Consider the following 144,179-nt stretch of genomic DNA (forward strand, 5'->3'; position numbering starts at 1 on the left):
TCGGTATGGTTGATTTATGGGGGGTAAAATCAGCGATCAGTTTATACATTTCGTTCATGATAACGAACGTGAACATATCGATGTGTCCACATTGAAGTTAGCATGTGATATAGTTTCATCGTGTATTTTGTAAGCACCATTTATCCAGCACAGGTGTATGTTTCTTCAAGTCCCATAACTATGCGTGGGCTGTGCTGGGGATATGACCGTCAGAAGGACTATCGTGTCTGTGTCGCGAGACGGCAAATCTTGTCAGGTGATAAACTACGAACATATCTATGTCATTATGATGCAATATCATGTCGATGATATGAAAAGAGATATTTCCAGAATGGACGGAATTCCATTATGTAATTTCCGGCGCTTTTATCACAATTTCTAGGGTTAACCTACATTGATTTGCAGATAGATATACCTGTTTGCCTAATATGTACATGTGGAGTTGAACCATTGGGATTCCGTACATGCACGTGTTCCATATGTAGATGAGTGAGTGATTGAGATTAGGTTTTACCCCTTTTTTAGCAATATTCCAGCAGAAACGGGCTTCACACATTGTACACATGTCGGGAATTGAACCCGGGTCTTCGGCGTGACGAGCGAACGCTTAAACCACGAGGCTACCCGATCGCTCCATATACGTAGATGACTCATACATAAAAACAACCTTTAAACTTTCCCCTTATATGTATGAGATATCTGACGTTCATCATCGTTAAACTTGAAACAAATAAGTGAATTTAAAGGACTAAACGAGACAAATTCTATTGGAAGTAAAAGGCAAAATAGCGGTGAAAATTACATGAATGAATCTTGGTAATCGTGTTTCGCTTAAAACGTTAATAGTAAATAATTTGAGCACAGAATCCAATGTGCTCGTTTGCTTGACAGAACCTTCAGGTTACCAAAATGTACCTTTACTAACAAGATCATTTTAATTTTAGGTAAACTGTTTCTCAAAAGCCCCACAATAAACACTTTGAAACCAGAGCAGTTTCAAAACGCATTTTTTAAACGTCCATGTTTTGAAGCGTTTGGGTACTCAAAAAAAAGCACAAAAAATACCAACGAACGTTAAAACCTATATATTCATGTACATCTGTTTCCATCAGCTACTATTCATTGAAGAAGAAAGCTTGGTTACAGCTTGTTTGTAGCCCACCGGTAGATTTACACTGCATCGTGTGGACGTTCGTGGAGGTTCATATTAATGTGACATTGGGTATATTATGGCGCTGTTGTTAATAGTTAACACATACGTGTTATTCTGATAATACTCAAATGGTCATTTTAGGTAAGGTTTTATATGCAACACGTACATTATGATAAACAGTGCAAAAGAAAACTGCTGTTACCCTTCACAGTATTGGATTCAGCCAGTACTTTCAACGACACCAGCCTGCGACTAAATATAGACTGAAGCCAGAAAATACCAAAGCAATGGTACAAAGGGCATTTATAGACAGCAAAGCAATGAAACATCTCTATACTGAAGGTCGAATGTTTACGTTTATGTATATATATTAAAACGCTGCACAACTGATCTTTAGGAACATACAAAATGTACATTTACTGACAGGATCAATAAATCGTACACAAAGACCCTGAATCTTTCTATAGACAGCGAAGTAGACCTTTATATGCAAAATCAAACTGCTGTTACATTTATTAACATCATACGAGGACTATGTATACTGCATGTTCCCACGTGAAATGTCATTGTTTGCCAAAGTGTACAGTCAGAGTTTAATGGCGCCGACATAGCCGTTTCTTCAGATCATGGAATGTTTAACCTGAATACATACAGAGCTACTTTGTTATGTACAGGTAATGTTTTATCTTGTCCTTGACTGTATGAGAGAACAAACACGGATTTTTCACCTTATGAAGGAGTAAGTATATACTCCGACACGATGTGTTCCTCATAATAAAGAAGTTGACATCCATAAATTCTCTTCCTCATGTGTGTCAGTTCTAAATGCTATGCAAGGACTTGATACGCACTGTGTATTCATATACAAAATAAATCCATATTTACACATTAAATCATTTTATTCAAGAAAAAAATGATCGCAGCAGCTGTTAAACAGCCACACGTAAGTCATGGTATTATTACTGGGTAGGGTACATGCTTCGTACAGGCAATGTTAAAAATATAGAAAAGACAGGGGAGACAATTACACCGAGTTTCTTTGCTACACAGGGGGTCGAGTGAGACTATACTAGTCGATAAAACATCAGACCTAGAGCATACATCGGCCTAAGATCGATACCTGACATCTTTGATTTTTGTCGACATCTTATAATAAATTTGTGTTGTTCCGTGTGATTCTAAATCACAGTGCCCCATAAATATGACAGAACAAAGATACACACTGTATAACTTTCGTGATTTTTCGCAATTATATCGACGTCAATATAGTCTACAGAGGAAGAAATAGGGCAAACTGTTTTATATAAGTATATGACAACAAGTTATATATTTGTTTCTTCTCCATTACCAGTTTCTAAACTTTGGCCGATGTATGTATAGTTTCTTTCCATTTAAATTTAAAATAACTTAGTGCTGAAGTGAGAAATATTCATGAAATTAAAGGATGTGTTGATTATATGAAATATCCTATCCGGCCTGGTAAACTATCGTGACTAACGATAATACTACGTGGTATATCAAACAAATATTTGTTACATAACAATAATTAAAAGTCTACTTCATTGCACGTATAAAATGTCCGCTGAACATACATATCATACATTAAAATTAGCTATATTTATCCATTAGTTTATCATTTTGATTGTAACTGTGTATTTATCGTACACAATCCATCTATATGCTTGAGAAATAAATAAATCTACCTTAGTGTTCTTGTCAATGCAGCGAAAATATGTTTTGAAGTGACCGTCGATAGGATGAATGAGTATTTTTAAACGATTCCTCGAAAAGGTCACATAGGTTAATGACTAATTTGAAGAACATCCTCAGTATTGCACATATTGGGTGCTATTAAAGAATGTCAATCGCAGTTTTGGATCTCAAATACTGTAGCACTTGATACTGTTAATTGTCTCTGCAAATAAGGACTTATGAATTGTCTGAGTCGTAATGTGAACTTGAATAGAAGTTAACCTTCTCTAACCTGGGACTACTGACAGCATGAGAGACACATAGGTGAATACATTCCTTCATTGTTAGTTCTGAGTACATATCCATTGTCGATAATATTTTACATGGATTCGTTTCGTTTCGTTACTAAATCAGTTTTTATATTTCTTTAGATACAAAACAATTATTATTTGAAGGTGCAAGATATTGGCAAACTTTAGTTAGACCGATAGTTTACATAATTTGACTTCTCTCTTTACCATATAACAGATGAAAGCTTGAAACAATAAAAATTTACATTATGACATAACGGCGTGATATAAATATGGATACATTTGAACTAATTTGGAATTGACATCGTGAGAGATTGGGTAATACATAACCATGCGCTGAGCGCCACTGAGATTTCTGCCCATTGTAGGCCATGCTGGGTGAGGTATAAACAGGGGGGTTGGATCATTCTCTATGCTACGGGGCCACTGTTTTGAGAACACGCTCGTAAGTCCACACAAATCTCACACAAACTCTTCGTGTGCGTACACACTCAGTCTGTAACACAATACAACACTAGTTGGAAGTATGACGTCACCAATGACGTAATGACGATGTCACATGACTTCTGTTCTGAGCAATGTCCTGCCCATCCCGATGAGTCTATACATTTCCACTGTCTCTATGGATAGGTAATGCAGTGGACACGCGGATACACTACGGTAATCTCATTCGTAAACGTGAGATTCTACAGTCATTTTGATCAATGTCAAAAGCCCTGAGACCTTTTTTTCTTACACATAAGAAATATTTTGCTTTAGCGACCACTGACGATATAAGCGTTAGCACTTTCACAACGAAACTGGCCGTGCCAATGTGGAAATGTCTGTGTGTCGTAAAACATCATCACACACTCACAGTCAATACGGAGTCATAAATAAAACTACCGACACCTCAATGGTTCGTTCCTTGGTCTTCCTTCGAACCGGACTGGTCGCCGGCATTGTAACATACATTATGCAGATAAATGTTATATATTGTCATAAGCATGGCTTTCATATGACAGTCTTTGAGCATCGTGCGCATGTGCAGTACTGGCAGTAGCCGAGGCTGTATTATTATGCTATGAATCCATTTCTTGCAGAATGGTAATGCTATGGCGGAAGGTGATGGGGAAATGCCTCACGAGTTGGGTGCCTTCCGATCCAGTTTGGTTTAGCTGCTCCACGTTGATCATCCGTTAGAATACGACCTCGACCTTGGGTCAAAGCATTTTAATCCGATATTATGCTGTATTCAGTCTGCTAGCCACGTAACAGACGAACTCATATGATTCTTGCAATAGTGGAAGAGCACGTGACTGCTTCACGTGACATCACATCAAGTTATTTTGAAACATTTTGAGGTCAAGCTGGTCATTGGATCCTTGGCCAGTATTGTGACGTCATTGACGACATGTGATGCGCGCCCATGTCTTGATGATTTCCTCCCGGAACCTGGATAGGAACTGAAACTCCAGGCGAGATGAGACCTGCAAATCAATAGCACAGCCATTAGTGGTTTGATGGGAAATCCTTCAAAATAACCTGCCATATTCTTATAAACTCACAAATGAAATTTCTATTTTGTAGGTTGTATTTGAATTTCTAAATATATTTAGCTCAATTTGGCAAAACAATGTAACCTTGTAATGTGAGTTTGTAATTTGAGAACAATAAAACCTAAAGGATATTCAATAGAAAAAAGATGCCAGCGAACGTATATGGATAAAGAAAGCTCACAAAGTAATACAATCATATATGTATTGCCATATCAGAAACAGAAAAATGAGATGTATCAATGATGGTTGATCGGCTATCAACTCGTATTGTCATAACAGAAAACGAAAATGACATGGTTGAACGTCCAAGTGTCTGAATTGGTTGAATAAGAAGAAGCTTCTTTATTAATAAGGAGACGCTCGTACCTGTGGACGCTCCATTGTGGGCGCTGTGGTTCATGTGAGACTGCATGGATGATCCTGGGTTACATGCCTGGCGGGAATAGTTGGTTAACGCAAGGGGATCGTAACTTCGGGGGGTGTAATCTGAACATGAAAAAACGGAAAACGTTAAAACCATGCTCCTTCAGACAAAAAAAGACTGCAATTATTGTCAAATCGTTATTGTTAAAGTTTAGACACTTTGTTAGCGGTTGATGTGATATTCTGTATCGGTGCTACCTTGATGTTTCATCCCATTGGGTATATAATATTAAATTTTTATATTCAAAAATATATCATTTATTTAACAAAAGATCACGAAACAATAATTATCAATATTTATATATATTTATATATGATCTTTCAGAATAATTTTCTAATTATGGAATGAGAATTTTAAGAGGCAACATTCGATTATATATTTATAGACAGATACTAGTTAAAAACTGTCTGTACTGCCTTGTATAAGTTTTCGTTTCAAAAAAGTGAATATATACAGGGTTAAACACTTCAAGAGAGCACAAAATAATAAAAATCCCTTCTAAATATATAATATCTATATATAACACTGTGAAGGTACAATCGATGCTTTTTTATGCTTGTCGTGGAGTTCAAATCAATTGTCACAGGTATATGAAAACTAATGTATTGATCGACAAACGTATGTCTCTGTATGGGTCGTGGAGTGCGTTCACAAACAGCTAACACACATTATATCAGATTTATAGTACAATATCGGTATTGTGTTGGATACAATAAAATCATAACATACCTTAATGATAAATACAAAGCGCTTAGAAACAGTTTAAATACGCTAAGTTTAATGTAGGAATATACACGTAATGTGAGAACATGAAATTCATACAGATATTGTAATGAAAAGGTTGTTGTTTTGGGCATTTGGTTCTCTGTGACAAGAAGAGAAATATAGTCCAAACAACATGACACGACAAATCTATATATGGTATATGATATGTACTAGTCTGTATAACAATACAACAGTATAGCACGGCAGCTGGCAAGATTTAGCTCACCTGGTATCATGCATGAATAGGAGGAAGAGCTGGATGACTGGAGACAGGCTGGGTTCGTCGGAAGGTTGTTCGACAGAGAATAACTCGGCACAGAGGGGATAGAACTGCAATAATAATAATAATAATAATAGTAATAATAATAACGACGACGATAATGATGATAATAATAACAACAATAACAATGACAAACAAATACCCCAACAAAACATCGACAATGGTGATATTCATTATGACTCACAGATAATCATTATCGGCTACTTATAACCGAAACTGGATGTTGTTGATTTGATTGGTGATGTTCATTTATAATGTCAATAGCATGATAATGATTTAAATCGTTTTTCACTTCATGATGACAAACAAGCATTAGAGTATTTTGGATTACTCAGTGATCAAAAACAGTATCACGAAAGACAATAATGATTAGGAGTGTGTACTTTTCAACCTGTTTCTATTGTTTTGACATAAAATAACCAACCCGAGCGATAAACGGGAATTGCAATGTGTTTTTGCAGGGATCTTTCAAGTGTTGATTTAAGTCACAATATCTGTGCAGTATCATGTGTTGCTTTAACACATGTATGAGCTGAAGCAAAACGCAAAGAAATGTAACCAATCATTTCGAAATTAGAGGCTGTCTCACGAGTTTATTTTCAAGTTATGTTGCTTTTACGTGCATATTAATGGCGCACTATATGCATATGAAAGAGATCCACGGAATTTATTTTTCAATTATCCCTTGTATAAACAGATTTTCCAATGGAGACCAGACATTTCCCATTTGCATTAATGAATTTCCCCCTTAAGAGCCAAAGACTAAAGTCTGCATGAAACAACCGTGACATCCTCCTCTATGGTCAATCAACACAGCGTGTGTCCATCACACAAACGTCCAAGCGATATCAATCACTAAGGACATTAACAAAAACACTCCACTCATACAATCTCTCCGGTGATGATGCCATTAACATGTGATCGGCCCTTTCGCTAAAAAGCTCAGCTTTTTTTCTGTTTATGTCCCTATTGATTCGGAGGTGGCGCGGCCAGGGAGCAAACGAGTCGAAGCCTGCAGAGTTATGGAAGTCCAGCTGAGACAAAATGCGACATTGTCTGTGAAGGATACCATTACTTAAAGACAATGCACGACCTAGTGGACAGCCTTGCAGTACTCCAGTGTTGGCCTAGGTCTCAAGGGGCCACTTCAGAGGCTCTTGTTGGTGCTACAAACAACGGGAAGTCTTCACCAACCATACTACAACTCATGATCTTGGGCTAAACAAGCTACTCCAAGGCCCCTACATAATGTGGATATCATTTCAGGATGAAACATTTATTTCACTGATGAATAAATCACCAGTGCCTGTTGCGACACCGAGTTCCATTATCAACATGTGTATCTGGTTTGGCAATTACAATGAACATACGTCATTTGTATAATTTACGCTTAGATACGATGAATTGCTTTCTAAACGAAAAACGTCCCATAGTAGCTTCTACATGAATAATGTACCTCTTGACAGCGTAGTGTATTCATGGTCATGGTTAGAATTTATCAATGGAATAGTTCCAAAGTGTGCTCCCTTAGTAAATATGTCAAACATGTACAATTTATCACGCGCATGCGTGCAGAAATGCTCTGGCTATCTGACCTGTGACTGACTCTCTGAAACAATAATCCACTATAGAAATAGATTCCCGTTTTGTTTTCATGTATATGTTTCTATACCAATAGAGTGTCAATTACAAACTACTATTGATAACCGTGATATATACACCAGTGTCGGGGACAATATGTACCAGGTAATACACACGTTTGTGAATTATGTCACGTGATATGACAACGGGATGACACTTCCCACACCTAGTATAATCCCCTTAGCTCACTCCTAACCCCAATTGTATTTCTCCGACAACTTTGGCTCACATCTTGTTAGATTGGTTAATGACAGTACATATCATTTTGTCATCGATACTTGTCGATAACATCAGCGATATCTGTGATTGGCGGACACTGATACGGATACATGCGCAGTTATTATTTCGTGGCCAGTAACTTTATAGATGTGTGTATGTACGTAGGTTATATCCCATGATGTAACTGTAGGAGTTTCAAAATGGCCCAAAAACGGAGTTTCCGTCATCAGGTAATCTGAATAGCACTGATGTGTTATGTGAGCAATATCAATGGCTCATATAATTATCCATTCATATAAGACCACTTGGATGATTCCAAATGACACGAAACAGAAATAGTTTTAAACAGGCTTGGACGCGTCCCCATGACACATGTTTAACACGTAGACTTAGTAAATAACAATGAAACCCTATTGAAGATTAAAACCACTGTTTACAGTTTTCAGAAGTCACCTACAATATATGGAACTGAGTGAGTATGATTTTTACGCCGCTTTTATCGACATTCAAGCAATAACAAGACAGGGGACACCAGAGATGGGCTTCACACATTGAACCAATCTGGGGAATCGAACCCGGGTCATCGGCGTGACGAGCGAACGCTTTAACCACTAGGCTACCTAACCGCACTAAAGTATGTGTAAATATGCTTCTTATAAGTAACACTTTGACACTATCATTAATTTTAACTACGGTCTTTAGTTACGTATTATACCATCACAATCTAGTTCATCAATCAATCATCAATCGGTGCAAACATTTTCCCAAACACCTGCCGAGTGGCCTTCTGAAAACACGAAGAAATCAAACCCGCATATTTAAATACAACTCAGACCGTATCGAGATAAATTACAGTCAATTGGAATGCACTCCGTATGTTTACAGATTCAAAATATCGACCAAAACATGCGCATATCCATTGAGAATGCTATAAATCATTTGTAACATGCATTCATTGTGCCAACAAAGATCAATACAGTCACAATAGATTATTTAACGCTGCACCATTGACATTGCATTCGCAGCGATTATGGTCATGTGTCGCATATATCACCGATGTATTGAAATACACAAATGTACATCGCCGGAGGGGATCAGTTGATGTAATGTACAAGCTTGTCAATTGCACTTGGTGAACCTGCCGCTAATTATGAGCCAATGCCGTTCGATTTTAATTAAGGGGTGGGTAGAATTTTAAGGGAATGGCCACCAGTCAAAGGAAATGTATTACCGATGACAAAAAGTCAGGCGGGATGAAAGGCAACATTAGTCTGACGTTGAAATTGAACTGTGTTTGATGTTTATAAGGCGATTTAAATAGATGTGGTGTTTTATGACACTTTGGAGGTATTGCAATCATAAAAAGAAATGCACTGATTGCAAAGTAAGGGTTAAGCAGAATTAAAAGCGCTTCCAATTTTCTACACTGGGAACCACATACCAGACATTGTTATTTGATAAAAAAAATCAAGCGTCATAAAAAAGACGATTTTTTAAAGATTTTCAGACTATCTAACAGCTGTGAGACAGCGGTAGTTGCAGTGATAGCTGTCGGGGACGCCGGCGACAAGTCAGATCTGACGGAAACCATGTCGATGAAAGGATCAATCAATCGGACTGTGTCTTTAAACCATTAGCAGAGAAAGCCTTACCTATAATTATCTGTCATCGAGGCGATGGGTTGGTGTATAGATGGATACATGCTGTTGGTGAAACTACTGTTGATGGGGAGGCGTGTGGCGCCGTTGGCGACTTCGCGACGTTGGTTACGGAGTTTCTCCTCGCGACGCCATTTCGCCCGACGATTTGAGAACCACACCTGATTAAAAAACACATGTTCATGTTAGAGAATGTTTCAGTCTGCAAACTGATATTTGAAAATACCTATTGTACAATGAGAATCCCAATGTTAAATCTTCAGCGGTATAGATACTGATATATATATTAATATTTATCAATTACCATATGTGTTATATTTTCAGGAGAGATAGAAACATGAATGATATGCTAAAATATGTAGTACAGAGACCAACCTTTGGATCTTATTTAATTTACCCCATAAACGGAATTTGTGAACTTGCCTTTTGTCTTTTGATTTGTATCTTAAGTGTGCAAGCACATCATACAACCATAAGTATCTAAATATAACATTACACACGTACCTGTATGCGTGCTTCCGGGAGATCGATTTTCTGTGCTAAACGCTCCCGTGCAAACACATCAGGATAATGCGTTCTTTCAAATTCTGAAACATAAACAGATTTCATAAAATAAAGGTATAGTAATAAAGATTTATCAAATGGGTTTACTGCCTTTGACATTTTATATACTAGTTATAAGAAATCCCGACGAGAAAATAGTATGGTTTGCGCAATCAAAACCTACGGAAGCGGCATTGATAAACGTTTGCGGGCATGCTACGAAAAGAACAATTCATATCAAACACTACAATGCCAGAGAGAGAAATATGACAATTTGTGAAAATAAAATCAAAGACAGAAAAAATCGAAAACTGTCAAGTTGAATTTGAGCATTTACGTTGTTACTCCAGCAGCAATCGAATCTAAATAATTGTGCTCCGGCAAATTCGATTTGGCCGATATAAGATGAATTTTGAGCGAATATCAGAAATACGGGATGACCCTAAGATTTGACATACAGACGTGTTCAAGCGATTAGAGAGATCAAAGCGAATTACAAGTTGGAAATCGATGAGATTTGTACTCAGATTAATTACAGTCAGGCAAAATGAGCAATTACGTAAGCAGGAATGTACTGCAGTTGCAAGGATCATTGATTGTACATCGCCCGTATTGGTGAAATATTGGCTTCCATCGACTTTCAAACTGCTAAGATCTAACGAAGTAAAACGTGCCTAGTGATACTGAAATTATCGAACTAGGATAGAAATTGCACGTTAAAGGTTATGGTTGGCGGGAAGTTATGTACAATAATAGAAGATCTATGACGCGAGACTTTACACATCTATTGTATGACCCTTGAAATGAGAAATATGTGAGTGTCATTTTTGAGTTTTGAAAGAATCGAAATGACATAGTTAGAACCCCATACATATTTGTATGACATATGAATGCCAAAAGTACAATGTATATATTCCTGTTTTGCGTATTCGATGAAAATGAATTAAAAAAACCTACAGTTTTTGTTTTAGTAAAACACGTTTTGTTTGTAATATGATATTGTGCATTAGAACTTTGATTTTTGAATTTAAGAAATGCATGAGTATTTCACTTTTAAACAAGTATCCCGTATTTCATATTTAGCCTGGGTATTATCCTCATTATCACATGCTTCTTCCTTTAGCAATATTACCTTTCTCAAGCGATTCAATCTGGGCAGCAGTAAATGAAGTTCTATTTCGCTGTAGCTTTCTCTTCAATCTCATCCGCATCTGTTCATCATTTTCGCCGGTCTGACCATCACTGGGACTACCCGTGGAACCTGCGCTGCTGTCGTCTGAAAAAAAAGGTTTCACGTGACAACAGTATCTTCAATTGATCCTTGCTGAGAAAAATGATAGGGGGAGTCCATACCTCAACGCGCCACAATACACGGTAATTCTTACTTTTCCCTCTAACTCCACATGGCAAGTGCGATACAATACCCTAAGCTTTAGCACTGGTTTGCTCTCCTGGACTCAAATGGTAGAAGTTCTGGCGGAAACCGTTCAACATATCGCATTACAACGTTAGGGACGCGGTTCGATTTTTCCAAAGAAAAGGGGTGCATTTTGACCTTTTGTGTCGTAAATCTGCCTCACGATCATGGCCGCGGCTTTACGAAGCGCTATATTTCATAGCAGGGAAATCACGGGAGCTCAGATACTTCACAGAGGCGGGTATTAATCTTCAGTTTTGCAATGGCATGCACAAAATAATTGATGCCACTGGATGGCTTTCAAGGTCACTCTGCATCAAAGGTCAAGACGTGTAATCATTGACGTAACGTCTACAAACGGCGTAATTTCCACAGCTAATGATTAGTTACTTCTGCGCATGAGCGCTCCCTTCCTGTTTCACGTGGCTCGTGCTGACCCTTCTACAGGTCATGGAAGTGCATCTGTAAGTGAGATGACGACGAATGAGCGACACCGCTAAGACAATAACACACCGGACGCAAGCGACAGTCGTAGCGCGTTCTGCCAACATAATTTTCTCTAATGCATGCCAGCACGTGCAAGAACTACGTCATCAAAGACCTTTACCACGTGACCTCCTTGCAGGTCGCAGCTAAGAGTGCCGTCTTTATATTTGTATATGATCAGCGAAGTGTTCTGTTCTGACACACTATGGTCATGTCAAAGAATTATTAAAATAATAACGTCTTTCATTATGTAGCATTAGCCTTTCAAACTAACAGGCCTTAGCCCCGTCTCCTCAAGGCTTTGATCATGCGCAGTCGGCAGTAATCTTGTAGCTGTACACGGTGCACGAGCTACACGACCAAACACAATCACGCGCTAAAAGGGAATGTCGAATCAATTAGCTTTGTCAAAGTTTTCTGACACTGTTGCCGCAAAGGACAGGCTGAGAGGAGGGAAGTGCTATTACCATGATCTAAAGTCGACTTTTCTCAGTGATATTACTGCAGTCTTTGTCATAATCAAATCTACTTTCAGACTCTATAGACTTGTCATAATCTGTGAGCGCCTCGGATTCGTCACACTCCCAGTACCAAGTCACAAGTAATACATCTCTCTCTCTGTTTGTATAATACTCGCCGGCACAATCTGTAGGCTTCGTTGTGTTTACAATGAAATGATTGACTTGGATCAATGCGCATTTCAATGAGTTTTCTGAGGAAAGTTGACTCTAATTTGTATTAAGTGGACGGGACATTGCTAGTTCTCGTGGCCAATTTCAATCATGACAGAAAAGGACGAAAAATCTAAATAAAGAGGATTAAGCCACATGATTGGCAGCATTCGTGTCCATATCATTTGTGAAATCTACAAATCATTTTGCTCGGCATCGCGCAATTATCAATCATTGTTTTAGTAAATAACGGTTTTGCGGTTTCCTACCAGCGCCCCGCAGAGAAATACACAAGAATTATCACCAGATCTGTCTCTTTACTGAACATCAAGGGACCCAGAGGACGGAGTGACGGAAACATCATAAAATCAAATGAATGTATTGCATATGAATAGTTCATGTATTTTGGAAACTAAGTATCCTACTTTGCTCCTTAATGTAGTACTGGATGACTTACATTAGTACAAAATATACATGCAGTCGTTTCAAGAAAGAAATAAATGAAATAAAATCTTTTCAACTGTTGATGAATATATTTTTCACTATTCGTGTCCACATTACAAATGATTAGTGTAATAGTGTTTCTATAAATCCTTCAAAGCGGTGTTTTTCGATGGGGCAAGTATTGATTTTGAGACAGAAGTTATTTGGCTAGAAAATAAAACAAATTAACGTATTCCATCTCTCGCTTTTATATCTTTACCCTTCCGTATATAAACATACTTAATCTTACAATGAATTATCAATCAAGCAAACAGCGTCCTTGCTAAAGGAATTGTGGATATCGATAGCTAGTCTGATCGAAAATGGAACAAATCATGTATTTTTGATAATGATTGATGCACTCCAAGTATATTCCCCCACACCTGTGTGGCTGAAGGTGTTGCGAGCTGGACGCAGGGGACTTAAGGTGTAGAACCCGTACTGGCCTCAACCACCGCCACTACTAACACTATTTACAGCCAGCGTTTGACGTGATGGAACACTAAAACTACTTAAGGTCATTTTCCGAGACTCCTTAATTGAAAAGAAAGAAATTGAAACTGCTAGCTTTCTGTCAGGGTCCGAAAGGCTGTTTTCACGTTTTCATGGCTCATTTGGTCTGCGCTGCAGCTCTTGCTAGACCATTAGTCTAGGTGACACAACATATCTCATGTAGCGCGTTGGCCGAGTAGTGATATAAACGGCTCTCTTCCCGTCTCCCCGATTTAAGCAAGCCTGCGCCTGGTCTTTAGAAGGTATCTCATAGGATCGCATACTCTCAACCCCGACTCAAAGATTCCGGATACTAGCTAGCGTTGAGTCGCAACACTGTAGCGTATTAGACGTGCAACCAGCGCATGTATTTCTTGATAAATAGCTGGTATTGTGGCCTTCCGCGACTTGCTGCATTCACACAGAACGATTAAGTGCTCAAAAGTACTAAACATATTTATACGCGCCAACAAAAGAAGTCCCCCTATCGAGGGAAAGCAAAGAGATGAATTGAATGGCGGAGGCCTTCTCAGTCCAAGGGATTTAATCGTTTCTATTCTCCTCTTATTTACCTGCGCAGGGATTAAGAGGAACGTGTGAATAGCGCGCCAGACATGTCGACGACATTGAACAATGGCCAGAGGGTTTCATCCCTAGTAAAAGTCATTGGTTTCAATAACAAAAATACGCGATTGTTGCGTCGATGAATGCATCGATGTCGGACCCTTAGCAGTAATCGTTATGGACTCGCTATCGGAGACTGGTCATTTATCAATACGTGTTGTTACATGCTTTTGATTAATTTCTACAATTTTTAACAGCAAATTCCTCCAAGCTACGCCTTCTGCAAAAACACGTGGTGAGGGGTACTGTCTGACATGCGCAGATGGCGACTTCCGGCCCTATGGCTGGCCCCCGGCTAAGCGGATATAGGCCATGATTGGACTGAGTTGCGTTCCCAAAAGGTCGATTAACTCTTAATATAACTCAATTAAAGTTACATAAGTACATAAATGAGGGGAATAAAGTGATAGAAAGGGGAGACAATAACTCCGGACTGCGCCTGTGGCTATTATTGAAATGTTGTAATCTGTGATAGCGCGTAGTGGCTATTACGCAAAGAAGTACGGGGGTAGGTGTAACAGTTCTTTCAATTGTGCTGGGGACAAGGATTTGTGAGAAGACCCCACGGGAGGCTGTGAGGGGGATTACAACCAATTGGGGAGGTTTTTATGTTGCTAGGCGTAAATGTTGCGTGAAACTGACCAGACTGTCAAGAGCGGTCATCGCCTGCTACTGGACATTGATTCACGTATTGATGGGTTAATCTGAATGTAATACACCCTTTACCCCCCGCATCTGTTTCTTACCCATGTTATGTATCCCCTATCCTCCGTCCCTCGTGACATTGAACCCCGCCCCCACCCCCACAGATAATACCATACACGTTAAGACAAGTTTAGATAAGTCTAAAGACCCCATCAGTAGTAAAAGTGGCATGTTGATTGTCACTGATGTCTGAATAAAAAAAGCCATTGTTTGGCACCACATTGTTCTGACATATGTACGTTACTACATTAATGCAGTGCTATACCAGAAGCGAGACTGACGTAATAAAATTTACACTTGTGGAGAGTTGTATTTATCGCCCCCAATGGAGCGATACATGCCTTCCATTAATTTCAAACAATTTTTTCAGACAGACATAAAATAAATTACATGTTATACAAAGAGTTGTCCTCTATGATCAACACCAACGGTGTGGCAGTGATGATAGATGGGTGTTCGGTGCCGAATACATTGCATTATGTTTGATACATTTAGGATGAAGAATGCATTGTAAGCATTTAAGAAGCAATATCCATCAAAGCATACTGATTGACTAACTTATCCCGTTGAGCAGGCCAACATTATGCAAGTTAAAAGTACCATTTAGCGTTCTATGAGAAGAAAGTTTGAACCGTGGTTGAATAGAAGTTATGGCCACCTTTAAGCCTTTTAAAAGGTTATATAGAATTGATATACAGATTAAACGATGTCAAGTCATTTATATGTTCTTTTCCATTATTGATGCGCGTACTTAATCTGTTAATCTGAATAGTGAATGTGACGATAAATATCTAACTTTGTTCATTTTTGAAAATAATTATGTTCTCATGTCTTGATACACCAATGTAAATCTCTTCTTTTTCATTACATAAATGTTAAATTGTTTGAAATAGGATTACTGTCTGTGTATATTATAATGGAAATACATGATAGACGAGTGCGAGCTTAAATAACAGTTTCAATTTTGTTGTTTTACTTTTAAGTACCATTATACTGAAAAGTTTTGCATAAGAAGTGCAACATCTCTGCTCTGTAAATGCGATATGTGGAAAAATATCAAAGGGCAAAATGAACATTGCTATATGTCTGCTGTTCCTGTCTTGCCCATATGGAATAACATTTTCTGTTAATACACGGGATTGTAATAATTCTTTCAATAATTCAATCAACTTTGGGGTGTATCATGACACGTTCTATGCTGTTTACACAGAATACGGCACTACACAAGGTTTTATAGTTGACCGTCATGTTTATCTGGGAATTTCCAAATCCACTATATTCATACTTTGTCACAACATATTTCCACAGTTCGTTTGCTGTATCTTCTGAATCCATCATCCTTGCCTGTTATGCGCGCTGTTTAGTCTGTCTTTCAAACTTTCTACGATATGTAAGTCACATACCCTTCATTTGTCATGAACTGTAGAAAGTATATTGAAAGTGTAACCTTATACAGTTACACTCTAAAAATGCACCACTTCCTTCATATACCCACACTCAACCCATTGCGTTCATAACATGTACATATTCAAGGAACACTTATGACTTTGTCTTGAGAATGTAAAACATAATTCCTTCAAAAAGGTGTTTTATAAAGATTAAAGTTTATACTTACACTTACTTTTCTTCTCAGATGCCATTGGGGAGGTTGTTTGAGGAGGGGGGTAGGCGGAGGGAGCGCCGAGGCCCCCGTGCATGGAAACTGTAGGTGTATACCAAGGGTTTGGCCGAGGCCAGCCCTGACCGTTCAGAAGACCAAGTTTATCATACATGGAACTCTGGCCCATAACTTTCTGGTTCTCACTGGCCAGTGTCCGTAGGACACGATTGATTGAAGATACCTGAAATCAGAATATGCATCAAAATTAATTTATGCCAAAACATTGTTGTCTCCATTGTCGAAACTCTAGTTTCTTTCTTATTTGGTTTACGAATATTACGGACCTATATTAATTTCTAGGTTGTTAAGCGCAGCAGCCTCTGGCACCAACATATACATCTAGTGAAAGAATATGATATCGTGAAAGAATATACATCTCGTGAAAGAATATAATCTCGTGAAAGAATATACATCTCGTGAGAGAATAAAGGGAAGGTTAACATTTCTCCATCCCCACCTTCCCACGTGGCTAAACATTTCTGCTTCGGTTTATGAATAGTAATTTTCTAAATTAAGTCCGTTTCGAAGATTTTAAGTCCTACTTCTTATTGCATGTAGTCAACTGAATATGTTGCAGGGTATCATTATTATTACATTTTACAGGTACGAGAGATATAAGAATATATTCATGTGAGTGTTGAATTTATAATGTGTGTAACATCTGGTATTAAAGCAAAATATATGTAAACTAGTACTCAGGCTAGTTGTAACTATAACGTCCGTTGCTTGTCTCTATTTCGTTCGCCCCAGCTTGGTCATTACAATATTGACATTAATAAATGTCAACAGCGAAGAACGTATTCATCACTGGTTTAAGGCAAACACCTTAATGTTTCTAAAATCATGTAGTTACTCAATTAAAAATTCAGTTATCTATTTTTCCATGAAAAGCTTCAAAAAAGCACATGTTCAAAACAACAAAAATCATCATTCATGAGAGTGTTTTGGGGTTATATTGTTTTCGTATTAAAATCATGTAATAACCATTCTTGTAGAGACGAACTTATGTCTAATTCCAGTTTATACATTATCATCAGAGGCATTCCATTTTGTGCACTATTTAATAATTACAATATGAAAAATATATTGAAATTTACTGAAAACAGTTATATTATAAAATATAGTCATAAATCGAAACTGTCAGGTGGTTTTTACTTTAAATGTTATTAACATTTTTATTCAAGTGAAACCGTGTCATATGGAATTGTACATCATGTACCGAACTCATTTCTGTAAGTAAAAAACACAGTGATAACAACAGAATGCAATTTTCTACCGATGATCCAAGTAACATTATTTAGCATACATTTGACCAGTTTCGAGTGTTAGTCTCTTTAAAGGATCACATAAAGTAAATTGCATTTAATAGTTTATGTGATTCAAAAATTCGTCCATGGTTGGTATTCAGATATAATGCAACATACGCCCATGGTTACAAACAATGGTAGCGTATTATGTTTGTCATGTTAGTATCAGGAAAATACAATCCCAAACCATTTTTTACATATATCGAAATGTAAAATATAGCATACGCGTATAGCAAAATGTACGCGAAGACGAAATAGAAATTGGGTTAAGGTTAAAAATGCATCTTGATACAATCCACAAAGTCCATTATTAGCATGAGAAAATGGAATTCACATTCGTCACCAGCAATTATATTCATCTGAGTCACTCTGATATTAGTTGATTGCTGAGACACATTTATTAAGAAAATTGAAAATTTAAGAAGACAGAAATCTTATCGATGTGTTTCACATTTGCACAAAAATGAAGAAGTCACGTTAAATAGTGACTTAGTATTTGTTGGCGACATATTACGTAAGTATCGATACCGACAACATACAACATGATCGTCAATAATACAAAAGGTTACTCAGTACGAATGAGGAAATCATATATATAAGAATTCTGTTTTCTTCCTTTACAGCTATCAATAATAATGATGGTAAAAGCAATGATCATAATAATAATGACACGATTCGGGATTAGTATTACTGGTGATATACAGAAAGGATAATCATAGTGTATAACAATTGTCCATCAAGATGATTCACGAAATGACGAAATTTAGTACAGTGTTGGTTAACCATTTCAGACAAGCTGTGTGACAAGATACACAGTCACTCTGTCAGTTGTCACGTCCCGGAGATATCATTAGCCCCAGTTTCTGTCTACTATTATGACCATCATGATGGATTTATTAGTACGAAACGTATGTCCTAATGCAAACAATATCCTCTGACATCCCCTGCCAAGTAAATACTGAAATGGCATGGGGAAATTCCTGACCGCTGTTTCTCGCCCGACACTCATTCATTCAGGCTATTTTGGCAGGGGATGGTGTTAGTGTTCTCTCTTCGTGTGTCGCAACCCCAGGACATCTTGCCATATAATTTATTATGTATTAAGGAAAATATGTGTGGTTGAGGTAAGCACTTCTTGCAAGGAATAACATGAAACTTGGGACACTGACATATTTCTTACAAACATCATGGCATGGCAGAGGGTAAATATGTGTTTTTAAATATAATACATGTTCGTGTGCATTTTATTAATAGTGATAGCATACGGTTGAGGTGAAGTGTTTGTAATTTAGGAAATAGAAACACTTGATATTGTTTCCCCTAGTAGTAAGGAGGTATAAGACTCCACAACTTTAAAGTACGACACATCTAAACATGGTATACATCAAAGCTGGAAAAAATAACAAAATGAAATATTCACGGAAAAAATGTTAAAGTTTGAGAAAAAGACATACTGCATACTTATTGTAGATAAACGAGAGTACGTAGTGGACATACAGTTAGGTATTTTGTTTTGCTTATGTATAGGCATATTTAAGACATTTGAGGTAATTATATTATTGCACACGAGTACACTTTGATGAGCTAATATCCTGACGTTATTTGATATATTTATAGTTTCGTGATTATATAAACTACTTTCGTGATTCTTAACTGTCAGTTTAATACACTATCTTTCGCAAAAACTGAAATATACATGGAATAAAGGCTTTAGTAAAACTGATCAAAACTCCAATAAAAATGATGAAACACGCCCTTTATACGACTTGAAACTGGAGACAGGCACATTTGTTATCTAATGCAAACAATCAACCCTGAACCAATCGTCTTGAAAAGAAATATTTCAAATTCTGAGACTTTTGATGGAAAATACTATTGAAAATGAATTAACGTCAAAACAGGCGAATATTTTAAAGTGAGATTTATTGGTAAGATTGGAGGGCCATCTCTCAGTCTCAAATCACATAAGAGGGTCCGTCTTGTCGCAGTTTCCGTCCGTGACTAGACCACGTTAGTGCGAGTTCTACTGCTTCAAACTCCCCCCTTCTTTTTTAATGTTTTCTACAAATTTTGCGGTTGACTAGGTTTTCCCGGTGTGGCCATGACAACAAGGAACTCTCTTGAAAAGGAGACTCGATTTTTCAGAGGAGCCAATCACGGCCTTTGTAGCAGCCTCACAGGGCTACCCAAATTAAAAGTGTCATAAAATTTTACTAATTCAACCCCCTTGGTGATTACAGGACTTTGCAGAACTGGAATTTTTAATCAGAGATAATAACACCGATTTTGTTATGTGTTTTAGTAATCAGCGACTTTTGTTTAACGACTTTGTGTCAGATATTATTCGTAATAAAACGCTTCCAGAGGTATTTAATATCTGCAAGAAATCTTCGAAAGGGCATCTTTGATAGTTTCTTTGTGTGTGTGGAAATACTACATGATCTAACCCAAAGAGGATTAATATAGTCATTACTCAAATAATTATCATACTGATAATGTTAATTTTTTTGAATTAGATTAGTAGATACACTCATGAGTGTGCATTGCATTTTTGAATATGAAGAAGCGCTCGTGTACAGGAAAAACACAAATATCAATTACAAAATAAACATAACCAACAAATACAACATAGGCTGCAACAATATTCTACTTCTCATATGTGCTATGTATATGTGTCAACACGCTGAGGTACATGTATTCAGGAACATTAATCCTAACCTATTTCCTTTGTTCGGATTTAATTAATCTCCATATTACTTATTCATGCATGTTCAAAGACGTGCCAATACGTATTTAGCAGTGCGTATGCAATAAAGCAATCCCGACCACAACGCGAATCACCGTCCATGTTGTTAAACAGAGACAAGAGAAGGGAAATATGGTAAATAATGTCTTAAACCCTTTGCAAGAAAGAAATGGTTCAGTTAACACTGAAAGTAACATGTCTCAAATAGTTTACTTATAAACAAGTTAAAACCAGCTTGAAACTTAACACTTTGTAGACTCATATAGAACATATTTGACTCTTAATGTTCCATGTCCACTATTAGATATATAATGTAATTAATGAATATGAAATATTTTATATCATGCAAACATTTGATATGTAACATTAAGACTAAAATATGATGTATATGTGTCAACAACATGTTATGTTTCACAGTTCATATCTGTTCTTAAGAACGTACATAATTATTTTACTTTCATGACAATGCAAAAGTTATTTACATAAACTTCGTTGGAACCATTTATAGATGTATTTATAGAATGCCAATCATACCTATATTAAGCCATGTCACTAGCATTTCAATATGCAAATAGCAAAGGACACTCCATTGGAAGGAGCTAAGACGATTCAGTGTAAATGGTTAGATAACAATTTCAGGGATTTGTATTAATTAGACTAACACAAACTGGAAAGGTCCTTCACCAGAGTAAAATCAAGAATAAGAATGTTAGTGTCGAAAGACACGGCGACTCACACAAAGATGAGCACTGCCAGGGACTATGGCTTGAGTGAGAGAAACTGGAGCGACCCTGTACCGGAGTAAAACTCAGAAAGTAGGCGGCAAAGGACACGGTTACTCAAACAAAGATGAAGGACTGTAGCAGCGGTGAAATGGGAGCATTTTCCTTCATGAATGATAAAGTATCTCGGGCTGAGAGCACCTTGCGGGAAGACGATGATAATTAAGATTTCTATTCGTATCATTGAGATGCCGCCACAAATTGATACGCGGGCTAGAGTCTCCCAGCTATTTGGTCTGTTTCCTTCAAGACGGGCTCAATCTTCTGTCTCTTCTATTGCTCCCATAGGGAGCTCGCCAATGAATTTCACTTAAGATATCTTGTCGCCAATTATGCCCCTTCTGTCATCAATTGTGTAGATTTAGTAGGGGGCAGAGTACATAGGCAATCTTGCTGTAGAGTTTTATGGTGCAAGAGGGGCCCTCTTCGCGTCAACGTAATGGGGCAAATATAAAAACACTATAAAAATAAGATACGTATGGGACTGAGAAACAAACGTATTGATTTGTAAGAATATGATATTATGGCGTGTGTTTAACAAGTAGGTCTCTATTCTGGCCACCTTTGGGTTGAGAGCTCCATGAACTGCAAGCATTAATTACATGAAAAGTTTGGTAAAAAATGAAATAGGTTGTCACAATGAGCGCTGTGAGATTTTGCAGTCCATTAGCAGTTATCAAATTGGCCTGGTTACAAAGATAAACAGAAACCGTACTGTATATGAGTTCGATCAAACAATGCAGACACTGAGATGAACAAAGTACATATTCTTCTTTTATTGGGGAATATAAATGTGCTTCTATGACTTTGTATTTGGAATCCAAACAGTTATAAACATGATAATTAGAATTGCAACAGTCACGTAGATTTGCTCCACGTATTCATTGTTTGCCTCAAACTGCATTTAATTGGGCGTGGTACGTAAACAGTCGTGAGAATTTGCATGTGAATAAAGAGGAAATTGAATGGAAGATGGAAAGAAAATTAACAGTATCAATGACGTCGCCAATTGCAGCGTCGTATTTCATTGCAGAGTCACGGCAGGGGGTACACGAGGCGAGCATGCCAGCAAACTGTTTGTAAAGACGATGTACCTCTGGCTGCCATGCCATGGACTTGAGAAGAAAGCCCCAATGGAGAATAGAGGCACTTTCAGCCCAAACTTAGCATGATGGATCGTGCTTTGCGGCACTGTGACATTGCTATAGCGGCGCTAACACAGAGAGTTAGGGTTCGCCTCGTGATGCACGGGCAGCGCCCGCTTTGAATGTGCACGAGCGGGGGAGACACGTGAATCTCGTGCAGTAATTTGTTTTCATCTTGCATCGAGGGGAGAAATTCCCATCGCCTTGTCATCAGCCAAGATATAAATTACTTTCATTTCTGGTTCTCAGAAACACCGTTGCCTTGATGAATTGCCGTGTCGATCTAACAGAGCTTTAAGAAGCTAGCCATCTACTTCTAGGCCTTTTATTACACTAACGAGATATGTGTCACCTCCGCTAGTTCGCACTGTGACCCTTGCTTGCGACTGCAAGGGCGTCCATCCGCGAGGAAGGGACACCCTAAGTAGCTACATCGGGGACTGATAAATTTCTTCAGTTCTAAGAAAGGTAATTAAATCGAAAATCAACATTCGTGGGTGCAAATTAGAAGGACTGACTGAAACCTTGGCAAGTGCGTCGCTTGGCGATAGGGACCGTAGAGGGCTTTTAAGCAGTCTGCAAAAGTTCCAATTTGCGTTGAAGACTTGGCACCCGACTTTATACTTCTTAACGGTGTCTTAGATAGTTATGTGTTCAACCTAGCGGAAATTTTCTTCGCAGATAACTGCGCTACTCTCGCAAGAAAATGGCTGCTTTCACGATTTAATAAATTGGTGACGTTTATTATCATCGCGATGAGCCGAAGGGCCTAGAAATAAATGAGAATTAGGGCCTAGATTTCGGCGTGGCACAAAGACAGCCACATGCAAATGAGGGACTACCCAGCTCACCATGGCCGCTCAGGCGGGAAATTGTTCAGTCAAGCGAACGCGATTTGATTTTTTGAGAAAAATCATCCCAGATGTGTCAAGTTTTAATTAATATTTCAAAAGGTGTGTGAGGGAAGGCAAGTTTACGAACCGGTTTACTATCTGAATCATAGCACAGACGCCCTCTGAAAATGTCCCGCTTTCCATTGGTGTCAAAATGGCGGGATGGACAGTAATATCACATCTCTAACTTCAGACAAATCTTAACCTAGGTGAGAAAGCATTGGTCCAACATTAGGCCAGCATGTGCGCGCCCATCACATCCTAGAAGAAGCTGACGAAAAAGCCCCAGGCTACTCCGTCACCCGCTCAACTTGGAGTAATTGTCAACTACAGGATAATTAAAGAAGCGAGACCCCTTGTCGGAGTTTGAGTCTACGCTCAGGCCAGTGCTCGGGCGAGGAGAACATGGGTGATGACAACGGGACATCTGGACGTATGGACATTCGATGACCTTTGGTCTCGGATTGGAGTTGACCATGACTTTGACATTTAATGCCCAGACCATCAGTGGGAGATTCAGCTGATTACATCTTGCATGTTCAGTCGAAGACAATGGCTTATTTCTTCAACACCGCTCACGTTATTGAGACTATGGTCCAGCTTTCACTGACAAACCTCCATGTAAAGTATCCTTACGTTATCCCTATAGGTTATTTCTTTTATGAAATGAGAAATAACATAACACCTTCACTTGCTGTTATAAATGTTCAATGTATCATCGTAACCTAAATACTGGTATTAAATGACAAGACACGTTATACAGCACGTTGAATACGACGTAGTATAACCAGAATACGCTGTATTTAACGAATATATCCATACCTACACATTTTGTCAAACAGCACAAAACCAGTTTATTAATGTCAGTTTCTTTATATACACTGGCTATTGTATATAGGACATATGATCTCGTGTGATACCAATTTCATAAATCATATTTTTTCAATATTTTTTCTAAGATAATACAAAGTCAAGGATGGATAATTTGAACCATCGCATTTCGCAAAGATCATTTTGAAATTGATGAAACTGCCTTATTCGGTTATAGATATGGTGTCCCTTTTCACCTTTTTGAATGTTCAAAGATTTAAAGAGATATGAATAGCTTTAAACCGGCGAAAAATTATGAGAGGGAAAGTACTCCTAAATATTTTATCATTGTTACATCATATTTCTCAAAGGAACAAAATTGTGTCGAGGCTTTGACAGTTTGACGTGTAAAATATCATTTATTATTGAGAACGTTGGATTAGACATAAACCCAGGTGTGAGAATAGCACCAATCTAATCGATGCTGTAGCTCAAGTGATGAAAATCTTGAAAAACATATAATAAATTATACAATGTATATTTTGGTAAAATCAGTTTGCTTAATACCCAACGCTACTTACATGCTAACTAATTTGGACAAGAAAGGAATGTTGACACTTCCCTCGTTCACAAAGGTATAAATCACAACTTTACTAAATGACTTGTAAATAAACAATGAAGTAAGGTTCGATATATATTTTCTTGGAACATTATCAAGAATGATTCTGTTAGTTGTGAAAGAATTATGATTTGACACACAAAAGGCGGTTTTAAGATGTTCTCCATTCTGTGGAAGAATGATTATTCTTGCTTATGCTTATATGAATGCATGTGTGTCACTTACGCAACATCATAATGTCTTTATCAATGAAATCTTTGAAGAAGAAAAGGATTCATGTAATTCTAAAGTGTATTTTGCCATATAAAATGCATGTCCTCTGTATTTGATTCCATTACTCGTGTATTTGTTTAAATCGCTGATGAAAAAAGACCGAGGGTCCACAGAAATATTGGATTAGATCTGGCAAAGGGGATTACCTAGCCATTCTTACAAACAAATGGCAATACTTTGGGATTTTCTTGTTAATTTACTCCTACTGCAAGATGTAGAGGAATAGCCAGGAGCTTTCTTATGAATCATCAGAGAATTAATCAGCTCACTCTCAATTTGATCTTCATTGCAGAGTAATGATCGAACACTACTTCGCACCTGCACGATAAGGACGCCCAATTCAGAAAAGAAATTAAGTGCAAATTTTAAGATAATTAAATTTATCAGGTATTCCTGGGAAAATCTGAACAGATCTTCTTATGTCGTCCTCCCAGCCTTTGTTGTCCCTCGAGCACATCCTCATCAGTCTCTTAGAGAAAATCCGGTTTGGGGGGAATGCGGAGGGGATTTGTAATAATTTTGCAATTTCATTAACTTTCACGGCTAAGCGAACAAGTAAAGATGGTCATTTCAATTAGGTACTTATAAACCTACTGCTACTTCGCATGAACAAACATTCCTTTTTCGAGAACCATTACATGACAAGTAAGTATTGAATATATTTGACTGATTATGAAATCATTTTGAACGAATAGGCTACAAGTTATGACATTTTACTTCAGACTTGTTCTCGGCAGCCGCGTCCTAAAGAACCCATTTCCCCAAATAGCCAAGATGGCTTGAACTAATAGGAAGACATATCAAAGCATGACGCATTTTCCTGTCTAATACCAGTGTAAGGTGTAATACTTGTCATCTTTTAGTCTCGTTATACAATGTGACCCAAATGTGATACAATAGACATTTGCCCTTCAATGAAACATCAACTGTCACCTTTGATATTTGATCAGTTGCACCCATGCATGAACTCACCGCCGTCAACTCCCTATATCGTCACTTGCATATAAACGACTTAATTTTTTTATTTGGCGTCAAAAGAATGTCACAAAAGCTCATATAAAGCCTTGATTTCATGTCTTCAAACGACAAAGGTTTAGACTGTCCGACATCGTTTATGATTTGTGCTGAATATATATCTTTTGATCATCGACCTTGTAATAATAGGAGAAAACCCATTAGCCATCGCCTGCCACCTTAACTCTAGACCAAATACACAGCCTACATTCCATGTAATTTTTATAGGTGTCGATAGAAAAGGTCCAAACAGGGTCGAGAATCCCAATCACTCTTGTACTGACCCCATGTCTGTGGGGAAACCCTGCTAAGAGGACCCCTCGATGGATGGGATATAAGTATGCACTTGGCATCATAAACAGGGCTCTTTATTGAATCGTTAAATATCAGTAGAGGGTAGTGAGACTTTATTGACGCCATACAGAACCTTTATCTTCTTAGCATTTATCTGAACCCAACAGAGAGATTTACGGGGCGTGGAGGGCCGGAGTATGGGCATGTTTCCTGCTAGCCCAAATTTCGTCTCACGTATAGGCTTCGCTCACTGCAAGGGGTCTTTCAATCCAAGCAGCAATTTCCTCACAAAACATGTTAAATATAATATCCTTTACCCAGCAAACACCACACATTTGAGGACAATTGTGGCGCATCTTTGAAGCTGAGCCACAATGGGCACTGATGAGAACAGATGGGACCGTCATCTCGCTTCTAGCAGAATGCCTGCTCTATAGGTGGCGCTCTGCTCTTGTACTCCCCGTAAGAAGTCGTGCTGTGTGTTTTCAATGGCCAAACAGAGACTCTAGCCTCAGTTTCTGTTTGCCAGTTCAGAAAACCTCTCCTTACGTTTTTGAGGGTCTCTATTAAATATAGGATTGCCGCCACCGACGATGATAAACTGTTTGTGTTTATTTTAGCATTATTATGTATCCTATTTTATGTTTTCTGCAGGTGTTGAGGGATGTATGCAGAAGTCATAGCAAACAAGGGACACTAGAGTGTACGATTATTGAAGGTATGTGAGAATTCGTCTACCATCACTATGAACAAAATATCCCTAAATCGAAAAGTACCTGTTGGAGAATCCAAAAGCAGTATTACTTGCACTTTGGTGTCTTTCAAACACTGAACGTTTCGTCAGTAGGACATGACAATAACCATTTTAGAGTAAGGAATAATAGCATATTTTTCAACATAATCAAAGTTCAATATGATAGTGAAGTAAGATCATAATGTATCTCTACATAAAGAATGTACTTAATGTATCAAACATTAATGCGGTTGGTTTTAAAGTAAAGTTGGTTAAATATTGTCCATACCTAGTTTTTACATACTATAAATGCACTCTCTCCTTCCTAACTGTTTCCGAGTCGCTACACGTGAACAATAGATTTGATCCATTGCCCATACTTAAACCCTACTTTACATGAAATACACATTATGCCTTCCCCATTGCCACAACACACTGCTTCCCTACGTGGCGCTGTACGAGTATTCGTTCGTGAGCTAAACGGTATCCAGTGGACAAAACGATAAAACAAGGTAATAAAAAAGTGTTTTGTAGTAGCACTGCAACGATACACTGCAATAAAACACAGATCAAAAGAATACACCAGCCAATATAAAAACCCTGTATTTGAAGTTCTGAATGATGTAGATGTGTTAGGTTGCTACTAATATAAAGCTAAGCGAGAATCCTTGAGTATCTGAAGGATACAACACAGGACCACAACACTTTTTTAACAGGTTCGATAAAATATATCTGAAACTGCGTGGTGTTATTTCTGAATTGTCACGTGACCTAACGTGTATTCTGATTGGTTGATTGTCATACTGACCTAACGTGCCCATCTTCCCTGTCTGAATCAGTGACGTTCTGGCTGGGAAGTGATTACAGTTTAACCTTAAAATTCCAAAATTGCTTGCGACATGACAGTCGTATTGCACCTTAAAATGAAAATATTGATTTCACGTGTAGGCCGTGGTGTTAATCAAGGGAAAGCAGTTGCATGCGCTATCTCAGAGCCATTTTCATTAAGTTAATATCTTGTGAAATAGTTTTTCATAATAGACATTTTAAGCCAGAGTATTGTTTGTGAACATTCTGGTAGGCTACGGTGAAATATGTCACATACGGTGACCATATCATACAGTCGTATTGGTGAAGCCTTTTCTATAAACTGTGGTGGAATATAATTTTCCTTAATGGTTAATACAATACCCTCCCAAAATAGTAGACTTGACACAGAATACAGTTACAGATACTGGGAACACTACCATCTGGTCCAAGAATGTTGGATCAATGCATTGTTACAAGAGGTTCCTATTGATTTCATGATTAACTGTTACGTTTAGGTTGATATAACACCTTCAAATCAGTCTACAAAGCCCATCAGAACTGTAGAAAAGGAGGTAATTTTGTATCAGCATGTTCCTCTGCATAATGCTCCCAAGAATATTATATCATTTCCTCACTAACATAAGTATGTTTGTTCATCGCTGAAGTGTCAGATGTTATGCATGATGAGGGTATATACAAATGAATACTCACACTTGGAATATTATCTTGATTGCACACAGCTTCAGACAGCAGCCGATCTCTGATTTCCCAAGCAAATATAGACGGGCACTCGCGTTTAAACTGCGCAATTTTTGAAACAACGTCATTTGTAGCCACTCTTGGTTTGCTGCCACCAATGGCCCGTGGCCGGATGGAGCCGGTCTCGTAGTAACGGCCCAAAATTTTGCTCACACAACCGTTCGATACTTGCAAAATTCTAGATATGTCACAGGGTCTGGCGCCACTATGGGCAAGTTCGACGATTCTCTGCCTTGTTGAGTCTGGCAATGGTCTACCATTAACAAACACTCCGCCCAATTGGTTCACTCCACTGTGGCCTACAAGAATAACATATTTGTATGAATAAACAATGTGAGTAGGTGGGAATGTAAATAAGCTGAGTAACAATATAAAACATCTATCAACCTTTGATATAACAGACGAAATCATATTCTAGAAAAATCAGCACTTTACATTTACTCATAATTTGCGTTTATGTTATATAAGTATGTGATATGCATATCCTCTATTTCAACGACATATTTAAGATGAGCACGAAACTCAAACACCGTCAATAAGAATAACGAAGCAATAACGTATGAAATTATGACGGAATCATGTTGTTGCGTACAGTAATAAACAAACATGCTGGAACAAGCCACTAATATATATCAAACACAAAGCCTTAACATTGGGGTGAAAAAAGAGAGATAACAATACATCTTTCACTTTTATCACTTGATCTGACACGAGGTTTCCACGATTTGAAACACCATATGTTGGTGAGTATAATATCAACTATTCCATTCATTAACATAATGAGGTATGACCAAATGAAAACCAACCGACTATCACAACCAACAGTCTAGGAATTAATATTATTTCCTACCACAATTTTCTGCACAGAAACGTGTCATGCTTGAAAGGTTTCATTTCTACGGAAGAATAACTCCCAGTCTCCCGTATCTAGTTGTACACGGTTAGCTAAAACCAATTGTGAAGCATCAATAAATTAATTTATCAATTGTATTGCAAATTGTTAATATACGTCTATTGTACTGAGAAGGAATAGAACAGGTATGGTTCCAGAGAACGTTGAAAAACTCATGCCGTCATGTAGAGCAGCTTTTCAAACGTGAAATATAATATTCTGGGAGAAAAATACAATTATTGTACGCAAAAAAACCGGTAGGATAATTGTCCCTGTTTGATCAAAGATGTGATTATCTATTTTTATGTAAAATGGTGTCCTTTCCTTTACAATGACATTTAATTTTTATGCAAATATTAATTACCCCTATAGCATAGCATTGTGTATAATCACCAAACTGTTTCTTTAAAATATTCCACTGATATGGTATCGCTTAAAATCTATATCTGAGCGTGTGGTATTCCTGGGAACTCTTCTTATTTTTGGTACGTTCTGGCGGCAATATGAAATAATACAAAGGCTTTTATGAAAACCAAAATATGGTTGAGCATTGCCCGTATTGAGTTACACGATTTGGTTTTAGACAGACATAATGTCTGTGATTTTTTTCTTTTTAAACCATTTAAAGGAAACAAAACGTACAATGATACATCAGATATGAAACTACTTTCTTAATTCATTGTGGTATTATTGTATGAGAGCACTAAACGCTTCTTCGTGAAGTAAGACAAGAAAAACATACTCGTTTGATAGTTGTGACGTCCTACTGTCAGCATTAATGATAATTAGCTTTAAGGGAAATTTATTGCCTTCTATAATATCTCAGGTGACAGGCGAATGTATTGTTCTGATGTCTTAACCCGCCATATGATATCTTCATGATCCGCACAGCTTCGTCGTATCATCAATAGCGTATCGTATATCATCATATGATTATATTGCAAGCCTGATATTCTGCTTTGAAATGCGAGGACGTAAGCTTTGGCTAAGAAAATAATACCGTATTTTGACAGTGAAATAAAACTCAGTATTATGGATATAAAATTAAACAAAATGCCATATTGATAGGACAAAGGAGAATCCAATATATGAAGAAAGATATGTCCTTATCTTGGAAGAATACACTTGACGTACATATTTCCCGTTATTATTTATTGACACTGTCATCTTAAATAAAAAAATGATATCGTCTGAAAATGTATCAAAAGTTCATATTTGATCTGAGTAATTCTATCCTGGAAACAATGACCAAAAGGATAGTCTTGGTTTCTTGAACAGATGACCGGAGGCGGATTGATAACGTATTCTGTTTAAACACTTAAGACAATAGCTGATGCCCATTCAAGCGTTAATGCTACATTAAAGCGCCCTGTCGGTTAGATGTCATTGGCTGTCAATGCCGACAACACACTTGTCTGTTTGCTTTAGCTACTCACACCTTACAGCTCATGTTTGCTTTAATTGTCTACGTTTCTTGCTAAGTCAAATAATATTAGTAAATTGCTGACAACTTCATTTTGGAAACTAAACAATCAGTTATCACATCAGAGAAGGTAGACATTTGACTTTTCGTCGTACCCCGTGATATCTAAAACTAAATTTAAAAAGCAACAGCTCCTCCTGAGTTCACGATCTATCAGATAACGATTTTACTAACTAAGCGCACGTTATCTATGGAAAAGAAGTTTTGACCAGAAATACGAAGTAACCGGTGCTGTATCTGTGAGGCGTTAACTGACAAGGAGTGGATGTGGGATAGTGCCATACCTCAGGTAATAATTTGCACTTTCGTGGTAACGAAACTAGTGTCGTCTCTAAGACAGCATATAATCTCACTTACAAGTAATCGCACTCACAATACAATAAAGAGTTTCTCGTCAAGGATTAATTGCAACCTTTTGTGGACAGCGAACAAATGTCAGTTATCAAGACAATAGAGAGATCACTTCGAGAACACAAAAGGCTGACCGTACAATGCGGTATTTTCTTTAATTTCATTTGGACAAAATAACTAAATTAAGAGCATCCGTTCGTAGAACATCTTCACAATCCAGGAGCTCGCGGAGAAATCTGGCTTCGGCTACAGCAGATAGCAGAAACAGTCGACTTCCGCCTCGGGCTCGTAGGACTAGCAGACGGCTTCCGGTTTATGTCAGTGCAAGACGTCAGTTTTGAGAAACTAGCCCCGTTAACGGCCTTCCTTGGGCTCCCTACCCTATTCCTGACGATTTCACATTAGACATAATTTCCTTTTATTCACTCGTATTGAGGACCGTGTTTTTAACAGAGGAAACAACGCCACAGGAGTGATACGCGTGCGCCGCACGTGGATTGCTGACCACAGCTACCCGAGGAATACTGTCAGCCTCTCTTAATGGCACTAAATATAACTTAAATTAACAGTTCCCATAACTCAAAATATAATCTAAGATGATCTGCATAAGGAAAGATAAGAAATACAGTTTCAGCTCATGTGGGCATCATTCATATTCAGGCAGGCTACGAAGACGAAACAATAATACTTCAAACACGAAACAATGATACTTCAAACGAATTCACCGACTGTTTTTTTAGGCACTGATACAAAAACGATAAACAGGATCTGCATTTGAAACTATGCGGTCGGTTAAGAACTTCGCAAGAAACCAAAAGATATTTCATCCGTTTCGCACGAAGTCTCCTGCTTCCAGAAATAGTAAGTACTGATGCAAGTTCAAAGCCGATATCAAAAGTAGATTTAAAACAACAAGTTTGTCTTCAACACTTCGAGTTGCTGTTAATACAGAGTCTAGATCTCTTATTTAGGCACTGACACAAATGAAAGAAAAATGGAGTTTATGATTAACATTTACGTGTATTGGGGAATGTGCGTACCAGATGGCGATAGTCAAGGCTGAAATTGTTTCAATCCCTGATCTTCTAAACTTTGATATTAAAGGACTCTACTGACATCATGAGGTTCATCTAGTAGCGCCCTACAACAAAGAATGCAACAGTTTATGTCCATATAATAGTTACTCTCATTCCATATCACTTGTAATCTAATACACCACCACTGCCCTGTGCTACCATGAGAGGAACGTTTACGAGGGGAATATGAGGCAAGTTTGCCAAACTATCGATGGCTAAGTGATATTTTACTTAATCACCTTGGGCTACATGTTGCATTTGCCCCTACAAATCTGTCAGCTAATTTTATGTCTATCCTAAATAATACTTGTACTCTCGTCGATAAGAATACTTCTTTCACTACTTGTGTTTTATTCTGAAAGCGCTGGATAAAAGCTTGCACATTAATAAATGTAACGTACATGTAATCAGAGCTTGTATTTTGAGAGTGTCTATTTGTTTCCATTATTGTAATGAATAGTAATATCTGAATTTTTTTGTTGTGTTAGTATATAATATATATATAAATACACATTTTGTACGTGTGATGTACGATTTCTACACCTCGTAGCTAACAGCGAGATCCTCACATTCCCGTGTCGTTGTTTCTGGGTCCGACACATAGACTCGCATGCTTTGCAGTGCACTGTCAAGCGAGGAGCCCCAAATCCTCGACATTACAAGAGGTCCAACATAAATTAGCGCCTAACCACCACGTTCTGTCACATACGTGGACACACAATGTCTAAAATCGTAAATATAATCCTAAGAGGACAGTCGCGCTAAGACATCGCCTCAGGTAGTGCTGACGTTCACTGTATGACCATCATATTTGTAGATATTGCAAACATGAATTTTCATGAAGGCGTTTAGACACCTTATGAATGCATCTCTCATCCATGACTATACATGTATGTTTTGTATGTTTGTTTGTTGTTTAACGCCGCACTCCGCAATATTGAAGCTATATGACGGCTGTCTGTAAATAATTGAATCTGGACCAGACAATCCAGTGAATGACATCATGAGCATCGATCCACGCAATTGGGATCGATGACATGCATCAACCAAGTCAGCGAGCCTGACCACCCGATCCCGTTGATCGCCTGTTAAGACAAGCATAGTCCCCTTTCACGGCAAGCATGGGTTGCTGAAGACCTATTCTACCCCTGGTCTTCACAGGGAGACAAGCATGGGTTGCTGGAGACCTATTCTACCCCGGATCTTCACGGCAAGCATGGGTTGCTGAAGACCTGTTCTACCCCGGATCTTCACGGGGAGGCAAGCATGGGTTGCTGAAGACCTATTCTATCCCGGATCTTCACGGGTCCTATACATGTATACAACCAGCGATAGGTATAACGACTTCTTAACTTTGTGATTGTATTGACTATTTCCTAGTTTATGAATGTACTGAAGCATTATGGTACACAACATCATTTGAATCTGTGTTCTTCATCTCTCTCAAAACAAAGCTAGTATTTTAAATAATTTGAACAAACATTAATATATATTTACAAATTGATCATTGTTCAAAACCTGTTGCACTTGACAAATTCACAAATCACCCCCAATGCGTTATTACACGAAAGGTGATATCTATACTTGATTCAGTACCATGGACGATTACTCAACATTAGCCACGTGATCCTGCCCATAACAGTCACGTGCAACGTGCATATCACAGCGACATCATCATGAGCTGTAATAAACCAATTTACTTCCTTTATTCTCATGGTCACACGTGTGTCCAACCGTGGTTTATACTCACGGTTATTATCAAAGATTTTTCTTTAAGTGGAACACCTGGTATCATCACTGTTTGATAGTAAATCATAAACACATCCTTGTGATGTAGTCGGAATGGTACAATGGACTCTGCTTTTAGCAGAGATTCCTTATGATTACACAAAGGGCTTGTCCGCTTTTCAGTATACAGTCTACCTTATTTTGCAAACCATGTCCATTACTAATGCTTACGATGCGAGACACGAACCAAACAACTGCATTCATTAATGTCAGAATGGCATGTTTCAAATATGAAATATCCTTTTTTATCCTGTATACATTTTACCTTAAAAATAAAGCTGAAATATTATACCAGTTGTGAACCATATGCTTTTCAGATGTTGTATTGTCAAACTATAATATAGCATAACGGTACTGTGAAATAATCAATTTAACGTTACGATGTTGTGAAGTACGTAAAATGGAATATATAGCATTAAATTCATTACATGTTTCATTAATCATGTTTGATGCACAAAGACCACTCGCATTGCATCCCGTGTTGGCGAATGATTTATGATATTAATATTATTTGAACTGTTGTCGGTTCAAGCCTCAACCATTTTGCTAGATGACACAGGAGGACTACTGCAAGTCTTTTAAGTGTAAATAACTAAATGTTATTCGTTCCAATAAAGTTTATGGGGGGATTTAAAGCCCTGTACGATCGGACAACACAGCAATTAAGATATTAGGCAATTTTATGATGCATTTTGAATGACAACTGCCAAATGTTGGCAGAGCGGGTTTCACTTGACAAGGGCAAATGAATCAATGGCACAGCTCAAAACACGGTTATGTCTCGCGGGAATCTCGTAGTCTTCCGAGAATTGAGGGAAGCGTGGAAGAGAACCGGGATTATGAATCTAATGGCATTGCTATCCTACAGACTACTGCTTAAGCATCGCTTGGACTAAATGTGGGCTGCACAATTAGATCTGATTCAACCAAAGGATATTCTAATAGTTAAACGCAAGAACAAGATATTCGACCATGTACACAGAAATGATTTGTTCTTAAGGAACCGTTTAAGGTATCTACGTTCGTGAGTTTTGACATACCTTTCAAAACGTTCTGAAATATATGATCGTCATTAAACTAATAAAATAAGATATATTTTTTATTAAGGAACTAACAATTGTGAGAAATGGAACATATCATACGAAATAAAGCACATCAGAAACTGGCTTCAGCTTGACTCTGTATAATGTTTGTTTCATGAATAAATTGAAACGCAAATGCTTCTGTAACTGTGTCGTCAAACGCAAAACCCGTGCGAGGAAGATATTTCGCAACTTGCAAAACGTAGTAACTAAATCGGAGGACCATATCAGGGAGAAAATTTCAGAGAAAATTCAATTTCGCTTCCATTTCAGAGTGATTTAAACAACTTCGAAGAGGCTTGGTAAGCCTCGAACGGGAAAAGCGTCTCTGCGGTGACGCTGCTTAGCTGTCTATTTCCGAGCCGATTCCACCTCTTCCAACTAGTGTAATTGACTTGGGCTTGGCTGTTCCGACTGATTAAGGAAGATTATCCCAGTGGTTCTTCTGTGCCAAGCGCCAGTTTCGATTGGCGAAATTGGCACTCATAATAACAACAACGAGCGGTCATGAAACAGATAGTTTACAATGTTCAACATGATTGTACGGTGGCCCACACCACTCGACAATGATACATCATCTTAAACTAGCGGTCGTGTTGACCAGTCACCACTATTCATCATTCTAAACTGATGGTCTGTAGGGGAAGTCCACCCATTTCAAGCACCAAGTCAACTGTGTGGCGAGTCGTGAGAAACAGCTCCTGAAATACCTTAAGCGTAGGACATAGACCACAAAATTTCAAATACGGCTATAACACGTTCAGCAAGACATAGAACGACAAAAACGTCATTTTTTACACATCATCAGGTCTTTTGATCAGTCATCGTCACCCTCCTGCTGGCTTCTGACACATTCTATAATATTAAACACTGAGACCGAACATACTCGTAATAAGATCCGCGAGAGTCTCAATGGGAGATCTTATATACTTAAAGTTGCTACTTACTTGTGTGTACGACCCTCACCTGTGTATAGTTAAATGTGGCATCTAAGAATAAGCAACAAGAATTCGTCTACACCTGGGTATACATTTGTTTCAGCTGCGTCGAAAAAATAGAGTATATATTTATACCATGTGTGTAATTATAATCTTTCCAGTGTTGTATATGAAAGAGATGACAAAAATATCTCAAGAACCAAAACACGTAGAAAGTGTGTACATTTACACCCACTGCATAACCTTCATAAGAAATGTAATATGTGTGATATAAATAAACCTCTAGCGTTTAGATGCTTCATCGGCGAACATATGCTAAGTGGACACCCAGCGTTAAATGCACTCACTACTCGACTACAAGTGTGAATTAGTGACCGCCGCACACGACTCAATCGCCACACTAATCGCCATTAATACTAATGGCTACAAATGCGGTTCACAATGGATGACCACTGTTGGATAGTACAACAGCTACACCATCCAGTGGGTCCATCGCAGCTGATAAACCCATCATTAATTACCACAGCTCCGCGGCGGTCACTAAATTGGCCTTGCTAGTGACCTCAACTGTCCAATGGTCTCCAGACAGGCAGCAACCTAATGGACAAGTCAACACATTCTTTTCCCAAAACGCCAATTTTCTGCTGATACCAGGCCTTGTTACATCTACCCTAAAAGCGAAGGCCCCTCCATGTTGTTAATTAACAGATCTCCAAGTCAGTCATTTTGTTTTCTACCATAATATGATTAACGAGTACTAGATATCATAATGAACACAGAATAGAGTCGTAAGAATAACCCCATGTACTTTATGAGTATTTTGTCAAAATGACATAATGTACATCCAGATAACTGCATCTAATGTTCAAATAGAACTGTGAAAGAAAAAGTGTAAACTTTGACTATTCATCTCTTTCAAACTTGAATATACAATAGAAACAATAATGTCAGTTATATGTCGCTGGTGTCATCGTGTCATGGTGAAGGTTTTGGTAATTCTGACCTGTGCTTCTACGGCCCATAAAGATATCGAAATTAAATGAAGCATTTACTAGAAGTGATCATGAACTCAAGCACGACAACGACGCATGTGAAGTAGGTCTGTGTCTCTGATCATGTATGATGGAAGAATATACATTTAAGAAGTACCACAAACGGCTTAAGGCAGACTAATATCATATGTCAACATTGTGTTAAGTGAAAACTGTTTGAAGAATAAACACATGAGCGCCGCTGTCTTATGGCTGATTAAATTGTTCTCATGAAAATGTGATAGCACGGCATTACAAGAACGCCAAAAGTGTGCCCGGGATAATATAAAGAAAGCATCCACCTTTTGATATATAAGTTGGATTTATTTCAGCATAAATATTTCCAAAGTGCGACTGTCACAACTTGTAGGATACTTTGTATTATTTCTAATAAAATGACGCCTATTTGCCAAAAAGAGTAATAACATAGCCTTGTCGTGGGATATAAAAAAAACCGGAATATGCTTTGGGACTTCACATGCTTAGTTTGGTTAAGTTACAAAAAATAACTTCTTCTGTCGCCCTCGTTGAATTATCTGCTTTTGCCAATGCCATGTCTCTACGAGTGTCCATATGTCTAGAAAATCATCTAAACAAAGTTTGAATTTTTCAAAGGGGAGCTAGTTCATTCTACTGGAATCCCATAACCCAGAAGCTGAAACCGAACGAACACCGTGTTCATAGAATGCAATTTGTTGTAGATAAACAAACTACAGTTTATCTGCGGTGCCCAAATTGTTAAATAAAAACAAACGAACCGTCAGCAAGTTGTTACAAGGACTCTGTTCCTTGTGTTTTTGATACACTGAAGGACATCTTAGATGAATCTGTTCATTAATTTTCTCAAATATTGTGATTTTAGATGTTATTTTTTCGGAATGTTATGCCAATGTTGCTGATGCCTATGGTTGTGCCAACACATGCTCTGATACGCGCTGCCTTTGAAGTGGGAAATACATGCATCTGGCAACGGTTTGGGTCCTTAGCATCTTTTAAGCATGTTTTGCTACACAGCTAAGTGTCGTCTCGGGTTTTGTTTGAATAGTGTTTAACAACTCGGCAGTCAGGACACACAAAACCCAAACACTGGAAATCAAGCTGAAACAGACGGGAATGATAACGAAGGGAAGAAAAACTTCGATCCAGAGACCTCATTTTCCAAAATTGTCAAACATGAATAACTAGTTCTGTAACATGTTCCAGATTCGTTGCAGTTTAAGTATTTTCATATTCCAACAATTTGGAGATCAATTACAAAGAAATCTGACGAAACGGAATAATAATAATAATAATAATAATAATAATAACAATAATAATAATAATAATGCCGCAGTGCATTTGAATATGGATGTAAAATTGGAAAGTAAAAATATATATTTAAATGATACAGTTTAACCTTTTAGTTTCAAAACTTTTTACAAATACATTTATTCATATACGCTTTTGGAAATCAGATTTATGATCACGAGAAAGGGTTTATACAAAGCTGATCACTGAGCTTATTTAACACTCAGTTTAACAAACAGTGGAAACAGTATCGTGCCACCAATGACAAGACAGTAAAGTTTCTTGAATTTAGTTTATGTGTAATTATTACATGTTTCCGCTCCACGTGGAGAAACAACATATACTGAGTGCGTCAAGGAGGGCTATTCGATAAGATATGAATCATTTTGTAACCAGCTTTGAGAAAGTTTCTGGTCCTATCATTTCCATTACGTATACAAAATACTACTGATTTCATAATACAAGACGCTTTGTTCAAAATGACAGAAGAAGTTATGGTTTTGTGTTGTGTAAAACATCTTACTGTGATTACAATTCCAGCGTCATATCTTATCATCTGTGCACACCAAATGTATATATTACACAGTTGTTACGTCATAACGTGAAAATTGGGATGTGCATAAATAAGACACGGTAACGTCATACATCTATTCATGCCATGTCTATTTTCATGGCATAAAGTACACAACCGAAGCTAGAACAGTTGTAGTATTATGATATTGGCACAACGTTCAAACAGAGTTGAAGCATTATCAAAGAAATAAGTGCCGGTCCTTCTGCAGTAGTAATTACACTTTTCTTTCGGAAATACATCTAGTGACAGATAAATATATTGCAAACGTTCACGGCGATATTACCGATTAAAAGTCCTGTTGTCCTTACAACCAAAACAACTCGAAATCAAACAGGAACATTGAATATTTATTTGTCTCGTTGTCAGGGTTAAATTACGGCTCCTAACGCCGATAATTAAAGACCTGATTGAGGCTGAGAGATACGGCGTAAGATCAATGTGGAGAGAAGCTATTTCCCACACTTTAGATTTTGGTGGCAGTGTAAATAGATCACATGGTGGTTGTCAAAGGCTGACGAAGGAGGAGAACCTCAAAGCTTAGACACGTTCACATTTTGAACTGTGAAAAGAAGAATATGATTTCAATACTTATCATGTTGATAATTAATCGTATTGTCTGGGAAAGACAACACGTATATTGGAATAGGTTATACTACAAGACAAAACAGTGGTCTTTATAATAACCAGTTGTGTTGATATTGTGAGCGGTTTGGATGTAATGTTTAACACTAAATTGTATGATATAGGCATACACTTAGCTCCGAAAGGTTGTACAAATAAAACTATCTGTAGCATAAAGGTAACGAAGACTATTGTGAAAGAGCTTCAACACAAGTACGCTTATTTTGTAAGTGTGCAATTACTAAAACATAATGGCGATGTATTCACGAAACTACGGATATGACGTCAAACTGAACATGACCTTTTCCCTTATGTACCCAGTAGAGAACAACATCATCGACTGGTACACATTAAACCACGTCAAGCTATCCTTCGATTAAAAGTCTGACATGACCAATTAGTAAAAATACGGACTTCATCGGAAAAGTATTAAAGTGTGATTAAAGAACTTCTTCCCCCGGCCGGCACTGAAGATCAAAAGTGCTTATGGAATGTAATGAAAAGAGAAAACCGGCCTTAGAAGATTGTCAAGGAGTAGAGGGCTTGATTCCTAAATTACTGAAATAAGCAAGCCAGGTAAATGCGATGGGATCTAATTATTTATATGCTAATTTCCGCATAATTTCTGGCGGTTTTAGCTCAGATTGTAAGACATGAGCTTTTGATGTCGACAGTATCATGAGTTCTGCTGAGCAAGCGAGGCAATAGACGGTGGCGAAAAGCGAAAATATTCAATCTTTTTAAGGTGACATATCGATTTTTCTTCACGGAGCTTGGCAAAAAATTCTCTGGAATTCTATATGCCAGGTATGAGACTTAAAATGAAGGAAATATGACAACACCACACTGCTTTCATATAATACCACTCGCATTCTGAACTTTTCTAATTAAAACTGACATTAATTGCTATTCATAAATCAAAGCTTTTTATAGAAGGTATCTTATCTCATATCTTACGTTTCGTTTAGTAGACAGACAGCTATGAAATATGAAATGAATGTCGATATCTTTCACATTATCGTTGAGGTTAAAGATTAAATACTGTTGCTAATCATTGATTGTGGCGAATGCCCGACAAATAACGTCGAATATTTGTCGCAAAATATTGTTCACTGTAATGATGATATGACTCCTTCACATTGATAATCTGCATTTTCACAAATGGTAACGTAACACAACACAGTGAAAACTTAAAACTTAGTCTTACTCTGTACATATACAACTATTATCAAAATATGTAGGGACAGAAAACGGAGTTTTCACTCTATGATTGTTGAACGAGTGTTGTGAATGTGTATTCGGAAACGTACGTATATTTTCGTGAATACAAAATCAACGTTATATCATTTCACTCTTGTGCAGTCATCTGGATAAGTCCATGATTTGCACTGGGTCGATTCGCACATGTATGTTGGTAAAACAATAAAAGAACGTCCAGATGTTATAGCTTCGTTAACAAAATATAATTACATTTCATAGAGGCCTCGTGTAGAAAGAACCACCCCAACTCAGACCGCCTAATACAAACTACGCCATAGATGTATGATCATTAATTATCAAACACATTGATCGTCGAAGCACTAGAAGTAACAGATATTACTGTTGGTGTTAGTTCTCTGATGCATGACTTATGATTAATTATTGAATGTCTTAAACACGGCAGAGTAACCAAATATAAACGTAGAACCTAACAGTTCAGACGCACGTGCATGGATGCTTACACAATGCAAGTCCATAACACCAGTTTGCTTAAAACACAACTCTAAATTTTTTAACATCGTCTCGGTCAGCATGATTCTGACTGATTTCTCACCAAATTACATATGAGACAATATGTCTGTTGTTGTTCAAATAACACAATATTGATTAATATTCCCTTCTGTGTCTTCTGTATCTTAATCATAAATAAAACAGATCGAACGGATATACTCACATCTACAAATAGTTCTATATAGTTTGCTCAAATACCCGCCTACATTATATTCAATATAACATTAGCTTTCATAAAATGTCTTTTTCAATTTGTGTTGCACCTTATATGAGAACCCTTATTAACCTTATCAACAAAAATAAACAGAAGGGTTTCTCCTCTGTCAACATAACTTGATGATCCTTATTTGATGCAAGTAACAATACCATTGTTAAAAGTTGATAATACAAAAATCAAGAAAATGAGAATTCTTTATAATATTCCCATTTATGGTGTCTGTTAGAAAAAATACAGGTGGCATAATATACAGTGCATTGGCGTATAGTAAATTTAGAAAAGAAGAAACTTGTCAGATATTATCATGCATTATCCAAAGAAATATATGATTCTACTTGATAATGGATTATAATGAATGTCTTACCTCGTTTACGTGTATGTTTCTTAGCATTGCTTCCACTGCCGGTGCTCCCAGCATCACTGTGGTTGGTGCTATTAGGGCTCGTGTCTTCCTCTGGAGAACACAACAAGATATAAATGAGAATCAGAGAAGCTAGGCCACTTCATATCTGCCATATTAGCACGTTGTTCTTCGAATACATAGCAACAATGATAGATAGGACCGTCGCCAGTCTCTGCCAAACGCCAGGAAAGAGGACCAAGACAAGGAGATACACTATAGCCCCAGGCTTTTCATACTGTACACACAGAACGGACGGCTCTTTGCCACTACGGGAGTGAGATCGCTCTTTAGTCTTACCTGTAAGTAATTAATCGGGACAGGTAAACGTGAATGCATGTCTCATCTCCATCTCTGTATCTGAAGTTGGTCGAGACACGTGATAGATTGCTTAAATCCTTCAGACATGTCAACTCTTTCCCTCCCAGCTTAATATGCATATGTGTCTGTGCAACGCTTAGCCCCTACCATGGGAATCTTTTCATACTATAAATGTGTAAAAAATGAGTATCTCAATAGTTGGAGTGTTGATATCCAGTTCCATGACATAAACGCACTCACACATTCATAAAAATTATGTCAGGTAATGTGACAAAACACGTTCCGCATCAAAATAAATGCAACGTCCTGGTTTGATAACTGTTATGAAATTTGCTTTGAAGAAACCCAATTTCATTACTGTATTAGCTATTATTTCATTTTTTATGCTGGATGGAGGCCTAGGTTAAATTGTTTCCCATAAAATGGAATTGTTTGTGACGCTATGTTAATTGAGAAAATTATGGTCAAGATCGATTAGAATGATTGATTGTCGCCTGAATACTTTGTTTACATTTTCACTAGATGATCACGTGATCAAAGAGATGTTTCCAAACCTGATATGGCATTGGTGACAGTTCTGTGAATTTGATTCTAAAATAATCGATCAAAGCTACTAGTCAGTCTCAGTGACTTGAAAACATGGAATTAGTGTATGTGAGGGATACACAATATGACACTTACATTTTAAAACAGGATAGCAATTAAATTAGCGGGCCGTCTTAACACGCGTGTACATCTACATGGCCATTACAGAATTTAATTGCCTCATACATCGTACTTAGCTTGCTAGTGGCCTGAAGTTACAAGGAAAGTAACGACTGAAAAGGAAAAGATTACAGTGGGAATGAGAATGTTACTTTTGTGGACGTTACTACTTGAAAGCACGACATCGAAACCAGAGAGAGAGAGAGAGAGAGAGAGAGAGAGAGAGAGAGAGAGAGAGAGAGAGAGAGAGAGAGAGAGAGAGAGAGAGAGAGAGAGAGAGAGAGAGAGAGAGAGAGAGCGGTTGAATAGATACACTGGTAGAGTAATGCATTAGATTAAATAATGCCATTAAATACCTATATCTTTACCGTTGCTTTAAACCAGATCACATGCTGGCAGTGCTCATTCCTATACTGTATAGTGTAAACACGTCATTTTCATACAGTTGACAGCATATGAAATGATTTTTATTGAAATCACAAATTAATCTTGGAGGATAAGAAGGAAATGACGCTGAAAAATTAATAGTCACCTAATGAGAGCGTCTGCATTTTGTTAAGGCTACCATATAAAACGTTTATCCCCGATCCGAATCCCTTTCGAGATAGCAGCATCCTTTTGGACAGCGCCAGGCCTCTGGTCGTAGCAAACGATAAAATATTGCGGGCATCATTATTCAAAGGATTTAGTTATAATTACAGTCGACTTAGCAAGCGAAATGTTGAAAATGCATGAGCAGGGAGCTGGGATAAGGGAAAGCCCCTTTGTCAATTAGCACTGAAGTCTCACATGAGTCGAAGGAGAACCATGGCTAGGTTCTCCTAACCACCAGTATCGCTAGTCACTCCGGACTCTTGATTTCTATCGTCTTAATTTATTGATGTCGAGAGATCTTTAAGACGGTGTTCCTTCTATTGGCAAGTATTTGGTATTCATTACAATTTCGACACTTCTACAAGGGAGGACTTAACGGAATTCGGACACGGCACTTGCAAATCTTGACACAGATCGGTATCATAAGGACGGGGCTAACTACAGAAATCGTTCAAGTCATAGAAAACCCCTAACTTGTCTCTTTTAGCCATTTGCTACGACAATCCTGTGTTTCGCGTCAGGTCAACTTAATGTTTCCATGTCTGAAAACGTGATCGTACACAGTCCGATTTTATCGGAAATGGCCAATTTCTTCTAACGATTGAATACTCCGTAAGGCGGTGTTGTTTCGTCGCCATTTTCCTGACATCCCGTTGAGTTGGGCGTATGCTATTACCTCAGATTCTACCAGTTTCTCTTCACGCTGAGAAAAGCTTTTCATTACTCCTATATGAATTTTATCATCGTCTTCTTCATACCAGCTGCACTATATAGAAGAAACAGCTCCCTGAATAGCACGGCTACATAGCTATACAGACAATAAATATAATAGAAAATAACTCAAGTCTATACCTTAATCACAGATTTTTGTATTGTTGGAGCCTACATAAAAATGCCCATTAAGAAGGTTTTAACCCGTTTAGGAAAATACTTCGGCCGTGGATGTTCCCAAATTCAAAGCAGGAGTAACGTGTAAACTGTAACTGTATCGTGAAAAACACTAACAAATCGAACTGGATTCTCAACAAAAATACACACATGTTTACACTTTTAAATGTAATCTCTTTGATCAATGTATGTAACAAACATGTTTTTAGTGCTATCATTTTGTAGGAAAATACTATATAACAATTTAGACGTGAAGTAGAATGGTAAATGTACTAGTACACAAATGTTATAAAATATAGTGTTCTGTAAAACATTTTGGATCCAGTAATACTAAAAAATAAAACAATTTATTCAAGATGTAAAACGCAGTTCCTTTTCAATCCATATTTAATTCATCCATTGAAATAATATGCTCAATATCCTGTTTATAGGCTATTTTTGTATTTTCAGAAATATTGATATATATGAATATATGAATTAAACAAATGTGAAAAATGAAAATCCAATACTGGTATTCATGTAAATCAAAACATCTTGAAAACATTGCATGGATCAAATGTTGATTGTGTAAATGGGTAATGCTTTATACGACACTTGATTGTATGGTCAAGATAGATGATAGTGACGTGTAACCTAATTGAAAAAAATATTCTTACAGTATTGAATTACTTTTTATTTTACGTGAAACGTATCAATGACAGAAAACGTGAAAAAAGAGAAAGTGTTTTACACCTTTAAATCCCCCAGTTTGGTTTCATGACAAAATAACCACAGGACTAATATCTCATGAAATAACATGAAATATGAAATTGTGAGAAAAACATCACATTCGATTACAGATTCACGGTTGAAAATGGCCGATGTTTACATTTGTCTATAAAAGTTCCCTTTACATTTCGTAATGGTATGTCTGTATATACCACTCACAAGGGCTCGAATTCACGTGGTACTAAATCTATGATTTGTGTATATGTAATAAATGGTGACAAACCTTTAGCAGGCATGGCGTCCTCAAACTGTGAGCTATCCAGTTTGCTTGTCAGTTTTGTCGTCTGCTCCAACAAACACTTGTTCGCGAGAAGATAAATCCAAAGTCGTGTAGTAGTGGTTTACCGGGCGTCCATGCAGTCTCCGGAGGTTGGCCACACTAGAAGGGTCTGGAGGGGGTAAAAGAACCAGTGATTTACTCGCAAAATACCTAAATTATATTGTATGAGGTCACACCTGAATTGTCGTGCTCGGTGTCTGAAATACAACATCCCGTCGTTCTAATCGCTTGTAATAAACATGGCCGACGGGAGGAGATCGTCAACGCTCACGGACCAAATCAGATGCCGTTTTCAGCCTTGAGGGAGTTGAGAAAGATTGGGCTTCAAACTGCCTGTATCGTATGTCCTCTGTTCTACACTGTGCCTACGCAACGGCTCATGCCCAGGAGACGATAATTCCTCTCTCACGCTAAACCCACCCTCGGGTTGGTCGCTGAATGTTAATAATTACCGGATTATATCAACAATTTGTCCGCTGATAAGCCTGCAAAGGCATAAGCGCTTGTTGTGCAATTTAGGACGCAAGGTACGCTCAGCATTTGGATATTATTAAGTATATTGGGAACACATGTGTTTATGTCCATACCTGGACATATACATAACAGTCTAGTATCAATAATGTCATTCATTCATCAGCGAAGCCACCCGAAATGCTACAACAAGTCTCACATCATTATGAGAACGGGTCACAGAAAAAGTGCATCGTTGAATATTGTCCAGAGGTGTTGAGTCTGGCTGTCCAGTGGTCGTGTCACGCTGTGACGAAAACAGAGCTAAGTGTGACTTGTCACATACTTCAACAGCTAGATAGACCGAGGCTGACTTACATTCAGGCGAGACAGTGTATCAGTTTGACATCAACTTCCTAGGAAAGGTGGGCCACGCTAGCCTGGGTGTCCATCCTACACTATATCCCTAAGGGTAGGAGGAATCCCGTTCAATACAGGGCACCCGTGTATGTAGTAGTAGTATCACCTCCATGCTATAGTGCTATAGTGTCTCAGATCGTGGGTTGCCCCTCTACAGCTGAGGAGCTGATTGGCCGGGGAACAATATCACTAGACTTCTCATGAAAGCGGCAGTCCATGCAGGCCAATCGTTCACGCTCGGCGTTCTAAGCTCAATGGAACTAGTTCGAGCTCTCGCAAATGCGTTCAAACTTATCGTGAAATGCAGACGACAATATCTACATATCCTTGGTCACGAAAGAAGAAGAAAAACTAAGATAAAACGAGGAAGAATGCCTACTTCACCACATAATGAAATCGATGAAATGGATTCCCGACTCCTAATGCATTTCCATGTGAAATTGGATTGTTTTTTTTTCTCTCCCACAGTGTAAGCATAGGATTGTAAGCAACAATGAACATCACCAAATTATGCGTAATGTCTGTTTCACAATTGGCTCAATGTTTGTTCTGTATATAGTTTCTAACACGTTGTTGTTCTGACACAAACAGTGTTATTGATTGAAATGAACATCACCTTGATCCTATTCAGAAACATAGTTCTTTTATGCATTTGACACTGAAAGATATTTTCTTGTTTCATTCAAAGCATTTCTTGACATTTATGAAATTTGCATACAAGTGCATGCCATTTTATCATAACTATTCTGAAAAGGCATCTGCTCCCCGACAAAAAGATATGTTTCTCGTCAACTGAAGTCGACCATTTATCTGTGTCAGCTATTGAATATCATTTCAGACCCACAGAGTATCAACAAATATGAATTCAGCGGAACGTTTGTGTGAGGATGGTATCGTGTGATGTTCATAACAAATGCATACAACGTACTGGGTAATGGAGTCGACGCAATGTTCTGAGGCTTCCAAGGCCCAACTCCACCACCAAACCTTTACCCCGTCACGGTTGAGAAGGGTACAATCAATCCAGGATAGGTTACCCTATAATCTATACACGCAAATACTAATAAAATAAGAAGAAATAGACTGTGAATACAAAGTTGGGATGATGGAGAACGTCAAGGGGATTTGTAGTGCTTCACGATGTGTCTGTGTATAAATGATAAGGTACATTGATCTTGCTGTCAATCAATGACTAGCAAGGATCTGCATAGTAATGACCTCACCGTGCATTTCACTGTACCTACTGCAATATCCCGGCATGCACATTGTTGCCTCACAGCGATATACAGGAATGCTGGTTTGATGGTATAGTATCTTATATAAAGAATACGGATGCTTCATTTAGCTCTTTCAGTTGTACGAGTGGAGATTCGGTGGATCTTAAAGTGACATTTTGAGCTTCCTACAGATGATACTGTTTCTTATTTTTCTTTTTGTTAATGCAATATCAATATATCTCACAACAGTGGGGAGAATGAATGAAGCGAAATAAGCAAGTTTAGGGTTATTTGTATGTGTTTATGAAAGAAGATAATGGATGATGCTCAAGTCAACTTAACTCAATTTAACTCAACGATTGACAAGTGTTGTCCGTACTTGAAATAAATAGTTCAAGATGATACAGGCATTATTGTCTAGGGAGACACAGACAAATAAAAGATTAAACGACTTCGCTGAAAATTGCCATAAATTCTTTCGATGTTTCTGTATAGTAATCATTCATCGTACTAGAAAATAATTTTGCCACAATGTCGTCTGGAAAATCTTAAAAGCATGATAATATTAAGATAACGATTCATATTTGACACCATATAGTAAATGCTAAGTCATAAGATATGTTAACAGTTACGGTTCGATTTGGTCATATCCATTGGGATTAATAGTAAATATGAGGATGGATTAGGATTAAGGATCCAATCAAACAGGACCATTTACTGAGCTTAGAGCTGAAGTCGAGGTTTAATCCAATAAAGACTTTACAAAAGATACATATATACATATCTAATTCCTTCAAGTGAATATACACCATTAGCGATTGTGACAAATTGGTTTTGACGCTTGAGTTAATGCTCGATTGGTAGATGATATATTAAGAGACTATTATTATCTGACATTATTGTAGAGTTGGGCTATCTGTTAATACCATGCAGGTGTTATTTCAGATGAGTATTTGTGTTAGGAGAAAATAAATGTAACATATAAAAAACCAGGCTATGTTGTCAAACAGATACTTTTTATCATCTATTTGCATGAAGCATTCAACATATTTAAAACATAAAGTACCGGTATAATTTTCAACGGAATATAAACACTGGCTTTGAAATGGACTTGGACTGTTTTCTCCATTATTTTGCATTCTTGCAAAATTCTATTATGTGCTCTTGAAAATTTATTCATTCAAATCCTTAACCAAATTTGAATCTTCGTGTTTTGATTATGCGGATGGTTTAGAAAATAAAACACGAAAATTTACACTAATCATGGTTTTGGATTACATGTTGAAAACAGGCCTTGATTACTTGATAGCCATAAAATGGCACTCGTCCCTCTATGTTAAATTGCAAAATCCCTGAAATTATTGGTTTGAAAGTCGTCCGTATTATTTTTGTAACTAAGACGCCTAACGCGAGTTGTGACGTTGACAGGCACACCAGATGGGGCAGAACTGTCGTAAGGCAACAGAGGGGGAAAAGAGCCTTAGGCACATACTCCTTACTAATTTAGGGAAAAGTGTCAGAGATTTACTCACCTCCTTGGGGTCTGAATCATTGCGTCCCAACAAGTTTAACTAGTACTCTCTTTGTTTTCTTGTTTCAAGATTAATCATGATGATATGTATCTTATTCACTGTCTGTATCATCTTCGCTTTCTATCAGTAACACCCCTGATAAGTGTTGACATCGTTGTAAGCACTTATTTACTGGATTAGTCTAGTAGGATTAGGAATGGAATAGAGGCGTTTGCCTCACTTGTAATAGTGAGGACATCTTTACAACAGTGTATTGTGGGAACATGAATTGGGAACTTATAATCGGATATTTTTATACAAATATTTTCCAATATGCGTATTGATTTACTGGTTATGGATAATATTATGGGTGGTGTATTATATGATATATTTTAATTTCTATATCAAGGTAGGTTTAGAGTAACTTTGGAAGAAGATTTGACAACTTTCGTCACGTTGATACTGAAATATTGATATTTACTCCGGTTTTACTGAGACAAAATATTTCATCAAATGTTGCTTGGACAGTCTATAAGGAAATATGAATATATCTTTATTGTTGAGTAGTATTTCTCTATGTTGTAATAATATTCAGAGTTTAAGCAGATTTTTTTCGGATTTTCCTTATTCCTGGGCTGAGCTTTTCATAAACCAGATTTAAATACTGCCAACAAATCATAACACTTTCATATAATACGTAGGAATATGTGTTGCTTTGAGGTTTTCATAAACGGCACGTGTGTACGCCAACTAATCTTTTAAATGTAAATAACGGTATTAGATATGTGTTTTGTTTGGGTTTGGTATGAGATATTAAAACGGACTTTTCGGCGACAAAACCATTTCCCTAATCATAAGAACTTTCTGCAAAAAGCACAGTCCTTGTATGATTCCGACTTTATCATAAGTATGCTTTTATAAATCACTATCAAACAGTGGTGATACCAGGTGTTCGTGAAAAGATGAAGCATTATTAGAGCAAGTATATTCTCAATAGTAGAGCAAGTTCCTATTCCTGCGGCATGAAGGTAAGGAGGGCCAGATATGGAGATTACAGACATTTATCACCGCTTGTAGCAATATACTAACGATTAAGCGAGGTCTTGAAAGGCTATGCCTTATCGTTTCTGATAAATATTACGGTAAAATATGATATGCATCTTGATGAATGATTTGTGTCAATTTCACGGATAAAAAGATCATATTGCTAACGGGGAAACTTCTTGCAAGCCGTCTTCTGTATTTCCCGTCTCCGCTTTTGGAAGAAACCGCTCCAAGCGAGGGACTTGCTTTTGATATTGAGTGTTTGTCGGGTTAGTTGTGAGCGTCTTGATTAAGTCATCTTAATTGTTGCGGTTTAAACACTTAACGGACACTTAATAGGGTCTTTAGGGTCGAAAACCTTAATCGGTGGGAGCGATTAAGCAACATCGTTCTGGAGTTTATTTACATGACAAATGGAAATATAAACTTTGTAGTGTTTATACGTTTGCCCACAACACAAACCAAACAAACATCATATCATTCAATACTTGATATGTATTCAATCATAATGGTCCTCAAATGCAAGTATTGATTAATGTTTACCAAAGAATAATTCTATCTGATCTAATAGTTGAATATAAATAAAGGAATTTGGGCCAAGTTCTTTCAAATTAAAGGAATTGTTATGAAAATAAATTGTACATTCAGAAAAATGTTTGAAGTGTTGGCGGTGGGTTATATTTAGACATGATAATGTTGTGTTATAACTGTTCCTAATATACTGTTCTATTTCAGTGTCATCGTTTTCTCCGATTGAATAAACAACATGCCTCTAGGCGTGTATTCATGCAGATGCATTACAAAGAAACATCGAGTATAGCAATCCATTCGAATAATTTCAAACATTATTTACGATGAAGCAGTCATAATGACAACATAATATTTACATGCAACTTTTGACAAAAGTCGGTATTCCGCTCCGATTCCCGATCTTTCACAAGGGTGATATGTCTTTAAACCCTTCATTAACTAAAGTGACAAGGCAACGACTGAAAGAATAGTTAGGAGATAGTGGAATTAATATACACATATTTTATACAGTACGAATGATTAGGCGGGTGTTGAAGTGAATGAATCCTACCCAGTCTCAAGGAGTGCACGTCGTCGTGTGTCTATGTGGAATGAACGACATTCCCTATATGCGAGGAGAGTAGCGAACATTGCCATACTATTGCATTATCAAGGAGGAATTATGCAGCAAATATTGTACATACCTTGAGAAGGACACAGACGTCTTCCTTCAAGGGTCACTGCACACTTGTCCACGAATCTTAAGAAGGTCCTTGCAAGTGTGAAATCGCTGACTTATTTGCCAGAAAACACAATTTTGACAGAATGTTGCCAAACGTTCGTGAGTGTTACGTAGGAAGTAGATCCGCGCCGTGCAGTGTTGGATGGCTTAGTAACCAATAGGCTGTGTATATGCCTAGTCCGATGTGTGCACTAATACACTGTCAAACAGTTGTCCACTGATTTGACAACTGAGGAAAAAACTCGAATGAGGTGATGCAGAAACGTATTCAAGTGTTAAGCCTTAATGCCATCCGAATGCCATCTCCATCGGTTATAGAAGCTCCACTAAACCCGGGGATAGCCTTTCGTTTCATCGACTAAATTCTAAAACACATGTTTAATAAAATCATGCAGTGGGCGGAGCCTTGAGATCTTCGCGTGCAGTGACTGTCACAGTAACTGGGGGCGTGGCCTAACATCGACTACGGATCTAATGACTATGCTGAGGCGAAGGCTTCTGTGACACTAGACCTCCGTATACGAGTCAGCCGAAGCGAGCTGCGATCCCGGAGCTCATTACCATAAGAAGGCGGATCGCGATTAGCCAATTCGAAAGCGCTCCGCCCACTTGTGAGCGAGCTCGGCGAACAGATCTCGTTTCGAGCAATCAGATCACTCTGTCAATCACTTGTCAACGTGACAGCTGGAGATAATGGGAGGATCTAAACGCTGGCGATGATCTGATCATTCGATGCTATTGTCGTAAACATTACAATAAAACATTAATTGAGGAGTAACGCTAATAGCAAGGACCTGTTTTAAACCAAGGCTCAGTTTACCCTGAATCTGTGCCTTGTTCAATAGGTTCCAAAACAGGCGTAACTGAAGAGAAGCAAGCGGTAAGAATAGAGTGCGTTTATCTTTAAACACTGCGGCCAAAGAAACCCCCTCGCTTCTTGTCCATTTACAATGGCAGTCTTACACTGGGTTGGTGAGGCCCCGAAGGGAGAGATCGAGAATCGTGGATGAGAAAATAGATGCTTTGTAAGGAGACGGGAACTCAACTGATCCGGAACCCCCGTTTGGTGGATAGAGGCTTGACTGCTTCATGGCGGTGTCACGTAATCCCACGGCCACAATATTGCCATCGTATGGAAATATCCGGGCTTAGGACACTCTACCGTGCTATTAAAATGTCCGCACCATGGTTGAGATGTTTGGAAGCTTGCTGGGTAATGATAGCTGGATTTCGAACTGGACTTTGGTCAACGCAGTAATTACTAGTATGGGGCTCCAACCCAATGATTAAATGCTGTCATACCCACGGGAACAAACCGACTGATTTGAGGCTCTAATGTTCACGTGAAATTTTAACATACCTAGTAGAATTTAAATGATTTCGTTAATCGTTGGGGTCGTTTGCTTCAGTAGAGATAATCAAGAAGTGATTCAGAAAATTTACATGGATAATTCTAGAACGATATATGCATTAAAAAGTTTTACTTTCAAACGTCATGTTCTTAGTTTATTTTTGTCTTTTTAAAATAACATGTAAGTATTATTAAGAATAGTACCCACAAACGTTATTTGATTCATTTATTAGGTGTCTATTCCACATTTATCAACGTAGATCAACGTAGCATCAAGGACCATCTGTTATATGTAGATACGATATTCACATACAACTGATATAAGAATAAATGAATATATCACATACAAACATAATACCACACAAACAATAGGATCGTTGACGAAAATAAAACCTGTTTCATTATAAAACAACTTCAAAATTCATTCTGATCACAGGCTACATTGGCGATAAGTATTTGATAGTCACAACCACAACATCACTGGAGCACGCTATTAATGTTCGAAACATGGAATTTTAACCAACTCAAAGGACAATCTAACTATCACTGTACACATTCATGTAAGTTTGTCTATTGTCAAGAAAGGATTACTTCAAACTACATAAGCTATATCCATATTGCAAATAAAAATAATTCCACTGATAATTTCAAGCTTTAGTTACTGGGGTTTATTACCGAACTTATGAATAAACAAAAACAACACTTTCTCAATGTGAGATTATCACGGGCATAATCGATTAATACGTATAATTCTTCTTAAGTATAATCATGATATGCATCTGTACATGTTAAATTGGACGTGGTGGAGGTACGTCAATTGTAACGTACCACAATTTTAAGAAACGTACACACTACCTTAATAACATTAGTTACTTACACTGCCTCATGGGCAATATCAGAGAGCTACTACTGTCAGCGCAAGATAATATGTAGTAAGCAAATAGTTTGGTACACAACTCGCAAAAGAGACATTTACAAAATTCATAATTTGATTTTAAATCTTAATAACCAGATATGTATATAATTACATATGATTAAATTATAAATGTTAGGACGTTCATAGCATAGTTTGAAATAAAATAGATAACGTTCATGGTTCAATATTTAACATTGCTAAACGATTGTGTCCTGGACATTGCAAAATAAGGATGTAAAATTAACATAAAAAAGTGTTATCATCAGCTGATGAAGGAGTAAGCATATACTCCGAAACGTGTTCCTCATAGTAAAGAAGTTGACACCCGTAAATTCTCTACCTTACGTGTATCACTTCTAAATGGTTTAAATGCGGAAAATGAAAGCAAGGTGAACCCACACTTGTTTACATGAAACCCAAATACATAATTAAACTACTTCCAATAGACACAATTGAACTACCAGCGACAGCAAAACGTCAGGGTGTGAATAAACATAAAATGGTAAAATGTAAGATAACAGCACACTCTTTCTGTATGATTCACTATCACCTATGAAACGAGGAAACATATTGCTGATAGAATCGCCGTGCTTGAAACAGCTACATCATGTATTCATGTTTAGTTTGCATTTTATGACAGAATAACACAGAAAATGTGGCACATCTGTCTCTTAAGTTCATTCCCAACTTTATCTCCGTCAGTATACAATAGCCGCCATATGTCGGATCAGATACAGCCACAACCTGACGTGGATGTTCGGATGTCTGTGAACTGTGAATTCGATAATGTTGTGGCTCTATGTTTACAAAGTTACAAAGCCCACAAAACATGTATCATAATTGAAAATATTTTGCCATACAATAGATTTTACACACAACACATCCTATGGGCTATTCTGTTTTTCAATTATATATTAAAAACGATTAATTATATACTGAATGGCTGTTGTAAATAGTTATTAAGCGTAACAGTGTTTGGTATCAAATATCAAACCGGTTAATATAGCCTATTCATAATTTATTGCTGATTTAATTTTCCAACCTGACATGTGTGGGTAAAATATTTGGCTGTTAATCCAACTGAACTTTCCGTAAATGAGAAATACAATATTTACAATCCTATTGCCTATTTGTAGGTTACTTTTTAAGTTAAAACAAGAATTAATCATTCCGTAATGGATCTCCCTCTAAATATATGGCTCGGAAGAGATAAAACTAAGAACAGTGAAATAGAAATCTTCATAACAGATATGTACGATCTGATATTTGTACACAACAAAATCAGTGACCTACATGTTACCTCATACGAATTAATTCAGCACACCATTGTTTTACATGAAATTGGTGGTGTATTATTTACACAAAAGCACAACATATTAATCTAATATAAATACATGTTTTTCACACATAGACAAAATATACGTAATAAAAAGCAATTTGTAAAGTTTTTCATACTCTAACAACGATATTTCCTTTTCCGTGATGTATATACAATGACTGACATTATCTAAATGCATCCTCACGTACATATGGCATTAACACATTTTTAATTCAAGTCTACATCAACTGAAAATTGATTGGTATATGTTATCGTAGATGTTCATGTAACTTACGGCATTAAGATAGTATATCTCCACATTCACCCTGGTCAAGCAACGCACGAAGAGAGAAAAACGTATACCAAAGGCAATAAACGAAGCCACTTACATCTAACCTTATCTTTTACCACTGGCTATAAACTGTGTTTATGTTTTGCAAAAGCTTAAATAATACATTAAAATGCAATTTCATATTATCATATGTGTTACATTGCGCTCTCTCATAGCGCTTTCTTCGGCTGGCAATGCTCAACCACGAATCGATAAGTTACTTGCGGTCCTCAATCAATAGAAATGACATGTGTCAATCACGCACGTAATAATTAATGAAGATGATGTAATTATAATAACTCCACCTCCTGTTGAATCCTCCCTCCATCTACGCCCACTACGACGCCATATACGGTAATGTGTAATCAGTGCCTCAACCAAGCGGCCACCATCGCTATTGTGCACGAGCGCGGCTACAAAATGAGTTGGAAGTATCGCGTTTTACGCAGTATGGGCCCTGAACAATAACATCAGCCAGCCTCGCTGAATTTATATGCATATTTTCCTGATGGCCGTATGATGCTTGATGTCAGTCATCAAAGAAATCTGACTTAACCGTGTAGGTTAGCAAAAAAGTTGTTCTAAAGTTCACTACAAAGGTAGCTTAGTACATGACAGCTCAATCAGTACGAAATTCACACATAAAGCAATGGTAAGTTTGATAGAGGCTCATAGATGCATATTTCTAATTTTTCACGACATTTATTATTTATTTAGTAGATACATAACATAACTTTCATAAATAATTAATTTTACAAATGTAAAAGAATATATAAATTATAAATAATTTGTACTGATAACATGTGTGATTTATTACAAATAACGATTCCTCAGAAAAGTCGATTCAAAGTGGCGTGAGTGGAAAACTGTTTTCAATTTTACTTATTAAATTGCTATATATAAACGTTACTATTTACAAAAAAGGAAAACAATAAGATATTATTTTGTAGTTTAGGATAAAGGTAAAAGCGCATCACAAGTTCAAAAACAGTCACAACCTGACGGCATGCTTTTTATATTTTAAAATAGTTTCTTTATATATTGGTGAGGGTTGACATGAGCACTGATGCACCGTGTATCCTAGGTACATTACTCATGAAACTTACTTTTAGAAAATCAAAGCAAATACGTTTATATGTCAAATCGCTTTATTTTTTACGCTATTTTAAATATTTCGTTTTCACTGATAATGAAACACATTGAATATCCTAGACTTCTCACGCTGAACAATTGTCTAATATACACAAAGTTGATTAATTAATTGAAACCTACTGACAGGCGATGGTCCCTGAATTCTTAAAACAATATTTGTACTCTACATTCTACACGTTTACTATCGTGATGGATTCAACTGATGTAAGCACTGATCAAAACTTGTGTACATAACATGCATATTGTATATCGTGCATTAACATTCTGTCACACTGTGCACGCTGTAATGTTGAATGCGCCTATAAATATACACTACTTGATGAATGAAATATTATTAAAAAATATGACACTTTTCACACTGTTGACTTGTTCAAGTTTTTTTACGTGAAGATCAACAGAGTTAAGGACGAAATGTGAATAGGTGAAGAGAACAAAGTTTTATTTGCGGATGAACCTTTTCATAACAGTTTTGTCTTAGCCATGTTAATTAATGAGGAAATGTTGAAAGGCCATTTTTCATTACGAGTATTTGGATATAAAGGGATTTTCTACATAGTTTGATAGAAACTTCTTAAAAGCTGCCGTAGATACACAATTAATGGATAACAATTTCTTTTATAATGCTATAATAATATATCAGGGACGTTGTTATCCCTAAATTGTCTCTATTTTGTACTTTTTTTACGTGTCTCAACAGTATTAATTTCAAATTTCCCTAGTTTACTGCCTTCTCAGATTGTTTTATGCATTGTTCGGTATGTTAAAGCTTAATATCGTAAAGGTGAGGTCACACTGTATGCTTGAAAATCGCCAGCTTGAATACACAGTAAACTATGTGAACGTACTGTCGATACGTCATTACTTAGGGTGTATCTTTGTTCGAGTTTCGCAATACAGTTCAGCAACTGAAGGAAACAAATGATGAGGTATTGCTTGTAACGAACTACGGTTACAACGAATTTAAACCGTCTCACCGAGTCTCTTATATCTGTCCGAATGTACTGATATAAAAGACCATGCACGATTAATACACATTTTATTGTATAGAAACTATTAAATGTAATCTTTCGTAATGATGATAATATGAAAATATCGATAATTGCTTAACTGTGTCCACGAAGGCTTATATTTGTATTTAATTAATAAAACATTTTATCACAACATGCTTGTTTGTTAGCCAAACAAAACGACTTTGAGCAATATGTGCAATAATCTACATTATGAACAGGTATACAAAATATCTTTTGATCATTTTTGACTAATTTTTGGAGTGCTAAAGGACATATTATTTTTACCGGCAAATATGTTAATTTGTCTTTTTTGAAATTGCCTCCTACATTCATGTATAAGTATAGATAATAAAATAACACAATATATAATAATCGAAAACAGACGCTATACTTTGACAAAGAATAGACAAAATATTTACATGTGTAGCACTGATTGCGTTCTATTTGCTTGTCTGTCAAAATCAGCAGATGCTTCTCATGTTCCAATACTGTTAATCACAAAGGGTTTCATTTGTTTCATTGTTAAATAAACACTAAATGTATTCACTTGTTTTCATTTGAATGAGTACTTTCGTGTTGAAAATTAATCTTCTTTGAAGTAATTTTAAATATTTTGTACGGATCCATACATTCCTTTGAACAAATATTTCATTTTAAAGTTTTACATTTCGTATTCAAAAACGTTTTGTTGCTTTGCGCCGTCGCAATTGATTTCCCGTCATAATTAAATTATGAGGTCCTGTTTCTATCGACCAACCTGAGAACCGTTCTTTTCTATAAGAATCCATGTACAGATATTCTCTATATATTTTATGCCACACTGATTTACCAGAAAGTTTTCGCCATTGATTTCTACTTACATTCAGTCAGAGGCATAAATGATGTTACCGATGCTGTTCTAAAAGGGTGCCTTTTAAACAAACTGTTAACATATTATCAATTCACGGGTTTAATTTCATTAATCGGCCTTCATCATAAGCACAACTGTTTATTGATAAAAAACAATGCACTCGCTGACTTTAAAAAACTTTAAACGCCGTCAAAATAATTAAGAAAGGATCTAGAACGAAATTAGTGCTGCCAGCGTATCTCTGAAAGCCCAATCCTATACCGTATTCTGACGGAAGTACACGTTACATGGAACCAGAAATATCGCAAAAAATCTACATTTTCATCAAAGATAAGATGGCTGCCGTATTACCACTGGATTACGCATGGCTTAAGTACGCTTAGTACCGTCTTAAAATGGTTATGGAGTGGCTAGGGAGGCTCGACACCCGACTGCGAGTTCCTTTGGTCTTACAGGCTAAAAAATCTGCTTACTTTAAGATCAAGTGTCTCCGTTGTTGCCTGGTTTATTTTATTTCTATCTAACGTATCCGCTGATCTGTAATTAGTTTGCTAAACTTCTAAGCCAATCACCTAATAATGAAACCCACAGGTTGGCAAACACTCCCGCTATTGAAGACAGCTAAAGTTCTGCAGCTTCTCCGCCCATGCAGTTCCTTTACGCTTTAACACCACGTGTGCAAACATTGTATACTGTCTTGTGGAGCTCGCAGTCTCTTGGCAAACACAAACTGTCCTCTTTATACGCTTTTCGACAGTCACGCGGCCGGTTGCTCATTGTTAAGACCAGTAGCTGGTAATAGCAAAGCTACAAAGTCGAGTACAGCTCTTGTATAGCAATATACTTGGCTAGCTTGTACAAACTCTGCACTGCTCGATAGCCCTTTAAGTAGAATGTAAGTGTCAAGCTATTGTCGCTGCGTGGAGGGTTAAGGGTTCTTCACATTCCAACGTGGCACTCAAAGTCGCTCGGATAACAAAACTGTATATGAAATAAGTGTAGGAGGAACGGCTTACAACCCCACTTCATGAGCCCTGGTGTATTTGTGAGCTGGTGTTAATACCACTATTACCAAACAAGATGTCATTCAAGTATGAGTGACATGCTGATCTGTCCATAGATTAACTCGTACACATCATATTAATATACTATTGCTCTGGACAAAACATCCCCACTTGAAATTTTCGGCGGGCATTATTTTCGAATTGATTCAGAATTATTTTTCCATTGTATTGCGTAAGTCGTCCTTTGAAAACACTGCCGCCTTTCTATCTGCTAGGAGGATAATGTATACAGACATCTGACGCCATATAAACACATTCACTATATGGAACTAGAGGCGACAGATTATATGTAGATATGCGCGTATATTGCATGTATGGTATTCATTGTATACTTATTGAATGTATTTATCACAATAGTTCGATATTTAATTATCTATTTTTAATACCCCCCCTCCCCCCCCCCCCACACACACACCTAAAAAACAACAATAGACCAAAACAAAACAACATTCATGCTTACGATATATACTTACGTTAATACACATATTGACATAATTACGTGAACTGCTTACAAGTATTATTTTTATTTTGTTTTAAACTGTGTGAAAAATTACGTCATGTCCTACGGGCAATGTTATCATTGAAAGTAGTCGTGTGTCGATACGACATCATTCACAGAGTAAATTAACAGTAAAAATCATAGACAATAGTCTCTTTATCGACATTTAAAATACCCCACCCCCCCACCCCCCGAAATTCTTGGTTAATACTTATTATTTGTCGTATATGTGAGGAATGTATTCGTACAGAAGGCGAGTGTTGAGAAAAGTTTGACAGAACAATGCACCGTTAATATCTACTGTCATTTGCTCTGAAGAGGATTATCCGGATGCCGCCATGTCGCAACATATCTGTTACACAAGCAGACAGATACGAGAAGGAACAAGAATTGTCTGCCCATGATGCGGCATGTTAACTACAGGCTACGGGGGCATAAATAAAAACATAAACCGATAACATTATACACCAAGCTTCTAACAAAAGCTGTTGAAATTGACAATATAAAGGCAGAAAGCAACGCTTATAATATCCAGCTACAATCAGTGATTTTGGTCAAAGCACTCTTGAAGATATCCGATTTGATAATGAGTTTGTCCTATTGCCAATTGCGACGAGGAAATTTGGAGTTTAACCCTTGACCTTTGTAGAGAACGATATCGTACATTTGCAGAACTCGATCATACTTCTAACAATGTATCGGATTTCCCCAACCGTTTTTTCACAAGCAAGTAATAGAAGTGTGACTACTATACTCTCCGGTAGTCGCCCGCCCAACGCTCCACTATTAGTGTATGTTGACACCCCTCCCTCCATGTCTAATCATTGCCTCATCCCCTGAAGAGAGGGGGAGAGGGAGGGACGATTGACAGGGGGCGCATTAATGGGCTACCAGACTGTCGAGGAATGCAAAGGACAAATAACTGGCGGTTCATGGGGAACAGGGAAGACTCTAAGCTAGAATCACAGGTTTGGAGGCAAAGCAACGTTACTGGCTCATGTTTCGTATCCTAATCTAAACTTCTAATTAGTGCTCTTAATACGCAAATAATGAATTCAGGATGGTTCCTTTAATGTCACCGCTCAACCCAGCAGGACCTCCGGAGTGTTCGCCCGAAGGTAGAAGAAACCATCTTCCCTAGTTCTCCGCTTGCGTCCCTTCCTACCCCTTACTGGGCCCTATCTCTCACTCTCGTTAGGAGCATCCTACCTCATAGAAAGAGCGACCTGGCGTCGCTATCTCTTCCCCTAGCTTTTGATAAGCAACAAATCCGCTTAATTGTTATTTTATGAGTCGGTTTGGGTTTTTTCACAGCTGAGCTTTGAAATGTGGCACTTTTCCTAACGTTTGTCCTGAGAGGGTTTGCATTAGTCAATCCCTCTTCACACAGGGGTCCGTTGTGGCTTTGTGCATGAGAAAGAAAGTTTTTCTTTCCGCGAGAAGGAGATGTGTTGAGGTCCCTTAGGGATGTGGACGATCTGATTGTGGTGCTCCCGAGCAACCTCTGGCTGGTTCACGACCGCAGAAGAAAGGCAGAGATTTGCCCTAACTTGACTCGTAGTGTGACGGGAGCACTCTCGGTTCTATACGCTAACATTGAGATTTCTATACTTCGTCTGCGCTATGAGTACCTTCCTTTTAAAACGGGACTTGAAAACATCTAGACTGGCGTCATGCGACCGTTTCATCTTCAATACCAATGGTGTTGGTAGTGGGACGGCTCTGTGGAAGCACAATGGAACGTCTGACTCGAGTCTGGACCCTGTCGTCTGCTCATTGAACGTCAGCGACAGACGACAGATGCTTTCAAACTATGAAAAAGAGTCGTGGGCAATTTGGTTGTTTGGAGCTGAAAAACAAGATCCGGAATTTGGCCTCTTCGGGGATCAAAGTATTGCAATACAGGATTCTAAGACCAAACCCAGATGATACAAATTCGAATCAGGCACGGGTTTAGGTGATAAATCTTTATGTCCCATTGTCGATATTTCTGAACAAGTTCTGATATTAACACTATGTCAAGTACACACATAGTAAAGGGGAGTTTTATTGATGGCATTTGACACGGGTAGAATTAGGGGCTGGAACACCGTCTCCGATGATGGCACAATGATGGCACCAAGAAACCATATGTCAAAACCATCCGTCTCATAAACAAAACAGTCATGGCCAAGGAATGTCAAGCATGTGGAACACCTATATATAAATGTTTAAGACCAATGTATGATTACTTTGGTATGCGTACAATACAATATCTGCACTCAAAGGACATTGACGATTAGTAGACTTGGCGCTGTTGCCACTGCAAGAGGACAATGCACGTACATATAATACAAATGAATACACCTACATGTATTATAAACGAATACATTCAGGTGATGGGTAGGGGGTAAATGAATATGGTGAATGTAAATATAAAACCCCAAGGCCAGAGAATAATCCGCCGAAACAGATTCCATTGGACATAAAGGGTAACAGGGGACACTATATGAATGGATAACTAAAAAACAGTGATAGGACCCGAAAAGGGAAAGCCCTACCAGTGCGTCCGCAACTCACACACTTTTCCAAATAAATAAGTGTTTGCAATCATGCTTACCGTTAGTAGTCCATCTAATGGTATCAGACCGATGGTTTCAGATCTGGAATCAAACAGTTTCAGTGTAAATGTAAATTCCAAAATGAAAAGTAACTATTCGAACCACGATTTCTATTCGCCCTTTCTGTGTCCTATTTGTGGCAGAGGTGTGGGATAAACACAAGTTTGCAAGTATAGGATTAATGTCCATGCCCCACGAACAGGATGAATGACAATCAAACATAAATCAACTTGTCAATATGTAAAACACACGCATATATATGTTTCTAAACACAGACTCGTCGTGTTCTGTGAATAGCTCCCGACATGGGTGCAATGTGTTAAGCCTATTTCTGGTGCCCCCGCCGCGATATTGCTGGAATATTGCTGAAAGCGTCGTAAAACCATACTCACTCACTCTATGAATAGCATCTTCCTGTTGATAAGATCATTCATATGATGACAATAGTCATAACGCTACCTCACTTGGCAAGAGTCAATTTATATATAGAAAGAAAAATCAAACACACACGAATATGTCAACGTAAATCAAACTTGACACAGTCATGATAATTATATAAATTTGGTCTGACCACTGACGTAATTGATTGTTTGTTTTGCGCATTCAGCATAAGAACATGTCAACGATGAATACTCCGACACATGATTCGCAAACACCTGGTGTCATCGCTATTTAATGGTGATTCGTAAATACATGCTTTTGATTCGTATGATGATGGCAGGGCTTGTCGCTTTTATTAACACATTGTACCAAACAGAAACATCAAGTTTATGCATGATCATTCATACCACAGATGACTGATCATATCATAGTCCCATGTCAGTTTACCACATCGGATGACAGAACGGTCTGATTGTGAACATTGTCATCGCATGGCGACAAAACATAATCATCTGTAATAACGTTGTCCCAGCCTAATTCAGCGGCCCTAAGTAGGATGTGTGTTTAAATCAAGTCTACTGTCCAGGTGTGTGAGCGGCGAGTTAATCTCTTCAAGATCAAAGTCAACTATCTCAAGTTAAGGTGACTGAACCTTTCCATTGGTAGGTATTGTCTGAATCAAGTGCACCCCGATAGTCTCAAACAATAACGGCCGAGTTATCTCCCCTTTCATTGTGAACGTCGAGTGGCGCTAGGGTGGGAAGCCATTGGTGATTGGAAAGGCACCTTAATTGTTTGTTACATTTGTGACAAGTACTACAGCATTACTGAAGGTCAATTTAGTGTTTAATCGTTAAGTATGTTGTAAATCTCCTCGAAGGGGAGATAAGCGGCTTATCTTCAAATGGAACCGACAGCAAGTACTTAACGGGAACCATAGCCGCTTATCCTTGGATAGACTCGTACACAGATTAATGAAGTAACGTGCCACACTCCAACAGTGTTACAAACACACTACTGTGACGTAGGTAAGTAGATTGGTGTAATGACAGTTGGTAAGTTTATATTTGTTACGGAAGTCGTAGTTGTGCAGGACGGAAGAACTGGCTGAACTAGATCCAACTAATTGTGGAAATGAAGAATTACACTCTTTGGTACCATCATACGCTGTATAGTCATTTCCTACGACGAATGACCCGTGAAGATCCGGGGTAGAATAGATCTTCAGCAACCCATGCTTGCCGTAAAAGGTGACTATGCTTGTCGTAAAAGGCGACTAACGGGATTGGGTGGTCAGGCTCGCTGACTTGGTTGATGCATGTCATCGATCTCAATTGCGTGGATCGATGCTCATGATATCAATCTCTGGACTGTCTGGTCAGGACTCGATTATTTACAGACCGTCGTCATATAGCGGGAATATTGCTGAGTGCGGCGTTAAACAACAAACCAACCAACCAACCTACGACAAACGTTAACTGCATGATTAAGCCAGTATAAGCATGCGGACTATCTAGTGGGTGAATGAGATGGGTTTGGGCCGCTTTCAGCAATATCCCACAATTATCAGTCCAAGGGACACCAGAAATGGGCTTCACACAATTTCCCATGTTGGGAATCGAACCCAGGCCTTCGGCGTGACGAGCTAATGAAATACTTAAAACAGACGTTTTACGGCGATGGCATACAGTTTACGCATACAGCGAGCCTGACCTAGTTGCTGAAGACCTATTCTACCCCGGAATCTTCACGGGTCTTCACTTAAATGTAAATCAAAATGGTATTCGTGAAATTGGAGGCGATACTTACAAATCATCATTGTTAACTTGGTGATGACACCAGGTGCTCTGACCCCTGAAGATCCGGGGTAGAATAGATCTTCAGCAACCCATGCTTGCCGTAAAAGGCGACTATGCTTGTCGTGAGAGGCGACTTACGGGATCGGGTGATCAGGCTCGCTGATTTGGTTGATGCATGTCATCGCATCCTAATTGCGTGGATCGATACTCATGATGTCAATCTCTGGATTTCCTGGTCTAGACTTAATTATTTACAGACCGCCACCATATAGCTGGAAAATTGCCGAATGCGGCGTCAAATAACAAACAAACAAACAAACCAAGTGCTCTGTTCTGACTCTCGGTAGCATCTGACAGCTTAGTATTTGAGATACAATTAAGTGAGTGAGTGAGTGAGTATGGTTTTACGCCGCTTTTAGCAATATTCCAGCAATATCACGGCGGGGGACACCAGAAATGGGCTTCACACATTGTACCCATGTCGGGAATCGAACCCGGGTCTTGGGCGTGACGAGCGAACCCTTTAACCACTAGGCTACCCGACCGCCCAAGATACAATTAAGGCAATCGTGAGTGAGTATTGTTTAATGCTACGTTTAGCAATATTCTAGCAATATAACTGCGGAGGACGCCACAAATGGGCTTCCAGATGTATGGGATCGACCCCTGGTCCTCGGCGTGAGAAATGAACGCCTTATCCGCTAGGTGAAGAACATATCTTTCGTAGGAGTGTGACATCATTTAGGTATAAACTTGTGAGTCAGCTTCACTTAGGAGCAAAAGTTAAATGAGAGAGACCGTACACGAAAACGACTTTGGTGAGTGATTGAGCAATATTCCAGCAATATCACGGCTGGGGACACCAGAAATGACGTCACACATTGTGCCCATATGGGGGATCGAACCAGGGTCTTCGGCGTGACGAGCGAACGCTTTAACCATTAGGCTACCCCACCGCCCCACGACTTTGGTAAAACCTTAAGTACGGTTATGGTGCTGACAAACCAAGAGAGCATACTCGGGTATAATTTAGGATTCAAACCAACGGCAATTAAGCGTACACGAAGTTATGAAACGTAACTCAATCAAACAACCTCGTTTATCATATACAAGTTAATAATTAAGGGCCCGTTTGCTCGTAAACTTACATCAACACTACATTACTGCGCATTGTCTAATTAACAATACCAACTACTGACAAAATGTCCTGTTTTTATAAAACAAAAATGAATATGTAAGTCTCATTAAGCCATCGTTTGCAAAATCAATGGCAAAAAAATCTCCCCAAGGCCATGCAACTCTGGAGTGTACAGCGACATAACTGATAGTCATCGTTACTGTAATATACACTATAAACCCCCCCCAAAAAAAAACACAGGTAGATTTTTAGTAATTCTATTGTACCGAATAAAGTCGATATATTTAATTTAATATCACTGATACAAATATGAAATTTTGGAGCTCGATAGTCACATGTTGTCGTTGTACAAAGACATTGAAAACTGTTTATTGCCATGTCACATGAGGCCACAAGGTTGCCCTTAACTCAGTAACTCGTGTGACCCCGGTCAGCAATCACGGCTCTGCATCTCCTCGGCGCAGACTGGATAAGTGTACGAATTCTGTCCTGCGGAATTCTGCGCCATTCTGCTTATAACGCGTTGGCCAGTTGTAGGGGTGTCTGCGGCGTGTTCTGACGTTGACGTACACGTCGATCGAGTTTATCCCAGAGGTGTTCGATTGGGTTCGACGGCCAGGGCAAAACGTTGATGTTGGCATTATGAATGTAGTCTACCGTCACACGAGCTGTGTGCGGTGGAGCGTTGTCCTGTTGAAACAGCTCCCTCTGGTGGTCAATGACTGGAAGAAGGTGACCCTGAAGAATTTGATTCATGTAGCGAGTTGCTGTCAAATTTCCCTGTACCACAACCACGTCAGATCTCGTGGTGTAGGATATGGCCCCCACACTACGCACACAATGTGGGGCAAAACGCTCATTTAGACGACGAAAAACACGTTGTCTTCCATCTCGCCGGTGAAGAAGAAATCGTGATTCATCGCTAAACCCAACGCAAGCGTCGATGGATCTGTTGCAAAACAGGGACGATAACTGGTCTTCTGGGTCGGATTCCAGCCTCGCGAGGATGGTTCCTGACAGTCTGGTCCGATATCCTCCTCAAACCAGGGATGCGTCCTGCAGTCTCCGTAGCTGTGGCACTGCGATGGCGTGGGTGGAACAGTCGAAGGTAGCGATCCTGTGCAGGGGTGGTAACTCTTGGTCGGCCGGTTCTCGGACGGTCTGCAGTGGAATTGAACTGTGTGTATCGGTCACAAAGGCGACAAATGGTGCTGTGGTGGACGTTAAAGTGGCGTGCAACAGAAGACTGCGAATTCCCTCTTTGGATACGTCCTGTAGTTTCTTTTTTTTGAAGAGTGTTTATTAGCATAATTGTAGACCAAGAGGTATTTACTAATGTGTTGGATGACGTGAAGGTTCCGGCTGCCGAAAATGACAGAGAAAGTACCCACTATCAGTTTACATGACATAACACATGTAAGTGAATGTTGTTTATCGCCGCAGCCAGCAACATTCCAGTTATACGAATTCGGACAGCATGAGCAACGATTCATTTGGACGGGTCACAATGACACAACCAGGTCATATGTAATAGCCACTCGATCCTTATTTGTTGGGTCTTTCGAGATGAGATTCTTCCGGGTGATACAACATATATCCAACATATACCACTAGGCTACCCAACCGCCCATTCATTGAACATCAAGCTCAATGAATAAATATTAAAACGACAAAACCCTTTCCATATTCATAGAAATCTCTGCCAAAAGCAGAGGTGAGGTCAGGTGGGGTGAAATTGGGTTTAACGTCGCGTCCAAGATTATTGCACTTATATAGCGACGTGCATGCACGTATGTGTGGCTGCTTGTACTAGTCCGGACTAATACCGATTTATAGTGCTAGCTCACTGAGATACCATGCCGCATTTCAACATGAATACCCCACTCAGACACAGTGTCCTGACTCCGTGCCGACCAGTCCTTGCTTTAGCCCCTTTATGCAGAGCGCCAGACAGGGTAACAACAAGTACCATTTTTTAACGTCATTTGGTATGACGCGGCCGGGGATCAAACCCCGGGACTTCCGCTCTCCGCGCGGACGCTCTACCACTAGACCACGGTGGCGGTTGCAAAAGCAACCTACGATTCCGATTAAATCATGTGCATGTGTTATGAATCATTATCAACAGTGATGATGCCAATTGTTCGCGAAAAGGTGGACGTATCCTTCCCCATCGGTAGCACCCGTCACACACACGCAAAGGCAAGTCAACTGTTCACATGAAAAAAACACACTAACCATATAAGCCAAAATAGGGAATTGCATCGGATATCATTTTTGTCATTAATGCGTCAAATCTGGAAATGTCCTCCACATGTCTACCATAACACTTTTTGAAAGCTTTTCTGAGGCACTGAATGTTGAAAGCACGTTTCAGAGGAATGACGTATGTTTTCACGGTTGGTCAATCAAGAGTGAGTGAGTGAGTGAGTTTGGTTTTACGCCGCTTTTAGCAATATTCCAGCAATATCACGGCGGGGGACACCAGAAATGGGCTTCACACATTGTACCCATGTCGGGATTCGAACCCGGGTCTTCGGCGTGACGAGCGAACGCTTTAACCACTAGGCTACCCGACCGCCCCTGGTCAATCAAGAGCTGGTGATTCTGTCGCACTACGTATTTGCTTAACGTTTTTGATAATTTGCCATTCACATGAAGCGTGGAACAATATTTGAAACGAATGATTGCAGTGGAATGTTTTGTGATGGGGTAGTGGGTTGTCTGTATTTTGTCATGTGACGAAGGCTAAGCAACGTCCGTCACATACATTCGTAAGCACAAGGAGATATTGTATATTCTATAGATTTATCATCGTACCCAGGCAACGTTATACACATTGTACCCATGTGGGGAATGGAACCCGGGATCTTGGCTAGTTCAGCGAACGCTTTAACCACGAGGCGACCCCACAGCCCAAACTTCCATGGAGATCTGATGGATATGATGTGTGAACTGACTACATCTTATCCTAGCTCATAACGTCTATCGCTGCTCTTGCTCTCAATAACGGCATAACCCCATTTTCACTCATTACCGCGAGTCACCATATATTTGTATTGTATTATGTTTCAATAACACAGAACTTTATTAAAGAAATTTGAAATAATATCAAGAACCTACTCGATTCTCCAGTGTATTATGTCTGTATTATATTTGTATGAATATCCTGGACACATTCGCTATCACAATCCGACTCCACTTCGAATGGCACAACGTAATCATATGCCCTCCAATCACAATTCTCTCAAGAACGAGAACAAATGCTAGAGAGGATTGGTGGAGGTGGTGACGGAACTACCTAAAGTGGCGAATGGCTCCAGAGAATTTACCATCATAGAACGGATAAAGATAGGGAGTCCTGGCTGGCACTCACTATAGATGTGACCTTGGAAATAATTTCGACGACGTAGAAGACGACTCATTTCTAAAGTGTGGCAGAGCTAAACTGGCATCATGTGTAAGAAAATATGTTTCAGTACAACAATAGTATGATGAAAACAACGATCCATAAAGCTAGCTACAATACAAAGTCCGGTATATCAATTATTTAATTTAGACATTTCTGTTGTAGTTCAAGGTATCATTGACTGTAGATCAATCTCGTGATTAAATATTTACATGCATTGTACCAATGATGTGTATCAATCAGTCTTGCCACCTTCCCATCAGATCAAAGGCACCATTGTGCTAGCCGCATTATTCCAATGCGGATCCTTTGGTAACGTCATTTTGAGAAATATAATCGTACGTTATATGTCATTATATACATATATGTTTTTCGTTTGTTGTTTAGCGCCGCACTGAGCAATATTCCAGCTATATTAGGCCGGCTAAGTCAATACCGTTCTGCACCCGAGATTCCGGTGATCGATATTGTGAACAACGATCCACGCCGTCAAGACACGATGACACGCAACCAACCTCGTCACCGAGCTAATCGATCATTTGGAAAACACTTCTGTCTGTCTCTCGGACATCATATCGAAAGTTAGAAAAACTGTCAAGTTAGGAGTTCACCACTGCCTCTACGTGTGCCGACCACGACCATATCAAAATCTACCGGCAGAGATGGATCGTCATATCTCAAACTAATTGTTTTTCGCGTCACGGGTATCGTCGTTTAATTCATTCTATTTTCATAATTCATGTTCACTAAAGACTATTATTTCTGTCTATTATCAGACAAACCAGGAGTAGAACGAGACATCAAGTGATCAATATATTCGCTCAACCACTGCACTTGGTATGCAGCCTTCTCGCTAGTGGTGTATATCTATCACAAATTCTGATGATTTGGGAATCAGATTATAACACCTGGTGTCATTATTATTGAATTACAATACTTCGTACTGTGGAATCGTACAATGGACTCCTATGATAATGGAAAGTGTGTGTTGCTTTCATACATATTTGTCACTTCACGTTAGCCCTCGTCACGCAACAGATCTGCCTCTGATGTTTGACGTTTAACTGTTTATATCCAGAATGCGATGACGCACACAAACTACTGTGTTCGGTGTCTGATACAAAAACACAATGATATGTAGATATATAAATATGCATGTAAGATAGCTCGGTTACTTAATGGGACTGTAAAAAGCTTCATCGCAATCTTACAACTACTTTCATCCTGTCTCACTGCCTCAGTACCTGAATTATCAAGTGAACAATGGAATCTGATACTCCTCCGTCGTTTGTATTTGATGAAATTTATAGCACTTAGTTCACGACTAAAGATGACATGAACACTTTCAGTACCCTGCTGTGCGAAAAATGCCGCCTTTAATGTTTCTTTTCATTTGCAAGCTTATAGGACGTACACTAAGCATGCTTTAACACCTTTCAAAGGTATTACAAAATAACACAAAACTTCCAAAAAGCACTTGAAACATCTAATTCCATCTGAGGTACTCCTGGGAAATATTTATGATCTTATATCTCCATAGTAACGTTAATGGGTTGATCTCATAAGAGGCGGTGTAGGAAGATACAGTGGAATAGATCATACAATAGCATTGTTATGAACACCCTCTTTCTTCCGGCCCATTAAATAAACTCCAAGAGAGGGATGAACTGAGGCCTTAATCGCGAACTCTACGATCCGACATGATTAAAAGGAAAAAGGATGTGACAAGTATTACCCAGTTTATGATGCGGTTTATAGGAAACTCGAGCCGTGTTAAGTATTCCATGACAATACCAACATGTTTGATGTCCTCCTTGGGTGATGGTACAGATGTGAGCTTTTGTGTACCTGAACTCTCACATTTGGGACATCTAGGAAGAACTATAGATTGTTCTCAAATACTTGCATGTTTATTTTCAAAACATGAATATCTTTGCTCATTATTTTTCAGTTGAATATTTTCTACGCTTTTAATTAAGGAACTTAAACACCCTGCATGAGAAAAGCGAAATGTCTCCTTATCGTTACATTCATTTCTTGCCTAATAATCTCCAAGATAAATGTGTTCGGCTTCATGAAGATGTCTTTCACGATTGTAAAATTTGTATTTGAGATGAAACGTATTTTAATGATATTCTCTATATTAACTGTCGTACCAGCAGCTATGATGCCAGTGAGTATAAATCCTAAATTGAAGTGAAAGATGCGACATTTTTCTAGCGTGAACGAGATCAGATAACCTCTATTTCAGTGTACCCATGTACCAAACGGTAGATTTATATTCGTTTGAAGCAGGTTTTTATCTTAGTCTATGTGAAAAACAGACTTTACAGCATACAGAAAAATACACTTCAACATTGGAGAATTGTAATCGCGAATGAAGCGTGACTAATACCTACATCGCTTAATATTGGCCTTAGAAAACAACTTGAATAACGAATGGGAGCACATTTAATGCACTTTGATGCAAGAATGGAAACAAAATGAAGTAAAGCATTGACTCCGCTTCCACTCATTATCTGAAAGCTATATTTTCTTCCGAAAAAAATTCCTCTTTAGTCGTTTCATATCAAAGATTGGGTGAGCTAATTTATATTAGATTTGAATTTGTAATCAAAACAGCGCAGGATCATTAGGCCTTCATTTAATGAGATTATAACAAAATATTTATTCAATACTTTTATCTATTTGATTTGATTTTTCTCTCATTAATCATATTTGGGCCGCTGAAAATCGAATTTTCCCTAGTGATTGCATATCCTCCGATTCTGCCCCGTTAACTTTCCTACTTTTTTCTCAAAGGCCCTAGGCCCTTCTTAGACTTCTTTCTATTAACTTTGCTCATTTCAAGCTTTTTTATGGGCTGAGAATTGATTTACGAAGCGGGTTATTAAAAATTGAGACAAAGTTAAGCACTGATTGAATCAGCGATATCACGTCGGAATTACCACTTTCAAAGTCATGTGATCGAAATACAATTTGTCGGAAGCTATACAAAGCAAATTGCGAAGCTATATACTGTGGAAGTATCATTAGTGGTATGAGGGCACCATTTACATGTTTTACAGTTGCTTCTTCACCATCTATGTATATACTCGTAACACCATTTGTATGCTATACATTTGAACCTCTCATTCAATTTCTCAAGTTCATACTGTCACGTATGTTATGTATATTTTTATGCTATGTACAAGTCCTTTGGTCAATGATATCCCATAAGTTATACGGCCATTTATTTTCTCCCATTTGTTAAATGAGTAAACTCTTTAATTAGTAAAGCTTTCAACAGGTTTAATGTAGACACGTGGAGGACATTTCCAAATTTGACGCATCATGGACAAAATGATGTCCGATGCAATTCCCTATTTAAACGTCTACCATATATTCCAGTGGGTTTTTTTTCAGGTGAACACTTGACTTGCTTTTGCATGTGTTTGTGACGGATGACACAGGTGGTACAGGGCACACCTGCTATCATCACTGTTTGATGTGATTCAGAAACACATGCTCCTGGTATAGTCGGAATCGTACGCATTCGTTCTAATATGGAAAAGGTTTGTGCTGTTATTTGTACAGCGAAGTGGAGATTAATTAAAAGAAAAAGCTGAGTATACCCCTAGAAGCTGCAATGATTAGTCCAGTTTCGAAAGACAGGTAAGGTAAGAGATAAAATACGAGTGTATCTTCTGGACGCAGCATAGATTAATTTTACATGTAAACTAAGAGTTTCTAATAACATGTTTCATCACTCTTTAGATGAAAGTATAGTGAATCGATGTTTTGTTATGCCTAAATGCTCAAATCAAAGAAGTGAGTGAGTATGGTTTTTGCGCCGCTTTTAGCAATATTCAAGCAATATCACGGCGGGGGACACCAGAAATGGGCTTCACACATTGCACCCATGTCGGGAATCGAACCCGGGTCTTCGTCATGACGAGCGAACGCTTTAACCACTAGGCTACACGACCGCCCCTCAAATCAAAGAAGAGAACCAGGTTGTGGCTTAACATTATACCTCTGGTTGAATTGAGGACAGATTGTTCCCCTTCTTGGGTGAAATACAATCACAGACAATGGTAATTTTACAAACGTTTTACAACGTCATAATCAATACCTTACCTCGCAGCGTACTTCATCCCGGTAAAATAACAGAATATTCCCCATGTTATGCTTTCATATAACATCCAGTATGGGTTCATTACGTCGTACAGCTGTGCGTGACATTAATTAGACAAGGTCCAAATGATACATTGTTTGACACTCATACACAGAAATACTACCAAATGTCAGGCTCTTGATGTTAGTCCAGTATATTTAATGCATGATATTGTTGCGGCTAGTTTTATTGCCCTGATTTATTGCCTTATTCAATATTTATTAGTGCCAAAGAACCGCCGTGGTTCCTCTTAAATAAGTTTAAACAACCATTTTTAGGATGACAAGTATAATTCTGACGGGGCTGGACTGGAGAAATATTCAATTACAGGTCTAAAGTTTGATAGCGTCATATGAATGGGTGTATGGTGAGACTGGAACTTAATTCTCAAAGCTATTTTTTCTGAATAAAGTAGGAATATCAGGCTTGAGAAGTTCATATGTCCATTAGTGTGCGTATTACACGTCGGTGGTAAAGTCAACATTATGTCTGAAGTTGGGTTACCATTTGAAACTTAATTAAATGTCAGTTTAATGTTACACAACTGAGATAGGCATCCTCCTGCATGAAACAGATTTGTCATCTATTCACTGATGAACACAACCTTTAAAGTTTTAAATTTATGTGACCTATTGGCAAGAAAAAAATAAACTTTGAACAGCAAGTTTATATTTCGGTTAATATTGTAAACGTTCTCGAATTAGAAACGCTAATGATTAAAAATTGTATCAGTCGTGATGGTAATAGTGAGTTTGATGAAAGCATCACATACCGCGTTAAGGCGTTTTGAACTTGAGTCAGTAATTTACAAAGGAAAAACGACAGACACACAAGAAAAGGGGCATGTTTATGGATAATCTGTATTACATAGTCCGTCGTAGCTTGGTGATACTTCTGATGCTTCTAGCAATGTTAGACAATGAATCGAGCTTCTTTATTCCCAATATTTTTGTTGGAAGATATGTTTTCACAGACCCAAACAATGAACACGGGTCATGGAGAGAAAAATGGCCCGATTGGTCAAAGGTTTGGCCTCTGCAGACTAAACAAAGGAAGAACTGAATACATCAGATCCACGAACAGATTGATTAATTGGAGGTATTTAATGAATATTTTTGAAAGAAAACAGTTTTCAATTATTGAATACATATTCTGGGCGTATATTCATCATTATGTCCCGATGCCCTTAGCGGGGTTCCATCAAGGGAAACCTAACGCGGGGAATCTCTTAAAGATGATCTGGAAGCTTCGCGTATTGGCCAATAATTTATTTCTTTCGGTGATCAGAAGGGGCAATCATTCACAGAAACGACGCAGGGGTTGGCGATGTTGGAGCTGGGGCTAGCAACTGCTCATCTCTGGTGAGGAATGAGCACATAAACCCGCTATCAATTACACTTCCTCCATGCTACTGGCCCGATGAAAAATTTCGCCGAAAAGAAATGAGAGCTATGCGCCCGAGGTGATTATTTTATTATCGCTTGTGTCACATTAAAAAAGCTCAAAACGAAGATAGATTGCCAGTGCCGAAAAAAGACGCAGAATAGGAATGGCTTACTCCGGGCATATAACGTGCAAGAGTGTTCCGAGAATAATTACTGAAGACGGCCAAAGCTTGGGCAACTTCGCCAAACTCACTCATGCGTACACTGTACGTGCAGACCATGGGGCAGCGGATATCAATCTCTTTCATTACGAGCAGAATTTTCCGTCTTATTAGAGACGGGCTTGGAATTAAATTGTCTCTACCGTGCGGAAAATTTTGGCCCTACGCTCCCCCCGACCGGACCAGTTTCCGCAATTTGACAAAATTCAATTTTCAGTTTAATCACTCTCTTCGACATGAAAACGCATTCTAAGTGTGTTTGATCTCCTATCTGAGGGGGGAGAAACGACGGCCGAAAATTTAATTTTGGACACAGGAGTACGGCAAGGAGACCAATTTAGACCCCGACCCTTAACGTATTTGGCCTTCGTAAAGCACTCAGTTAGGTATTTTATTACAGGAAAACTACCATCCTAGGAATGTTTTTACGATCATACTTCGTTCAATGCATGGGATTCACGCAATCAGAAACATATAACAGAAAAATCGTCAATGACATTTCACGACCCGAGAAGATATTAAGTCATGCTCGGTCACCTCTAAGAACAAATAATTTAGAGTCCGTTGTCTCAAGCCATCATCATCCGGCTTGCTTTTATTTGACGGCTAAGGTCATAATATCATTTGGCGCAATTTGTGGGTATGATTCGATGTTTTGACTGAACGGCCGATTTCCATGGGCAGTTTATGAACTCTATTCACGTGCAAAGACCCGTTATTCATCAGTTAATGACCCCAGAACATCACATCGTGCTTGGTAGCTCTCCAAAATAGATAGCCCTGTACCTATATGGGAAGACAATGCCTTCACAAGTGGTTGTTCACGCACCGTAAATATATGTTAATACACTCCCATTTCAACAGCAGTTGCCACTTTAGAGCTTATTTGCATAATCGTAGTAAAAGATAAAACATCGCCGGAATCAAATATTGAGAGAAAAACACCTGCACGTGGCCAAATATATCTGAGGAGATTTAATTCGAGGTTCCGAAATTAAATTTGGAAAGAAACCCTTGGGCTTAAGTTGGGATACGCAAGTTGAATTATGCTTAGTGTTCTAACAATAAAACTTTAAGAGCGATGAATCTTTTTATCAGGAATACAGAATAATTATCAACAAAATTACTATCAACAGGTAAATTTGATTTGGTCTGGAGAATATTTAGATGACAAATTGTATTGATTTTGTCACACTGGGTACACGTCATCTACTTTTGACGCAGACAGTGAATGAAAACTGACAAGGATTAAAACAGTTGTAGGACAATTGAGTTCGAAACACGTCCTTTTGCAAATTAAAACGACATGTGAACGCGGTATTGTTTGAATAATCACCCCTAGGTGAATGCATACATTTTTTTATTCAACTGATTTTTTTTCCATGATTGATATCATAACGGTGGAAACAAATTTAAAACAAGAATCGTAATATTAATTCTTGCTGTTATTACTTCAATGTTACATGTTACTGAATTGGACTACATTTACAATTATCAAATATCATGCAAAGAAGAAACAAAAGTAATCTCAACATTCAAATCTTAATGCGGTGCCGCATTATTACCCCAGAAAGCGTTTCCTTCCAACGAAGCAAAACGTAATAAAAAGGCTGACTGTCGTATTATGCAATTTTCAAATGAAAATTCCAATCTACGTGCAAGAGAATGAAAAACGGCAAAATTTGTTTTTTAAAGTCCGTAACGCTTGTTATTTTCTTTACAGTAATCGACCTTATATAGAGACCTTAGATGAAACGACCGTAAATAAAGTCACGATTGAAGGTCGGTCCTCACAGAAGGTTCGGGGCAGCAATTTGCTCTCTGTTCGCACACGTGGCTACATGAATGCGCCCAACAGGAATATCTTCATGTTTCCTAGGATTCCGTCAGAAGCTAGAGGCTGATCGCTGATGCCCGTGTGGGGAATCAAAAAGCTGCATGCATTAGCGACAAGGGATCCATACACATTTGTGTGACAATTGAGATTTCTGCCGATAAAGGAGGAACAACATAATAACTGTTCCTACCCATCGATTCCAACTTGATTTATCGTCCTGAGAAATCCATCTAGTGTTTTAAAGATATCCAAAAGGCACCATAGAGGCTATTTGGAGTTTTCATAAAGACCAAGTTTACTCGAATGATTACACGTGCTTTGAATCAGAAGAATCTTATACCTTGGATTCAGACACACTTTGTATTACAAATTGTGCAGATGAAACCGTGTGTGTTTGTATATCATTGAACATGTTAAGCGTTTGACGAACAATGACATGACAAAACTTTTAAGCATCATAAGAGTACAAAAAGTTTTGTATTTGCTACAAACTGAAGAAATAACTTCCATTTAACTATCGACTTACTAAAAGAACATTTTGCCATTGATTCGCTTATTTTGATGACGTTATGTACATTCTATCCGCTAAAAAAAGTTTACAATACAGAGAAATATCTATCTATCTATATATCTATCTATATATCTATATATATATCTATATATCTCTCTCTCTATATATATATGCAGAAATAGTCTGGTGCGAATATTATGTTGTCATTTGGGCATAGGTTATAATAACAAATAAAAGCTTCAGAACCCTTTCCATAACCATAAGGAATGTCCATTGTTAGCATATAAATAAACTTAGATGTTCATACCTGACAAAATAAAAGCATTTGTTCTTACGAATCTACGATGTATTTGCTGAAGGTAATATGGAAAGTTAAAATAGGAACCCACTCATAGTGAAAACGAATGACAATGATTATTTCTCTCGAAACATTTTTATTTACAATTTTATGGCTTAAATGCTTGAAAAGTGTCCGACTTTTGAAAATAACAGATTAATTGAAAATGGGGAAAACTAACCATGAGAAAGTTTGTGAACAAAAATGACATTTTCACCAAATGTTTTGGATCGTCGTTGCGTATTTTACACATATGAGGTAGACAGCGAGACCAAATAATGTTATTTATAAATGTCCAACTTGAAAGTGTTGAAAGATACATGATATCCGTCGGATCAACACATTCAGTGATTTCCAGAACAATAATGTAAAAGGTTTCCTGTACTGTGAAATTTGACAGTTAAAGTTCTGTATATATTTCACTCTCAATGATAAATGACATCAAGAATAGTTTGGATGTAGTGCCTATTTAGTTTCAAAGCACATATCTACAAACCATCAATGGTGAATATTTAGCATATGTACGTAAAAAGCTATTAACATGATTAATTAATTATTATTAAGGAGGAAATAAGAATATATATATATATATATATATATATATATATATATATATATATATATATATATAACATATATGACATAAAATAGGTTCTCTGCAGATTCTAGACATTAAGTTGAGATATATATTTCATAACAAAATGATATTTGATTCAGATCACTTGTGGCTTTGTTAAAATATTTATAGTGATTTTGATGCGAATGTCGAATGTTTATTTATCATATAAATGGTTTATATACACATAAAGATAGTTAAAAAATAGTCTACTTTGTATACCGGAAAATACGGAAATTTTAACATTTGTTAAGGTGATATTAAAATAGTGAAACTAAATTAGGTTTCAGTTGAGAAATGACTACATATGTACATTAAAGTCATAATGATATAATTTTCGGATGCTGTTATGTTAGTTAACATTGAATAACTCTTATGTAGTTTTAAGCTCGAAGTTGAAATTATATGATCTTGCAAACACGTGTAAACTGCAACATCTCACTATGTAAGGCTGTCATGCAGCTTAGACTCTTTAGAAATCCACACAGTAACCTTGTATAACTCAGTCAAGTACACCGGTTTTTCTTTCATCAAAATACTTTGATATCAGGATTAGTAGAGGCTGAGCCAAGGAGATAGTTCTTAGTACAAGTCAGTAGACAAGGAGTTGCCATACAGAGAGAGGAAATCTTCACCGGCAGTGTTGTAACGGCACGTGCCGGGAGAAAACCAACTGACCCTGGTTGTTGGGACACTTCAAACAAATTCTTAATGAGCAGTTAATTGGGGTTAATCACTCTAGTATCAGTCCATAAGTGAAACATGGATGGATTCATTAAGATTCGGTCATTCTGAGAGTCGGTGGAAATTCTAGCTTAATCCGAGCTTGGTGAAAGCCGAGTCTTGCTGAGTCCATCCACGAAGTGTCCTCCCCGCTGCTCTCTATGCAAGTTTTCTTAATCTGTCTTGAAAGGTTGGCAAGCCTTGAAGAAGCGGCAAGGAAGCACCTAAAATACTACCTTCTGGCTCTAATAAGAAACAACTGAAGGAGAAAATACGAAATCGCTCAAGTGACTACACATCGTAAATGTTGTGTAATACTGAATTTGTAACCTGAGCTAAGAAAATAGGATCTTGGTGGTGCTTGAGACAGGCATTACAGGATAGGAAAATAACATTTCTGTTTAGAAAAGAGAAAAACATCAAACCGGATCGGGATAATTGCTTGTGGATTTTCTTTATCAGCAAATGTAGCATGTTTATTCAGTAACTTGAAGTGTTTTTGAACTGTATGAAATGCTTTCTGTTTAATGTACGGATGGTATTTGGGGGTAGTTTTATGCTTAAGACAATATGGGAATGTAAATTATTTTAGTTTACCATTCAGCCGAAAATAATAGTTTTCACAAAACAGTATGTACGTTATGATAAATATTTTCCTTGTGATCTTTATAAAACATATGATTATATATTCATAGGTAGCGTTCAAAACATAGATGAAAAGTTGAGAAGAACCTTCGTGTGCTGTTTGTTTGAACAACACAAATGTGGAGCTTTGCTAACTTATTACATTATGTATGGTTAAGCTCACTGCAGCAAAATTACTATTAAACTGTTCCTAAACAATCTGACATTCAATTCACACTGGGCGATTAAGAGAAAGTCCTACAGCATTTAAATACCACACCAATTTCAATTTGAACTAAACATTAATGCAAAAGCTCATATTTCATTATTAATTGACCATTGTGTTACAAATGTGGAAATTCTATTTCCTAAAACAAGAAAATCCAAATGAATAAACAAATCAAATAACTAGATTTTAAGTGTGTTTGGGAAGATTAAATACTAATTCATTCAAGAGTTATTCCACTTACCGAGAAAACACAGAAGTCTTTCTAATTTTGCCGCTGGGTTGTTAAGCGACTGTCGACGAGTTGCTATGCAGCGATGTAAAGGACTCCTTCAATATTCACGGGGATCCGCGTATCTTGGGCCTTCGATCTAATCTAATCTATAAATTACACGTTAGGATATCCAAATTCGGAATTAATTTGCCTATCTCCATTTACACCTTATTAATAGCCCCAATTTCTCCTTCCCAGCTTTCTTTCTATTCCTGTGAAGTTTCTTAATGATAGTTTGTCCTCGTGGGTTATCTACAGAACATAGTGTTCGCGGCAACTTCTCACAACTCGCACTGCTCTGTTAGACAATTTCTATTGTCCAAAGCAGATTTCCATTGGCAATTTTTGCCGAAAATCTTCGGGCTCAGGGTTGGAAAATTGAAGTGTTTTTGATAAAACGTATTCATTAGAAAGGTTGGGATTGTACCGGGTCACCGTGTCGTAAAATTCGCTTTGAAGCATCCCAGTGAGGAGTACGGGTCCAGAGCGGCACCCCGCGGGGTGGGACAGAGACCCTCCCAGCCGTCATCTCTTGATCCCACCGTGGGCCTTTGTCACAGGCGAGAGATCGCTGACACTTCTTTCTCAAAATACCAAATCATTTGTTTGGGACCATTAATTTGTACCGAGCCTTTTACCCATATCGTAGTTTTATCGCACAATTCCCTCACATTCAACTATACCCAACTGGGAAGAGAGAACGGGGGGAATTATTCAAGCGGTCTTTTTTATCCCTCATATGACACCCTGTTCTAACAAACGTAGGTTATGCTCTACACACCTGGTAAGCAGAAATCTCATTAATTCACCTGTTTCATGTTCTCCTTGACAATATCGGTGTCAGCATTTGTCAGAACATCAGAGACTCGTCCTGTGGCAGTTTACATACATCCACACTCCTCTCACTGACGTGTGAATGCCTTTGTATGGCTGAGTGCTTTATGATGAGTTGGGATTAACATTCAATCTTTAGTAGAAGGCATCGATTTGAATATTTTAATGGCATAAAACGATTTGTGGTCGAATAAACAATTTTGTCACTGCCATGCTTTTCAATATTTTCTTAAAAACGCCAGATAACAAAGAACATGACAAGAAAAATGTAAATGATTGATGATCATCGTACACGTCGTGTCAGGGGGATGGAAAGGGACACATTTTCACTTTTGTGAGAAGTGAAGATAATTACATGACCTTTCCACAATGTCAGATAGGTAGGGTATTGATTTTGTCAATATGGGATCCCAAAATACATTAAATTGGCTTGAGTCACATGGATGACAGGAACTCATTAGTCAATAAGGCGCAATAGAGTCGACACTACTATTATCTGGTACATTCAGTCTTCAATTACATTTAATTCATATGTACATCATGAGGGTAATAACTGTTCATTTGGACAGAAACCAAAGAAATTTTAAAATAATCAGAACGTTAACTTTTTTTCTATTCTTTGAACTAAATAGAAATAATTTCATTCTGATGAAACTAATATCACGTCTCTTAAGATTCAAAATATACGCATAATAGCCGCAAACACTCAATATTCGATGCCATTTGAAAACAAAACCCAAAGTCCTGTTGTGCAAATATTAGTATATACAAATAAAGGGCTATAGATGTGAACAAAATAATTTGAATGATTTGCGAATAAAAGAGAACTGATATTGTAGCTCTTGGTGGTATTGATCATATTATACTTATTTTCCAAACAATTCATTTTATCAAGGGCTGAGTCAAAATTTGAATTGTTTTTTAAATGGCTGAAAGGTTTCCATTTTTATTTATTTTAAAATATACAAATGAATAATTCATTGAAGGAACTTATTTCATAAAAGAATCTTTTATATAAGAGTTCAAATAAATAGAAACCGCCATCGTCAGTGAATAACCAGTCACGATTATCCGAGACTATTAAACAATTAAACTTAGGTTTCTGGTTCATTTATCTACTCTAAAACGTATTTGGACTCATCATAAACTGAATATAAAAAATCACCAGGAATGTCTAGTCTTTTATCGTTAACGCAATGGCGGAATAATGTCACATTTTATATGACAAATAAAAATCTAAAGGTGTTTCAGTGCTCTGAAATTTGAGTGATTGGTGTACAACCGTTTGATCAGTATCCGTCACTAAAGAAATAAACACGTTAAAAGGTATGATCTATTCCCTATTCTATCTCATTACCCAGCTCTACATTTCCAATATTACAGCCTTTTATCGCGGTGACTCTGTTTACGTCCTGCAAATAAGGCGTAGTAAAAATGACAGACATTTGACAATGTCCGCACACGCACCATTGCGTTATATTATGATGCATAAAAAATTGCCAAGTAAGATCCTATCGAATCCACAGAAGGGAAAGTTGTCTCATTAAGAAGTACCACATCGCGATGTTTGAGATAGACTGATGTGATCTGACAATAGTGATGTACGGTCGTTTGCTAACACCGACTGGTTAGTTCATTAGCCCATCGCTAAATAAAGACTCAAGACAATTGCTCAATCAATTGATGATCATTACGAGTAATTACCCACAGCGATGGTGTGTAGGTTCTGGTCACTCGTACTGATCGCCTCACACGATTCGTGTGAAAGTTTTTACCAGGTCTGGATTGCGTGGCGAGCCAGAGGGGGTGAAGTAGCGTCTTAATCGAACGTAAATCCAAATCCATTCTACGTAGATCCCTCCATTGTCTTGGGCGCAAAACCGCTATAGGCTTAATGTTGAGTATAGTTTAGTTGTCCCAATGTTACTCTACGTAGTATCTTAGAAGGCCTATGCATAGAAAGGGCCTATTGTGTGATTAGTACTGCTATTCAGTGTTTTTGATCGAAATAAAAGTGATCTATTTATCCTCTTTACCCTGTATGGGCTCGACAGCTCAGGAAAAGCCCTCTACCCGCCAGACTGGCGCCAACGTCAATGTCCAGAAGGAACGCTGCCAAAAGTCGACCATACCTGATTGTTCAGAGCATTCCGTCACCATTGTGTTGGCTTCTTACAATGGAGAAAGACCTAAAACAACTGGACAAATACAACCCCCTTGAGGTACCCCAACTGCATAACCCGACTACGTAGTAATTGATGTTTTGGTTTTGAGTGCCCCCTGGCGGTGTACCTGTCCCTCCCTATAGTTAACAATCTATGACGACAATGGGACTGGCCATTGGCTAGTTGATGGTCTGGTGATTCTTCAACGGCACTGTAGAAAGGAGGGTCAAGTACCATTTAGAACACAAAAACTTTATTTAAACCATTTTGATTAAACACTTCCTCGCACTTAAAACTGTTATCGACTCTCAAGGATTTAGAGGAAGTAACAATAAAGAAGTACGCTGACAGATGTTAGAAGCCATGTTTGAGTCCTCATAAAATACTTGATGCTCATAACAAATATTTGATACAATTGGAGAACAATAATGTTTGAAAACAAATAAATGTTAACACAATGATTCTATTTACTGATCGACATTTAACGACATAACGAGCTCTTCAATGTGTTTTCGTCGTTAGGACTTCGGATGGAAATATGTCTTACATTGTGCTTTCACTTTAAATAAAAAATCAACTGAGACATGTTATAGACTCAACTTTTCTTTTACAAAAATAAAAGGACATACGCCAACCACTGTATTTTTATTCTACGTAAACCGATGGAGATGTGTCACACAGCGTACTTTTTAACTTAACATAATGTTAAAGGAAATATGTCATACCCATGCCAATTCTTCATATAAATGTGGATGTACATATGTAATATAAAGCATATCACCTTTACACATAAATGGATGGAAATATGAGAAACACATTATATTTCCTTTACATAAAGTGCGTGAGTGAGTTTGATTTAACTCCGCTTTTAGCAATATTCCAGCAATATCAGGTCGGGGGACACCAGAAATGGGCTTTACACACTGTACCCATGTCGGGAATCGAACCCGGGTCTTCGATGTGACGAGCGAACGCTTTAACCACTAGGCTACCCCACCGCCCCTCCTTTACATAAAATGGAAGGAAATATGACAAACATATTACATATCTTTACATGAAATGGAAATAAATATGACAAACATATTACATTTTTTTACATAAAATGGATGGAAATCTGACGACCACTGCACTTTGAATGTACATGTATGTATCACAGGCCCTGGTACCTAGATGTAGGAGATACGGTTCGCGTACGTAGAGGAATTTATGTAGTTTACGATGACAGTCATGGAAAGTTTCTTTTGTTAAATGTGGTCTCTGGTTACAGTTAGTGTCGTGACACTGCAATATAGACAATTCGTTTACGTTCATATAAACGTTAACGCCATAGCATAGTAATATAACGTAGCCTAGATCTTATTACAAAATTCAGGAGCTCATTTCGACTGTCGTATAGTGGTATACAGTAACGACTTAATCGTTGACACACTGTTCATAACGCCAACTTAAACATTCCCATATTGTTGCCGTGTTGGTGGTAGCTATACAAACGTACACGCTCTTTACAGCGGACCTCAAAGAGGCAAAGGGATATTCTGAAATTGTCAGGATTCATTTGTTATGAAGACAGATACAAAATACAGCTATGCGAATAACGAAATGACCAGACATTAGTGAGTTGGATTTAAAGCCGCTTTGGGCCGTATTTCAGCGATATGACCGCGTATCAGTTTAATGTGGAAAGAAATCCCGGAATGATGCAGGTCTTTGATTTGTTTGTTTGTTTGTTTGTTGTTTAACGCCGCACTCAGTAATATTCCAGCTATATGACGGCAGTCTGTAAATAATCAAGTCTGGACCAGACAATCAAGTGATTGACATCATGAGCATCGATCCACACGATGCATCAACCAAGTCAGCGAGTCTGACCACCCGATCCCACCGTTAGTCGCCTCTTACGACAAGCATGGGTTGCTGAAGACCGATTCTACCCCGGATCTTAACGGGTATGCAGGTTTTAGACCTTTATGACTTTGTTGAAACACAGCGCACCGGTGTAGTGCGGACAAAGCTTAAAACACATGCTAGTAATCACGGCAAATCTGTGAATCGAACCCAAGATCAATGGTCCCTAAGAAACGAAACTCTTCATAAAAATAACTCCTAAAAAGATGCAAAAAACCCAAGACCTTACAAACAATTTGAGACAAGAGTACTTCACGATCATGAGAAACAACGTTTTACATACGATATGGGAAACAAAAATATATACATCAAATTAAGCCACGACATAATTAAATAACCCTACCTTTACATTTGAAGCTAGTAGAATAAATAATCTTCTTGTACCAAACATGCTGAATTGAAAATGATTACCAGGAAGGATTTGTACAACAAGCGTTAACACAATGAAGGCGAGAAGAAACCATATGTGCATATCAAATTAACATTTCCAAATGCAAATTGCAAACCAGGTATGTAACCTTTCACACCCTCACATCACAAATTATGATATAATTTCAAACATAAATTTGTACGAACACGTGCATGTGTAATTCACTTCCGGCACGCATGTCATTGCTCTTCATTTGCAGGTGTTGAAACATGACGCACTTCCGGCCCTAGTAGTAATGCCTTGGGCCACAGATAGATGACAACACGTCTTAGCGAGACAGAGACAACGCACATATATACAGTTGTATTGTACATAATAAGTATGTGTAGAACAGCTCACGACAGATGTCATGGGCATCGATTATCACGCTGTGTTGGATCTTGATATGAAGCTGATGGCGGGTCAACAGCAGTCGTACATGACGAAGGAAAAGTGTTATAAGCTCCGATTAGAATGGCCGCCCAATGATGACGATGTTTGGATGAAGCAATATCCGTGTCAATTCCCTATATACAGACATTCTGTCACGCGACTGAGGTGTTATATCTGCCGGATGTCATCTTTGTGACGGACAGAATGAAACCGATATCGACTGTCATTGTTACGTGAAGGACAAATCAGTGGTTCTCAACATACCAGACGCTTTGACACTTTAAAGAGAGTTCGGTTATGGAATATTTGAAAGGATTATTGTGGTTATGAATAGCTCTAACGTAGACCAAGAGAAATGTGGTCTGATCAACTCTGTTTTGATGTCCGACTTGTAAAGGGCACGTAACCAAGACGGAAACTTGACACCGACAAATTCCGACCACATATTTTTTCACTTAGTACAACATATAGGGTGAATTTAAGGTACACTGTGAGCACAAATAAAGACATATTTGCGCTTGTGCTGTTCATTCAAACCATCTGAAACACAACGCTATTTTATTCTACCTCCCTCGTTCGTAAACAATGACTGACAAGAATCGAACTATTAACCTTTTAGTCTATCAGTCCGAAACACTTTAGGCTATCACAAATGCTAATAAAAGAATTGGGAACCACTTTGCATAAATATATGTAGATTAATTTGTGTTAAGATTGAGTTGCAATTGAATAGTTTTAAGATTTTCAATGCCTTGTAAATCCACAATAACATAATATTTGGGATAACGATTTATAGCAAGCCCGAAATGTCCATGTCTGTAATTTAAACTATTTTACACAGGAAATAACGTAACATTGTCTACAAGGGAAATCGGTTTAATGTTCATTGGAAACAGTTTTAGATAAACCAACAATAGAATAGGCTGCGACAAGAGAGACATGGAAAGATTTAGATGACACGTGGGGGGTTAAAGATTACCAGTTCTCCTTCGATGGAGGCTTGAAACAATCAGTGAGTCACTCGCTTTAAAAACTTCCTCGAATCCTAATAGGGGAAAGCGAATAAAACTTCGTATTATTACGCGCCGTTGCTTTTAGTCTTTTAATGGTTTTTACAATTGGAATTCATCAAGAATATCTAGTTATAAATCAGTCTCCATGATTTATTGAGAAGAAAAATGCGTAAGGGAATAGGAAATTGAGAAAATATGCTTGGATGTTGAGTGACAATGTCTGAAGACTTGCTCAAACGGGACTTCTAATTGATACATAATTAATGTATGTTTTCCCCTTGTTATAATGGCGATATGATATGTCCGCGCTAGTTTTAATTGATGACTGACGAAGTGGCTCTTTCATTGTCATTTCTGTGGTCAAGAATCCTCTGTGTCCATTCATTGACCGCATGATATGTTCCACTTGACATCTCAGAAACACTGTCACCTTATCAATAGGCATTGTAAAAAGAACAGTCTGAATATCAACCTCCTGTCGTGTTGATGTTGTTGAGCGAGATGACGAAGAGTATCGGCTTGAGTCGTTTGTAGCCGACTCATGATAGCCAAACACAAACCCCATATAGACAGGCCAAATCGCTCTATCTTCAAGACTAATGAAGATTTAATAGTAACTATTATAGAAGGGCAACGGAGAGCGGAAGTGAAAAGACTCGATTGGGATTCTATAGCTGAAAACCAAAGCCGGAGGAGCAATTGTACGAAGGGGACAATGCCACGGAGTGCTGGGTTGCCGCCCTCGCCCAAATGTTCAATACAAGTTGAGGCCATCAAATTTTGACAATTGCATTGCGAGTCGCTCTTGTATTGTGGCCACTGTGAACAGCGATTTATTAATAAGTCTATAATTTATCAAGGCGTCTTGCTGGCTGCCTCGTAAAAAGTGTCTTTGAAACCTACAAGAAGTTTTACTGCACGAATCAAGTGCACTGCACAGAAGGATGAAGGGCGTATTAAAACGACACGCGCGCCCCTGGCCGCATGGGGTTCGGCCTTTCAAAGAAACAAGAAAAATGGTTCTAAAATGACAATTTAGAAAAGGTATGACAACAATTTCAGTCTTTTATTGAGGTTTATCGAACTTTTATTCAATATTTGAAAACCCCGTACAGCAGTTATTGCAGGTCATTTAGTCCGCATTGAATTGCGTCATATGAGACTAACCAGATAAGCATGGCTGGTGTTGAGATTAGGCTGGTCGTCACGCCTTTGACACAGCCTGACATACATAGCAATGTATTTAGTGCGTCGTATATTAGAGGAATTCCAAGTACCTTGTTTTTATTCATCGGGTTGGAACGTAAAGCTTCGCTCATCAATATAATCAATACCAAAGCCATAAACATGGCGTTGTCAACACAACAGTGGCTTTAGTACCCGCCCGTCTAGACGCTGTACTTACAATGATGAATAAAAGCACTGAATACATATACTAGAAGCATAGGCGCCTTGGGAGAAACTGATATTGCAAAATCATTTGAACATTACAAAAGAAACGGAGGAATTATTGTAAACAATTTTTAATTCCTTTCAATCAACAGGAAACAACATTTCGATTCCTTTGAACTTAATCTACATTAACTAGTTGTGGTAAAGATCTTATACTAAAAACTTCAATCAATTACTTCGGCAGTACCTTGTTGAATATTTATTGTTTATTGTGTTGGCACAGAGTGAAGCATGAGAGAATATTGACAAATACATGTTTGTAAGTTAGTCTCAGTACTTCAGCCGTAATATATAATGCGAGATAAGAATTTGAATAATTTATAACCAAGTTCTTAATTGAAAGTTTTTAGTGAAATATTTTCTTTGTAACAATTCAGCAAAATGTAATAAATAATGCTATTCAAGTAGCACTTTAGTTCATTTGACAACAAAAGAGATACAGATTTCTAGATTTCACTCATAAAATATATTGGAGGTGTTTAGTTTGGGTTGTGTGTATGAATGTGTAACTCTTAATGCTGCAAAGTAAAAACATAACCAAACATAGTTTTAATGGCTTGTTTTGTGATTCAAATACTTAATTATGGATGTGCAGATGTCACACTAGATATTAGCGTACAAAAAACGAAGTCAGTCAACGTGAAAACATTATATCAGATATGATTTCTATGAAAGCCTGTCAGTGCTGCCACAATGCTATCACTAATGATATTCCAGGTGTTAACGGCTGTGTCCGTATATAAAAAGGAACAAATTAACGTAATTATCGGCGTACATGTCCCTTGTGTATCAGAGGCCTATACACAACTATAAATATGTATCCATTTATACTTAGAAGATGAAAACATGTCTAAAAAATAACAAAGTAATATAAAGTTTGTTCAGAGAAATTTAAATCATATTTTTATTTATATGTTGTGCTTATATGATTATTCAAACACGTTTTTTAAAACATGTCCTTAAGTAACTTCTGATGTATATGTATGTCAAGATAGCAATTTACAATCAAGGTTTCGACTGCTTCTATTTCTTGTATGAAAACATCAAAATGGGTATATATTTGAAAATGTATGGAATAAAAAACATTTAAATGTTTCATTAATTTTACAAGTAAATGTATACAATAGATTAACTCGAATGTAAATATACATTATTTTTTATGTCTTTTTGTGTAATCATGATGACGTTCTTTTAAGCGCAACTAAAGTTTCATTAAACAAGGATAATGGACAAACTTGATACAATACGAACTTAATTATGAATTCATGTATATAACTTTTCAATGACATGCACGCTAGCGGGCGCATTAGTCATATGACATGAAAGGTGATTATCTTAATACCTTGAAATGCATAAAGAAATCAAACTGGTTTAACCCTATTTGTTTCGTCTTCGCAGTGTATAAAATTAATAAATAATTATCAACCTTACAATGTAATTTAATCGTTCGACCTCGTATAGATATTAAACTGCAATGGAATATCGTTATAAATTGATTTTAATTATTTGGATAATTAAAACCACATTCATCCACCACGTAGAAGGCTTACGACAGCTTCGGGAGTAAATGGCAAGTAATTGGGCAACACCGACGGGGTCGTTTATCATAAATTCTGCCGGACAATTTGCTCTTATTATGTGACCTTGTGATGCCCTATTTGTCACCCGGCTGTCAAGACATTTTGCACGGAAAGTTGTTCTCTAAAGGACCTGTACAAGAATGCCAAAGCGAATCAATTATGTATGCCACGTAACGTTTAGAACAGCCAAATGTAAAATTGTGCCGACCGAAGAACTGTTACAATATTAATCAAAAGATATTGTGAAATTTCACGTAATAAAATTAACGTTCAGCTATAAAGGAAAACTGAGACAGATTTCCAGAGAACTAAAATGGAATGGATGGATAAATCATGGTCGTTCAAAAAACCTTGGGCAGTTCCCTTGTAAGAAGGACACCTATTTAGAACTAATAGTTTTGTTTTGAAAGAACAATACGGCACATATTAAATGCTATACACAAAATGTGATAATATTGTTCCAATTCTGAAAAAAATATGTGTGGATTTTAACTCTGAAAAAAGTTGGAGTTCTGCTATGAATAGCAGGTAGATTTAATTGATATGCTCAATACGGTTTTTTTCAGAGGAACAAGGATGTGCGCTTAATGAAATAAGCACATGTTGTTAATTTAGCTACATCTGGCTACGCTGTTACTGGGGGATGATAATAAAACTTAACGAATCGCGAGGCTGGTTATTTAAAATTCTTACAAACACAGGCATTAATTTTTTTTAATATATGCCCATGAAGAGTGACTAACATGTTTATCGAAATTATTATTATTTGCGACACTTCATCAGTATGAAAGTAAATTACTTTTTCGGTTTCGACACTGTTCAAATATACTACAACATGTTCTTTAATGCCATATATTCCTATTCTGACGGTGGACTTATTAATGCGAGTTATAGTTGTGTTATAATTTATTTTCAAACAAAAGATTTTACAAACCTAGCATTATTTACGGTTTGCTATTCATATCCCAATGCGCTTTTCGCAATAAGAAATGAAACAGTTTTTGTCTGATTGAGTGTTGCTTTCGAATTGATAATATCGGCAAATAACGGTCTGGAAAGAATGGGTAATTTACATCAAAATTATAATTATTTTGTTTAAAATGTATAGCTTATTCGTACATTTTGCAAAGGCTCATTTTCGTAATTATTGACTCCGCGAAATTCGATGGCGTTGATGAAATTTGTCTCGAGGCAACACAACTGGTGCTGCGTGCGGTCAACGGGTCAAGGGAAATAACTCTAATTAAAGTGTTCTGCGCATTAAATTTACTATTCCGAGTTACCCAAAGGTTCAACGCTACATCGAAGGCTAGGCACAAAACAAACTCTTTTACTTCCTGATCCAGATTTCTCATCATCAAAACATTATTATTCTAATTTAATTGGAATGAAATAAGATAGAATTTGAAATGATGGTTATTATGAAAATGCATACAGTTTATGGAAATGGAATTTATAATAATCAATATGGAAGTGTTTGATGGAGAGTTCAAAGTATTGAAAACTAGAACGAATCTCTCAAATTGATGGGCCTTAACGAAATCGACAACTTCACAAAACGACTATTTCTAGTATGTACATGTAAGAGAGCGCGGTGCATTGAACACAATAATACAGCTTTCTCTAATCAAAGTAACAGAGCTGACATGATAATAGTCATCAACGTTACATCTCCCTAAGATCAAGCTATGATCTCTTCATCAATGACAGACAGTTCTTCAAACAAAACTCCGACCATTCTAATAAGACATCAGAAATTAATCCCTGTTTCTAGTACGGTTGGTCACTTACCAGGGTTTAGGGGCCGATCCTTGATACGCATCAGTGGGACCCCGAATAGGGCATTAATGTATTATTTATGCCTTCCTAGTTATGCTCAATGGGTTTGATTGTGAATTTAATTGGTAAGTGGTCCCAGAGTCTTTCCTTAGGTTCCCATCCACATCACGAGCATGATTAAACCAAGAACCGATTGACTGAACCCGGACAAGACTAAAATACGAGGCTGCCATTTTTGGGATGGTAATTACTGTCAAAACAATGCGACCCCTTCTGTGTTTTAAACGACATATTGTTCAAATAATGAAACAAAAAATTAGGTTTTTACCTGGTTGAATTTCCTTCTGCGGTAAGCGTTGTGCCTTGGTGCCCTTCAGCCTCTAGAGATCTTCCACACCGGCAGATTTGCAATGAAGGTCCCTATCACAAGACTATGAAGTTTATACGTCACTGTTAGTCAAGCGAAAGCTTTCCTGATTGGTTGAATAACTAGCTTGTGAGCCCGTGAACGATAAAAACTACCTTTTAGTGAAGATTCTGGTAGCAGCAAGTGCGGTCCCTTGTCTAGTTAGCCAAATAATTGGATCAAAATTGGCAGATTTATGTTTTGAAGATGTAGTCATTGCCTTCCCGGGGATTTGCCCTTAATACGACAAGACAACCGAACTTCTATGCTCCTAAATCGAAATTACGGAGGCGCGTGAACTCGGAAGTTACGATGCCATGCCACCATTGGCGATGACACTGTTCATGCAGGCAAAAAAATGAGCCAAGAGATCTTAAATGTGTTATTCCAAAATTAATGGCGTCCAATGGTATAAGTCAGTTGTATATCAATGAGGACGAATTACAGACTCGGGGAATAATTGTGTTATTACTCTCAGAACCATCTCGTTCCCATCAGCAAGAATGTATAGAAGACCAAAATCCAGAATGGATGTTTTTATACTACATGCTGAATAATATGTATGAATAGATAAACCGTGGGGAACCCTCCTGCAGAAAGCGGCATCGATAAATTGTCTCCTAAAATGGTGATTACTAGTTTCGTGGGCATGAACATTGTTCTGAGTGCCACATACGGCCAGATAATGGTCACTATCATTTCATGAACAAAAACCGTCTAGAACTCGGTTCTAAGAAAGAAGTCAAGCTTTGTTTGGATTGATGCGCTGTACCAATATAGAAGCAATGATGTTAGACCGAATCATCAGTTGGAGGTAATGAGTGTACAATCAATAATCACAGATTATGGATTTACGATTATTGAATAATAACTCGTTCCAAGTGGCGCGATTATCCACAGACGATTAGCGCTCCAGCCATCGCTGTGAGACAAGGAGAGAAGGAGGAGGTTACGCCTTCAGGAGGTTTGACAGACTTTGGGGGCATAATCATGATGCCCCGAAACTGAAGGGCAAAGAATTCATGCCTCATTTAGAAATAAAGTCTTGTAACTCTTATGGCGGAAAATTCCCATCCTTTGATCCTAAAGAATTTCTGCACAACATTCGACAATCGCACAAGAGAACAAAGGACTTCGGCCACCACGGCCCCTGTTAAAATTTCACGGCCAATGCTCGCGAGAAAGGCTCTTTACCGGCTAGTACAGAACAGGGCTGACGAAACCTTTACTTAAATATTCCCCCACTGCGTCGTAAGATGTTCTCTTGGCTTACACCCAGGACAATTAGCGTTATCCAAAACGTGGCAATTAAGAATTTTTCTGAATTTAATCAGGTTTCTTGCCCGTACAGTGAAGCAGAAAACACGATTGTGCAAAACGCTTGTTTAGAGGTTCTTGGGCTCGTGGTAGGGTCTCCCAATGCACGGGCCGCGTGTCCTCCAGGCTCTCTCGTGCACGCACCACGCATGTTGACTCCGTTTATTGGTGGCAAAAGTCTACCATGTTACATCACTGACACGCTCATGTACTTGCGCGTCTCCCCCGGCAGGATCTTCATCTGCTACGGCAATGTCAAGCAGTTCTGGGCCGAACATGAGCGGGTTGCAGAAGCTGATGTCGTTGTGTTAAACTGTGTGTGTTTTATTGTATGACTAAGAATATGATGAATACTATCTGGGTGTGATGTCCGCCTGATGTTTGGTATTGTTGATGATCAACCCATTGTTGTGAACGCCATGTTTTGTTGACATTATTGTACTTTTGTGACTTAAAATACAATTGGCACAGTCATCCCAGCTTCAATTTCAGCATCATGCATGTGGTGCTGACGTTAAGATGAATAACATCGACTCTGTCCCACTGCACGATTGATTGTTTCAAGGTCATTTGAAGAGTTCAACACAAACATGTTGACCCTTTTTCTGTTCTGTTAATATTGTTGATACGTTTGACGACAAACCATACGGACAAATGATAATCTTGATTCCTAAATATGTTCCAAACAATGTACATAATTTCCAGGACCTTACTTTTGGGACAACTGTTCACGTATAAGTTACAGTTGAACATAAATTCTCCCAATGTCCATTTTGGACAATATTGATTGTTATGTGAAGCGTGAACTAAGTTATTTTGACCTTAAAATCCCTGGACGTAATGAAGTTAAAGTGGTGCAGATAGAGACAAATTATCCATTAAAATGTTTTGAAGTGTGAGATCACATGAAAAGTTAAATTGTATTTTACATTGGTTTAAAGAAGGTTACAATGTGCAAGAGTTGCAAATGTATTTCTTCGATATTATAAGTATTCTCAACAATTGGACAATTTGATATTGTGATCTGCTTCCAAAAGGTATTCCGCGAAGCACTATCAAATAATAGTGTTGCATTAAGATTGAATTTTGTTAACACAAACCAGCGGTAATCGTTTATTTTCAATGTACTCAAACATTTGCTCACGTTACAAGTTTATACAAAAAAGCATGCGATAAAAAAATATTCTGTTGAAAACGGAGGCAAATTATGTGACAAATAATGCGTTAAATTTTGGGTGGTGTATTACACGACATATTTACTATGCTCAGAAAACAAATGAAGTACAGAACAACTTTAAAATGAGATTGAATGAGTTTGGTTTAACGCCACTTTGAACAATATTTCGGCGTCATCACGGCTTGTCAGCTTGATGTGGGATGAAAGCCCAAAGTGATGCAGGTGTTAGACGTCTACCACTTTGGTGAAACCCATGAGCACGGGTCTTACACATGTAAGAAACTTAATCAGTGCGAACCGGGAATCGAACCCACTGTTTGCAAGGGACGTAATGCGGCAAAATGTATTGCTTTAGACGACTAGGCAACCCTCCCCCTAGTAATGTCTTTCAAATCATTGTGTATATGTTGTAGACAAAGGTCATATGTGTGAAATAGGAGTGAAACTACATTTCCGACTGTTTCATACATACTATTTTACTTTGTTTTCGTTAACAAAGTAGAGGTGGTTGGGTAGCCTAGTCATCAAAGCGGTTCTTCGTCAGGCCGAAGCCCTGGATTTTGTGTGTGTGTGTAATATTGCTGAAAGCTGTGTAAAAAACCAACTCACCGAACACAGTTGTATATAAACTATCTCTTGAAGAAAAAGTAATTTTACAAAGTATCCTAAGATATGTCTTCATAATTCTTCAAATATAAAGCGACAAAAGCTCTTTCCATAATCACAAGAAATACTGAAGGAGTCGATTGTACGATTCGGACAGTATCATGAGCATGTATTTATGAATCACTATCAAATAGTGACTATACAAGGTGTTCGCAAAAAAGGTGTTCGCGAAAAGGTGAACGTATCATGCCCCACGACTGGCACCCGCCACAAACACATGCAAAGGCAAGTCAAATGTTCAACTTTAAAAAACAACAACACGGGAACATATGGCAGATGTCAAAATTGGGAATTGCATAGGACACCATTTTTGTCACCAATGCGACAAATTGGGAATGGTCCTCTACGCGTCCGACATAAAACCTTTTGAAAGCTTTGCTTGGGCCAAGAGTGTTGTAACAATGATCAAACAACTTTTGAGTCGAATGAAATGGAAACATGAAATATGTTCACCAGATCTTAATTGTGTAACTATTGACATTGTAATAAACAAAGGGGTTTGAAACTTTTATGCGTTTGAAAGATAGCATTGAAATATTGATGATGTAAATAAACATGCATATATTTAGAGTTTTGGTTGAATTAAATTGAGAGTAATATTTGGTTTAAAGCTAGCATTGTTGACCATTATTTAACTGCTGCTGTTCTGGTTATATTTTAACATAGTTTTTTATGCTGATTTCCCTCAAATGAAATCAGCATGAAAACGTGTAATATTGCAAATGCAATGTCGTGCATTATGCAATTTTGCACTTTTTTCGACAATATTTTGGAGAAAAAAAATATCCGGGATTTTGAATGGGTTTGTAATAGGTCTGTATTACATGCAGATGAATAAGGATATCTGGTCTTCTTCATTTCTAATTACAGTGTTCCCACTTAATTATCTTTCTAATTAAATATAACAATTGCTTCGTAGACTCATTAACTGCACTGTAACTTTTAATACAACATTCTTGCAACAGTTTAATATGACATCGAGCTGAAACACTCGCCACACTTTCCTACAGTCATGGTGGAACCATCCAATTCATGAATATCAATGGAACGAATGTCTTAAACGAGGCATTTCATTGAAGAACTTGTGTTAGCAAATCAAAACAAATTAGAACATTGGTTATCAAACACGGACTTTAATTTTGAGAGTGTCCCAAGACGGTTTGAAATGACATGCTCATCCAAGTCTGGTTTGACGGTTATGATGAGAACAGATACGATATGAACTGATTGGGAGAGGAGAATAACCCCCTTATTATTTGTATCCATTTAAGATCTCTGCGGTCACGTTAATTAACGTTAAAGTCCCGCTGCGATGACGTAGCGGCGAGATTTGCACACAGTAGATTTGAAGGCCACGTGCCAACTGGAGTGAAGGTGACAACGCGTGCACACGAGCACGTGCAACTTGAAATGAATATGATTGGTTAAATTGAGGTAATTACAAAAGTTTGACCTGGGGCACTAAGGAAACATGTCTGATTTAAGTTGCCTGTTCTGTGTGCCGCCTAACCCCCTGATGGGGTGTTTGAATGTCTTCAAATAAGACAATGTCTAACCCGGGAAACTGCAAACTTGTGGACCTTGTTTACGACGGGGCTTAACAGGGATCCCTTAGGTGTCATTAGATCTTCATCTCAATTCACAATGAAATGGCGTCTGTCCCCGCGAAGGATTACAGCAATGAAACACGCTGTAAATCCAAAGGACAAGTTAATCTTAAAGCTGGGAAACGTCGGGAAAGTAAAATATAAACATTTGCCTCATTACCTTGCATCACTCATGCTGTCAGTCGTAGATATACAACCATTTAAGAGAATTACAAAGAAGGATTACTTCGGGATATAACGTATTTTAAACCTCCATATATCATCATTGCTAATATCGCCCTTTGCTCTGTTAAGTAACTACAATCAATTAGCCTAGCCAGACATGTATGTCCAAATGTTAATGAATGTTATAAAGGATGAAGGAGGTATTCAGTTATATAGACAAAGCATCACATTGTAAAGTCACTGGGCATCAGTCTTTAATACTAATTACATGGTGCAGTTTTTGGCTTACAACATCCATGTCCAAGACAAAACGTTATGTTTGGTAACTGCATACGTAGTATGTGCATAAATGTGTGAATGATTTGCTGGCTGGTTGCGTATATGCGTACTTCAGCAGCAATTCAAATCCTTACGAAGTGCTCTGTAGGTCAAAGAATAATGAACGTCCTGGTGTCAATATTGTCCATAGGAGATTCCCTGCCCACACTTGTGTGAAATCTTGGACTTGCACCTTTTGGGCCAAATTCCAATATTGGGCTACCATATTGAGGAATTGAACCTGGGTTTTTAGGGTGACAAGCGATGACTTTAACCACAATACACACCCCAACACCTAATTCTTTTATGTCTGGAGAGACAATATGAGAGACGTAAGTGGTTTTAAGCCGCTTCTGGAAACAGTCCAGCCATACCACGTCTGGAGAAGGTCACAGATGGGTTTTACACAACCCCGGTCTTTGGCCACCCAACACCCATCACTTTCACCAGCAGGCTGCCTCACCCCACCACTCTATACGTCATAAGAGACGACTGAGAGGAGGATTAGGATTGGGATTCATAGTTGACCATACTGGTCTGTCTGTCTCTAACACGACCATATACATGCCGCCATTACATTCATGTTGGTGTGGCGCAAAACAACATTCACCCACCCATGAACATTGTGGGCTACACTCTCACATCATTCTAACTAAAATAATGCTCAAAGCGGAGTTAAATCCAGTTCACTCACTCATTCCAACTGGTATGTGCTGTATATGTTCTATTTTGAAAACGTTACGTCGGCTGTGTGGGGAACGCAATTAAATAGATTGTTCCTGATACTGGGGAATCTGACAAAACCGGTCTCCCACTAATCCATACTCCGTCAATACGGGACCAAATTTACTATGTCGATTTACATTAATATATCTAATCCGAATGGAATACGAGTTTTATCAAAGTCATGTAAGGATACTTTCAATTATTTTGTAAACATCGTAGATACGGGGGACTGCCTGATATAAGTTTTAATCTCGCCGTTTTTGCTACAAAACAAATGCTCTATATTTAGATTCATATGTACCGATATTTCGTTCTCTTCGCGAACATGTACAAATGATCCAAAAACAAAATTCATCAGCCATTTCATCCATTTCTCAAGCCTAACTACAACGTCAAATGAACTCACACGATGAAAGGCAACTACAATTTCACTTAAAGACCACTCCCAAAGGACATTTCTTCAAAATGTACTCTTATCTTCGCGTTTTGGTAATAGTTGTGTTATCGCTGTTATCGTAAAACAATTGAACGCCAAATGCTACGTGGAAGAGAGCCAAATGTTCACGAAATTCCTACGACCAAGGAAGGGCGTGATCAGCATCTCAAGATGGTATCTGATGACATGTTAATTGCACTGAGGGTCGGGGAGGATACGGGGTCACCCCGTAATGAGACCTGTCCTGGACAACAATTAGTGAGGCATCTCCATGCCGGGCTCCTGATAGGGAGTGGTGGTGTGGAAAGTAGTATTCATAACACAATTGGTGATGGACGGACATTTTCTTGTGCTATCATTGGCAGTCAAAATTGATTTTGTTATATATTATAACGAGGAAATGAGGTATCTTGGAACTAGTGTGCAGGAAATGTGATATTATGACAGTGCGGCGATGTGTATTAGGTTAGTAATCACCGTTTATGTGACCAATCGCCACAAAATAGATCAACAGAAATGTTGAACGTGACTAGAGACTCATTCTGAGTCTCCAAATCATGCAGAGATGATCAAATGAAAGGAGGAGACATCTGTCAGCGTTGTATTGTAAAATCACTGTATTTTTGTTGTTGTTGCTGTTATGGTTTAACGCTGCAATATAAATAATCGAGTCTGGACCAGACAATCCAGTTATTGACATCATGGGCATCGATCTAAGCAGTTTGGAAGCGATTACATGCATCAACCAAGTCAACGAGCCTGACCACCCGATCCCGTTAGTCGCCTCTGACATGGGTTGCTGAAGACCTATTCTCACCCGGATCTTCATGAGGCAGCACAATGTGTCTTCACAGATACATCTGCAGGCACTGAAGTGTTGCCACCCATCGTGGGTTCGAACCCCGGCTTCACCCGTATTCGGATCCTTATTATATCAGCATAATACCATTGCTTGATGGTTTCGCCAAAGTGATAATCGCAGCTTGCTTCACTATTCTCCCACTGTGATCTGGCGCGCCTTCGTATGACTGGCTGGAATAGTATTCAATGGTCCCTTTATGCAACTACACTTGCGTTCTATTGCTATTACAACCAGTGCCTATAACGTGTGTTGGTTAGAAAAAGGTCTCTAAAACATTCTGTCTTTTTTTCTGATTGCTGATAAAAAAAAGTTCAATTGATATCTTTTAGATTATAAAAGGACACCACGTATTTGGAGATAATTGTATATATTTCAGTATATAAAGACTTTTTTTTTTTTATTGTAATTAGTTGTGATCGATTTTCCTTCTCTTCGCTGGTGATCACAATCGCTCCCCACCTGGGCACAGCATGAGGGAAAATTATCTTGTCAACCTCTCGTTATCTTCTCGTGATCGCGAGACGAGATCTCGCGAGCTGTGCCATCTGTTTCCTTAGGATAACCCTCAGAGGAAGACGAGTAGGCGATGTTATCCCGACATTTTCATCATGTAATAGCTTCCTCACAACATCCTTAGTTTCCTGCTGGGTCTCCAACTGAAATAAGACACGGAAGAGCCAATTTAAAGAAATTTATACCGCTTTTATCAATATTAAACGACGAGGCAATGTTAAGTGTCAGTTTGAAACTGTAGTTTAAGCTGCTGGTACAGCCTTTGGTTCGGGTTGTTTAGAGGTTGTACCTGATCTAATCTCCGTGTTGTGATTACGCCAGAAACAACGTAATTTGGCAATACAATGCCATTGTTCTCCTCAACCACACCTCCGTAGGAACTATTATCCTCTACGTTTACTCCATCTTTCGATGGTTTTTACCTTCCTTCCCCTCATTTCAAAATGTCTTCTAGTTCTACACATTTGTTTTTAATTTTCATACTAATCTCTTCTTGTTCCGCTATTTTTCTATTCGTCATACCTTTCTTTCTCTTATATTTATACTATTAACATTCCAACAATATCTCTGACACATATATATATAATTAAGCCGTCAGAATCATACCATTTTGAATTTCTCGAAGATTCTAACAAAAAAATCAGGATACTATACTTTCACTTCCCTCCTGCCCGTCTATATTACACTGTCATACCTAGACTTTCTTTCTTCGTTTGATCACTGCTCAAACTAAATTTTCTTCGTTTCACGTCTGTACTATTGTTCTTCATATTCATCTGCTTCTGCACGTCACACCTACACATTTCCCTACCCGTAAAAATCAGAGTTTGGATTGGTCATAAAAGGCGACTCGGGTGGTCAGACACGCTGAAGCATGTCATCATATCCAAATTGCGTAGATCGTTGCTCATGATACCAATCACTAGATTGTCTGATCCAGAGTTGATAATTTACATACCACAGTCATATAACTGGATTAGTGCTTAGTGCGGCGTTGAACAACAAACAAAAAAACAAAAACATATCACACTTGCGAAATTGCTTTCAAATTGTCGTTTTCGGTACAACACCTCTACAACTGCTCTGTATTTCTTCCTATCATACCTCTACAATTGCCCTGTACTCGCTCGGATCATAACTATCCTACTGCCCTGTACTTCCCCGTATCACCCCTACACGGTTGCTTCGTATTTCTCGTTATCTGACGAATACCATTGCCCTACAATTTCCTTTCAACACCACTACAACTGCTTTGTATTTCCCGTATATCACCGTTATAATTGTTCTATATTTCTCGGTATCGCACTATAAAATTACCATACATTTCTCCGTATCACACCACTTCAATTGTCCTGTATAACCGCGTATGACACCTCCGGAATTGCCACGTATTTCCTCGTATCACACCTCTACCATTGTCCTGTATTTCCCCGTATCACACCTCTACAGTTGCCCTGTATTTCCCCATATCACACCTCTACAATTGCCCAGTACTTCCCCGTATCATACTTCTACAAATGCCCTGTATTTCCCAATATCACACCTCTACAATTGTCATGTATTTCCTCGTATCACACCTTTACAATTGTCCTGTATTTCCTCGTATCACACTTCTACAATTGTCCTGTATTTCCTCGTATCACACCTCTACAATTGTCCCGTATTTCCTCGTATCACACCTCTACAATTGCCCAGTACTTCCCCGTATCATACTTCTACAAATGCCCTGTATTTCCCAATATCACACCTCTACAATTGCCCTGTATTTCCTCGTATCACAGCTGTACAATTGTCTTGTATTTCCTCGTATTACACCTCTACAATTGCCCTGTATTTCTCCACATCACACCTCTACAATTGCACTGTATTGCTCCACATCACACCCCTACAATTGCCCTGTATTTCCCCTCATCACACCTCTACAATTGCCTTGTATTTCACCACATCACACCTTTACAATTGCTTTGTATTTCCTCGTATCACACCTCTTCAATTGCCCTGTATTTCCCAACATCACACCTCTACAATTGCTCTGTATTTCCTCGTATCACACCTCTACAATTGCTCTGTATTTCCTCGTATCACACCTCTACAATTGTCCTGTATTTCCTCGTATCACACCTCTACAATTGTCCTGTATTTCCTCGTATCACACCTTTACAATTGTCCTGTATTTCCTCGTATCACACCTCTACAATTGTCCTGTATTTCCTCGTATCACACCTCTACAATTGTCCTGTATTTCCTCGTATCACACCTTTACAATTGTACTGTATTTCCTCGTATCACACCTCTACAATTGTCTTGTATTTTCTCGTATCACACCTTTACAATTGTCCTGTATTTCCTCGTATCACACCTCTACAATTGCCCTGTATTTCCTCGTATCACACCTCTACAATTGTCCTGTATTTCCTCGTATCACACCTCTACAATTGCCCTGTATTTCCTCGTATCACACCTCTACAGTTGTCCTGTGTTTCCTCGTATCACACCTTTACAATTGTCCTGTATTTCCTCGTATCACACCTCTACAATTGTCCTGTATTTCCTTATATCACACCTCTACAATTGCCCTGTATTTCTTTGTATCACACCTCTTCAATTGCCCTGTATTTCCCCACATCACACCTCTACAATTGCCCTGTATTTCCCCACATCACACCTCTACAATTGCCCTGTATTTCCTCGTATCACACCTCTACAATTGTCCTGTATTTCCTCCTCGTATCACACCTTTACAATTGTCCTGTATTTCCTCGTATCACACCTCTACAATTGTCCTGTATTTCCTCCTCGTATCACACCTTTACAATTGTCCTGTATTTCCTCGTATCACACTTCTACAATTGTCCTGTATTTCCTCATATCACACCTTTACAATTGTCCTGTATTTCCTCGTATCACACCTCTACAATTGTCCTGTATTTCCTCGTATCACACCTCTACAATTGTCCTGTATTTCCTCGTATCACACCTCTACAATTGCCCTGTATTTCCTCGTATCACACCTCTACAATTGTCATGTATTTCCCCACATCACACCTCTACAATTGCCCTGTATTTCCTCGTATCACACCTCTACTATTGCCCTGTATTTCCTCGTATCACACCTCTACAATTGTCATGTATTTCCCCACATCACACCTCTACAATTGCCTTGTATTTCCTCGTATCACACCTCTACTATTGCCCTGTATCTCCTCGTATCACACCTCTTCAATTGCCCTGTATTTCCCCACATCACACCTCTACAATTGCCCTGTATTTCCCCGTATGACACCCCTATAATTGCCCTGTATTTCCTCGTATGACGGGCGGTCGGGTAGCCTAGTGGTTAAAGCGTTCGCTCGTCACGCCGAAGACCCGGGTTCGATTCCCGACATGGGTACAATGTGTGAAGCCCATTTCTGGTTTCCCCCGCCGTGAAATTGCTGGAATATTGCTAAAAGCGGCGTAAAACCAAACTCACTCACTCACTCCTCGTATGACACCCTTACAATTGCCCTGTATTTCCTCGTATCACAACCCTACAATTGCCCTGTATTTCTCTTGTATCACACTTCTACAATTGACCTGTAATGCCCCGTATCACACCTCTATAAACTTGCCCTATATTTCCCCCGGCTCATTTGTATACAACTGCCTAATCGTCCAGTATCACACCTATAAAATTGACCTGCTTGCCTCTTCTTCAGGCATGTGCCATTTACCATACAATACAGTGATTAATATTCTAAGCGACGATCCACGCTCTCTGGGCAGAATGACACGCCTTCAAACCAAGTCACCGAGCTTTTTCACCATTTTAGGCACACGTATGTACCAAAGTCTCACAAATGTAAGAAAGAAAAATATTCATTATGAACATATCAATATTTCAAAGTTTTGCTTAATTAAAAAAACAAACATTTCCAGTGGTCTGAAAGGGCCCTTAATCATACCATCCTTTATTATAATGATAATTGATGGCATTCCAGCAATTATCGCTGTTGTGTTACAAGTTTCCCTGGCGCTGCACCTACCTATCAGCTGAGATTGATGAGTTTAGGCATTAGGTGTCTGGGTTACTGATTTTCTCCTTATGTTGATTGACTAGGTTAGGACCGGTTACTATGGGTCGCTATCTTGTCTATACACACTGCATCCGATTTAATTAATCATCGACATTTCACAGCTAGGACCATTGTGTAATTTGTCAAAATAGTTGACCTCACGTCAACTTAATACAAGGGCAAATTATGTTGAAAACGATGTTTTAAATTCCAAAGAAGTTGGACATGGCTGAATATATTCTGAGAATTGAATATATATTGCATCAGAAGTGAATTGAAAATATTCGATTCATCAACAAAAATATTTTGCAATTAATACAAGGGCAAATTATGTTGAAAACGATGTTTTAAATTCCAAAGAAGTTGGACATGGCTGAATATATTCTGAGAATTGAATATATATTGCATCAGGAATGAATTGAAAATATTGGATTCATCAACAAAAATATTCAGTTTAATTCTGAATTATGTATGGAGGTAAAAACAAGAAAATTCATAGTCTTTTAACGGATACAAAATATGGCGAAGAAACCCTTTCTATAATCAAAAGAAATCTCCCATTGTACGTTCCATCTATATGATTTGTTTTGGAATCACCGTCAGATAGTGAGGATATCTGTTGTTCGCAAAAAGGAGAGCGTATACGCCACAAACACATGCAAAGGCAAGTCAATTGTTCACATGAAAATACACGTGAACTTAAGACTGCGTGAGTAGTTCCTCATATCATCAACCACTGGTTTTCTGGCCCAAACATAGGCCCCAGTCACATAGCTGGAATATTGCTTTGTGTGACGTTAAACAATAAATAAACAAATTTATAAATTTCAAAAATTTTCGTTTCAAGGCTCATAATGTCATCACAACTTTACGAATATATACTTTATATCAGCCAGACAAATCGATTAAACTTGTGTGAATGAATAAACTAATTAGACAATAAAAATTTGTTGAGATATTGAATGGTTCAAATATATTCCGGTTATAATCGCCTTACAACCGAAGATTCCAATTTTATGGCGATTTTGTTTCCTGTTTTTCTGAAGTCATAAAAAGCGGTGTAATGTCATTATGTTGCATAATTAATCGAAGGAAATTAAACATTCATATTAATGTGCATGCGCAGCTGACAAATTCTGTTCCTGGTTCAATAAAGAGAAAAACAAAATACGCCGGTAGTTGTGCTTTCTGATTTTAACAGGAATGAAATAAATATTTCATTTATCTTTTCACGTATGCTATATTAAAATCTTATCAATAGCCTCGCCCGTCCACGACTATCTAGTCGGGTGTGCATTTAGTTTTGCTGCGATAACACTTGACATTTGTATGTGTCTGTTTAATAAAATGATCTTCATGTCTGTATCGTGCCAACAGTAGGTCTTATCTTCAATTATCCTACGATTTAGGTGTTTCACAAGAGTCGACCTGTCGTCTTGATGTTAACGTCATCTATAGTTGCTGTCTCAATTATGATAGCCCGATATGTCGGGTACCGATACCTCCTGCCTTTAATAACGCGCCCTTGACACCTTCCAATCTCAGGGTCGAGCCTAGGGTCACGCGTGTTACAAAAGCCTGAGTCAGAAAGATGCTCACAGGCGTTGTGCATAGTGAACCTCTCGGTAGGATTGTACCAGTTTGGACGGCGGAAAATTCGACTTGATCGACGGAGCGAGATTTCCTTACACGTCCGAGTCTGGGCTGACAGTTCGTTATTACCTTTGCGGAGAGAAGCTCTGCCCTTTAAAATTATCTTTCTCCTTGACTTGCGTTCAATCAGTGTGCGTTTGATTGCGTGTTTACATTAATATCTCATGTCAAGTTGGTTCGCCATGCGGAGTCAGTGCAGCGTGCTCCCATTTTCCACTGTAGTTTGGTGAGGTGGAAACTCGGCGGGCTGCACGCTGGGGTCGAGTAGGGGTCTATCTGTTGTTTGATTGACACCTACTGTTACACATGTGCATTGCATCAATCCCATAGCAGCACAAACTGAATACAGCCAGCCTACTACCAAATGCAAGCCATGTTTCGCGGTATGTTCGAGACGTCTTTGACCACGCTACGTAGTTCCGTCGTAGTCAAGCGTAATCGGCAACGTCTTTCACGTCAGAATGACGTTCACTTCACACATATGCTTTGATGAACTCGTCTGAAGTCGGTGTATGATTAAATCTAATTCTATCAAGTTTGCTTCATTTGGAGGTTATCAGATATGGCTCATTTCAGTCAGTCTCGTTTGTCATTTCCTAGACAGTTTTAGAAGTAATGTTTGCCCCAAATGATGGTGTTAAAACAAACGTAAAATCGTCCAGAAGTAAACCCAGTGTTGAAAAAGCGGCAGAATTTAATATTGTTAGCTAAACACTTACGGCTTGGAATCAATTCAGCGGCTCTTAACATCTATATTGGCATGGGTGACAAATGGTATTGGCCAACAAGGAAGCTTGTGTTATGGGCAAACACAATACTTTCCTTCAACGGATTAAATGTAGATCATAATATGTGCAATAACATAAAATATATGATAGGGAGTGCTGCGCGATTATCATGTTATACAGTACATACAATTGCATTCTTGTTTAATATGGAAATGGTTTGTGTGTCTCAGAGAATATATGGACATTTCTATATACATTGTATTTACATTGTATTTCCATGTATAAAAAACATGAATATAATGCAAAAATTAAAAAATTAAAAATATTATGAATAGATGTGGTTCATGTTAAGTCTATGTGTTCTTTATTGACCAATCTCTGAGGTAGAATTTAGTATATTTACACGGCGTGTGAATTGACAAAAATGCATTTAACTTTTTCAGATTTTTTTATTTTGTTGATTTGTGAACTATTCGCATTGAGCAGGGTTTAAATCCAAAGTATAAAATGTCCAAAGGAAGCAGTCAGCGTCTGTGAAGAATGAAGGAGTTTCTGTCCGGGATACAGTCAGCAATGTATGTTTTCATTTCCTTAATTTGTTTTTTTTAACATTAGGTTTGTCCGTAGGCGGTTAATCTTGACATTCGAATTTGCAATGTATTTGGTATTGACATTTTTAACGGGTACAGTGTACACTGTCAGGTACAGAGATTTTGCCATCAGTGAAGAAAGTAAAACGTATCAAGGAAATGATTTTTCAGCGATAACATTCAACTATTCCATTAAATGTTAAATTAAGACTACCTATGTGGCACTAACTCATCAACTGAAACCTGCACATGGGCGATACAAATTTAAAATCATATGTACAACAAATATCAACAATAGGGAAATGAAATTGTTTTCAAATTTAACGCATCAGTGATAAGCAGTATGCATGATGTCCTTACTTTGAATTTCTCCCGTGTTTATTTACGTGAACAATTGACTTGCCTTTGTATGTGTTTATAACGGGAGCCAGCTGTGGGGAAGGACATGCTCACCTTTTCGCGTGCACCTGGTATCATCACTGTTTCATAGTGATTCATAAACAAATGTTGATGGTATAGTCGGAATTATACAACGGACTCTACTTTTAATAGAGCTTTTTTTATGTTTATGGAAAAGGTTTTTGTCGCTTTTATTCACGAGAACAATCTTCAATTCGAATTAACATCTTTGAGAGGCATTTCGGAGTTGGGGTACGAAGTATGATAAGATATATGGATGAACATATTCCTTATTACAATTGAGAGCGACGTTTCGGTGTAGGTTCTAACACCGTTATCAAACGAGTATATAGCACTTGCTTGATAACGGTGTTAGAACCGACACCGAAACGTCGCTCCTATTTGTAATAAAGAAGTTGTTCATCCATATTTATCCTTACTTTGAAATTCGAATGACCATAACATTTTGTTCTACTACGAAACAGCGCTGGAGTAAAGAGGTTGAGTGACTTTCACAACTAGCTTCGCTCAATTGACACTAACTGGACATAGGAAGCCTATATAGATGGAAATGAAGTTCTTACACAGAACGTCTAGAGATTTCGTTCCTAATAGGCAAAATACAACACGAACATTAATAGCCTCGGGGAAATTGACGGGAAATATAATACACATGATTCTTGTTTTGAGACATTCCATATATCGGAAAGCAATAACGCTGTGATATCAGCTAGACACGACACGACATTCATAATCACGTTTGTAATAAATTCTTCACATTAGAGCTTACCCAATTTCTTCCAGGTACTAACGTAACCCGAGTTCCTGATGAATAGTCTGGCACACGATGGGATGAAGCTTTCTTGTTGTATTTGATAATATTGATGATTTCATGTACGGGTAGTATATTGTGATGATTTCATGTAGGGATAGTATATTGTGATGATTTCATGTAGGGGTAGTATATTGTGATGATTTCATGTGGGGGTAGTATATTGTGATGGTTTCATATCGTGATGATTTCATGTAGGGGTAGTATATTGTGATGATTTCATGTAGGGCTAGTATATTGTGATGGTTTCATGTAAGGGTAGTATATCGTGATGATTTCATGAAGGGGTAGTATATTGTGATGATTTCACGTAGAGGTAGTATATTGTGATGATTTCATGTGGGGGTAGTATATTGTGATGATTTCACGTAGGGGTAGTATATTGTGATGATTTCATGTAGGGTTAGTATATTGTGATGATTTCATGTAGGGGTAGTATATTGCGATGATTTCACGTACGGGTAGTATATTGTGATGATTCCATGTAGGAGTAGTATATTGTGATTATTTCATGTAGGGGTAGTATATTGTGATGATTTCATGTAGGGGTAGTGTATTGTGATGGTTTAATGTAGGGGTAGTATATTGTGATGATTTCATGTAGGGGTAGTGTATTGTGATGATTTCATGTAAGGCTAGTATATTGTGATGGTTTCATGTGGGGGTAGTATATTGTGATGATTTCATGTAAGGGTAGTATATTATGATGGTTTCATGTAGGGTTAGTATATTGTGATGATTTCATGTAGGGGTAGTATATTGTGATGATTTCACGTAGGGATAGTATATTGTGATGATTTCATGCAGGGGCAGTATATCGTGATGATTTCATGTAGGGGTAGTATATTGTGATGATTTCATGTAGGGGTAGCATATTGTGATGATTTCATGTAAGGGCAGTATATTGTGATGATTTCATGTAGGGATAGTATATTGTGATGATTTCATGTACGGGTAGTATATTGTGATGATTTCATGTAGGGGTAGTATATTGTGATGATTTCATGTAGGGCTAGTATATTGTGATGATTTCACGTAGAGGTAGTATATTGTGATGATTTCATGTGGGTATAGTATATTGTGATGATTTCATGTAGGGGTAGTATATTGTGATGATTTCATGTAGGGGTAGTATATTGTGATGGTTTCATGTAGGGGTAGTATATTGTGATGGTTTCATGTGGGGGTAGTATATTGTGATGGTTTCATGTAGGGGTAGTATATTGTGATGGTTTCATGTGGGGGTAGTATATCGTGATGATTCCATGTAGGGATAGTATATTGTGATGGTTTCATGCCGGGGTAGTATATTGTGATGATTTCATGTAAGGGCAGTATATTGTGATGATTTTATGTGGGGGTAGTATATCGTGATGATTTTATGTAGGGGTAGTATATTGTGATGATTTCATGTGGGGGTAGTATATTGTGATGATTTCATGTGGGGGTAGTATATTGTGATGGTTTCATGTGGGGGTAGTATATTGTGATGATTTCATGTAGGGGCAGTATATTATGATGATTTTATGTAGGGGTAGTATATTGTGATGATTTTATGTAGGGGTAGTATATCGTGATGATTTTATGTAGGGATAGTATATTGTGATGATTTTATGTAGGGGTAGTATATCGTGATGATTTCATACAGGTGCATATTGAGTTGACTTCATGTGGAGTGTATATTGCGATTACTTCACACAGGCTGCATATCGTGATGATTTCATGCAGGTGTATATTGTGATGATTTCATGCAGGTGTATATTGTGATGATTTCATGCAGATGCATAGTGTGATGATTCCATGCAGGGTGTATATTGTGATGATTTCACATGGGTGTACATTGCGATGATTTCACATAGGTGTATATTGTTATGACTCCATACAGGGGCAACATAATGGGAAGATTTCATACAGGGGCTGGTTTCATGTAGGAACAACATATTCTGAGGATACCATGTAAGGCAATGCATTGTGGTGATTTCGCATAGTGCAAAGAAGATTCGTCTCGATGATTCGTAAACGGGTATAGGATAATGTCAAAACAATAACTACCTTGTGTGAAACTAGGAATATTTCGCTGTGTAATGACTGTTAGATGACAAAACTTAATACATTTGACGTCGTGGACATAGAAGTAGGTTGAAATTACTCGTCAAACTTGCCAGGATTACCAACAGCCTACACCCGTGAACATCCGGCTTAGAACAGGTCTTCAGCAACCCATGCTTATACTAAACTGCGGCTTTGCCCGTCGTAAGAGTCAACTGACGTGGATCGATGCTCATGATGTCAGTCACGGGATTGTCTGGTCCACACTTGGTTATTTATAGACCGCCGTCATATACCTGGAATATTGAGTTCGGCAACAAACAAACAAACAAACAAACAAACAAACAAACAGTCTTGTGTTCCTCTACGTTAACACCTGAGTCAGTTTAGAGTGAAATGTAGCGGAACCACAGTAAAGATTTGAATTACGTGCACTATATATTGTGTGATAACAGCAGATTCATGTGAGTGTGTTTGTGTAACAAGTTTCCGCTTTACGGATCTAGATAATAGGCTGACATTTACAATACTTTAACACTTCAAGACACCAGCAAAAACATGAGGCATCCGCACCAAAGCAATGGGTTAAGCTTTCTTGCAATCAGATTTTATGATGTTTTTTTTCTTTCTTTAGTAACTTACATTGTATTTACATGATCTCACATAATGGGACTAATTAAGTGTAACGGAAGAAGTTAGCAATTAGTTTTTTTCGTGTGTGTCATTTAGCATTATGTTTCTCATATTTTCATCCTTACCTTTCTTCTTAATGATTCATGATCTTCAGTTACATACGCAGTTGTCTTTTCTTAGCCTGGGCAGGCTGCTATAGTATCGCCATGTCGAGCTGGGTGTCACGTTTGGATATTTTCTTTATATTTATTGATTACAGCAGCTATTTCTTAGACTTGTTGTCATTTTGAAAGCTATATGTTCAAAGGGTTCTTAGAAAATACATAACATCACTATTAGATTAATCTATGGAATATAATTCCCAGAAATATCACCAAGACAGAAAAATAAAACTGACTCACTTTTGTATAAAAAAATCAACGTGTTTTATATTTCACTCAATCAAGTCTTGTGGAAATGTCCTTTATTTAATGTATTAACCAGGTGCGCGTATGAGAAGTGCCACAAGATCAGGATGGTGGCATGCATGGCGACTTGTGTTATTTGGTATGGTGTTTTTTCACTCACAGAACAGAACAGTTGTACACTAGCCCCTCATCTTACATTTACCTTAAATAAAGTTAATGGGTTTAATCATATATCAGCAAATCTGTGAGATGATAAGAATTATTTAACATGGCAGCACCAATTCTGGACACCTTTCTGACAATCAGTTAATAATAATTGATAAAAGGCAATTGTGTACTATTTATAATCTTAAACCAATATTTATAATTCGAATGTATATCATAATATACAAAGGATAACTTCCTAATACACCATAGATTGTTACGTTACGTACTTTCGAGTGGATATTTATAATTATTTACAAAACGTGTACACGTTCAATAACGGGAGCAGTTTTAAGACCCCAAACAGGAAGAGCTCAATGTCCAAAGACAATAGACGAAGTATCAGAAGGGACATTTTAAAAAGTGGAAATGGCAATTTTACGTTTATTAGGCTATGTCACACAACGTTTCTCCTTTTGACACTGATATGACAGTTGGCAGTCTTCAAACTTATAAATATTATGAAAACCTCTAAAATAAGCTTTTGAGATTCATTAAACATTTCAAAACATGCAGTGTAAAAAATCGAAAGTACGTTCTTAACAAAGTGCCCATTGTTCATTGGACAATATTATGAACACAAATGCCATTTAGAAAGTGGTCAGATATAACAATTGTTGTGTGTATGTGTGTTAGTGTTTGTTTGTTTGTTTGTGTGTGTGTGTTTGTGTGTGTGTGTGTGTGTGTGTGTGTCTGTGTGTGTGTCTGTGTCTGTGTGTGTCTGTGTGTGTGTGTGTGTGTCTGTGTGTGTCTGTGTGTGTCTGTGTCTGTCTGTGTGTGTGTCTGTGTCTGTGTGTGTGTGTGTATGTGTGTGTGAGTCTGTGTGTGAGACTGTGTGTGTGTGTGTCTGTGTGTGTGTGTCTGTGTCTGTCTGTCTGTGTGTGTCTGTGTGTGTGTGTGTCTGTGTGTGTCTGTGTGTGTGTCTGTGTGTGTGTGTCTCTGTGTGTGTGTGTGTCTGTGTGAGTCTGTGTGTGTGTGTGTCTCTGTGTGTGTGTGTGTCTGTGTGTGTGTGAGTCTGTGTGTGTGTGTGTGTGTGTGTGTGTGTGTGTGTGTGTGTGTGTGTGTGTGTGTGTCTGTGTGAGTCTGTGTGTGTGTGTGATGAATGTTATGTTTGCGAACCATGGGAGCCGCGCCACTTTACACTTGCAGATGTGTACACAAAGAACGTTATCCCTGATGGGACTCAACCCAAAAAAGAACCAGAACCTGTACTTTACCAAGAAAGGGTTATTCCAAATACAACATTTGTGACAATATTGTGTTCTGGCAAGTAGTTGTATGGGGACTGCACTGTATAATGCGTTCCCCTTGTCCAAGTATTCAGTGCCATGTGTGAATGCACTGTATGATGCGTTCCCCTTGTCCAAGTATTCAGTGCCATGTGTGAATGCACTGTATGATGCGTTCCCCTTGTCCAAGTATTCAGTGCCATGTGTGAATGCACTGAATGATGCGTTCCCCTTGTCCAAGTATTCTATGCCATATGTGAATGCACTGTATGATGCGTTGCCCTTGTCCAAGGTTTCAGCGCCATGTGTGAAACAGAGACATTGTCCCCGTGTAAAGGATAATCAATACAAGTTAGGTTGATATTCAGACAAAGTAGTGAACGACTTGAACCAAACATGCTACCACTGCGAATCGTACCTAGCCTAGAACCTCAGATGCATATTTCAGTGCATGCCAAAACATTTTATATATGAATAGTGAACCACTGGCCTCTCATGCACAGAGGTATTTTCTGTTGTAATCAGTGAAGTTGCTGTGTTATGTTTGTTTGTTTGTTTGAAACAATATTAAATCTTTATTCCTATAAATAATAGCGTTAATCCAGTGATTGGCATCAGTAAAGGTCTACGCCGTCGGGGTACTGTGACACGCAATCAACCATGTAAGCGAGCCTGACCCCCGATCCACCACGTCGCCCCTTACAACAAGCACATGATGATGGGGGTGTGTTGTTACTCTGAATCCCTAAGGGGAGACATGGTTGAGACTCTTTAAAGATTTCAAATCACAACCGGAGAAAATCGCTGCGATTGTGAAGCTAAGATTCATACATAATTTTAACATACGTACATTTGCGTATATTAACATTGCGTATTTATAGACCAACATATGCTAATGAACACTTCAAGGACTATGTTCACATATGTGCACATGATAATTAGCTTTATGGGTGTGTTTATTTACTTTGTGGACACTATATCCACACACGTGCATCAGAAAATTAGATATATGGCCACTGTTTCACAGGCTGCATATATCTTCATCATTTTGCAGACTGTATATTCACAGACGTACATTTGTCAAATAAAAGCGAAAAATCCCTTTCCATATTTATAAGAAATCCCTGCCAAAAGCAAAGTCGTTTACACGATTCCGTGCGACTATATATCATAAGCCCGAGTTCATGAATCACTATCAAATAGGTGCTCGTGAAAAGGTGAGCGTATCCTGCTCCACCGGTGGTAGTCGTCACAAACACATGTAAAGCCAAGTCAATTGTTCACCTGAAAAAACACACGGGAACATAAGTTAAAATGGGGAATTACATCGGACATTATCTTTGTCAATTATGCGTCAAATTTGGAAACGTCCTCCATATGTCTATCATAAATCTTCATAAAACACTGAGACCTACTCTACACATTCAATACGTCAACGCCAAAAACATTATGACTGGAATATCTGGAACAGATTCCATTCGGCAAAAATGGAAAAGCAGTGATGAAAATACATGGATTACTAAAAATCATTACTCACCAAGTGTTCGAGTAAACATGCCCTACTGGTAGAACCCGCCACCAACACAATGTTCATTAAAAACGTTTTGGCTTTACTGCATTGGTTTGTTTGTTTCTGTGTGCCGCTCTTAGCAATACTCCAGCCTTATGGCGTCGGCCTTTAAACAATCTATTGCTTGCTATTATGAGCAATGACCCGTACCTTTTGGGTACGACAGCATCCACCCGGCAGCACACCGCTTTTCGCAATTGCCAGCAATGTCACGGACACCAGAAATGGGCTTCACGTATTGTACCCATGCGGGGAATCGAAGTGACGAGCGATCACTTTTACCACTAGGCTTCCCCACCTCGCCGTTACCTACATTATGAAGGTCTGGTCCAGCAGTTGGTCCCATTCTATACTCCTCATTCTTTTATGCGATTTGACACATTACATATCATTAGAGACCGCCTCCGTGGTCTAGTGGTAGAGCGTTCGCCCGGAGAGCAGAAGGTCCAGGGTTCGATCCCCGGCCGCGTCACACCAAAAGACGTTTAAAGATGGTACATCTTGTTACCCTGTCTCACACACACACACACACACACACACACACACTTGGATGCGACGTTAAACCCCATATCACCTCACCTCACCTCACCATTATCTGTCTGGTGAACTTATGGGAGTAACCAACAACATCTTTTGGTATGACGCGGCCAGAGTACATGCTCTAAAGCACCCGAGCAACATGTACACGCCATAAGCCTGTGCTGATGGTACATTTGCTCGAAACGAAAAGGAAATTGAAATCACCTTCTTTTACAGTTCGAGGTTGCCATCATTAAATGTCTATGCTCACACTCAGACAGGCCACTGAATATGATTTCTCAGTTGTTTGGTGACTACTAGTGGCTAGATGAGGTGAAGAAGCTCATTTATCTTGGCATCGTTGAAAGAAATGAGGCCATCTGTACCTCATAGCTAGGTTGAACGTTTTGGCAACGTGTCCGTTCTACGATTTGACTGAAGTATGAGCAAGGAGAGGGGTATAATACCCATATATACGGACGCTAATTAGCTATGAGGATGCTATATTTACAGACGTAATTGCTAATTTACTTTTCGGACAAGAAATTCACAGACCTACAAATGATAATCCCGTAGGTAGACATTATTAACGTGTAAATGCACAAGCTTTTGAGGTTTTGGAGCTTTGAAACTGACAGACGCATATACATACATACGCCATTTTGCTAAGGCTATGCATATCAATTCCCGACATATGCTCTTCATTTCGACCGACGTTGAATATCCCCTGATAACAGCAAAAGTGTCTTCAAAACCAAAAGACAGGATTATAAAACCTTTCTTACACAATGCATTGTTTAATCACACGAATAAGGCAAATAAAACACCGAAATCTTCTGGTGCAATATATCTCATATACATCTTATATTTAAAAAATGCCATCCTAACACTTATTTTTCATGATAAAAACGAGAATTGATTACATTTAGTTCGCCACGATTATGTTTCTAGGTTTGTCAGCACCATACCCGTGCTCGTGGGTCTCACTGAAGTGGTAAACGTCTGAGACCTGCATCACTACGGGCTTTCCTCCCACATTAAGCTGACATGCCGTGATATAACTGGAATAATGTTAAAAGCGGCTTAAACCCAACTCACTCACTCACTCACTGATTTGTGTTGTTTTAATATCCGAGCATGCATTTACATGTTACAGGTATTCAGAAGCAACCCCGCCAGCAGATGTCCTTACTGCCATGACGAGCCATTCATAAGAAAGAACACAATCAAATTAAAATTATACGGGATTTCAAAATTGTCAAATTTCTGATAACTTCAACACTGAACTTGATCTTTTGCATGTATTGACAAGAAAAGTTGTTGCTGAAAACTTATTCACCATTACTAATTTAAAACTGCAATTTAAAATGGTCCACACCATTTTGGAATCCCTACCATGATCAATAAGGTCGTGGACTGCTGAACAGAAACAATATTTTACCTCAAACGTATTAAATTGAATACTTCCTTCATTAAGTGGCCGTTAAAAGAACATTTTCTAAAAGAAACGCCGGTAATTTCTGTGTCCCCGCTCGTGGTCAGCGCTAGAGTCGCGGAGATTTGCACCATTGGTCGTCGATCGATCAGCTTCCCGTTTCCGGTCAAACCTAAAAAGCTATTTTCGCGTTGTCGGGTCGACAACTTTTATCCCATTATGGTCAATAATCAAGTTTCTTTTCAAGTGACAGAGATAGGAGTATAAATACTCAAAAGTCGTTAACGCTTTAATCTGTAATAATGATTGAGAGTTTTTGTGTGACAAGATTGATGCCTAATCAACGCATTATTCAATGTCTAAAACTTGGGGATGTTTACAGTGGGGCGTTATCGGGAGCATAGAGGTCACATTAACTTACTTTCTCGTGGTTGTCAAGTCCCTTACCCAGGTATGCGTTAGTTTTACTGATAGAATCTACCTCCTTGTGATGCCTTACAATAATTCAGATTGGCGCGGTCACGCAATTTGATTCATATTGTACCGAAAACGAATAATTTTCATTGTACAATTTTGTGAACAATATGAATACTCAAAGAATATACATAAATAAATGTTATTTTTCATCAAATTGCATTACGGACGGTTGGGTAGCCTAGTGGTTAAAGAGTTCGCTCGTCAGCCAAGACCCATGTTCGAATCCCCACATTAGTACACTGTGTGAAGCCCATTCTCGTCTCCCACGCCGTGATATTGCTGGAATCTAGCTACAAGCGGCCTAAAACCTCACTCACTCAAATTAGATTACTTAATTAGATTAAATAAAGATATATTTTGTTATATTTGTACACAGAAACATGTTTTAAAGAGTGGAATCCGATTAATATGTTGGACTCTGAAAACACATGAACACAATACTTTAATATAAACATATAAAAACATCCTCAAGGTTATTTTATTAAATTCATATATTGTTTTGTGTTTTATTGTTTATCAACTCGAAAACAACGAACACCTTAGTATTCAAATACCCAAACAGCAGAAAGTCGGTGAGGAGAGACTATACTAAGGAAAACGTCATCGTTTGTTGCTCAATCGTTTTCCATATTAAGTGTAGGACACCAGTGCTTCGTTATACAGTAGGGGTCTCACGAGTCTATAGGCTTCATCCTCTCGTGAACACCCAGGTCGAGAATGGGTTTTCAGCAAGCCAAGCTTGCCCGTAAGAGGCGATATGCTTGTCGTTAGAGGCGACTGACGGGATCGGGAGGTCAGTTTGCGATGCTGATCCTGACCACCCGATCCCGCGCCTCTGACGACAAACTGACTGCTGACGATTGCTGAAGACGAATTCCAACCCGGATCTGTTTGACACATTGTAGCAATATTCAAGATTTACAAGGGAAACCAGTGGTTGATATTATGAGCAATGAAACAAGCTGTCGTGGTACGCCGACGTGCCACCAACTAAGTACGCAAGCCGGGCCAACCGATCCATCCAGTCACCTCTCACGACGTGGTATGCAAGAAACACAATGAACCAAGTCAACTCATACAATACTCATACGGGCGGTGATGTAGCCTAGTGGTTAAAGCGTTCGCTCGTCACGCCGAAGACCGGGTTCGATTCCCCACAAGGGAACAGTGTGTGAAGCCCAGACTGGCGTCCCCCGCCGTGATATTGCTGGAATATTGCTCAGCGAAGTAATACCATACTCACTCACTCACTCACTCAATACTCATACTCATCAATATATAAGATAATAGTTCACCATGTACATTGTAGTGAGTGAGTCAGTGAGTGAGTATATTTTGTGTTATGCTTATGTGTCTTTATTCTTATCACGAAATGCTCCTCGTTATTTCCAAACTATATCATAAGAAGAATATGCACAATGCTGGTAGACACGGGGTGGTCATCTTGGATCTATATCATAAGTAGATCATGGACACTACTGGTAGACACGGGGAGGTCATCTTGGATCTGTATCATAAGTAGATCATGGACACTACTGGTAGACACGGGGAGGTCATCTAGGATCTGTATCATAAGTAGATCGTGGACAATGCTGGTGAGACGGGGAGGTCATCTAGGATCTGTATCATAAGTAGATCATGGACAATGCTGGTGAGACGGGGAGGTCATCTAGGATCTGTATCATAAGTAGATCATGGACCCTACTGGTAGACACGGGGAGGTCATCTAGGATCTGTATCATAAGTAGATCGTGGACAATGCTGGTGACACGGGGGGGTCATCTAGGATCTGTATCATAAGTAGATCGTGGACAATGCTGGTGAGACGGGGAGGTCATCTAGGATCTGTATCATAAGTAGATCATGGAAAATGCTGTGAGACGGGAGGTCATCTTGGATCTGTGTCATAAGTAGATCATGGACACTACTGGTAGACACGGGGAGGTCATCTAGGATCTGTATCATAAGTAGATCATGGACAATGGTGGTAGACACGGGGAGGTCATCTAGGATCTGTATCATAAGTAGATCATGGAACATGCTGTGAGACGGGAGGTCATCTAGGATCTGTATCATAAGTAGATCATGGACAATGGTGGTAGACACGGGGAGGTCATCTAGGATCTGTATCATAAGTAGATCGTGGACAATACTGTGAGACGGGGAGGTCATCTAGGATCTGTATCAAATCAAAAGTAGATGAAGACACGTGATTAACCAAGTCATCGAGTCTGACCACCCGATCCATTTGATCGCCCCTTACGACCAGCATGGGTAGAGGACCTATTCTATTAAACCTGTTATCCAAACTGGTGACACACACAAGACAGACGTGAAATAACTGGTGACATTAGACGTTGAAGCATAGATGGATCAACGAGTGAGTGAGTGAGTAAGTGAGTGAGTGAGTGAATGAGTGAGTGAGTGAGCGAGTGAGCGAGTGAGTGACTTTCTTACTTCTTCTGATCGGTTTCCATGTACAAGTGTTAGTAAGTTGACATGTTATGTAGTCGTGTGATTGTGACATCTTGTAGACTTTCTGAAACGGTGCACGAGTATGTCAACTACACAAGTCAGAACAAAATTTGCAGACAGCAAGACGAATACCCAACCGGCAGTGTAGGTTCTTCCATCAACTGATGTGACTCCCTCCCTACTCGTGCACAGACAGGGGCATGATGTTCTCTCAGGCCTGACCACTGCTCCTCGTCTTGTATTGGTGTGTGGGGTAGGGGTAGCCTAGTGGTTAAAGCGTTGGCTCGTCACACCGAAGGCCCGGGTTCGATTCTGCGCATGGCTACAATACGTGAAGCCCATTTCTGGCGTCCCTGATGTTGCTGGCAGTTGCTAAAAGCGGCGTAAAACAATACTCATCCACTAATGTAGGTAACAGTTAGCGGATTATCAGCCATATGGTTTGATGTTTCAAGTTGTCTGACTGATAGGACCGTTGACTAATGGGACGACACTTTGTTCTTTTACTGCCTGGCGCTCGGAATTAAGGGGGTAAAACATGATGCGCGAATCTATCCCAGCTTTACATGGAGTTTCCCCGCCTGGGTACAATATGTGAAGCCTATTTCTGGTGTCCCCCGCCGTGATATTGCTGGAATATTGCTAAAAGTGGGGTACAAACATAGTCACTCACTCACCCTTGTTTTCATAAACAATATGCAAATGGTATCCAATTATGCAGGGGCCACGTGTCTGGGGGTTATTGCAAAGAATTGTTTGACCAAATTGTCATATAAGGTTTAAAAAGATTGTTATCATGTGGACATTTGTCCTATGAAAATAACATATCAAAACAAAACCGACTAACTCGTGTATTTTTACAAAAAAAAGTTTGTGTTGGATAACATTTGCGCGGTTGCGAATGCAGTAAGTGAAAAGTAAAAACAAATTGTGTGTACTTTTACACCTGGCACTCAGCAATATTCCAGCAGACGTGAATAATCGAGTCTGGTACAGAATACCAGTGATTGATAATATAAGCAACGTTCCAGACCACTCGATCCATTGTGTCGCCTCACAAGACCAGAATAGGTTGCTAGGGTCCATTCTAACCGGGACAAACAAACGCACCTGAACTACAAGACTACACCTGTGTTTGTGTGATTTACATCGTTTGATCGTGTTTTTTGTGCTTTCAGATTTCCCTGTAAATCTTTCTTCCAAGATCATTGTTATTCGTTCTACTTGAAACGCTCGTAAAATATCGCTATTCGTCAGTTATTTTCAAAGTTGGCGATTTATAATGTTGCGACTTCAGCAATATTTCAGCAAAATCAAGGCGGGGCACCACAATGGACTTTACATATTCCACTCAAATAGGGAATAGAAACCGGGTTTTTTGTGTGACGAACGAATGCTTTAAAGTAACACCTAGCCTACACAACAAGCGGCTTGCAGTGATCACCTGATATAATAACAACAAAATGTTTGTTGATACTAAACTAATCTACATGCGATATCCTTGCCTCTTCCACGTAGATTACACCAATACTGCCACGGAGCGTAATTTTTTTTGTTTATAAATTCCTGAAATTGTCTAGCATGTGTGCGCGAAAATACCCATGAAGACACTACATGTAGTTGAAGGACAATACCCTCAATTTCCTCCAGTTTACTGTAAAACAGTCAATTTCGCGCTTGTCAGTTACGTTTACTGGAATTATTCTCGTTGACATGTGAACATTTCTACCTGTAATATGTTCGCGCCCCGATTCGATGTTAGCGGTCAAAGGGAGGTAACCGCGTCAATGTCTTGACGACAGCCTCATTGTAATGTCGGTATCGATTAAGGTTCGATTAATTGAGCGATGTTTTACGACGTTTTAGATAATTGGTAGAACTTTGATTGTTATTTCATTCGGTGCATGTTTCTGTAACAGAAAAACAGAATAAATATGACCTTTACAATGCCTGGACAATAATTAATCTTCGAGTCCCTTTCTTCTCCATGTTCATTAAAAATCTCACATTTAATAAAATTAAAATCGAATGAGATTTGTTTTTTGACTCGGGTAAATCTTCTTTTTGGGAGGTAGGCACACCCTATCCCGGCATGTCTCCCGACTCCATGTCTGGGGCAGCTGTATGATGAACACCGCACCGTGGTCAAAGGGAAGTAACTCTGTAATGGCTGTCATTCACGAGAACACGATTGGTTCAGTGTGCAACAACTTAGGTTCGACTCCCAATACTGATATATGTTTTTCCTTTCCTTGCAGCTCTGGGTATGTTTTGTAGAAAGTTCGTATACAATGCATGACGTGTATACCATGAAACTGTCGGAGGGAAAATACGAAAAAGAAACAGGAAAAGATGAAAGATACAGTTCCTGTCATCGGATTTAGCCACAAATACAGTTTACATCTTCCCCAACATAGAGTAAGTGAGAGAGTGAGTGAGTTAGTTAATCAGATAGACAATTCCCCACAAGACAATTCCTAACAGATATTTCCTCATAGAACAATTAATCGCACAGATAATTTCCCAAACAGACAATTCCATTCACAGACACTTCTACACAGGATAATTCTCTACACAGACAATAACAGAAACAATTCACATGGGACAATTCTCCAAAGGATAATTCTCTACACATACAATAACAGAAACAATTCACATGGGACAATTCTCCACAAGATAATTCTCTACGCAGACAATAACAGAAACAATTCACATGGGACAATTCTCCACAGGATAATTCTCAAAACAGACAATAACAGAAACAATTCACATGGGACAATACTCCACAGGATAATTCTCTACAAAGACAATAACAGAAACAATTCACATGGGACAATTCTCCACAAGATAATTATCTACACAGACAATAACAGAAACAATTCACATGGGACAATATTCCACAGGATAATTCTCTACACAGACAATAACAGAAACAATTCACATAGGACAATATTCCACAGGATAATTCTCTACACAGACAATTCCCCACAGAGACATTTCCCCATGGGTCAATTGTCCACAGGATCATTTCCTTCACATACAATTACCACTGGACAATTCTCCACACAGACATTTCCCTAAAGGATACTTACCTACACAGAGACTTCATTACAGGATACTTCTCGACGCAGAAATTTTCCCACAGGACGATTATCTACACAGACAATTTCCCAGTGGACAAATCTCTACACAAACAATTCCCCACATGACAAATCTCTACACAGACATTCCCACTGGACAAATCTCTACACAGACAATTCCCCACATGACAAATCTCTACACAGACATTCCCACTGGACAAATCTCTACACAGACAATTCCCCACTGGTCAAATCTCTACACAGACATTCCCACATGACAAATCTCTACACAGACAATTCCCTTCACATTTAACTCCCCAAAGGGCAATTCCCTACATAGACAATTCCCCACAGGATAATTTCCTTCATATATAATTCCACACTGGACAAATCTCTACACAGACATTTCCACTGGACAAATCTCTACACAAACAATTCCCCACTGGACAAATCTCTACACAGACATTCCCACTGGACAAATCTCTACACAGACATTCCCACTGGACAAATCTCTACACAGACATTCCCACTGGACAAATCTCTACACAGACATTCCCACAGGACAAATCTCTACACAGACAATTCCCTTCACATTTAACTCCCCAAAGGGCAATTCCCTACATAGACAATTTCCCACAGGATAATTTCCTTCATATATAATTCCCAACTGGACAAATCTCTACACAGACAATTTCCCACGGGACAATTTTCTACACAGACAATTAACCACAGGACAATTTTCTACACAGACAATTAACCACAGGACAATTCATTACACAGACTATTTCCCATGGGACAAATCTCTACACAGACAATTCCATACACAGATAATTACAATTCACATGAGACAATACTCCACAGGATAATTCTCTACAAAGACAATCCCTACACAGACAATTCTCTACTCAGACAATTTCCCACAGGGTAATCCTCCACACTGGCAATTCCCCACTTGATGCGAGCATTATTCCTGCAAATCAAACCCTTGGTGTCTACATTTCACAGCTTTTGAGGTCGAAGCGAGCATGTTGTTTCTACCAAGATTTCAAAAAAGCCTGACACGACTCTGGCTCGGAAGCTGTTTGATCTGCAACATTCAAGGCCTCAGTGAAGCTTTCAAAACATTTTATGGAAGACATTTAGAGGACATTGCCAAATTTGACGCATCAGTGACAAGTATGATGTTGGATTTAATTCTTTATTTTGACTTATGTGATATGTTACCGTCTTTTTTCAGCTGAACAATTGACTTGTCTTTGCATGTGTTTGGGACTGGTGACATCGGTGGGGCAGGATAACTTCACTTAATGATAGTGATTCATATGCTCATGATACAGTCGGAATCGTACAGACGACTCTGGTTTCGGCAGATATTTCTTATTTAAATGGAACTGGGTTTGGCGCTTTTATTCATTATAATTATTCATTTGCTAACTTTTAAAAAAATCGATCTGAGCAGTACGACTGTAATGTGTAGGACGGTCGCAGCGCTATGATCACATTAAGTCACAAGTCCGTGTAGGTCACACCCCATAAAGTCAGAAATCAGACACAACACTCTACAGCTGATGCACGATGCTACACAAGGCTATTGTGTGTTCGGAGCCTTGACTAATTACATAATTATCTTTTGCTCATTACCGGTTGGTGTACGTCTTCAACCTGACTTGATGTACGTTTCTTGGATGCTTCGCTAAAAGATCAAAGGCGCTGACAGTACTCTATCCTGAGGTAAGTACACAGTTACGTCATTCTGGGCATACGGTAAATTAATCCATTGATGATTTTTTTCCGTGTCCGTCGAATCCGTAGCAGAACTGATAGAACTAACAGCCCGGAACCACTGTGTCCGTGCCCCAGTTACAAGCATGACAAAGTTGTCCGAGGTGGACGTTGGTCCTCTGAGAATTTTGCATGTCAGTTCCCACAGGAATGCGCAAGCCTTGAAACATTACAAAATCATACTTCAGTTGCTCACCATAGAACATGTAGCAACATGCTGCAGTCAAACAACATAACCGTTGTTGCTCTTCCTTCGCCATGTTTGTCCCACGGCGACGCCATTTCACGTCAAGTCAACCCGTCCCGAGCCGTCGATTCACGTCAGTTGTACGAACGCTAGTAACTCGGTAAGCAGTCCAATTCAAGTGTTGCGGTTGCTGCTGACGTTAACTGAAACATCAACCTTAACTTTTACAACGGAAAACACCCCAATCCACAATACCCAGAATGCCAAACATCCGCTAAGAGGAGCAGGTCAGCAGGGACTCCTGAGGCAGAAAGCTCTCCATGCTACTGTCGTACACATTCGACAGCGTGTGTGGGTAACCGTGGGGCTGCTTCCGAATCCATTAGACAGGCGTATAGTTTAAAGGCTCCCGTAAATAAAACTCCACAATAACTGTTCATCAAGTTGACTATACGTATCATTTAAATTGTGTATAGTATGCAGTCCGATATTTTCTTTATAAAATTGTCATTTTGTTCTTTTGATCATAATTATGTGTTCGTTGATGACAAGAAAACACTTAAGTTCCTTAATTTCTAAGAAATAACATCTGTTGGTTCAACATATTATAAACAAAGACAGTTGTTACATGTACGTCATCGATTGGATGAAACGGACACGATCATGGCAACGGCGGTAAACTCTACATTCATCGTTATCCCGTAATACTAAAACAATCTTTTTGTTAAATCTAACTTGATTTTCTAGAATTTTTTACACGGATAATAAATTTTGGTAAAAGTAATATGTTATTTATCGAGTTTGTAAATGATTGTTAATTTTAGATTTCCCATCACGCTGTTGTTTGCCGATAAAAAATACGAATTTAAAGTCAGTTAAATCTATCTTCTGAAATCATTATATTTTAATCATTCATTGTTTTTGTATTTGTATGTTGTAAGACAAGTCCACTTCGGCATAAAGGGATGTCATCAGGGGATTGGTAACCCACTGCACCATTAACTTTGTTTTAGACTGAAGTGATTTTGGCATGTAGTTATTTTGGGAGAATACCCGTATCATCCCCTTTATAACACGCGTGGTCCCCTTTACAATACACATGGCCGCCTTCCTAATACTCAGGCCACCCCTTACCAATACACATCATATTCCTGTAAGATACGCAAGATCCGATCTCACTTTACAATCTGCATGCTATCCTGTCACAATACGCGTGGCATTCCTAAAAATTACGCATGATCCAGATGATACACGTTTCCAATATGCAACATATCCGTATGCAATATGTATAATCTCTTTTACAATACGCACGGCCCCCTTTCTAATACGCATGAAACCCTTGACAATCAGTGATCTCCCTTTACAAGCACGATCGCAAGCTCCTTCCCAGCGCGTGACACCTTCGTTACACTCTCGGTAACATCGCTGCCACCAGTGTGGGCGCGGCCATTACAAGAATCTTGAAATTTTCACTGTAACCCCAAATGTAGTAACGTTGATACTTTTGTTTGTCTTTGGGAATGCAATGATATTTCATTTTGAAAAGGTTTACGACTGATCATATTTTCCAGATGAATTTACTTTGTTGTTTTAATAATCAGATTGGTTCGAGATTGCAGACTAACGGAAAATCAACCAACTTCTCCCTTACATTCTTACTATATCAATAACACGATAGTTTAAATGAAACAGAAATTCAAATTGACAAACGAAGAAAGTATAAGTGTATTCGGCATCACGTCAGTCGTCACTTGTTTGTAAACATAACGGTCATTCGGTTGCGAGTTCAACTTGAAGCATGGTTGTGGCCACCTATTCACAGTCGGAGGTTTTGACTGGTATAAGCGATGGTATAGAGAGCTCCGCGAACGGTCTATTGCTGTGAGGAGCTTGGCACGATCGGAGCAGTAGGGTAGCCTAGTGGTTCGGGTTCGATTCCAGACATGGCCGTAATATTGCTGGAATATTGCTAAAAGCGGCGTAAAACCATACTCACTCACTCACTACAAGCACGATCGCCTGTAAATACGCACGATCAAATTTACAACACGCATGATCTCCTTTACAGCATGCATGAGCTCCTTAACAACACGCATGAACTCCTTTACAACACGAATTATCTCCTTTACAACACGCATGAGCTCCTTCACAACACGCATGAACTCCTTTACATCACGCATGAACTCCGTTTACAAAACGCATGAACTCCCTTTACAACACGCATGATCTTCCTTTACAACACACATGATCTCCTTTAAAACACATATGGTCTCCTTTACAACACACATGCTCTCCTTTACAACACGCATGATCTTCCTTTACACATCATCTCCGTTACAACACGCATGAACTCCTTTACAACACGCATGAACTCCCTTTACACATGGTCTCCTTTACAACACGCATGATGTCCTTTTCAACACGAATGATCTCCTTTACAACACGCATGAACTCCCTTTACAAAACGCATGAACTCCCTTGACAACACGCATGATCCCTTTTACACATGGTCTCCTTCACAACACCCAGGATCTCCTTTACAACAGGCACCAACTCCCTTTACACATCGTCTCCTTTTAAACACGCATGATCTCCTTTACAACACGAATGATCTCCTTTACAACATGCATGAACTCCCTTTACAACACGCATGAACTCCCTTTACAACACGCATGAACCCCCTTTACACATGGTCTCCTTTACAACACGCATGCGCTCCTTTACAACACGCATGAACTCCCTTTACAACACGCATGAACTCCCTTTACACATGGTCTCCTTTACAACACGCATGAGCACCTTTACAACACGCACGAACGCATTTACATCACAAATGATCTCCTTTACAACACATGATCTCCTTCACAACACGCATGAGCTCCTTTATAACACACAAGAACTCATTTACAACACGCATGATCTCCTTTACAACACGCACGATCTTCCTTTACACATCATCTTCGTTACAACACGCATGAACTCCTTTACAACACGCATGAACTCCCTTTACACATGGTCTCCTTTACAACACGCATGATCTCCTTTACAACACGAATGATCTCCTTTACAACACACATGCACTCCCTTGACAACACGCATGATCACTTTTACACATGGTCTCCTTCACAACACGCAGGATTTCCTTTACAACAGGCATCAACTCCCTTTACACATGGTCTCCTTTACAACACGCAGGATCCCCTTTGCATATGGTCTCCTTTACAACAGGCATGATCCCTTTTACACATGGTCTCCTTTACAACACACACGAACTCTCTTTACAACACACATGATCCCCTTTACACATGATCCCCTTTACAACACGCATGATCCCCTTTGCAATCTCCATTACACACGTTACAATATGGCTTGACGTACTTTACAACACGCATGATCTCCTTTACAACATCCATAAACTCTCTTTACAACAGGCATGAACTCCATTTAAACATGGTTTACTTTTCAACAGGCATGATCCCCTTTACACATGGTCTTCTTTACAACACGCATGATCTCCTTTACAACACGCAGGATCTCCATTACAACACGCGGGATCTCCTTTACAACAGGCATCAACTCCCTTCACACATCGTCTCCTTTACGACAGGCATGATCCCCTTTACATATCGTCTCCTTTACAACAGGCATGATCCCCTTTACATATCGTCTCCTCTACAAGAGGCATGATCCACTTTACACATGGTCTCCTTTACAACAGGCATGATCCCCTTTACATATCGTCTCCTTTACAACAGGCATGATCCACTTTACACATGATCTCCTTTACACATGGTCTCCTTTACAACAGGCATGATCCCCTTTACATATCGTCTCCTTTACAACAGGCATGATCCCCTTTACACATGGTCTCCTTTACAACAGGCATGATCCCCTTTACATATGGTCTCCTTTACAACAGGCATGATCCCCTTTACATATCGTCTCCTTTACAACACGCATGATCTCCTTTACAACACGCAGGATCTCCATTACAACACGCATGATGTCATTTACAACACGCATGAACTTCCTTTACAACACGCATGAACTCCCTTAACAACACGCATGATCCCTTTTACAGATGGTCACCTTTACAACACGCATGATCTCCTTTTACAACATGCATTAACTCCTTTACAACACGCATGAGCTCCCTTTACACATGGTCTCCTTTACAACACGCAGGATCTCCCTTAATAACACGCATGAACTCCATTTACAACACGCATGATCCCTTTTACACATGGTCTCCTTTACAACACGCACGAACTCTCTTTACAACACGCATGATCCCCTTTACACATGATCCCCTTTACAACACGCATGATCCCCTTTGCAATCTCCATTACACACGTTACAATATGGCTTGACGTACTTTACAACACGCATGATCTCCTTTACAACATGCATGAACTCTCTTTACAACAGGCATGAACTCCATTTAAACATGGTTTCCTTTACAACAGGCATGATCCCCTTTACACATGGTCTCCTTTACAACACGCATGATCCCCTTTGCAATCTCCATTACACACGTTACAATATGGATTGACGTACTTTACAACACGCATGATCTCCTTCACAATACGTATCACACCCCACCCCCGCCCTTTCTCGTACGCATGGCGTCCTTCTACACTTCGCATGGTATTCCATTACATATGCGAGATCTTTACAATACGCATGATATCCCTAGGCCTTTACAATACGCATGGTATCCCTTAACAAAATGCGTGATCTCCCTTACAATGCGCATAGTCCTCTTTGCAGTACGCATGATACGTCCTAGAACACTTGATATGGATATGGATTTTATGAATTTAATGTAAATGAGAGCGACAAAATCATCCCCATGATCAGAATAATAAAAGCGACATAGTCCTTTCCATAGCCACATGAAATCTCACCTCTAAAAGCTCTGTCGACTGTAGGATTCCGACTTTATCATAAGCATGTGTTTATGAATCAATATAGAACTGTGATGATACCAAGTGTTCGCCGAAATCTGACACTCGTCACAAACATACACAAAAGTAAGCCAATCACTTGAAAAACAAGGGCCCATATGGTACCACTGAAAATAGGATCGTACTTCAGTTTGATTTTGCCAATTCGAGCAGAAATTCCGATTCATAAGCATAAAGAAATAGATGAGCAAGAAGGGGAGCACAATGCCATCTCCTCAAATTGTTATCTGTGAGGACATATTGAATTTCATTAAACTTCACATGACATTGCTATTATTTTTTATAAATTGTCCTAAATCTTGGAATGTTTTTATGTAACTACATGCATATCTATGCTCACCACGTTACGTTACACATGCACTCTGGATCCAGGGACGTTTTGATAGACATTCAAGAGTCTTTGAGAATCCACATGCCTCAAATACATTCTGTGAGTGTACAGAAAGTCCCTCCTTGATTGTATAAAGGCATAAGCTTTATCACTGAGGCAGAGATTCGGTGGTATATTAGCTTGCCCCAGCAATATCTCTCTCTTTGTACGGACTTTTATGGAACATTGGCATAAAGTGAAAAAGAGGAATGGACATGTCTTCATGTGTTAGAGCCAAGATAAATGTTGATAGTACTGATGCTTGGTTTTGGCAGATGTCTTCCTCAGTTAACGTACTGGTCTTATATAGGACATTATTTGATACATCACTAATATTACGTTCTTTGATCAAACAATTAATTTAGAGATGTTTACATATCATGGTTATGTTATAGATTATGTTTCTAGCACCATAATCGTGCTCGTGGGTTTCACCGAAGTTGTAAACGTCTGAGACCTGCATCACTTCGGGCTTTCCTCCCACATTAAGCTGACACGCCGTGATATAACTGTAATACTGTTAAAAGCGGCGTTAAACCAAACTCACTCACTCACTGTAAAGTTTTCAGACTTTGGATGACAGCTGGCTGGGACAGGATGGGTTTCTTCTAATTCTGTTTCCCCTCTCTCAGTTTGTGCATTCTACCAGTGACAACATCACGCACTGACTTAATCCACTCTGAAAGACATCCAACAGGTTCATCTCGTCTATCGGCTCATTTGTAGCATATGCTTCTGGAGAAGCCATAATTATTACAATGTTGTGATCCAAATCGGTAGCAGGAAACAAATGTTTAATAGACATATCGTACAAGCAGACTTTCGCACTTTTTCATGAAGCTTACGAATCCAGACAAATACATGGAAAACGCTTTTATCATTATGTCATCAAACGTATAGGATAACGACCAAAAAAAGTACCCACTTTTGACGATTTTTGGTATGACGCAACTGGGATCTAACCCCGGACATTCCGCTCTCCGACATACCACTAGACCACGGTCTTTTTCCTAGGGGTCTAATAGACCCTTTAGCTGGAAGCGTACAATCGGATTTGCTCTTAGAGGATATTTCTTATGATTATGGAAATGGCTTTGTCGCTTTTGTTTAATTTTATCCTTACTAAAGTATTAAATTCGCCGAATGTTAAAAAAAATAATAATCTTAACAAATACTTTTGGATCATACAAATTCATAATCTGCGCTCGTCTCTTGAATAAAATAGATCGTACAAACAGTAAATTTAAATTGTTTTAGCCATTTTATATATTAATGCCCAAATAATGATTAAATGTACAATTGAGACCCTTTCAGATACACTGCAGTCCAAATTATCTCTAGACCGCCTCCGTGGTCTAGTGGTAGAGCGTCCGCCCGGAGAGCGGAAGGTCCGGGGTTCGATCCCCGGTCGCGTCATACCAAAAGACGTTAAAAGATGGTACTTGTTGTTATCCTGTCTGGCGCTCGGCATTAAGGGGCTAAAACAAGGACTGGTCGGCTCGGAGTCAGTATACTGTGTCTGAGTGGGATAAACTGCGGCATGGTATCTCAGTGAGCTAGCACTATAAATCGTCATCAGTCCGGACTAGAACAAGCAGCCACACACACGTGCATGCACGTCTCTATATAAGTGGACGCGACGTTAAACCCCATTTCACCTCACCATACTATCTCTTGCTTGAGGTTACTTGAAGAAACCAACTTTGTTGGATACAAGCGCGTAGCTACAACTTAGGTTAATAGAATTTCATCAATGTTACAAGTACTCTCTGTATTACACATGACTATGAGTGAGTGAGTGAGTGAGTTGGGTTTAACGCCGCTTTTAACAGTATTACAGTTATATCGCGGCGTGTCAGCTTAATGTGGGAGGAAAGCCCCAAGTGATGCAGGTCTCAGACGTTTACCACTTCGGTGAAACTCACGACCAAAGGTATGGTGCTGACAAACCTAGAAACATAATCGGGGCCAATCGGGATTCGAACCCAAAATCATAGGTTCCTGGCGCGTCCGAAGGGACGCAACTCTGCACAGCGACACATGGCTATGAAATTGATAAAACCAAGTAAAGTAAAACCTTTATACATTGTATCCCAGAGAAATAATCTCAAGACGATGGTCGAATCACACCTGAGGTAATGATATACACCCACCGTGAGACGATATTCAGTCTCTAATTGGATCGAATAATATTTGTTGTGTTGCAACTTTCTTATTGCTGTGACACTGCCATGCTACGTATAATTTCCAATTCTTATTCTCACAGTGGGATTCCTGCTATCGACTTCAAGACTGAGGCGTTCATTTTTATAACAGTAAACATATTGTTTATAGTTTTATGTTTGAGAAAATCGATGCGATGTGGAATCTTAATAATAAGTAAGAAGTCAGTCTGCTACTCGGAATGGAAGTAGATCTATATGTCGAAGGAAACCGACACCTTATTTGTATGGACATTCACCGAGAAGTAGACCTAACATGGTTATACAAACGTTACAAGTTGACACAGACAGCCGTGAGCGACAACAGGACCCAGTTGACTTAAAAGATGCTGACTATAAAAATGTCACAGCTAAAAAGAGATCGGATCTTGTTCAGTCTGAGCACAATGTTGTTTTCAATGATTAATCCAAAAGATTATTACCCCACTTAGCAATATGAAGGATTGATTGAAACGAATAACAGAATAATGAAAAATAAAGTGAAATAAGCTTGACTATAAGCTTGACATTTGAAATATGATAGCATGTTTACTGTCAAAATCTAAATGTTCACTCATTCATTTCCATCAGAAAATAACACGGTGATTGCCAACACTCTAGTGTTGGCCTGCAACCAATGGTCGAAAGTGAGCAACGATCGGGCCCAAAGTAAGCCAGGTCACACACTGGCAGCACCCACGCCACATGGACCAGGTCCCCTAAGAAGTTAATATGGTGGTCACGACAAACATTTTGTACCTGGGACGAGACTTCACAAGGGGAGTTTCGGGTGGCATTCTTACATTCCAGGAGCCTTGTCTAATACTAGTTTGAGGATTAAATTGACCACGGGTGACCCAGTCATCAATGGAACCGAAATTCGCTGTGCTGAGTAGAGATCCTGAGGTGTGTCAGAATTCTATGATTGTGTGGGCGGATTTTAATTCTGTTTCATCATGACCCTTGGTTTGTCAGCTCGTGGATTTCACTAAAGTAGTAAACTTCTAAGACCTGCACCAATTTGACACTTTCCTGCAACATTAAGCTGGCGCGCCGTGATGTACAACTCACACCCTCACTCACTCACTGATCGTTAGTATGTTTTATCCTTAGATCAGATGTAAAAGGCTAACTGCAAACATCGCTGAAGGAACAGTGGGAGTCCTCGGAAGGATATATCGATACCCGCGTGTGCGTATTTTTCACCAAAGTGGTTGATGTTCTGCATCACTTCGGACACTTTCCGACTTTGCGAAACAAAATACAAAATGACGTCCATTAGTCAGTGCGACACAATGGGGGCAATATATAAGTCCATTTAAGGCGTCCCCTGCCGTGTATTATTAAATGCTGCGTAAAACGCACATTAAGGTCTTGCGCCGTGATATACTGTTCACACCGGCGTTAAAGCTTACTCTTACAGTCTTGTACAATGCGTTGAACACCAGCTTGTAACTCAATTTATATCAGATTGCTCAGCGTGTGTACTTATTTTGCGCTCGGTATATGATACAAAGCTGGGTTGATTGAGATTCAAGCTTCCACAACATCTGCTATACACAGAGCATGTCTACGCTGCAGTATGACGTCATGACCAGTGTTTAACGCTGCGGTATGACTTCACGTCAGTGTTTAACGCTGCGGTATGACTTCACGTCAATGTTTAATGCTGCGGTATGACTTCACGTCAATGTTTAACGCTGCGGTATGACTTCACGTCAATGTTTAATGCTGCGGTATGACTTCACGTCAATGTTTTAACGCAGCGGTATGACTTCACGTTAGTGTTTTAACGCTGCGGTATGACTTCACGTCAATGTTTTAACGCAGCGGTATGACTTCACGTCAATGTTAAAAGCTGCGGTATGACTTCACGTCAGTGTTTTAACGCTGCGGTTTGACTTCACGTCAATGTTTTAACGCTGCGGTATGACTTCACGTCAATGTTAAAAGCTGCGGTATGACTTCACGTCAGTGTTTAACGCTGCCTTATAACTTCACGTCAATGTTTAATGCTGCCATATGACTTCACGTCAGTGTTTAACGTTGCGGTATGACTTCACGTCAATGTTTAACGCTGCGGTATGACTTAACGTCAATGTTTAACGCTGCCGTATGACTTCACGTCAATATTTTAACGCAGCGGTATGACTTCACGTCAGTGTTTTAACACTGCGGTATGACTTCACGTCAATGTTTTAACGCTGCGGTATGACTTCACGTCAATGTTTTAACGCTGCGGTATGACTTCACGTCAATGTTTAACGCTGCGGTATGACTTCACGGCGAGTACTTCTAATGGAGTTTGGGGCCAGGCGAACCAATAGTGTTCACATGCAGCCATTCAGGTTATATACATCAGCTACATCGTATAAACATCATGACACAAATCAACCAGACCACAGGGCCTGACTACCCCAGCCATTACGTCACCTCTTCCCACAAGCAGCATTGTTTTAGGGACCCTATTCAAACTCGGGTTCCAAAGGAAATTTGCTTAAACTGACAACTGACCCTCTCGAATGTGAGTTTGAACCAGGAAGCAGGAACCAGCACACCACCGAACAGTTGCTTTTAACGTCAAGCAGAGTTTGAATCTCACCCGAAGATGTAACCATGCTGTCTTGTATTTTCCACTAAGGATTTCACATATTACTGGACTGAGATCCATAAGCTCATGAACCATATGCGTGAACCATGAGAAACCTTTGCATGTATTGTGTTTTGCAATAATCAACCCACAAGCGATCAATATGTAAAAGTTGGACACACCAAGGAGACTGTATTCCGTGACACGGGCAGATGCATATTGACCATTTATCCTCTTTTACGACACTGTCTGCGAGCCAGATTAAGCATTTGGCCCTTTCCAATATTGACGTCTGGGCTTTTAGAAACTGAATGATCTAAGCAGGGCTTATACCATACTGTGCGCCTCGTGGGGCGGATGAGCCGGGTTCGACAACCATCTTCGAAACTGCATTTCTTTGGCGCGTTTTCCTTTGACTATATGTTGCTCAAAATGCACTTATTACCCCGGTCAATGGATCAGTGTGCACTCAATAACCATTCTCAGCTCCCAGGGGAGTATACATTCCAAGCTGCCTGTGAGGCGATTGAAGGTCTCCTTCTCACCCTACCGGGTACCCATTCACTGCTTGGTTAACAGAGACATATTTCGAACAAAGTCACTTTCCTAAAAGACACCACATGTGTTACATGGCCTTCAGTGTAGGGCAGGACCGAAGCCCTGGAAACTCTCAGGAGCCAAGCTGCAGAACACGGTCACCCATCCAAGGACCCTCCTCGGCCAACGTTATTAACTTCACCTGATGTGTGACATGTGCGCTGTGTGAAGTCCATTCTCGGTGTTTCCGCCTTGATAGGGCGGTTATGATGACCAAAGGAGTAAAATTCAAGTCACTCACTCACTCGATGAATATGATCAGATTGATGGAATATAACCACTCCAGTAAGAAAGACGTTCAGGTGCCCAACGGTGACCCGTTTCCGAGTATAACTTACATCTGTTGAGATCTTAACTATTTCCAGCTCAATTTGCCAATAAAATATTCGGATGCAATTAATGTCAGATGTATCGGTATTCTATGTGATTGAGTATCAGGATAAGGAGTTAGTCATGCTAGCTGGAGTGGTGTCAGTTTCGTAATTCAAAATGGCGGCTCCCGTGCGTGCCCAGGCCAGCGCAACGGGGCATCAAATGGAGGAAAGAAGTCCACCAAACAAAGTATATACACCATAAATGTAAATAACATAGTTGTCCACGACCCATTTGGGACCAGTGGCTTATTAGCCTCAACATATATTGATGGGGTCGGCTCGTCCTTTAAGTCCATGAGTCTCGTGACCTACTGTCTAGCAGCCATGTTAACCTCCAAGGACAACAGTGATCTTATGTTGGGTAAAGAGACATATCTTCAACTGAACAAAACATACTGACAGTTATATATAGTAGCTTCAAGTGGACGTCCAGCTTAGAGGGACATAGATGTGCCTACCCTACTTCAGACCAGTTATACATAAAACATGTACCTATTTAGTGTTTCTACTGGTCAAATAAGGAAAGTGCCACGAGTTTTTAGAACTGTTTTCCATGTCCATTCTTAACCAGACATACGTCGGAACTTTGGATATGAACACACTACAGAACTCATTTAGTTTCGAGTTCAGTAAAACATGACAGACATTTCAGTTAAAAACAAATTGGAAAAATGCGTGTTGTGACGAGGCAATACTGAATAAATTATCCAGTAGATGCGCATGGTCAGGTTTTTTGGGCGGTGAGTATCCCACTGGTGAAACCGTTCGCTCGTCACGCCGATAGTCTGTGTTTGATTACCTACATGGGTGCAATGTGTTAACTCCGTTCCTGGTGTTCCCCGTTCTGGTGTTCCCCGTCCTGGTGTTCCCCGTCCTAGTGTTCCCCGTCCTAGTGTTCATGACATATCGCTAAATGCGGCGTAAATAACAAATCACTCTTATTCATCTTCGACTTGGAGGTGAGGTGAGGTGAAACTGGGTTTAACGTCGCGTCCAAGATTATTGCACTTATATAGCGAGGTGCATGCACGTGTGTGTGTATGTGTGTGTGAGTGAGGCGATTGAAGGTCTCCTTCTCATCCTACCGGGTACCCATTCACTGTGTGTGTGTGTGTGTGTGTGTGTGTGGCTGCTTCTACTAGTCCGGACTGATGACGATTTATAGTGCTAGCCCACTGAGATACCATGCTGCAGTTTAACATGAATACCCCACTCAGACACAGTAAACTGACTCCGAGCCGACAAGTCCTTGTTTTAGCCCCTTAATGCCGAGCGCCAGACAGGGTAACAACAAGTACCATCTTTTAACGTCTTTTGGTAGGACGCGGCCGGGGATCGAAACCCGGACCCCGGACCTTCCGCTCTCCGGGCGGACGCTCTACCAATAGACCACGGAGGCGGTCCTCTTCGACTTGGATGTGTTTTAGAAGCCCCCCTGCAAGCACTGTATCACGCCGCTTTGTGTAGTATTTCAGTTATATTACGGCCTGTCAGCTTGCCGTGGAGGAAAACCCGAAGAGATTAACACTTTGGCGAAATCCACGGGCACCGGAATGGTGCTGACCTAGATACATAGTCAAGGCGAGCCGGGATTCGAACCCAAGTCTAAGAGACGCAACTGCGCTCAGCATATTCGCATTTGATGTTAGGTCGAACCGCATTATGTCGATCTGCCGTTTAAGCCTACGTCACTCTATGGACGCGGTAGAATCCCTATCGACGATATGGTCGGATAATATCACTACGAACTTCCATGTATGGATGAGGCCTGGAGCCTGAATGATTTGATATGTCAAAACTTGTTTTGAACACATTCAGCTTTTATTTGATAATAGATAATTGAAAAACGTTTACGCTAAATTTAATCTTAAAATAAACGCCAATTATACTTATATGTAATGAGTGAGTGCGAATGGTGTTACGCCATTTTTAGCAATATTCCAGCAGTATTACGGCGGATAACACTAGAAAGGGCTTCGCACATGTTATCCATATTGGGGAAAGAACTCGTGCATTCAACGAGACTAGCAAACGCTATAACCACGAGGCTACCACACGGCCATCATATACGTTGAGAGTAGCAATGGCTACATGATAGCATTATATTTCTATGTCATTAAACGAATCAGCAATATAAAGTCCATTCAGCAGGTTAAATTACCATACACTGTCTCTGGTGGAGTGGCAAAGAGTAATGTGAACCTGAGAGATGGGCTAATGGGCTGACCACTGTGTTGTATACGGAGAATCGGCGCCTTTGTCAACTTACATATTGCTCAATACTGGCATTATTTATGACATGCAAACACATACATTTGCATTTTAACCAAGGATGAAAGACGAGATTTCTATGAATATTCTTCTCAATTGTTGATTGTTTTAGTGAGTGACGAGGAAGACACCTAACAGAAACATACCAGTCATCCCTCACATCTTAGCAACCACACGCAAAGAAAGTCACCTCAAGAAGATGACAGAAGCTACGCACCCTTCTCTCTCTCCCACCTCCACTATCTCCCCCTCTCTCTCCCTTTCTCCCTTTCTCTCTCTCTCTCTCTCTCTCCCTCCCTCCTCCCTATCTCCCCCTCTCTCTCCCCCTCTCTCTCTCTCTCTCTCTCTCTCTCTCTCTCTCTCTCTCTCTCTCTCTCTCTCACACTCTCTTTCATCCACTGGTTTGTCTGTAACAAGTATCCCAGTTGCGTGGATCGATGCTCATGATGTCAATCAGTGGATTGTCTGGTCCAGACTCGATTATTTACAGACTGCCGTCATAAAGCTGGAATATTGCTGAGTGCGGCGTTAAAAATATAACCTAACCTGTAATAAGATTCAATTGTTCACAGGTCGCCTCGATATAATTTCCTAATTTCGTTAAACATTTCCGTTATGACAACATCTTTATAGTTAATACAATAGCTTTCATTTTTATTATAGTTCACTTCCATCATATATATCAGGAATATATCATTATACAAGAAACTTAATATGTACTATGTGTGTTGTGGTGCCTGACAAATAATTCATTCTGAGTCCGCCCAGGAAGATCATTTAACAGCGTTGGCATCTTCATCCGATATTTACCCTGACACAACGACCTTTGGTGTCATATATCACAGGTGTTTCATGTTTATCGATTTTGTAAACAAATATGGTATCATATTCTGGATCAACCATTCCAAATTCGTCTTCAGAGATGGTATCAGCTGCCAGAATGGTGTATGCTTAACGTACAAATCCATGGCCAAACGGGTCCTGGATTTAGGAACGAATTAATCTTATTGTTTTTTGTTGTATATTTTGCATTATAAAGATGGATTTTGCAATTCTACTTCATCAGGCCGTGTGATATGTTTACACGCGAGTTCGGTATTTTCATGCTGCTTGTGTAGTTTTCCTAGTATAACTACAGATGTCTTTATATCTGAGATAGAATTAGGGTTCGACAACCTTGCATAATAAATGACGTAGACGAAACACGACACCTTGTTTGATCACTGCTTTAGCGGATACTAAAATAACAATGTTCTCAGGGCACAGTGTGTCAATTTGAACCAAATGTCAGCAACAAACATCAACGCACCCCCACTACCACCAACACTACCTTCACCCCCATCACTACCCCTGCCACCACCACCATCTCCACCACCCCACTAACCACACCATCACCACCGCCACCAACAACACCATCACCACCATCAAAACCACCACCAACACCATTACGGCAACAACAATACCACCTCCACCATCGCCAGTACCACCACTTCTATCACCTTGCCAGCCAGAACCACTACCAACATAACCATCCCCATGATCTATATCACCAAGGGGGAACGGGTGGCCCAGTCGTCTAAGGCGCCGCGATTCGCTTTGCAGAGATGCATCCCTTGGGCACGCCAGATCTTTATGAACGCCGTGATATAACTGGAATACTGTTAAAAGCGGCGTTTAACCCAACTCACTCATTATAAATCACTACGAGCAACACATCAACACACCATGTTGACGAAATGAACTCCAGCAGGTGAATCTTTCTATATAATGAAACTGTATCGTATTTATGTTATCTTGGAGGTTCATTGGTACAATTCCACCTGTGAATAAAAACGACAAAATTAATTCCATCACCTTAGAAATCGATTGTACGAATCCGACTATATCATGAGCATGTGTTTAAGAATCACTATCAAATAGTGATGATACCAGGCGTTCGCGAAAAGATGACCGTATCCTGCTCCACCGAAGGCACCCGTCACAAACACATGCAAAGGTAAGTCAATTGTAAATTGAACAAATACGGAAACATTTGGTATGATGCGTCAAATTTGGAAATGTCCTTCACATGTCTACTATAAAACCATTTGAGATATTTACATAGGCCTTGGATGTTGTAACCTTTATCAAACATACTTTTCAGCAAGTATCGTATGACGTTCTTTGAAATCTTCATAGAAAGAGACAATAAGGGAAGGATGAATATGTATTGTCAATGCAAGAGAATAACCAGTCTAGATTATCACAGATTCCAATTGTCGCGAAGGACAAAATAGTTGTGAAAACTATTGAAATGTACCACTAAATATCAGTGATGACACACGGTGTTTCCGAAAAGGGTAAACATGTCCCCCCCTTACAAGAAACACCCGCCATTCATACAATGTGCATAAAAAGTAGGTATTTATTACCTGACGCCGGACAACAGTACTACTGCCACACAGCGGCGGCCTGCAAATAATCAAGACAATCTCATGATTCATGAACCAGAAATTCCAGTGACACGATAGTGTATTTCCGTCCTTGTTTAAACCCAGAAAAACGTTATGTTAATTGTGAATTACGTCTGCTATGTACAAGTGCAGAGATTCCTCTGCTTACAAGCAAAGAAAAACATAAATGAAATGTATTCGTTTTGGAACACAGTAAGGGTAGTTTTAATGATTTTAAACATTTCTTTTGTAGTTGACTCAGCATAATTGCTACTGAGCTTATGATGATACACGGAGACTTAAGTCCACCTGTTGAAACATCGACCCAGTTCAAGTAAATATAAATTATCAATGCAAGAGCATAACCAGTCTAGATTATCCACCAAAACATATTCCATTTGGCGTAAAGTTCAAAATAGCTGTGAAAATAATATGAATGGACCACAGTCATCCCTCTTGTCATAGAGTCTTGTAAAGAGTATTTTGTCACTCTCAAATCTTTATGCATAGATTTAAAAATGAAACAGATGAGCACACACGCACAGCTCGAATAGCAACAAAATGTCTAAGGCCCCGAACGTCGCTGTGGCAGGATCCGCTTCTCGTGTTTCGAATCCCAGATGCAACCGTCGTGAATTGAACTTAAGTGGTTCTCTCTCATATCAAGCTGACACGTGGTCTTCTAACTGAAAGGATGCCGTAAACATTGTTGTTTTCACTTCCATCTTTGAAAAGAGAAAAATATTGATATGCTAATAATGTTTGTGAAAATTGAGTGAGAGAGTTGGGTTTAACGCCGCTTTTAACAGTATTCCAGTTATATCCAGCTTGTCAGCTTAATGTGGGAGGAAAGACCGAAGTGATGCAGGCCTCAGACGTTTACCACTTTGGTGAAACCGACGAGCACGGGGATGGTGCTGACAAACCTAGAAACATAATCGGGGTGAATCGGGATTCGAACCCACGATCATAGGTTTCTGGCGTGCCCAAGGGACGCAATTCTGCACCGCGAATCGCGGCGTCCTAGACGACTGAGCCACCCGTGTCCCAGTTGGGAAAAGGTATGGTTCAATATTATATGTTTATCAGAGGAAAAACTTCGCGGAAAGCTTTTAAACTATAATTAACATGTACTCTTTACTGAGACCGGCAATCTGTATTAGAAAGCATCAAGGGATGTCGATGACGGTTTCAGCAGTTCAGTAGCAATACCAACATTGTGGAACATCAAACCCGGTAACGCTTTGTCACTGATTTACATAAACAGAATCGATATCGTACTGATCCTTCATAGGCTTTATGGGTTGCCTAGACGTCTAAGGTTCTGGGCTATGATGTACAGAGTTGCGTCCTTCAGATTTGCCAGAATCCTGTGATCACCAGTTTGAATTCAAGATGCGCACTCATTATGATTACTGGTTTGTCAACCAAGATGTTTCATGTCAAAGATTTGCCTCACTTCGGGATTTCCTCTAACATCAAGCTAAAACGCTGTGATACAACTGGAATACTTTTCAAAGTGGCGTTGAGCACAATTCACTCATTCACAATAACATGCCACCAGAAATATATATTTTCATTCATATATTTTAAATTAAACTGTATACTGTAAATCCTCGAACAGGGCTAACTGACGGCCTGTTCACCTACATTGCCTGCATCCTTAAGTAAAAAGATACAGTACGTTCTTAACATAATAATAAAAACTTAAATTGCCTAGTGTTTGTTATATTCGCAACATTAATTTTATTATTCGTTCAGTTCATAATTATTATAATATAATTTGCTGGAGCCAATATTAACATTTCTTTTCTTTTTAGCATAATAAATAAACTTTTTATAATGTTGGGGTTATTCTATATAATAATAATTTCAATTTTGTAACCAAATTAAATTTCTCATGGCTAGCATCCAAGTGGTTAGTTATGACAGATTTTTGGAGAACAACAAGTTGGTAAACACAACAGCTGAAGGCAATATTTTATACAACATTAATAGGCAGATAAATATAGGCGATACCTTCCACATCCAGCACGCACAATGTGATTGGGTTTATATGATTTTACACGAAGAAAATATTCACCCGCTAGCATCTGTACATTTTCAATTCCAGAGTTACTATGACACTTTAATATTTGATCTCCATATAGAATAACAGGCATTACTTTCGAGTCACATATCTTGAAATATACATCACGTGGGAGAGGTTGCAACTCCGAAAGAGATTTTAAGGAACCCCAAAAAAGTTTCTTGGATTGTAGAATAGAACTATCAAAGTGTTTGTTCCAAGACAAATTACGGAAAATATTAATCCTTGGTATTCATTTGGATAAATGCTGAAGTTGGTTACCCTGAAAATACCATTTTTCTTGCCGTGCATCCATGTTCAAAGACAACCACTTCAGATTTATCAAGTTTACTGCTAGATTATATGCCTTACAATACTCATTTAACGCGTTAATTCGTTTTTATAGACCAGACATAGTGTCCGACAAAAGGATTACAATATCCACAAACAAAAGTGAAAAGAGATGCGTTATTTTGGGATGTAGTTGGATACCTGGAGAACAAGATAATTATATTTCTTTGGCCAGTTCATTTATTAATGTTGTAAATATGAAAGGGTTTAAGACACAACCTTGGCGTACACCATTATAACACTTAAACATCTCTGAGGAGGAATAATTAAATTTTACATTTACCTTTACAGAGTCATAAATGGATCTAATACAACCTATCATTTTTGTAAATATTCCTTTTTGAAAGCAAAGTGAACATAACTTTAACTTTTTACAAGATCAAACGTCTTGGTGAAATCAACAACAAAAGCATATAATATACTTTTTTAGGTAAAATACGATTAGCGACTAACATAAATACATGATCAATAGTTAAATAACCGACACGGAACCCTGCTTGGCACTCAACCCTATTATAAGTATCGCTCCAAAAACTTAGTCTAGTTTTAATAATTGAAACGTAAAGTTTGTTGACAACACTAAGGACGGTAAAGCCTCCAGAGTTAGAAGCCATATGCGAATCTCCATTTTTATGTAAAGGGACAATTAATCTCATCGACCACAAAGTTGGGAGCGTACACTTATCAAGCAATATATTAAAAATAATAGTACGATATGGCACCAGCATATCACTGGAGTGTACAAAAATCATTGCTCATTGAGTTGGTTGCACTACCTGATAACGTTACCGACGTAAATCGATGGCATGGGGCATTACATTTTGGGGAAGGGTGGTAGAGTGTATTTTGAACAGCGTCATGACTTCAATCCAAATAACTCAAATAGTGTACGTTATTGCAGGCTAAAGTACAGTCGCTGCCTTTGATCGTTAAGCGATCTTTGTTCATATGAAGAATCGATGCTGAAACCTAACGCATAGTTTTTCTTCTTTCACGTGACTCTGTTTCAAATCCATGTCAAATAATTATAGTAAATGACGTGTTCCGGGTACCAAGTGTCAATGTAATTAGCAGCCTGACATTTGGAATTGTTTTAATCTATGTTAGTTTGAAACTGATTTGTTTCACTAACAATACGTATTATGGACAGCTAAAATGTGATTGAAAAACCATCTGTACAATGAAGCGTTATACCTTATTAATAATACCTTGAAACTCTAGACGTTTTTTTCAATATATTGTCTTTCTTAACCCATGTATCTCCCCATATAATCATGTTAAACTTATATTGTCGCT

General features: G+C 38.7%; 1 protein-coding gene across 9 annotated transcripts; it reads right to left on the bottom strand.

The window, feature by feature from the left end:
- Positions 1-3,811: 3,811 nt before the first annotated feature.
- On the bottom strand, positions 3,812-92,537 carry LOC139462190 (paired box protein Pax-6-like). 9 transcript variants are annotated; one of them, XM_071243755.1, is made up of 12 exons: positions 92,494-92,537; positions 62,998-63,040; positions 45,957-46,122; positions 42,422-42,511; positions 28,900-29,246; positions 16,718-16,943; positions 11,357-11,500; positions 10,186-10,268; positions 9,676-9,842; positions 6,110-6,213; positions 5,061-5,180; positions 3,812-4,625 (listed from the first exon to the last, which is right to left on the bottom strand). In XM_071243755.1, exons 3-12 carry the CDS (start codon positions 45,967-45,969, stop codon positions 4,510-4,512), a joined length of 1,410 nt encoding a protein of 469 aa, XP_071099856.1. In that variant the 5' UTR covers positions 45,970-46,122; positions 62,998-63,040; positions 92,494-92,537; the 3' UTR covers positions 3,812-4,509. The 9 variants fall into 9 exon arrangements, with proteins under 9 accessions (XP_071099856.1, XP_071099857.1, XP_071099858.1 ...); XM_071243756.1 differs by lacking the exon at positions 92,494-92,537 and adding an exon at positions 80,606-80,645; XM_071243757.1 differs by lacking the exons at positions 62,998-63,040; positions 92,494-92,537 and adding an exon at positions 80,606-80,625.
- Between the last annotated feature and the right edge of the window lie 51,642 nt (positions 92,538-144,179).

The sequence above is a fragment of the Haliotis cracherodii genome, unplaced genomic scaffold (genome assembly GCF_022045235.1).
Source record: "Haliotis cracherodii isolate W230 unplaced genomic scaffold, xgHalCrac1.p SCAF_15, whole genome shotgun sequence".
Classification (NCBI taxonomy): Eukaryota; Metazoa; Mollusca; class Gastropoda; order Lepetellida; family Haliotidae; genus Haliotis; species Haliotis cracherodii.

Coding starts and splice junctions, on each gene's coding strand:
- LOC139462190 (XM_071243751.1), bottom strand. Junction 10,269..11,356: donor GATTGAATCGCTTGAGAAAG/GTAATATTGCTA, acceptor TTTATGTTTCAG/AATTTGAAAGAACGCATTAT. Junction 9,843..10,185: donor TCCCGGAAGCACGCATACAG/GTACGTGTGTAA, acceptor TTTTTTAATCAG/GTGTGGTTCTCAAATCGTCG.